General features: G+C 39.6%; 4 protein-coding genes and 1 pseudogene across 4 annotated transcripts in view; 3 read left to right on the forward strand and 2 right to left on the reverse strand.

Annotated features, from left to right (window-relative positions):
* Positions 1 to 581: 581 nt before the first annotated feature.
* LOC137268909 (rho guanine nucleotide exchange factor 10-like protein) lies at positions 582 to 69755 on the reverse strand. The gene is made up of 20 exons (XM_067803517.1): positions 69671 to 69755; positions 59225 to 60632; positions 27380 to 27570; positions 26467 to 26619; positions 26041 to 26118; positions 24183 to 24356; positions 22046 to 22162; positions 21151 to 21243; positions 20039 to 20269; positions 19768 to 19853; positions 19260 to 19411; positions 18368 to 18483; positions 17875 to 17993; positions 15522 to 15613; positions 15279 to 15391; positions 14667 to 14929; positions 14318 to 14475; positions 13581 to 13723; positions 6601 to 6778; positions 582 to 4876 (listed from the first exon to the last, which is right to left on the reverse strand). The coding sequence occupies exons 2-20, from the start codon at positions 60540 to 60542 to the stop codon at positions 3735 to 3737; spliced, it is 4917 nt and encodes a 1638-aa protein (XP_067659618.1). The 5' UTR covers positions 60543 to 60632; positions 69671 to 69755; the 3' UTR covers positions 582 to 3734.
* A 3934-nt stretch (positions 69756 to 73689) lies between these two features.
* LOC137268917 (alanine--glyoxylate aminotransferase-like) lies at positions 73690 to 90181 on the forward strand. The gene is made up of 12 exons (XM_067803524.1): positions 73690 to 75426; positions 78190 to 78268; positions 79636 to 79749; positions 80340 to 80404; positions 80766 to 80866; positions 81702 to 81772; positions 82924 to 83008; positions 83312 to 83407; positions 83956 to 84025; positions 86586 to 86681; positions 87605 to 87687; positions 88149 to 90181. The coding sequence occupies exons 1-12, from the start codon at positions 75169 to 75171 to the stop codon at positions 88291 to 88293; spliced, it is 1263 nt and encodes a 420-aa protein (XP_067659625.1). The 5' UTR covers positions 73690 to 75168; the 3' UTR covers positions 88294 to 90181.
* A 5467-nt stretch (positions 90182 to 95648) lies between these two features.
* On the forward strand, positions 95649 to 97882 carry LOC137268721 (zinc finger MYM-type protein 3-like; annotated as a pseudogene).
* Positions 97883 to 103713: 5831 nt separating this feature from the next.
* LOC137268920 (chloride intracellular channel protein 1-like) lies at positions 103714 to 127664 on the forward strand. Its single transcript, XM_067803526.1, has 2 exons — positions 103714 to 103752; positions 126772 to 127664. The coding sequence occupies exon 2, from the start codon at positions 126822 to 126824 to the stop codon at positions 127581 to 127583; it is 762 nt and encodes a 253-aa protein (XP_067659627.1). The 5' UTR covers positions 103714 to 103752; positions 126772 to 126821; the 3' UTR covers positions 127584 to 127664.
* Positions 127665 to 142743: 15079 nt separating this feature from the next.
* Positions 142744 to 144179, reverse strand: part of LOC137268421 (carbohydrate sulfotransferase 8-like) — a 7391-nt gene continuing 5955 nt past the window's right edge. The window contains exon 4 of the mRNA XM_067802989.1: positions 142744 to 143973. Coding sequence (XP_067659090.1) covers positions 142864 to 143973 — 1110 coding nt within the window. The 3' untranslated portion in view covers positions 142744 to 142863. The remainder of the gene's footprint in view (positions 143974 to 144179) is intronic.

Genomic DNA, 144179 nt, shown 5'->3' on the forward strand with positions numbered 1-144179 from the left:
AAGCTTGACAAAGACAGGAAATAAACAGCAAGCATCCCCTACTGATTGAAATTTTCCTATTTCCAAACATCTACGTGTAGCCTCAGCTTTGACTGTTTTAATTACTATTATTATTATTATTATTACTATTATTACAGCATTATTTCTTAAGAAAGCACACCTGTGTGCTAGCCCATGATTACAGCATAGTGCTGTGTATAATCAAATAATATGATGGCATTCTTGACTGACTAGAAGCATTTGTGGACTATTATTCTGAACCAGTTCTCAGTTTTTCTAATTTGTTACAAAAGAAATGGAATAAAATTGACAGAAAACGTAGACATAACTAACAGTTTAAAGCAAATCAAACAAGACCTGCTATTAACTACCATGACCTCTAGTTGAAAACTGTTGAACTGATAAACCTGGTCCAAGGGGCGCAACTCTGTACAGCAAGTCATGGCACATCACATGACTGGGCCTCCATGCCTGCACTTATTTAAGCACAACCATTAGACCATATAATCAGTTTGCAGTGACCAATGGAAACTACACATTTAGCAGTGTTGTTCCGAGATAATAAACAAACACAACAAGCATTTTAAAAATATAAGTTTAACTTAAAAGGCAATTCAATCAACACACATTTAAATTATTTTTGTCAATAAAACCTCAACAACCATCCTTCATGTTGACATACACTTGTAAAAAAAGCTTCAAGACAATGACAATTCATTTAAAAGTTCCTTTTCTAAATGTGAAGGCTGGTCAAAAACATCAACTAGTTCGAAAGCAACAGGTCCTTGAAGCATATTGTGGTATACATACGAGTACAATATGAGAGACGTTGAGGGCTAGAGTTCTGATTCGTCTCATACCTCTCGATTGCAAAAGTCTGCCATACATCAGTGTGGCTTCAAAGAACTTTTCCTCCATATTCACCTCACCCTCACCTGGCCCCAAGCGACTTTCACCTATTTCTAAAATTGAAGGAGTGAGTGAGTGAGTGAGTTAAGTTTTACACCGCATTTAGCAATATTCCAGCAATATCACGGCGGGGGACACCAGAAAATGGGCTTCACACATTGTGCCCATGTGGGGAATCAAACCCGGGTCTTCGGCGTGACGAGCGAACGCCTTAACCACTACTATCTCCATGGAAAATGCTATGCCAGGGATGACGAGCTCAAATCTGCTGTACTCGAATGTATACCCCAGTATGCTTCAAGGAGCTATTGCTTTCAAACTAGTTGATCTATTTGAGTAAAATAACAGGAAATGCTGATGAAGAACACTGTCCAACAACACTCCTAAGATTAGTTGGTGTCACTAGTCTAGAAGTTTTGTAGGCTTAGAACTTTTTGACCAGCCCTCGTATTCATAACATCCTTACAAATTGTGATGCCACAGTTGCTGATATTACCCTGGTCAGTTGCTCCAAGTTTAAACTAGAGTCATGTCATTTTATCATGTTAAAATAGAAAGTTCTCTTACTATCTTTGAGTGTTTACCATGGAAACATCATAGCAAGGTAAACATTACCACAAGCTTATTCATCCAATAAATTCAGTCAGCTTGCTGGTAAACTCTTTCTTAAAGAGCAAATCTGTCCTGACAAAAAAACCCATAAATGAACAATATGATTGTGAATTGCTAAAGACAGACTGTCCTATCAAGTAGGTCAGCCTAAAAGAGCAGTGTGCACAAAGTTCACTAAGTTGCTTAACATCACTGAAAGTTGCTGATTGCTGAATGTCATTGAAAGTTGCTGAAAGTCACTCAAAGCCACTGGAAATTGCTGAAAAAGTCAACATTTAAGTATTCATAGACCCCGGAATACACTCCCTCCATGGTCCCTCTAATGAAAGTGTGCTGAACAAAAATGAGATACAAAGAAATATGTATGTATATGTATATATTTATAATATAATATTCATATATGATAAGTATACACATAAAATCATAATCTACAATAAATTAGAAACATGATATGTACAAACATCCAATACAACACTGTTCAACAAGCACCATTATTTGGTAATAAGTACAATATGACCGGGACCATCTCAAAGGTGATTTGATAATTCGGTTAGAACTACATGAAAATATCCAGATCAATTCACAAAACAATTTGTGAAAGAAATATTTGAAATTATTCATGAATTTGATACACAACTAATTTGCACATGATTATTTAAGCAAGCAATAGTAAGACAATGAACATGTTTTTGGGTTTTTTTCAACACACTGATCAATATTGCACGAAAAAGCTCTTTATGTTGCAACTAAAAGAAATCAAACTAGTCTTTAGTGTGAGTATCTTACACTCCAACCTCTAACCTACTGATCAAACCTTACCACGAGTGAATGAGTGAGTTGGGTTTTATGCCATTTTTAGCAATATTCCAGCAATATCATGGTGAGTGACACTTAGCTACCCCGCTGCCTCCACACATGACAGGGATGGCAATTTTTCGTGAATCTGTGGACATCTGAGGATTTAAACGGAAATCAATCAATCTTGACCCACCCTGGACCCAGATTTGGGGGTGCAGCTACTTTCACCTGTTGCATTTTCTGACACGAGGGACAGATGTTGGCATTGGTTACAATTTCTCATAACTGGTGACTACGATGGACCCAGTGATAAGGCATGGTGTTGGGACTGGGTTCTAGACTCCAAGAATTGCAGCTTGCTCTGACAGTCAATGCCTTAATTATTCACGCTGCTGCCATACACCTAGAAAATCGCTTTGGCATATAACAGCAAGCAAACATCGCTCTTGCTGTGATGTGGCCAAACTACTGACAACATCAAACCAATCATATATACTACCACCATTGTGGCCAGTCATGTTAACAATACAAAACCAGTGGGGTAGCCTAACGGTTAAAGCTTCAGCTTGTCATGCCAAAGGTCTGTGTTCTATTCTCCATGTGGGTACAATGTGTGAAGCAGATTTTTGGTGTCCTCTGCTGTGATAATGCTGTAATGTTGCTAAAAATCACAGTCAGTCATTTGGTCAGTTAACAACACCACCAAACCCATGGTCATCACACCCATGACTTAGACACATAATGGAGTAGGAAACTGGACATCCTAATAACATTCACAAGAATAACTTCAACCATTTATAGATATAATCACCAACATTTGTCATTATATCTTTCGACTCTAACAAGAGATATACTGTGCATTCAAAATTGCATTTGAAAGTAAATTCTTGAACTATTAGAAAGAAGAATAATTTGAACCAATTTTTAACCACAAAAGAAAATTATTTCTCATCACATACATTGCCAATATAGAATGAATTACAAGCATAACAGCAGCACTGGTAACCTTGGTAACAAAGCATAACAACAGCACTGGTAACCATGGTAAGAATTATAAATGTGAAAGACTTTATATAAAATAGTAAATAATAACAATCAGTGAGTTGTTTTCATTAGTTTGTCTGATTGTTCTTGAGACAAAATATTTCATCACATTTCATATGAAAAGGCTTTGAAATTCACAGAAATTAGAAATGGCACTAAATTCATAATTACACAAAGCAATGACAGAAATCAACAATAAAAAGAGACTGATATGCTCTCACTTCTGTCTGATAATTCAGGTGATACAAAATTTTAAAATTTACATGGAAATTCATTATACATATTTGTTAGCAAATTCTCAAAAAATAATGTTTAGTTGCTATACATGAATCCATTCAATGTGCCATTTCCATACAACAGAACAAGCAGAGCTACAACTTATAAATCCATAGCAATAGACTTGCATCCTCAGATGTCCTCTGTTTCGTCTTCTTGTTCCAATCGACATAACCATCCCCACCTGCCACAACAATCACAGCATTGCATGGACTCTTCCTCATTGTCGCTGTTCTGTGTGCCTGGGAAGATCCCCCACGATGCAGTGTTCCTTGCCGACTGCGCACAGACCTACTTGTTGCTCTCAGTCTTACCTCAGATCCCCATTTAACAGTCTGACCATCCTTCCTTGCTGACAATGCATTTCCTGGTGACCCTAAGTCACTAGGAAGCTCTTCAAAAGACGACATTGCATCTAGGAAACTATCATCCTCACCCTCTTTATCAATGTCATCGTCAGTCTCCATTAAATTCTCATACAACATGCGGACCTCATCTTCTTCTTCGTCTGCTAACTCAGAGTCAGAACTTTCAAAATTTCGTTTTGCAATCTTGTTTGCAAGTTCACTCCTGAATGAGAGGGTTTTTGATTTCAGTCGCTTAGGTTTCTCCCGCTTGAGACTTTCACTGTCTTTAACACTTTTCCTCCGTTTTGCGCTCTGAACTGCCTTTGCACTCGACTGATCAGTCGTAATTGAAGAGTCCACTTCAGCAATTGGCTGAAGGACAGGATTTGATTCTGTGTCATTCTGACCAACTACTGTGGATTCAATGTTATTTTTACCAGCCACAGAGAGCTCATCAATTTCTGCCTGCCAAGCGTCAGTTTGAGACTTTCCGTCAGGGGACATAACTCCATCTATTCCACTGTCACTAACAGGGGAGGTAATTTCTTCACTTTTGGTTTGTTGAGCCACTGCAGCTAACTTATCATTGAGACTGGGACGCTTTGGCCGAAGGGATGACCACAGTGAACTGCTACGGTTCAGTTCAGCAACACTGCTTGAGTAATAAATTGGAATGAGAAACTTGACTGGCCCCCGATGTGAATGCAGCGATATTTTGGGCCGCCCACTGGCCAATGGGACACCATCTTTCAAGCGAGGTAGTGGTAGCGTCAGAACAAAGCCATGATTGGTCCCTATCCATAGCAATCCCTTGCTGGCTGACAAACTGGTGACGACACAATTGCTGTATCCATCTGGCTGGTCGTCAGTTAGCACCTTGCTCCTCCTCTCTGCAGAAGCAAACACATATCACAGTAGCAGAAAGCAGCAGGTTGACAGCAGCTGAACACAGCCTCTGAGTAAGTATGGTGGTAGAGTTTGTCATGGATGGTCGACTGCATGGATGGATGGTAGAGTAGTGAGTTAGTGAGTTTAGTTTTACACTGCACACAGCAATATTCTAGCTATATGGCAGCGGTCTGTAAATAATCGAGTCTGGACCAGACAATCCAGTGATCAACAACATGAGCATCAATCTGCACAAATGGGAACCGATGACATGTGTCAACCAAGTTAGCGAGCCTGACCACCCGATCCTGTTATTTGCCTTTTGTGGCAAGCATGGGTTGCTGAAGGCCTGTTCAACCCCAGGAACTTCATGGGTCGGATGGTAGAGTTGGTGATGGAAGGATGGTAGAGTAGATGATGGATGGATGGTAGAGTAGGTGGATGGATGCTAGAATGGATGGATTCTAGCACATGTGATGGATAGTAGAGTAGAATATGGATGGATCAAAGAGCAGATGATGGATGGATGGTAGAGTAGATGATGGATGGATGGTAGAGTAGATGATGGATGGATCGTAGAGATAATGATGATGGATGGTAGAGTAGATGATGATAGATGGTAGAACGGATGGATTCCAGCATATGTGATGGATGGATGGATGGTAGAGTAAATGGCAGATGATAAATGGATATAGAATGGATGGATTCTAGCAAATGTGATGGATGGATGTTAGAGCAGATGATGGATGGATGTTAGAGTAGATGATGGATGGTGGAGTAGATGATGGATGGTGGAGTAGATGATGGATGGTAGAGTAGATGGATGGATGGTGGAGCAGATGATGGATGGTGGAGCAGATGATGGATGGTGGAGTAGATGATGGATGGTAGAGTAGATGGATGGATGGTAGAGTAGATGATGGATGGTGGAGTAGATGATGGATGGTGGAGTAGATGATGGATGGTAGAGTAAATGATGGATGCTGGAGCAGATGATGGATGGTAGAGTAGATGATGGATGCTGGAGCAGATGATGGATGGTGGAGTAGATGATGGATGGTAGAGTAAATGATGGATGGTGGAGCAGATGATGGATGGTAGAGTAGATGATGGATGGTGGAGCAGATGATGGATGGTGGAGCAGATGATGGATGGTGGAGTAGATGATGGATGGTGGAGTTTATGATGGATGGATGGTAGAGTAGATGATGGATGGTGGAGTAGATGATGGATGGTGGAGTAGATGATGGATGGATGGTAGAGCAGATGATGGATGGTAGAGTAGATGATGGATGGTGGAGTAGATGATGGATGGTGGAGTAGATGATGGATGGATGGTAGAGTAGATGATGGATGGATGGTAGAGATGATGGATGGATGGGAGAATGGATGGAATCTACAGTACGTGACGGATGGTAGAGCAGATGATGGATAGTAAAGTGGATGGATTTTAGTGTATGTGATTGATGGATTGTAGAGTATGTGATGGTTGGATTGTAGAGTATGTGAAGGATGGTTGGATGGATGGTACAGTATGTCATGCATGGATGGATGGTACAGTATGTCATGCATGGATGGATGGTACAGTATGTCATGCATGGATGGATGGTACAGTATGTGATCAAATGGATGATAGAAACTGATTGAAGTATGACCTGTTCAAATGGAGTGTAATGGTAAGTTTTGGCATATAAAGATTTCCAGGGAACACGAATGAATACACTACCTTCCAGAAGTCTGTTGACAGCAGACGCTATGTTGATCTCCTGAAGGTTCTCTAAGGTCTCCATGTGGTACAGACGTAGTTTAGCTGAGTCCTTGAACGACACCCAGATTCCCACGCCAGATGTAGTAAACTCATGGATAACCAGTTTCTCAGACTCAATGGACAGATCATGTGTCGTCTGTAGACAAACATTTACAGTGATTAGTTCAGGTATACATAACAGCACTTATATGTGACTTGGGAAAGGATCACTTAGGAAAAGGTTTAAGCTGCAGTCAGAGATACCAACTGAATCTCAGAGTGGGCAAGACCCTTGCCCTGATTTGATGGGAACACATAGGTACTATGGCTGTTTCCTTGATGTAGGGATTCCAGGTACTGACACATGAGACAAACCCCAACATTCCATAAGACAAGACCAGTCATCCACTGACAAACCAGAAACTGACAACACTGAGAGACTTGACCATCAGATGAAGCAGGGTCTGAACATTTGTTACATGCCAGTTGAACATTATTCCAACAAAATGCACCACAAAACAAAACGTGGTCAAGCAGATAACTGACCAGGATTATTAGGAGGGACTGTGACATAATGATACACCACTGACCAGTTCACACAATCACACCGTAAGAGTGAGTGAGTGAGTTAATGTTTAACGTCACATCGGCAATATCTCAGCCATATCGTGACGAGAACATTTAAATTAAATATATGCATATGGAAAAATCTGTCAACGGAGGACAGTTAAACAACTAGCATATCACAATTTTAAGTAAAACTAGTATGGAAAGTTAAAACTAATAGCACTATTTAGACAATACATAATAAAAACAGACTATAGATCGCCAACAACTGAAGGTAGATCACCACACTAGGGACCATGGGGACTTACAGTACCTTTGCTACCTGCATGGACCCTAGTTGGATTTACATCATCCCCTCAGCTGCTGGCGATTGTACGAAAGGTTAGCCAAAATTAAAACAACATGAATACTACGATTAAAAACCTGGCAGACTTAAATTTACTGTGAATGTTTGTGGACTTACGTACCCTCTCAGGAGGACAATAATTTTACAATACTTCAACCCCCTTTGAGGGTACAGCCACCAACAATTCAAGTTACTAATTCAAACTACCAATCATTAAAATACATCTATTTACAGAAACATACTATTCAAAATTCACCCAAAAAATCAATTTCTTTTAAAAAACCTATAATAAAATGAGAATTAACGTTGGTAAAAAGATCCTTCATTGTTTTAACTGTAAAATATTTATCCCTTGTGATGGAGAATTCAACACAGTCAAGCAGAATATGCTTGACCGTGACTCTCTCATCACAAGGGATGCAAAATGGAGGATCCTCACCTTTCAACAGGTATGCATGAGTATATCTAGTGTGGCCAATACGACATCGTCGTAGTATGACCTCTTCAAATCTGGATTGACAACCCAAGTGGGTATAACCAATGTAAGGTTTTATCTCATGTAATTTATTTATACCCACTTGGGTGTCCCACTTCTTTTGCATCAGATCACGGATATAAGATCTAATGGTGGCTTTGTAATAACTGTAGGGAATAAGAAGCGGTGTCACAGATTTGTTGAGTGCTGACTTGGCAGCAAGATCGGCCATTGTGTTCCCTGAAATGCCTACATGGCTGGGTAACCAACAGAAGACGATGTCGTATTGGCCAGTAGCAAGATTATTATACAATTCAATAATGTCAATTAAAAGTGGATGTTTACATGATAAATTTTTAATCGCCTGGAGACAAGAAAGAGAGTCTGAATAGATTATATATTGTTTACGTTTAGGGTGTCTTTGAATATATTTGAGAGCTGTTAATATGGCGTTAGCTTCAGCTGTAAAAATAGAACTACTAACTGGTAATCTAGAAGATATTGTTCTGGATCCAATGACAGCGGCACAAGCCACAGCGCCACCATCCTTGGATCCATCTGTAAATAAGGATTTATAATTGCTATATTTATGTTTTAATTGATTATATTTTTGCTTATATTGTAATTCATTAGTCTCTGATTTTTTAAATGTGGTCAATGTTAGGTCTACTTGAGGCCTGACCAACTGCCAGGGAGTAGAAGAAAGAAGACGGGAGGGAGCTATGTTTTCCAGCTGAATCCCAGCAGCAGAAAGAAAAGGTGTAATTCTATGTCCCAGAGGCGGGACAAGAGAAGACTTTTTGTTGTATAAATCCTCATAAAGGGGATTGAAAACACAGTTATATGCAGGGTTAGAATGATTAGAGTATAATTTAGTAATGTATTGTAAAGCTAACTTTATACGGCGCTGCTCAAGAGAAGGTTCATCAGCCTCAACATAGAGACTGTCAATAGGTGAAGTTCTAAAAGATCCAAGACAAAGTCTCAGACCTTGATGATGGACAGCATCAAGAAGTTTAAGATTGCTTTTGCAGGCTCCCCCGTAAACGATTGAGCCATAATCAAGTTTAGAACGAACTAGTGATCGATAGAGATGGAGAAGGGTAGCTTGATCCCCTCCCCATTTTGAATTTGAAACAACTTTCAACAAGTCAAGTGCTTTCAGGCATTTAGTTTTAAGTGATTTAATATGTGGTAAAAAAGTTAAATGTGAATCAAAGATTAGACCCAAGAACTTGGCTTCCTTCACAACTTTAATGGGCGTCCCATCTAGAGACAATTCAGGGTCTTTATGTGGTTTGTATTTACGACAAAAATGTATGCAGTTAGTTTTCGATTTAGAAAATTTGAAGCCGTTTTCAAGACACCATTTATTTATTTTGTTTAAACAAAGCTGCAGTTGCCGTTCAATGGTATGCATATTTTTCCCACGACAAGAAATATTAAAATCATCCACAAATAACGATCCATCAATTGAATCGTTTAAAACTTTTGATAAACTATTTATCTTGATGCTAAAAAGTGTGACAGACAGAATACTGTCTTGTGGAACACCCTGATCCTGATTGTAATGATCAGACAGGGTAGAACCCACTCGAACTTGAAACTGTCTGTTATTTAAAAAGTTGGCAATAAATTGAGGCAAACGACCTCGCAAGCCGAAGTCATGTAAATCTCTTAAAATACCATATTTCCAGGTTGTGTCATATGCCTTCTCAAGATCAAAAAAGATAGACACAGCATGTTGATTATTAATCAGTGCATTTTTAACAAATGATTCCAGTCGCACTAAGTGATCGACAGTACTTCTGTTTTTACGGAAACCACACTGTATATCAGTTATAAGGTTATTTGTTTCCAAGTACCAAACAAGTCGATTATTTATCATGCGTTCCATGGTCTTGCAAACACAGCTAGTTAACGAAATCGGACGATAATTGGATGGATCGGTATGATCACGTCCAGGTTTAGGTATGGGTACTACTATGGCGTCACGCCATGATGAAGGAAAGTTACCCGATGTCCAAATATCATCAAAAATATTTAGGAGAGTTTCTAGGCAGGATTCTGGTAAGTGCTTCAGGAGTTGATAATGTATGTTATCAGCTCCTGTAGCAGTATCATGAGCTTGATCAAGAGCAGTATGGAGCTCATGAATAGAAAAAGTTTCATTATAATCTTCCCCATTATCTGAGTTGAAATTAATAGTTTTCTTTTCTTGTTGTTTTTGATACTGCTGGAATTTAGGTAAATAATTAGAAGAGGAAGAGTGTTTAGCAAGGGTTTCACCCAGTTTATTTGCGATATCTGATTTATCGGTAAGTACTTGATCTCCATGTTTAAGATGATTGACAGTAGATTTAGTACCTTTACCTTTAATTTTCTGGACCATATTCCATACCTTGGACATGGGTGTCCGAGAATTTATTTTAGATACATAATTTTGCCAAGATTGGCGTTTGTTCTGTTTAAAAGTACGCCGTGCTTTAGCATTTAAAATTTTAAATTTATTCAAATTATGCACCATAGGATGGCGACGGAAATAATGTTCTGCTTTTTTCCTTGCCTTCCTAGCTTGTTTGCATTCATCGTTGAACCATGGTTTTCTTATGTGTGGAACTGCAGAGGACTTTGGTATACACTCATCAGCTATGGAGTTCAATTCATCAGAAAAACATTTAATAGCATCAGGAACGTCAGTAAAAAGTTCAGGTTTAAGCTTTTCAGCACACAGTGTTTCATATAAAGTCCAGTTAGCCTCTTTAAAATTCCGTCTTGATGATGGAGGAACATCGGATGGAGTTACAGCTTTTAAAATAGTAGGAAAATGGTCACTTCCACAGAGGTCATCATGGACTGACCATTCGAATTCATTAAGTAGTTCTGAATTTGTGAGTGACAGGTCAAGAGCAGAATAGGTCCCTGTCCCAGGGTGTAAATACGTATTGGAGCCATCATTATAAATACATAAATCGTTGTCAGAACAGAAGTCCTCCAACAACTTACCTTTAGCGTTTATATTTACACTACCCCAGAGTGGGTTGTGCCCATTTAAATCTCCCATTATAATACAGGGCTTCGGGAGTTGGTCATAGAGAGCTTGCAGATCAGTTTTGGCAAACGTCGAAGACGGCGAAATATACAGCGAGCATAGCGTAAACGCTACATGTAAAGTAATTCTCACAGCAACAGCCTGCATATTAGTATTAAGTGATACAGGGCTTTGAATAACGTTTTGTCTGACTAGAACGGATGACCCGCCAGTGGCTCTATCACCCGGAGGTGAAAAAGAATGATATGCATTAAAATGGCGAAGGTCAAATGCATCTGTTTGTTTTAAATATGTCTCTTGGAGACATAACGCTGAAGGTGTGAAATCTTGGACTAATAGCTGTAATTCATGTAAATTAGTCCTCAAACCTCTGCAGTTCCATTGTACAATATTATTGGAATAAACTATCTTTTGGGGGGATTTTTTGGGGATCTACCCCGCACTCTTTTGGAGGGCGACAAGCTATGTGCCCTAGAATGGACGTTTTCAGAAACGTCCATATCTTCAAGAGACCCATATTTATTAAACAATTGAATTTTATTTTGTGACCCCTTAGGAGCTCTGCCACTTTGTTGCTTTGAAGCATCAGACTTAGGTTTGGGTTTAGTTTTAACAATTTGTTGTCTATCAGCTGTTGAATGAGACTCAGAGCGTGACTGTGAAGATGACTTATGATCAGAGGACTTTGATGTAGTAGGAAGTGATTCCTCAGTCTGGGATGATATAGCAGGGTATAAAACCTGTGGGGAGTCTGAACTGACCCAAGTCAAGGTAGTTTGGCATCCTGTGGATGATTTTGTTATTTTAGAGTTGGATTCAGATGATGATTTTGCTACTGTAGCATAACTTTCTAGAAGGTCAGATCTCTTCACCAGTTTCTTTGCCTCAGAAAAAGAGATATTTTGGGTGAACTTTATTTTGTTAATCGCCATTTGCTCTTTCCATATTGGACACTGTTTTGACGAAGATGAATGGTCGCCAGAGCAGTTAGTGCATTTTTTTAAAGTCACTGTCACAATCTTCTGTTGTGTGTGTCTTCTCACCACAGTGAGCACACACAACAGACAATGTGCAGGTAGATACACCGTGTCCATATTTCTGACATTTAAAACACCTGAGCGGGTTGGGGATGTAGGTTTCAACTTGGATATTGCAGTAACCCGCCTTTACTGATTTGGGAGCATTTGGCAATGAAAAAGAAAACAGATAGGTATTTGTTTGGATTGTTTCATTGTTTTTTCGGGTGGAAAAGCGCTTCACATACAGCACACCTTGATCCTTCATTTCGCATGCTATATCAAGCTCGGACATGTCAGCAAACAACCGATCACGATCTCTCACGATACCTTTACTTGTGTTCAAGGTCTTGTGAGCAGAGACCGTGACCGGAATGCCCACAAAAGATTCAATGTTCATCAGACTGGTTGTCTGCTGTTTCTTGCCACACTCTATTAGTAATGCACCCGAACGCAAGCGTCTAATGTTCTTGACATCCCCAGCAATACCTTGAATGCCCTTAGATACTGCGAAAGGGTTCAACTTCAATGGTGTCTTGTCCGGAGTCTCAATAACGAGAAAACGTGGCCAATACTCAATCGATAGAGACGGTCTATGAGAAGTATCAACGGGATCAATTTCAAGTGGACGTTTGGTTTTTTTGGGGGGTATTTCATAAGCCATGATTGGTGTCATATGATTCATCATCCGAGCTCCCCACCCACCATGGAGTATCACAAGGACAATGCTAAAGCAAGCGGGCCTCCAGCTTGCAGCACCAAGGATACCCGGATGATATACTCCAGCAGAAGAATTAAGAGATTAATAATTCTACCAGATTGGCCCATGAGCCACCGCCTTCTGGCATAGGACTCTAGGCAAATTACAGAACAACATACTTCAAATTCAAAATGTTTTAGATTATATAGTCAAGTCCAAATTTACAACGATTCCAAATGATATATGTGCATTGATAAATATAATAATGCCCCATGCACAGGGCTTGGCATGACCAGCCGATTGGTCGAACCGGGCCTATTCGACCACCCGTCTAGGCGAAGTCAGGGCCGAAGTGGTGTATTGAGCAACAGGAACACGGTTGCAAGCTCCTATTGCTCTCAACCACCAGGATCCCCTCCTCCACCGACACAGGGCTGCAACCCACGGCAAACGGGTTGGTGGACCAAATATCCTCCCGGGTCCACTACGGGGATGTCGGCGAGCTCTTGGCGTTACCCAGCTCCCACCACGAGGAGGTGGCTCGCCACGGGTGCCCACACACCGTAAGAACCGATTGGAATACTGACACTTGTCATCAACACCATGTGCAACGATGTGTCCCTACACATAACACATAACACATACCCATTGTCACGATATCTGTTGATACTGTACTGGTTGATTTAATTGAGATTACATCTACAATTTCACCAGTGTTTCATATATCACAAAACCTTTGCATTAGCAGCAATCAGTCCTTCAGTCACTTCTATTTTTAATATAATGATAAATGTAAACTTTACCTTTTCTTTCAAGCTGTCAATTTCCAGGACAAGGATCTTGGTTGTCAAGGCAACCCAAAGGTCATCATCAATGACCTTCATGCAGGATATAAGGGTGTTTGAGAGATTTAAGGATTGGGGAGAATTCACATTCCATGCTCCATCTGAAACAGAGTGAGTGAGTGAGGTTTTGGGTGGTGAGTGAGTGAGTGAGTTTAACACATCCTTTAGCTTTGCTGCAGGTCTGCTTAAAGCATTGAATTCAAACCCTTGCCTAAAAAGTAAACACTGTACCTCCCAGTATCAACAAATCATGATACATTCTACTCACTCACTTCAACAAGTAATATTTTCACTGATGGTGGCTGTTCATATAAAAAGGGACTTGACAGACCCTTTAGTAGGCATCTGATTGTGGGTCCCACAAAGTTGTTACAAATGTACATGGATACGAACTTTCCTCCCAACATTAATGTTCAGTTTCATAAAGTGACTCACTTCATGAAAATCTTTTCAGGATACAAACTGACTGTTACACACATTAATTCAAACATTGTTGCAAGTTTTGCGACCTTGACCCTTCTCATGAAATAAGAGCAGCTCATGGTTATTTGCCAGATTCTGTGGAAGAACAACCTACAGTGTCAACATTCTTGGTGTAGATCACACAAGTAAAATATGCGATGGCCAAGTTCAGTGCAATCAAGAGGCAAACAATAAACAAAAATGGCAATAAGAACGGCTGAAGTCTGTATTACCCTTATCCCTGGAGAAGACAGCCATAGATCCATTGACCAATCCACAGAAAAGTCGCTCATCCACGTACTTCATGGACAGCGGTGCAGCTGGCAGAGTGAACTTCACCACAGCTTCACGTCGCATCCCATCCGAACTGGTCAGTGGGAAGATAAGGATTCTGGAAAATAATCCTCAAGTTAATATCTCAAACATGAATGAAAATCTGCCATGTAATATATCAGACCTAGATTCATTTATATACATGTAGCAAAACAGCCTGACATACATCCACCCATCAGAATATTACTCTTGCATGCTTAACTTCTTTTAAGGAGTATATATATATATGCCAAAAAATATTTTGCCTACTCATTGTCAATAGTCCCAAGCCAGACACAGTCCTCTGCGAAAGCATAATCTTTCACGTCTCTAGCATATCCTGGAACATGCTCTGTACACGTGACCTCAACGTCTGCTGCCTTAAAGCTCTCGATGAGGCTTGGTTTGGAGTTGTGTATGGAGATGATTGAGACCTGCCCCCTGGTGGGAGTTGTGGTAACTACCCACAGGTGCTGGGTGCTGAGCCGGGTGCCGGAGCTCGATGTCATGAACACTGGGATGGCGCACATCATCTGCAACAGCAACAACACCGACTACAGACCATACAAAGCAAATAATGACTAAATCAATAATAAAGCATAAAATTTTACAGATAATGTAATGCTAATCTAACGTTTGTCACAACATACAGCCAGTTACTGGGGTTGGTGCTACCCAGTCCCTGTTTTATCCCACAATGCCAGGTTTCAACATCATGAACTATGACACCTTCCGATCTTCAGTCAGACACTCTAGGCACAGGACCACAGATGCATACTCTGATTGTATAAGGGAATACTAGCACGTGATTGATAGTATGAGCACCAATGGAGAGTATTGCAGCCAGGGAGACAACATTCAGCTAGAAAATAGAAGACCAACCTTGGTGTAGTTCCGAGGGACGTCTACTGGAAGACATCGCATGAAAAATGCCGGAGGCAGGTCCTGGGTGTCCTCGGTACTCAGATCCCCCCAGCCAGGATTGTTGTGTTTATCTGCATCATCAAAGAGATAAGAACTGATACATGTGAAACAACATGGAGACACTGACTGAGATACGTGAAATCTTTCTGTTGCCAATCTGGCCAACAATTTTATGGAAGTGAATCTGTTAGAAAGCCCTACCTGTTGCTAGTTTAGCTATCAGGAAGTCCATGCACCACTCATGTTTGATAGATGCTGTAGGGGTCTGAAGAACATACCGCACCTTCTCGCTTCTGGAAAATATATCACTTCAAAAATCATCAATTTAAGGGGTGTTATAGCACTTTATCATCCATCAGTTATGTGTAGTATATAACATGACCCATGAAGCTAGCTTCCTGCGGGAAATGGGTTTATGTAATGAATGGAAACACAACATGCTGACATGCAGTTCTACCATGATAATTACTAGTTGTGGGGAATACCCGATGAGAGGTAACCTTATGTAACCTTGGAAACACAACATGCTGACATGCAGTTCTACCATGATAATTACTTGTTGTGGGGAATACCCGATGAGAGGCAACCTTATGTAACCTTGGAAACACAACATGCTGACATGCAGTTCTACCATGATAATTACTTGTTGTGGGGAATGCCTGATGAGAGGTAACCTTATGTAACCTTGGAAACACAACATGCTGACATGCAGTTCTACCATGATAATTACTTGTTGTGGGGAATACCCGATGAGAGGTAACCTTATGTAACCTTGGAAACACAACATGCTGACATGCAGTTCTACCATGATAATTACTTGTTGTGGGGAATGCCTGATGAGAGGTAACCTTATGTAACCTTGGAAACACAACATGCTGACATGCAGTTCTACCATGATAATTACTTGTTGTGGGGAATGCCTGATGAGAGGTAACCTTATGTAACCTTGGAAACACAACATGCTGACATGCAGTTCTACCATGATAATTACTTGTTGTGGGGAATGCCTGATGAGAGGTAACCTTATGTAACCTTGGAAACACAACATGCTGACATGCAGTTCTACCATGATAATCACTTGTTGTGGGGAATACCCGATGAGAGGTAACCTTATGTAACCTTGGAAACACAACATGCTGACATGCAGTTCTACCATGATAATTACTTGTTGTGGGGAATACCCAATGAGAGGTAACCTTATGTAACCTTGGAAACACAACATGCTGACATGCAGTTCTACCATGATAATTACTTGTTGTGGGGAATACCCGATGAGAGGTAACCTTATGTAACCTTGGAAACACAACATGCTGACATGCAGTTCTACCATGATAATTACTTGTTGTGGGGAATACCCGATGAGAGGTAACCTTATGAAACCTTGGAAACACAACATGCTGACATGCAGTTCTACCATGATAATTACTTGTTGTGGGGAATGCCTGATGAGAGGTAACCTTATGTAACCTTGGAAACACAACATGCTGACATGCAGTTCTACCATGATAATTACTTGTTGTGGGGAATGCCTGATGAGAGGTAACCTTATGTAACCTTGGAAACACAACATGCTGACATGCAGTTCTACCATGATAATTACTAGTTGTGGAGAATGCCTGATGAGAGGTAACCTTATGTAACCTTGGAAACACAACATGCTGACATGCAGTTCTACCATGATAATTACTTGTTGTGGGGAATACTCGATGAGAGGTAACCTTATGTAACCTTGACCTTGGGAAGAGGGAAAGTCAAGTAAACTGTCGTCCGAACCAGATGTGTGGGTTTGTTGTCTTTGTCATGGCAGCTTACTTTTCAATAATGCCCAAGGGTCATTTTATATCCAACTTATAAACCTACTGAAGACTTGCTTCATATATAACTTCAATATTTAAAATTCACTGATGAAAATCAACATAGATGAGTATGGCAGCGGATGCCTCGCCTTGCACTGTGCAATGCACGTGCTATCAATGCCCTGCATATGCACTGCCTGCACTACCCGTTTTGTGAGGATCACACAGTTCATACCGAGAAACAATTTCATTCTTCACATCAATCCTTCATAGCCTAGTGGATAAAACTGCCAAGCTACTAAGGGAATGGATGCAGGTTCGTACTGGGTGTCGGCACTATACATATTGGAAATTGTCAAAATAATGTCATATCTAACGATTATATTCAGAGATGGCAAGACAAAGTCATATCAATCTCCGAAACAAGTAATAATTCAAAGTTCAGGGGAGAGGGAATTTATTAAAATAATGCCAGAGTCAGCGGGACATTGTTAAGACAATGCCCAGGTCAGAGGGGCATTATTTAGAAAACAGCCCAAAGAAGCGAGATTGTATCAGATTTGACTGATATTACGAAAAAAAGAGTCCCCCAAGAACAATAGAATGACACGTTATACCACTTCACTATTCATTACATAGAGGGGTGTTATATCACTTCAATATTCATCATACACTATGAAGTGTTATAGCACTTCACTATAGTGTTACACCTCTAAACTTTTATAACTTATAGACAGTTGAGAGTAATCTCCCCTTACTTGGTGCAGTCAGAGAGAACAATTGAGCAACTGTTGACCAATCGGAGCTGCTCATCTTTGATGTGGATGAGTCTCTGTAAGTCTCGTCTGTGTTCTTGTATATGCTCTTCAGTCAGGTCCTGGCCACAGAGTGAGAAAATGAATTAGTTTGAAATTTTGTAACATCTTTCAGAGATCTTCTCATCTTAAGAGAGAAAAGGACTGGCAGTAACAGAAGCATATGTTCTCAAAATGTTGAAAAGGTGTGATGCTGACATGGCCAGTAAATCACCGCTTGTGACAAAAGGTAAATGTGTTCAGTGAGTCTGATAAAGGAGTAGTCAGAAAGAATCCGTCATACTCCCGTGCACATGAACATCTTCTCACCCACTCTCAGACATATGCATCAATTTTCACTCATTCTTGCACTCATCCACTCATTTATTCCTTCTCTCACTACTTTTATGATTGAGTTTCTCGCTGAGTCACTCCCTCACTAACACACTGTACGTACCATGTAGTTACGTTTGAGCGAGGACACCAGCGTACTGATCTGGGCCAGCAGAGGCAAGTCATGCAGCATCTCGTTCAGGTCCGCGAACAGGTGGAAAGGGTCCTCCTCAGGCTTATCTGTAACATCCAAAACTTGAAACTGTCATACTTCCAACCTCTTCATCAGCTATGGTTCATACTTATACATCATATTTTTGGACTCGTCACAAAATGGCTGAAACATTGCCGATGTGACATTAAATATGAACTCACTCATATTTTTTGAAAACTTGGAAGATGACAATTAAACTATGTTATAAACCTTATATATAGTCAGTTTGGCTCAAAAGAGGACCGATGAAAGACACTTAATGAGCATAACATACTCTATGAAAAGCTGATCATAATCAAAACATCATACCAACTCTGTGAGGTTTTCGCATAATTTTTGTCCTAATATTAAAAAACTTGTTTACCAAACTATCATTAAAATATTGACACAGTTAACTATTTGTTACAAGGGATGAGTGCAGAAAAAGGTACAGCCAGGTGTGCAAGAAAGCAAATAGTACAGCACAGGTTAATGAATAAATAACTCTCTTGGCACTTGCGGACATGTTTTAGAGGCAAACAGACTATACCATGGTTTATGAGAGAAAAATAGTCCATGAAGTCTCTTAGCGTTGCGATGTGCTACCCAATCATGATACAAGCAGACCATCAGTATCAGCAATAGTAGGCTTCAAACACTGAACCATAAGGCCAATGAATACCAAAGAGTCAAATGAATGCTGTAATCTCTAGGCTTTATCCTCAGTCCTTGTTTTTAATGCCAAACCTCAAAACAAGTTATCTCCTTTGCATATACAAGTCATAAAGACTATAAAACTGTATATCACTGTGTTTCTGCCTACCTATCTGTGTGGAGTAGATGCTGAGTTTTCCCGGTCCCCCTTTTACGACGCTCTCCATGTCTGGGGTAATGGCAGAATCCTTCACCTCCACGTCTCGGAGGTTGGCCATCCACTTCATCCGATATCGCTCAGTCGAGTAACCACCCTGATCTCTGGATGGCGGAACAACAAAGAAAAATCATGAAGTTGCAGCATAAAGTGAGGTGTTTTATGCTTCACCTGTCAAGCATTTTCCAACAACAGGCCAACCACTAGATCCATCCCATCTCCACAAGAAAGTCAGTAGGGAGACCTACAATAAGCCAGGCTAGCCATCTGCAGCCATGGATCTAGATCCACCAGTGGATTGGGAGACCTACAATAAGCCAGGCTAGCCATCTGCAGCCATGGATCTAGATCCACCAGTGTAATGGGAGACCTAAAATAAGCCAAGCTAGCCATCAGGATCCCCCATCTAGATCCTCCAGTGTAATGGGAGACCGATTACAATTCTGTAACACTGACTCACTTTGTTCCAACCTTGACAAACATGACAGAATCATTCATCAGGAACACGCGGACTTTTTTGGACTTCATTGATGCTGTTTCCCCAACCTACAAATATATAAAATAGTCATAACAACTTTTATATAATTGGACAAAATGACAATGACAATTTAATGGTCAACTACACTGAATACAAATGTCTAACAACATTCCATGCAGTCTTACAACATTTACATCATTTAGTTAAATTACTTTTCTAACTTAGTAAAGACAAACAAGTTGAGTTCAGTTACCACTTGCTCCATGTCATCTTGTCGCAGTAGTCTCCGCGGACTCTCCGCTGCCTTGATGACACCTTGGTTCAGTTGCCGTGACAACTGACTGGTGATCTGTCTGGCGACAAACTGCTGTTCACTGTGACGTTTCCGTTCATTCAGTTTGTGTGTGACGTTCTCAAGTTCTGTGAGCGCCAGCTGTAAAGCTCCTCGATCATGGTGGGTCTGTGGTGTATACTTTAGTAAATCCTGCCAACAGATAATTTTAATGCACATTACAAGATCCTTCAAAAGGTAGCAGGCGCAAGAATGAAGCCTGGACCAGACAATCAACTGATTGACACCATGAGCATCAATCTATGCAATTGGGATACAATGACATGTGTCAGCCACGTCAGAAAGCCTGACCCTCCAATCCCATCAATCGCATGTTACAGAAAGCATGGGCCATTGAAGAAAAATTCAAATTCTGATCTTAAATGATCTGGAAATAAAAGATGTCAGGACCAGAAAATCCTGTGATTAATGTAGAAAGCCCTGAGCCATGTTGTACAACTATACACAGCACTTCACAGAGGGTTACTGAGGGTGCATAAATATAGCCAGAGTAGTATACACAATGGGGGCACAAGACCAAGTCCTCCTGGTCATCCCTTATCCCGTGTCCCCATTGTGTATACTACTGCAAGATATCTTGTTCATCAAACTTTAGGGTTACATCACTCATTCTGAGTGCTGTGTTTCAATACAGATTCTTGCACTGTTGTCAAACACTAAGGGTTGTCATATCTCCTTGACAACAGTGCATGAATCTGTATCGAAACACCACACTTTTAAAATAAAAGAAGCTTGTATCCATAAATTTTTTTCCAGTATTGTATGTGCCAGCATGTAGAATGACACTTAAAGAAGCAGGATGTCTGTAATATGTGAGACAAAAGTGGGGGTTGGATTATAAACAGGCACCTGGATTGTTACCCAAGAATCATGACCGCCAAGGCCATAACACTACCAACACCACATATATAAATAGGATATAGATATTTAACCCATTCCCACACTAAAACAATGACTGGTGTATAAATAACATAATAACCTCTAGGTGAAATAAACCAATGTTAATAACCAACCTGCAGCAGCATGATGAACTGTGGAAACCTCTGTACTGGCTTCACCATCAGCCCAAATATGGACAACCGGTCAGCGCTACTGGACTCTTTTGCCTGAAAACAGAACAGGTGAATCATACAGTAATGACAGACTTGTTTCATACTAGTTTTTTAAATCTGCTGAATAAACAAAATAAACAAAATCTGAAACATGGAAAAACAATATATAAATGGAAAGTATGTGTCTCAGACTATGCTTATGCAGACAAATGAAAAAAGTGGTTCTGTGAGGTTTGTCACAATATTCCAGTATTATCACAGCATGGGACACCTGAAATGGGCTCAGACATTGCACTCATGTGAAAAATCAGCATGAAATGCTGAATCGTAGTTTCCAAAGTGTTTGGTGTTTAAGTATTTAAGATGCCCTTTAAAGAAATCATTTTAAAAAATGGTTATATATTGCAACTGATATTAAATGATGTACTCAGTTACTCCCTCTGCTCCTGCTACAAGTATAGTATAGGAAAATGAGACCACAAGCCATATTGGATTCAGCACCAGGAATCTACGCAGACCTGTACCCGTGAAGGTCCCGGGGTAGAATAGGCCTTCAGCAACCCATGCTTGCCATAAAAGGTGACTATGCTTGTTGTAAGAGGCGACTAATGAGATCAGGTGGTCAGGCTTGCTGACTTGGTTGACACATGTCAACATTCCCAATTGCGCAGATCGATGCTCATGTTGTTGATCACTGGATTGTATGGTCCAGACTCGATTATTTACAGACCGCCACCATATAACTGGAATATTGCGGAGTGTGGCGTAAAACTGAACTCACTCACTCACTCACTACTCAGACCTGTTATCGTCCGTTAACCAGATGGCTGCGAGTGACTCCCACTCTGTCACATACCTTCAAGAAGTCTGAGAAAGTCTGTTTTGTCCTCTGCACTGTCTTGATCTCCTCCATCGCTGCAGCAAAGCTGTTGACGTAAATGCTGTAGGAGTTGAGCAGCATCGTCTTGGAGAACTGTTGTGAAATAAAACACACATACAATGCCTGGGCTGGAAACATCTCAAATACAGGTTTCTATAAAACATGACAAGCATCAACAACAAAGGTTCCTGTGGTCAGCAGATCTGCTGTTATAGTTTACAACTTCACTAAAAAAATGTAGAAAACAAACTGAATACATGCTACATGACAGGAGAGACGGCTTGAGTGATTACCTGAAAATTGTAAAATATTCATGTTGGACAAACTACTTGATCCTTACAAGGATGCAAAATCCTAATTTCAGATTAATGTAATATCTAAAATGCATGTAGACAGAATAGACAATAGAAAATAGACAACAGATTATGATAACCAACAGTTATCTTACATTCAGTGCGTGAGTGAGTGAGTGAGTGAGTGAGTGAAGTCATCATGGTAGTATTCAGAATAAAACTATAACTCGCTTTAATTTCTTTAAAGGTCGCATGCAACGTATAACACAACTTTGCATATTCTGGTACCTTTCGGTATGCACTTACCGAAACAAATCATAAAAAATGCCAATTCAACCTATTAAGTTGAAAAAAAACGTGATGAAAGAAAAGCCCGCGAAATTGGATTTCAAACGTTTCACTAAATTCCCCCAAGTGCTGGGGGGAAAACTGGTTTCAGCAGCTGTGCTGCGGTGCGTTCATAACGCATGCGCAGTGAATAGGGTCGCGGAGCTTGAAACAGTATGCATGCCCAGAGTCTGAGGTCGTGAGCAGTAGTCTAATCTTGGTTGAGTACACAAACAAGTAAATAACCTACTCGTTACGTAAAACCAACTTGTTGATTGTGGTAAGCAGTCTCTGTCTCAGGGAAAGCTCAGTGTCAGGTTTATTAACACCTATATGTCTGCCTGTCTGTCTGTTAAAGACAACATGCAGTACACAGCTTCTTGTCATTGACCACGTGCAATTTGAACTTAACACCTATCAGAATATACGACATAAGGAAAATAAATTGCACCCGAGTCCCTTCTCTGCCACATTATGTAATTAGGCAGGTGTGATACACGTCATGTTTTTCGGATGAGTGGGTCTGATGGAAACTGGTGCAAACCCTTGTCAGTTTCAAGTCCTGCTTTGTACTTGGACGAATGACAGATTCCAGCCACGCAGTAGTTTACCATGTCTACTGAGATGATTTTTGATTGGATAAAGCGCAAATTCAGAGAACATGAATTTTCAAAACCTAACATCTCTATATACATTCTTCATTGATAACAACTTCTTTTAGTGTATCTGATTTTTTGTTTGACAACAGTATATGAATCCATACTGAAACGACACATCAAGTACACAAAAAGAAGTTGTTATACATAAAGAATCTTACTTTCTTGTGACTCGACATACTTCTAAAATGCCCATCAAACAGATCATCTTTCTGTACACACAATGAACCCTCAGCATATCAGCAAATGAAACAGCCAATCGGAAGCCGTCCAGATCCACCCGCTACGACTGGGTTCGGTCTCCCAAGGGATTCGTTTTGGGGGAAGTAAGCCCAAGGACAAAATATTGCACTTTTGAATCGCGATTGTACGCTTATAATTTTGTTTATTTGTTTTTTTTAAAGCAGCAATGTGATAAAGTGATAAATGTGTTTTAATAATGTTTGATTTTTTGGTTGCATGTGACCTTTAAGAGAGCTGATTTCATATTGGTGGTTCATTGTGGTTATGAAGTCAAATAACTATTATTAACTCAATGCTCACCCTTCCTCTACCTTAAAACTCAAAATTTCAAGGATGATATAGTGTTAGTGGTTGAGGTTGCAGCAGTGTACGAACTCAAGCCAGACACCAAGTCAGGTATCAGGGCTGATAACTTCAAAATGTTTAACTAGACCAGACACCAAGATATTGTGAATTTAATCAGATGTATGGGACATGAAATTTTTTTTATTACCAGACCATGAGGCTGGCTAGCTGAAAATTTAGACCGACTGTCAGAAATCTAGCCAGGGTGGTCAGACGGGCCTTATTTCATACACTGGTAGTAGACATTACCGATGCTGTGAAGATGTCTCCAATCTTTCCTTCCTGGTCCCACTTCTGGACCCGGTCGGCCAGTTCGATCTGGAACATCTTGTGGTGGCTTAAGATCTGCTCAGCCTCTGAGAACACTATCTTCACATGACTGCGTGGGGAAGCTATGTTCTCCAAGATAACTTTCATGTAATCCTTCAACAGAACCATTAACATCAGCAATAAGATTATAATCTGTGTCAAAACAATTGTTTGTTTGCTGTTTAATGCCACATTCAGCAACACTCCAGCAATATGGCAGCAGTCTGATACCCTTAATCTCAAAAGGTCTCAAACATATATGTGACATATATAAAAAGGAATTTAAGTCCCCTTCACCGCCTCCCATTCCAAATATATGGAGTCCTTACTGTCTTTCTTCAATCTCATACATGATCACCTGTAAGGATTACTGTTGTAGTCACCAAAGAATATAATAAACCACTCAAGAAAGGGAGATAACTCTACCAGCTCTCCGGCTAAAGCTGTTCACCACCTACTCATGTAGATCAACCTGCAATTTAGCAATACACTCACGTCCAGTGTTTTCATTACACTTAATTCATCTTCTACATATTTTGGGATGTCAGTTCTTCAAGTCTTCACCTAATGTGTCACATAACCACAATCATGAAGGGGAAAATATGTGACAGTGTGCTGCCTATAACAGAATATATGTACTAGCTAAAGTAATGTTAAAGAACTGAGAGGTCCTTAGCTTGTAGTGATATGCAAGAGATGTATACTCCCCAGGGAGTTGAGATTGATAATATGATGTGACGTTGAGATTGACATCCAATGATCGAGGGAAACAAATATTGAGCAAGCACTAGTTGCATGGATATGTGTGCTTCATAAATATCCATTAATAAAATATCCAATAATAATAAAGTGGACCGTGGGACTGTAGCTCACTGCAAATGTAGCATGCAGTTAGAGATCACAACACAGACAGTAAAACAGTTACATATTATTCTTACTATTTATTATTACAGGATATTTATGAAGCACACATATCCATGCACCTAGTGCTTGCTAAAGGCGCTGGTATATGGTTCCCTAGATCATTGGAAGTCAGTCTCAACGTCACATCATATTATCAATCTCAACTCCCTGGGGAGTGTACAACTCTTGCTGCATATCACTACAAGCTAAGGACCTTTCAATTCTTTGACATTACTATAGCTAGTACATATATTCTGTTATGGGCAGCACACTGTCACATATTTTCTGCATTAAACACTTGGGAACACACCTTAATCCTAATGATCTGAACAAAAAAATACACCACAAGGAGACAAGAATAATTCACTGTTCGTCTTCCTCTGACAGGCACTTTAAGAGCAGACGAAGGCCATAATATTTGGGGGAGAATTTGACATATGATCAAAAGAAGGTGATAATGTTGAATCACAGAACAAATATTCATTATAGCTGCAGCTTGGTTAGAACTGTCACTTGTAACCTAAACTTGTCTTCAGAGAGGAGGAAACCTGATTGAATTCATGTCCCTGCAACCCGCTGACAAGTTGTACTGCTCATTAAGTCCATCACTGATTTGCATGGTGAGTGAGTCACTTTTGTTTTAAGCTGCTTTCAGCAATATTACAGTACCTACAAACCTAAAAGGGGCTTCACACATTGTACCCATGTAGAGAACAGAACCTGGGTCTTAGAATGACGAGTGAACACTTTAACCACTAGGCTACCACACCTCCCTGATTTGCAAGGTTTCGACTCGTGTGCTTCCTTGTGGTCATTTTACATCAAGAGTACTCTGTGCAAACAAACCAACGAACCAAATGGCAGCAATTTCAGTAATCATTTCAATTCACGCTACCTCTGTTATCCTCTCCAGAGCATTGATGTAGGACTTCTCACTTGATATAGTCAAATCAACCACACATCGGCATTTTTTCTGTAACAAAAAAATTAATCACTGAAACACTGCTTATAAGAATACAGAATCACAATAAGAAGTCCATCTTTCCAGTCCTTATTGACAGACACCAACAGATATTCATCAATTGTCAACAGTTATATGACTTCTGGTCTTGATATTCTTTAATAGACCATAAGTCTTCACCGAGACCATAGACACCTTGAATTATATTACAGTATGAAAAGCCCATAAAATGCTGAAAAATACAAGATATAAGCAACAGTTGAAGCAACAATGAAAGAGCTAGAAAAAAATAAATACTTTCTGTATACAAATTTACAGCTTCTGGCAAGTAGTTGAAACTAGACGAACGAGAAGTCTCACCTGACTTTCAGAAAGGTCATCTGGAGGGGGAGGTAACTCTGGTGGTGGATGTTTTGAAGGGTTAAGGTCAACAGGAAAACATCTAGTGTCCTCCTCCATATCAACATTATTTTTCCTTGCCAAACTTCGAATTCTTTTGATAATCTGGGGACCCTTGGAAAAGTCAAACAACAGAATTAACAACAGATGATTTCATTAGAAAACACATAATGTAAGACTTTCAGTTTGACTGAGACAATATGGTAAAGTAGGAAACACATAAATAACATGATTGACTGACTGACTGACTGATTGAGTTTTAGCGCAGCTTTCAGTAATATATCACAGTTGTGGACACCAGAAATGGACTTCACATACTGCACCCATGTGGGGATTCGAACAAGTGTCGTTATTGTCACGCGTGAAGATTTAACTGCTATTCTATCTCACTGTCCCCTAAAAAATGTGGAGAAGAAGAAAAAGAAACAAGACATATACAATTGAGCATAATGAGTGAGCTGTGCTGTTAAATCAGCCTCAGCTCTATCAGGAATGTATACCTTTAGAAACTTGCAATTGTGCTACCATCTTATCCTTAAAAGATGGAGATGAACATTGAGTTACACCATACATGGCTCTGACAACCTTTGGATAATTCTCTCAGCCTATGAATACACAATGTCTGTTGTGGTCAAATGCAACAAAAGTGACCAAGCAAATCACATTGTAACTAGTGAAATTCAGCACAGACTGCAACCTGATTGTAACAATCTTACCCCAACTACTTGTTTGTTTTGATAACTTTAGTAAGTTTACGCCAACTACGTGTTTGTTTTGGTAACTTTAGTAAGTTTATGCCAACTACATGTTTGTTTTGGTAACTTTAGTAAGTTTACGCCAACTACATGTTTCATAACAATCATATCCTATTCACCTGTTTGGGTTCTGGGGGTAGAGGTTTGACAGGGGCCTGTTCCAACACCTCATCGTCCCCTGATTCCTCGAACTCGGAGGACCCCCACCCATCGTCAGACAGACGTGTGGAACTGATGGACTCGTACAGCCTATCCAGTGGCTCAGGTGCAACAGTCTCAGCTTCCGGGGAAACATCTTGTTCAGGAACATCTGATGATAAAGAATGGTTACATCAGTGCAAAGCATGGTTTTTATGACAACTACTACCTAACGTTCTAAAAACATGTGAGTGGATACTCGAGTTGGTAAGCATTCTCCATTCTGTAACCAGACAGTGAGAAAGATATTCTCATAATATTGCTCCAAGTGGATATCTAGTCTTAAAAGTAATGAGAATTAATTTATAAAATAATGAAATAAAAATACTTTTAACAACTGTGTTGTTGTACATTTTCAAGTTAATGGTCCAGGGCCCTGTTTCATGAAACTCTTTCGTAGGTCTAAAGATCTTGTAACTCTTCTAGTAGCATTGTACCTTTTATGTTACAGTACAGAAGGTACAAATGCTACGAGATCTCAGATTTACGAGAGTTTTGTGAAATGATGTCCTGTCCATGTGATCTCAGATACTGAAAGAAAAACTCGCACCTACACGACAAAGACCATCCTGTACTTTGAGAGAGGGATAAAAACGGTGAATCAATTAGGATAAGTAGCTAAAAAGCTAATCCAAATGATGAAGTCAGCTAAATCGAATGGACCTCTGTGGCAATATTCCAAGAATATAAATGGTAGTGGATGCCAGACGCAGGCGTCCTACATTTTGAACAAGATAGGAATTGAACCTGAGAGCCTTCAGTGAACACATTAATCACAGGCCTACCAAAACACACTGTGAGTCAGTGAATTTAGTTTTACAAAAGTACTAGCAATATTACAGCAATAACATTTCAGGGGACACCAGAAATGGTCTTCACACATTGTACCCATGTTGGACTCGAACCTGGGTCGTTGGTGTGGCCTGTGAAATCTTTCCCCACTTGGCTACCCCACTCGATGACATTCTTCGTGATCGTCACGGACTACAAAATCTGAAAACACTGCACCTAGAACTGTCACTAGTACACAAAATCCTTTCTGTAACAGATACATTGAAAACATACAGGATACATAAGCCCAATTTTTAAAAATGAAGTGAATTTAACATGTCGAGTTATTTAACCTTTTCGCAACTTGACATCTTTGTGACGTTTGTGACGAAGCTTGATATGCTTGAGGCTGTTTGCCGATGCAGAACGGAGACGAGAAAACAATGACATCGAAATGTCATCTGAAGACCAAAAGTCTTCCTAGCTGAGCATCTGACAACAATACATATAATTGCTAGAGCACGGGAAACCCACAGGAAATCAGAGGACAACTGGCCTCATTACAACTTCCCCGAACTTGACAAGCATTAGACACTCATGACAATAAAACACATCCTGTACAATTTCCGACAAAAATATATTTTTACTGATACGTAACCATGACAACCTGTGTTAATCCAAATGTTGAACTAATATCCATGGGAGTTGATGATGTGACATAAATTCCTCTCACGAGAAGTTGATCTGCTATCCACAGCGGGTGCATGAATGTGTTGGTGGAGAATGAGTGTTGGTCGGTTCAAGTGACCACTGATTGGTTATAGTGACAGTTGATTGGTAGGAGTAGTGTCAGTATTGGTTGGGTGGAATCAGAGATGTTTGGTTGGAGAGAGTTTGGATTGGTTGGAATGTTATAAATTTATTTTAACACCACACACAATATCATGATATTCCCACTTCATGGTTTTGGTAAAGGGTCTAGTTTGAAACACTCAGCAATATTCCAGCTCTGATGGCAGCAGTCTGTAAATATTCGTGTCTTAGGCCAGAAAGTTGAGTGATGAACAGTATGGAGAACAATCTACACATTTTGGATATGATCACATGTGTCAACCAAGTCAGCAAACCTGACCACCCAACCCGTTAGTCGTCCCACATGATGACAGTGGGTCACTGAAGACCAATACAAATTCATATTTCACTGGTTTGGCTGCACTGGGAAATTATAAGGAAATAACTATAGATAACAACCAAACATCGTGTCTGTGATCACCACTAGCTTCAAATCCTTCACATAACAAATATCTAAGAATCCTCAGAATCTATCACAAAAGAAACAGAGAATCTATCACAAAAGACACAGAGAATCTATCACAGAAGACACAGAGAATCTCTCACAGAGGACACACAGAAACGTTGATACTACAACAACTGCACTAAAGAAATTCAACAAAAATTGCTTTCTGTGCCTAAAACTATCCATGTTAATTGTAGGCTGCAAAGAATGAGGTTAATCCTCTTACCAATGTTCCAACTTAGACAAGCAACACACAACACACACACTACTACACACACATCAGTGAGGATATCTTCCGTCACCTTCACCTCAGGTGAAAGGTCATGCTATTTCCAGGAGAGATCAATTCCCAAGTGACAGGTCCTCACAAAAGTATGACTTCAACACAGGAAAGATGACTCTCCTTACCATCGCTGACATGTGTAATTAAAGACAAATATCACATATTGACCTGGGTCATCAAAGTCTGAAAGAGACTTAATGAGTACATGCAAGAAACGTCATCACTAACAAGCACTTCCTCATACCAGACCTCCCATGACGACCTCTAATACCTGAACATACAACCTACAATGTTTCAGGTCCGTACGGGGATTCAAGTCTAAAATGTGTCCCCAACAACCAATCCTGGTCATAAGAAGCAACCAAATGGATCAGAGGGTGTTGGGGTTGCCTAGAGGTTAAAGTGTTCACTCACCATGCTGAAATCCCAACATGGGTACAATGTCTGAAGCACATTTCTGGTGTCCCCTGCCATGATATTGTTGGAATATTCTTGAAAGTGATTTTAAACTAAACTCACCCAAACGGATCATATGCCAGGTGGAGTGACTCGATATATTTTCTATCACTGTATCGCAAAGGTATGGCACATTCTTCATACTATCAGAAATTTTATTTAAATTAATGGACACACTTCTGAGACATGTTGAACAAGAAGTTTATGAATTTATTCTTAGTCCTTCATCTGTTCATGTACAATATGTGAGTGAGTCATCGAGCAAGTTTCAATATTCACTCCTCTTCCCATAACAGCAAATCCTAGATACCGTCTTCCAAATAACATACTATAAAGACTTAGTACAAACAAATATATACTGATGAGTAATTGTGTGAATCTGACCTGCATGTCTGGGTGATTAAAAGACCTTCAGACAAACAATGTTTCCACACATCCTCACTCCTGTCCAAGAAACACTTCCAAATCCTCTTTTTTCCACAAAAGACGAAAAAATACCCCAAACTAACTCAGATAATTACAAACAACCCAATCTGTTCAGAAATGTTTGCCTGGGAACTTGAGAAACAGTCACAAGCTGAAATTTCAAGCTGGTGTGACTACCCAACTGGCTGACTGTGAAACTGAGGCATAACTTCTGGTAAATACGAAAGAACTACCGCAAGTCAGGTTGTATCAATACTGGACAACAGGATTGAACACAATACTTCTCCTGACTTGGTTAAACAATATAATTGGGTTTGTACACAGACATCAAATGGTCTTGTTTCATCTGGCAATATTTGTAAGGTTTATTTTACTCTGCTTCAAGCATCATAACAAATACAATTTTCTTTGCATTTCATACAACTGAAGTGAAAACAGTAGATGCTTACAGAAAAATATTTAATGTCACATATAAACCAATAATATCAGGGACACCAGGAGTGGGCTGCACACATTGTACAACCAGGATAAATTTCAGATTACTACCAGGATAAATCCAGACTGCAGCCAGGATAAATCCAAAATCATAAACCGGATAAATCAAGGATCACAACCAGATAAATCCAGGATCGCAACCAGGATAAATTGTGGATTGCAACCAGGATAAATCAAAGGCTGCATTGAGGATAAATCCAAGACAGCACCCAAGATAAATAAACGATTGCAACCAGGACAAAGCCAGGATTAAAGAGAGGATAAATCCAACATTGCAACCAAGATAAAGCCAGGATTACTACCAGCATAAATCCAAGATTGCAACCAGTAGTATATACAATGGGGGTTCTAAAACACTTTCAAAAAAAGTCTCTACAAAGCCTTATTTACTAAATAAGGCTTTGGTTGGGCCCTTAGCTCTTGCTACTATTACCCCTACTACTTAACGTGTGTTGGAGGTAACACTGTGCCGTACGGTACGATCAATAATTCTTCTCTTACAAACCCCCTGTCACGTTTATATCGATGAAACAGTTTAACGTGAACCGCCTATGATCTCTTTGGTGTTCATAATAAAGGCTTGTTGGGCTTTTTGTATCCCCTGTTCTATGTACTTTTTTTTCTCGTCCTCACTGATAGCAGACTTACAAGATTTGGACCGAATATCTTGTTTCATTCCGTTATATTTTGTGAGTTCAGAGAGGATTGAACGAAACTCCTCTTCTGAGATCTTACTATCAGAGAGTGCCGTGGAAATACGCCCACTTACTGTGTTGAGCTTTGCTTCGGCCAGAATCCTGATCTCGTCGTGTTTCAATGCCTTACGATGAAGTCTGCGTGATACTAACTTAAGCGCCAACCCTGCCAACCCTGCCACCCCAGCTGTTATTTCAATACCTAGCACTATAGGTGCGGCCACGATGGTAGCCAACAACCCAACACCTGCCGCCCCTAGTCCCATGCTGGTTGCCATAAGGGTAGTGTCAGCCCCGTCCACGATATTGAAAGCTCTATGGTACTTTTTATATAGTGCTTTCCGCGTGTCACGGTCTTGTTCTAGTTGGCGTTTCACATCACATAACTGCCTCAAGCGGAACCCATCTACGGTTTCCAGCGTCTTCGCTACTTCCTCTACGACTGGGTACAGACCCATCCTATAATATATATTATGAAAGATATTTTAATTGGGGTTCAGTTAATAGTCTATCAATGTATTTGAAGTCTACAAGGTGTAGATTATTATTCATGGTAATAGGTGAGAGTCTAATAGGATTTTTTGTTATAATAGAAACCCCACGGAGGCTTATTAAGTGGTTTATAGAACCCAGGGAGCTTATACCCGTGAGGGTTTTACGGGGGGGATTCCGTTGTATAACAATACGACAATATTTGCGTATGTGTTCGGTTTGCCAGTGTATTGACACCCCGGGTAAAATTTGGTGTCCTCTTGAGGTGTTTACCTTGTCGTCTGAATACGCAAAGAAGACTTCTATGATGAGTGTGGAGGGGGAGGATATTCTATCAACAAGATTTATGCTAAAAGGATTATTGCTGCTAAATGTTAATTTATTGTCTCCTTCAGATATTAAACTATTTTTTTTTGCGATATAAAAACCTGTATTGGCTGCTAATTTATTTAGCTCCGGAATGAAATCCCCGACCCAGATACCGTTGTTCCTAATCTTAGAGATCCACGTATCTGCGTCTATTGTGATATAAGGTGAGGCGAGTGTTAAGTTGATCAGCCATTTGGGCTCTTTAAAATCTGATAACGACACCCGTCTGTACACGTTGTCTTTGAAGTGCAGGATATATAAGGTGTCTTCCTCACCAGGCTGATCGAATCCCTCCGTATCTCCTAGGTCGTTAAGCGTAGTGTTGGGATGATGACTGGTCATTATTATACTATTACGATATAATTTCCAACTGGTTTTCTGATAATAGTTCAGGGGTGAACTTCATACCCATGAAGTGTATGTTGTCAGGCAGGAAGATCTTGGTTAGTGATATCTTGTTTTCCACGATCACGTTGACCCCCTGCACACTGGTGTTGGAGCCGACACCCACCCGCACGTTAACGTTGCAAACTTGATACTGGTGTCGTTTCCCCCACCCGAGTTTGATCCCCTTCACGATCTCGACATCATTCCCCGATGGTTCCCCTAGGTAGACTTTGATGATCAGTGTTGAGTTTGCCGGTAGACTCTCTAGTATACTGACCACGCCTTCGAATTCAGACACCAACTGCAATGTCACGTTTTGTATGGCCGGTTTACTCGATAGCATGTGGGCTGCCATAGTGTCGAGTGGGCTGACGACTACGCTACGTCTCTGAGTTGGGACGTAAGCCACGAGCAGGGTTCCATTGTTCACGACTTTGTTTAGGTGGTTGTCTTTGTTATCCGTGAACACGTAGGGGGAGCCGAGCCTAATATTGAGAAACCAGTCGTTATCGGGTAACAACACCCACTTGTTATCTTCGGTGAAGACGAGCATATATGGTTTGTTTCCGGGCGACGGTAGTGCTCTCAACATCGTCTAAGTCGAACAGTTTACCCCCGAACGATGGGTATATTATCCAGTTATTACCGGTGTTGACAAGGGCGTACTTAGTGTTGACTGTTGCTCTTGTGGTATCTACTATATCACTTAGGGTTCCACCGGAGGGGACTTCAACGCGTTTGTAAATGTTGTTTTTCAGTTGCAAGGCGTACGATTTACCATCTACTCCGGGAGCGTCGAAACCGCGCGTGTCTCCGAGGTCGGAGATCCCGATATTGACGCATTTTTTCACTCCGGGCCCTTGTGCGCTGGTCATTTTACGTGAAGCGTTAAGCTGAGGTATCCTATATTTACAGGATTATGATTTATATCTAACACCGATATTATCAGCTCAGGTATGTTGCCCTGGGTTAATCTCTTATACTGCCGTGGTGAAAACGACTCGGTTCTACCGTCGTTGTATTTCTCAGTTTTCACCGGCACTGCTCTCAGTATAGTGGAAGGGTGACCTCCTTGAATGTTGTACGTTGTGCTCACCTGACCGAGATGAATGTACAGCTCTCGGTACGGTACTAGGTCGGGTAACTTCGTGCCTGTGACGGTTGTTGTTGGTTTTATCTCGTCAGGAGACATACCGAGTATCCTCGCTAATGGTCGGCCGAGCCTCAAGGGGTTTCTTCCGTTGTTGATTAACACCACTGTGCCGTTTGAGTCGTTCATCTTGAGTTCGGCTCCCAGGGGTTTGAAGACCTCGTCGTTTAGAGAGCACACGCTGTAGTAGCCGTCAGTTATCTGACTGCGAGTTCCACTGACGAACAGCTTATTGTTGCTGGCGTTGATGTTAGTCCATTGCGGTAGGTAGGTGATATCGCAGAGTGCGACTTCGAGTTGGCCTGACGTGTTATCGATTGCGTGCGTCAGCTGAACGGCCTCACCGCTCGTTATTCCTGGAAGTGTTATGTACATATTATAATATATAATTTATATATTATAATATGGACTTAGCACACTTGAAAATCGTGGTGGTAGGTAGTACGGGGTTTAAAGCAACCTTTATTAATATCTTTGAAAACTATATCGTGACCGTTAATAACGCGCAGGCGGTGGTAAACTGGAATCAAAACCCAATGCAGTTTTGGCAGAACCAACTCAACTTTGCTGTGTGGTGTGCGACGACAGGGTCGGGTGTGACACTAGACTACGGTATAGACGAACTGAGTAAGGCAGTCATTTTGTTTCATATTTATTATCAAATGAGACGAATATTGAAGGAAATATGTGCTCCTCTTCCCCAAGATAAAGCGTGGAGTATGACGAATAACCCCTATGATAAACGCGCTTATGAACGTGTTTGTGGGGAGTTTAGATTCCAACGAATAAAGACTTTCGCCTTCCTGGTGTGAACCATGGTCTCGGTATAGTTCTCGTGTACTTCTACAGGTCCGGAACATATATGGCCGGTTCTGCAGATGGTTCATACAACCCAAACCGTCATACATTTACAGGTCCCACAACGAATGAAAAGATCCATGTCAGCTGCATAAAGCAAACCAATCCTGATGCAGCCACAGCCTGGACTAAAATGATCTCAAAAACATCGAAAGAATTCACTCGTGCTGGTACAATACGCTTGAACGACTCGATTCGAACGTACGTGTGGGCGCTGTTGGGTGCGCAGTCGATGACGCGTTCCAACATCCTAGGTAAGGGAACTGCTTACGACGCTCAGAAACAGTTCGTTGCCAACGTTGAGGATGCTATCAATTCTCCAGTTGATCTCCCGCGGGCCATCGAACGCTACCAAAACGTGTTAGAATACGCCAGATCGAAAGTCAATTACGTGTTCGGCATGGGGCTGTACATGGCTCCGAGTGATATGCAACTGAGAGTAAAAAAAGTGGTGGGTTATAACAACAAAATAGTCATAGCCACGGCGGATCAAAAGTTGGGTATCAACCCCGATATTAACACCCCCTATATCCCACACATCCCACCACGTGAAACGGGTATAGTGGCACCACCCCCGGAGTCTGAAGTTCATGTGGGAGTACCCCCCACACACCCCCATATTCAGGCCTCCAATCAGCAGCACATCGATAGTAAAACGGCCCTGGTGGTTGGTGGGGTAGCTTTGGGGCTTATTTGGTTAAAAAGTTCTTAGCCGCTACGTACACCAGACCCGCCACGGCGACGATGGCTGCCCACAGGTTTTGACTGAGCCACGTGGCAGTTTTAGCCAGAGCGCCCAACAACCACCAGACGATGCTACCCAGGATGCCGGGAAGGGCTTCGGTGGCTTTACCAGCCAGTTTAGCTAGACCTTCCCCGAGTTTTTTTATCCAGTCTTTAACACCACCGCCACTTGGGGTTCCGCCGCCGGCAGGCCCCACAGTACCCCCTGTCAGTGACACCACCAAGGTTGATATGATGAAACCCAATGCAGTCAGAATGCTGGCGATGGTGATCCCTTGCTCCCGGAACAATATCCGAATCCTGTCTGCTAACGTGGTGTCTCGGTAGAGGACTTGATTGATGGTTTCCCGTATACGGCTGACCTGGGATCGAAGCTTTTCTTTGAAGGAGGATGCTGTCTCCAGCCAGGTCTGCCTTTCCTCTTCCAAATTACGTATTCGTTCCTCGATGGTGGCTTTCATAGACTCGTCCTCAGTTTCACCAAGTTTGTCCTTTTCATGGGCGATGTGGTCGTCTATCACGCTAATTTTGGCCGTGCTTTTCGCGAGATGTCCGCTAATGGTTTGCATCGTCAGACCCAACCCCCGCAGTTCCCGAAAGGTAAATTCAAGACCCGGGAAGGGCTTGTTCTCGTAGTCGGCCAACACCTTTTTAATATCATAAGTCATGTTTTGAACCGATGTGGCGTCCCTGATGTCTTGCAGACCTTGACGGACCTTCGGAGGATACTGCTTAGGTCGCGCGCCACCGTAATCTATGAAACCTAGTTCATCGCGGATCAAGTCACTCCCATGTTTACTGCCCAATGTTGATAAAGCAAGCGGTTCTCTCGTGCGTTTATTCACGAGATCGATCTCCGGGCGAGCCTTCAAACGCAGCTTGCCATTGCTATCGATGGTAAACTTGGAATAGTCCCTTACCAACGGCTTGAGTTTGGATTTATTTTCAACTGCGTTGTAATAATCGTCGACGGCGCCCTTCATGAGTGAGCCACCTTGCGAGAATGAGGTCTCCTGGTCATCATCGAATGCCTGGGCACTATCGCCCCGCATATCATCCATAGGTATGTCTTCATCCATTAGTATTAAAAATATATTTCCTTTATATAACAATGTACGGCAGAAAATTAGATCCTTTCAGAAGATTGAGAGAGCCATTAGGAGCCAGAGCCGTGCGCCAGTCGGTGACCATCACCAACAATCCCAGCAAGATAGACCAGAATCAAACTCTGCTGGTTAGATTTCCAAACCTTGGTGAGAATGACCTCATTGTACCAGGCACTGTTCGACTGGCATTCAATATCACGTTGACCTCCGACAACGACAAACGCGAACTAGTGCGGAACGTGGGTCGAGCTATCATCAAGAAAACGACCGTCAAGATCAGCGGTAACGAGGTGCTGAGCATCGACGACAGCGACGTGTTTCACTGCTACGGGGATCTCTGGAAAAGCGAGGGAGAACGAGTCAATGATGTGTACCAGGGCATCAGCAAATCAACCCGGTCGCGCATAGGGTATGCCTTCACGCCAGACCAGCTAGACAAGCTATCGGACGGTGAAAAGGCCATCGCTCGAGCATACGGGAATCGATTCTGCGTGCCGCTCGACTTCGAGTTGCTCACGGGACACGCGCCGTTTTACCAGGCCGCGCTGGGTGATAGGCTCGAATACGAGCTCACGTTTAACGACTATAGCAAAGTAGTGCGTACGCCGAACGGTGATGAGGCCAGTTATGCCATAGACAACATCTCTCTGGAGTTCGACATGGTCACTAGCCCGGAGCTGGCCAGGCAGGTTCGAAGCCAGTACTCTGGGAAGATGGCTATCCTGTATGATCGCGTACTGAGGCATAGATCAGTCGTGCGAGATAAGAGCGACACTGTGTGGAATATCAACCTGAACGTGCCGGCGCGATCGATGAAAGGTATCCTGGTCGTCCCCGTGGAGGATTACGAGCCATTCCGGAGGGACAGCGAGAAGTTTTTCAACCCCGAGATTGAAAAGGTGGAAGTGACCATCGAGGGCGTGCCCAACCAGCTGTTCAGTCATGGTATGAGACCACACCAGCAGTGGGATGAGATAAAAAAGCTACCAGTGGGGACCCCACATTATATAACAAAGGACCTGGACCTCGGCTCCGTGCAGATCGGTGAATACCTGACCACCAAGTATGCCCTATGGTTGGACATGCGATCCACGGATGATGATAAACTGCACGGTAGCGGGCGCCGTATAGATAACGGCAGCGAAGGGATAACCATCCAGATTACTAAGAAGCCTCAACCCGCTGGTAAGTTGAAATTATATCTGTACGTTATTATGGACGCGCAACTTAATATAGACAATGGGAGATTCGTGCAAGCCATCTACTGATGGGGGGTACCCCCCACTGCCCACTGACCCACACTGCGCCATAGTGTGCGGGCAGACTGGCTGTGGGAAGACCGTTTTCGTGTTGGATATGTTGGAGGGTTACTACAAGGATGTGTTCGATAACATCGTTATCATGTGCCCTACTCTGAGCATGAATAAAACGTACGCGCGACCTTGGGTGATGTCGAACCCGGACGTACACAAAATCGACCCTGGAACACGCCTGCAGGACTGGTTGAAAGCTCTTCACGAGAAATTTAAAGGGGAACCGACGCTGTTTATACTGGACGACTGCAGCGCTAATCGCGAGATAACAAAAAAGAGAGACATGCTATCGTACCTGGCCTTCTCCGGCCGGCATGCAAATCACAGCGTCTGGGTGCTAACGCAGAAGTTCAACTCGGTGTTGAAAGACCTCATGGAGCAGACGCGATGGGTGGCCTTATTTCACTGCAAGGACAGGGATTCGTTCGAGGAGTGTTTGAGAGAGAACGATGTGATGAGCAAATTAGAACGGGAACGGGTGAAGAAACAGCTCGCTGAAACTAAACACGCTAAGCTTGTGCTCAAAACCGACCAACCAGTAGCATATAGGGTGTGCTAAAGCTAAGCAAAGCTTAGCAAAGCTAAGCAAAGCTTACCAAAGCTAAGCAAAGCTAAGCTAAAGCTAAGCAAATGCTAAGTATAGCTATGATATTTGAAGTGTTTGTCGTGTGCAACTTAACCTTCATTTCTCTGTGTTTTGTCTGCATCGGGTATTATATAGTTAAAACTAAATCTTACTTGTTATATTATAAGATGGAGTGTGAGGAATTGCTCGAACAATTGTCTGGGGATGATGACAAGCGAGAGAAACTGGTGGCGTTGGCTGTTGGCGGCAAAGCCAAACATTACTTTGGAGACTACACTCCGGATAAAATTCACAAAATGTCAGCCGAAGAAATCGATAAGCTGTACGCTAGATACGAGTCCCGGCTCGGAGCAGAAATGACAAAGACAATAGGATCGGCTATGACCCAGATATACACCGGTATTGTGTCATACTTCCTTCCCATTCCACCAGAGCGCCGACTTTACCTGTGGGAAGACCTCGAGAAAGACCCTTTTATCGAACACGCCGTGAGCTCTATCAGCTGCGAGCTGTACCACAAATATGGTATGTTGTTGGCTCCAGTGACGGCGGCGATTATCACGGCAAAGTATTGTCAATTTGAGAGAAAAAATAATAATAATAGTATAGATGGATACTGCTCCCGAGGTGATACCCCCCACAGTGAGGGAAACCCCTCCCGAGGTGACACAGGAACCCCCAACAGTAACCAGGCAGAAGAATCCTAAGAGAATAGCTGCCGGTAAAAAACGGTGGTGTAACCAACATAAAATTATCAACCCCCGACTGTTGTTGGCTGTAGGTGCTGCCGTGGTTATAACATGGTTATACGTGGGAGTACCCTCCCACAGTGAGGTGGTACCCCCCAACAGTGAGGTAACCCCCACTGTCGACCCGCATATCATGTTATAATTTTAATATTTTTATATCATATACATAATGTCTGAGGGGAAAACGTTCGTCAACGACGCATACCACGCCACAGTGGTCGCCAGTCTAGCCGTAGGGTACGCTCGGTTGACTAAAATGGTGCTTAAACAACCAACTATCAAGCTAGATTTCAACCTGCAGGATATGGGTATGCTCATAATGAACCTTGGTATGGCGATGGCCACAAAAGACATCCTAGTAAAACAAGGGATAATACCTGAAAATATAATGAAATAAATATAGGATGGCCACGATAGCTATGATGGTCGGTGGGGCGGTAGTGAATGCCCTGGCATTTTCCGGGAGTAATTTCCTCTTTTCGAAACTACGAGATGATCACGCGGCTGAAATACAGGAAGAAAGGAAGCGGCACGATCTCGCTACTGAGAACTTACAAAAGGCACAGGCCGAGTACGCTAAAAAACGCCTCCAGAGGATCGATTTCATTAACGAACAACTCAAGCGTGAAAACCATGCCGTTCAAACATTCCACGATGTCGATGAAGCAATGAAAGAATACTACCTACTAACTGGTAAACGATTGGAACCGCTAAATAAACCCACACTCGCTCAGTACTACACACCATCCAAGGGGCAAATGGATCGTGAACTGGGCTTCATAGTGTTGGGTATAGCAGCTACTGCGTTGGTTGCGAAGCAATTAAACTAAATACCCATATAAGTAAACATGAGACCCGCTCCATACCGATGCGAATACATACTTATGGGGAAGACCGAGGCCTGTGGTAGGAAATGCAGGAATCAGGGGTTCTGTTGTTTCCATATGGGAAGTCCTAACTACACGTGTTCTGTGTGTGGTATCGGGGTTAAAGGGCACTACTGTCTATGTAAAGCTCACGGAGCGAACGTAGTCAGACATCAACTCATCTACGAGAATAAAAAGGGCTACATAAAAGAACGTAGGCGACTGCTCAAGATAGACTCCAATTAGACATTGGTTCTCTTAGGTGTAAACTATGACTACTGTACGCGAGCTTAAGCATATCGCTAAACAGAGAGGTGTGACCGGGTATTCTCGAATGCGGAAGTCAGCATTGTTGAGATTACTAGGTTTAGAAGCTCAAGCGAAACAGCTTGGATACACGGGTACACATGATACCTCGCTGAAAGAAGACTTACGAGAATTGGTCCGAATATTGGACGAAAATCCTCTCCTAGTTTTGATTGGCGGCTCTCTTAATACCAAATAAAATATTTACAATACTATATCCAACAGTGCGAGTACTGGATTCACTATATTTTTTATCAACTCCCTTTACTGTGACCCAATTAGACATTGGTTCTCTTAGGTGTAAACACTATGACTACTGTACGCGAGCTTAAGCGGGTCGCAAAACAGAGAGGTGTGATCGGGTATTCTCGAATGCGGAAGTCAGCATTGTTGAGATTACTAGGTTTAGAAGCCCCTACGGTAAAACAATTAAAAGCTCAAGCAAAACAGCTTGGACACACGGGTTATTCAAACCTGGGGAGAGCCGGGTTAACCGCATTGTTATCACATGCCCCCGTAGCAAAACCTCCCACTGTAAAACAACTGAAAGCCGAGGCACACGATTTGGGTTTAGGCGGGTATTCCCGTATGAGAAAACCACAGCTTGTAGAATTATTACGACAGAATAGAGCTATTGACCTACAGTTCGTGCGCACTGAGCGCGCTGTAGACAACTATTTGAGAGGTTGGCGCATACACGTTGATAGAAACATAGACATTACAGATATCAAGCCTCTGATAGCTGATAAGGTCAACCAGGAACTAAATAACCTAGGAAGTATCAAGTTTCAGATCACAGTGAAAATGTCGCTCGATAAGCAGGTTGGGAGTACCACTGAGTATGTTCAGCCTTACTACCGAGGTAAACAAGAGGTTGTCACACATACAGAGACCATTGACGCATCAATCGATACCAGTTTTCAGCAGATACGAGAATACCTAGAACGCTACACACACTTGGGGTCCGGGTGGGCTGTAGATCGATAATGTCTATCTAGACATAGCTAACTACGTACCATTCAGAGGCGGATCATACCTAGCCTTGCCCCCCTACTATAGGAACAAACATGCCATAGTAAACGTTAAGAATAGAGGAAACGATTGCCTGAGGTTAGCTATCAGGTCAGCCTTATTTCCAGCTGACACTAATCCGAACAGGTCTTCTAATTATCCTCAGGATGATGGGCTCAATTGGGATGGTATAGATGAACCCACCCCCATATCCCAGATCACTAAAGTAGAAAAACAGAATAATCTGGCTATAAATGTCTTTGGGCACGAAGGTAACACAACAATAGTACACAGGGTCAGTGAAGTGAAGGATCGCCAAGTTATCAATATATTCATGATCCAGCGAGGTGACAAGTATCACTACACATGGATAAAACACTTTAGCAGGCTGTTGTATGACCAATCGGCACACAGAGAAAAGACCCACTTCTGTGAACGATGCCTACATGGCTTCACACGAGCTGATTTATTAGAATCCCACCGGGATGATTGTCAAGCTGTGGGGCAGACGGCCATACGAGTCGACATGCCTAAGGAAGGTGATAATATCCTAAAATTCAGTAACCACAAGAACCAAATGTCTGTGCCTTATATCATATACGCCGACTTCGAAGCCTTGGTGGTGGGGGATTCCCCCAGTGGTGCCGCCGGCGAGGCTCCCATCACCCACAAAACACAAGAGCATAAAGCCTGTGGGTTTGGATACATTGTTGTCCGTTGTGACGGGGAAACGAAAGCTCCGGTAGTGTATAGGGGCCCTGACGCGGCTGAAAGGTTTCTAAAGTGTTTGCAGGAGGAAGAAAAAATTATTAGGAATACATTGTATAGAATCGCTCCCATGCGTATGACCCGAGCCGACAGGCTAGCTCACGCTAGTAGCACTAACTGTCACGTGTGCGACTCACCACTTAACGGTGATTCGGTGAGAGATCACTGCCACATAACTGGTAAGTATAGAGGCGCCGCTCAACCTCAAGCTTAAAATCAACCCTAAGACAATAAACATCCCCGTTGTCTTTCACAACTTGAGAGGGTACGACTCACACTTGATCATGCAGGCCATCGCGAAAATCGATGGTAATATAACGTGCATCCCCAACAACATGGAGAGATACATCTCCTTCAGCTTAAACGGACTTAGGTTCATTGACTCGTTTCAGTTCCTCCTGTCGTCACTCGACAGTCTGGTCAAGGCCAACAATACCTTCCCTATCACCGATCGATACACAGACGCCGAGACTAGACCCCTGCTTATGAGGAAGGGTGTGTACCCCTATGAGTACATGGATAGTTGGGTCAAGTTCACCGAGACCAGACTACCCCCTATTGACTGCTTTTATAGCAAGCTGAATGAGGCGTCCGTCTCACGAGATGATTACTCGCACGCGACTAACATATGGAATAAACTGGGTTGTAAGAACCTGGGTGATTATCACGACCTGTACTTGAGGACAGATGTACTGCTGTTAGCCGACGTGTTTGAGACGTTTAGGCGGACGTGTTTCAAGCAGTATAAACTCGACCCCGCATGGTATTACACCAGCCCAGGTCTGTCGTGGGACGCCTTGCTTAAAAAGACCGGAGTTAATTTGGAATTGCTCACAGATTACGACATGCACCTATTCATTGAGAAAGGCTTGCGAGGTGGGATTTCCATGGCATCCAAACGATACGCGAAAGCAAATAATCAATACGTGAAAGGTTACGATCCTAACAAGCCAACCAATCACATTCTCTACCTCGACGCAAACAACCTGTACGGCTGGGCCATGAGCCAGTATCTACCTACAGGGGGATTCGAATGGGTACCCCACGTTGATGTTATGGGGGTTGCACCAGATTCGAACAAAGGGTATATCCTCGAGGTTGACTTAGAGTATACCAAGGAATTACACACATCACACAACAGCTACCCCCTGGCCCCCGAACGTATGAGGGTTAACCCAGACTGGATGTCTGAGTACCAACATAACTTGTTAGGTGGGCGTGTGACAGACGTTGAAAAACTCGTTCCTAACTTAATGAATAAGACCAAGTACATCGTTCACTATTGCAACCTACAGCTGTACCTGTCGTTGGGTATGAGGCTGACCAAAATACACAGGGTGCTCATGTTCGACCAGAGCCCATGGATGGAGCCCTACATCAGAATGAACACAGACCTATGAAAAAAAGCCACCAGTGATTTTGAGAAAAATCTCTACAAGCTCATGAACAACTCGGTGTTTGGTAAGACTATGGAGAACCTGAGGAAACGCGTGACCGTGAAGCTGGTTCGGTCGAGTGAGGAAGACAAGCTCAGGAGATTGATAGCCAGTCCGGCATTCAACCGTAGTAAGATATTCACAGACAACCTGGTTGCCCTACACATGAAGAAAAGCCACATAAAATTCAACCGGCCTGTTTACGTGGGGATGAGCATCCTCGATTTATCCAAACACCTGATGTACGACTTTTACTACAACGAGCTCAAGAAACAGTACGGTGACAGGTGTGAAGTGCTGTACACTGACACGGATTCCCTGCTGATGGAGATTCGAACCGAGGACGTGTACGAGGACATGAAAAAACACCTCGATTTATACGACACCAGCGACTACCCTAAGACCCATGCCATACACAGTACGGTAAATAAAAAGGTCCTAGGTAAGATGAAGGACGAGTGTGCTGGCACGCCCATAGCCGAGTACATAGGTTTGAGACCTAAGATGTACTCCATACTGAAAGCCGACAATAGTGAGATCCGGAAGGCTAAGGGGGTTAAGAAGTATGTGGTGAAACAACACATCAAACACGCCAGATTCAAGGAAGCCCTGTTCAAGACCCGTACCTTTAGGCATAAAATGAACACACTTAGAAGTGATGGACATAAGATATACGGACTGACTATAAACAAGACGTCCCTGTCGCCTATGGACACGAAACGTTGGATAGCTATTGATGGGATAAACACATACGCGTATGGACATGAAAAAATTTGAGGCTATTTACTACAGCCCGCGTGGGTACTGGAAAGGAGCTAGCGCAGTAGATAAGCTAGCTAAAATAGCGCGAGTACCCCCGGAGGAAGCCAAAGCGTGGCTTGAAAAACAAGCCCTGTGGCAGATCTATTTGCCGGCACCACGCTACGTGCCTAGAAGGAGGTTCGGTATTAACATACCTAATAGCGTTCACCAGGCAGACCTACTGTTCCTACCCCACGACAAGAGGTACAAGTATGCCTTAACCGTAGTGGACGTAGCCAGTCGTTACAAGGAAGCCGAACCCTTGACCACGAAAGATTCGGCCCAGGTAGCCAGAGGATTCGAACGCATATACAAACGCAGTCCGCTGACGTGGCCAACAGAGCTGCAAGTTGACCCCGGACGGGAGTTCATGGGTGCCGTGTCACAACTGCTAGCCAAACACAATACAAAGGTCAGGCGTGGCACGGCCGGAGCCCATCGCAGCCAAGCCATAGTTGAGAGATTTAATAGGACTTTGGCTGAGCGCTTGTTCGGCCATCAGGATGCTAGGGAGATGGTCACCCCTGGAAAACGATCGACTGAATGGGTCACGAGGTTACCCAAGGTGGTGTCGGCAATCAACCATGAAGTCACCCGTCTCACCGGTAAGAAACCGGCAGACGCTATCAAACTAAAATCAATAGTTGCAGAGTCGGCCGCTCCATTGCGTGGGAAGGAGAAACAGATACCAGATAGGGCCCTAGTGAGGTATCTATACCAGCCGGGGGAACACGAGGGTGATAGCCGTAAGCGGGCCACCGATCCTATATGGTCAGTCAAAACTTACAACATAGATAAAGTGGATATGAAAGCCGACGAACCTAACTTATACTACTTGAGGGATTATTGATCGTACCGTACGGCACAGTGTTACCTCCAACACACGCTAAGTAGTAGGGGTAATAGTAGCAAGAGCTAAGGACCCAACCAAAGCCTTATTTAGTAAATAAGGCTTTGTAGAGACTTTTCTTGAAAGTGTTTTAAAACCCCCATTGTATATACTACTCAACCAGGACAAAATTAAGAACTGCAAGCATGATAAATTGAGGAATGCACAAAGGCTACATTGATCATTGCAACCAGTATAAATCAAAGACTGCAACCAGGATAAAACCAGGAGTACAACCAGGATAAATCCAATAATGCAACCAGGAAAAATCAAAGATAGCAGCTAGGGTAAATTCACTATTGCAACCAGGATAAATCCTGGACTACAACCAGGATACATCCAAGATCACAACTATGATAAGTTGAGGATTGCAACTAGCATAAATCACAGATCACAACCAGGATAAATCCAAGATCACAACCAGTATAAATCCACAATAGCCACCAGGGTAAATTCAGTATTGCAACCATGATAAGTTGAGGACTACAACCAAGATAAATCCAAGAATGCAACCAGGATAAATCAAAGACCGCAAACAATATAAATCAAAGACAACAACCAGGATAAATCCAAAACACAACCTGGCTAAATCCAGGGTCGCAACAGGATAAATCCAATAATGCAACCAGGAAAAATCAAAGATAGCTGTCAGGGTAAATTCACTATTGCAACCAGGATAAATCCTGGACTACAACCAGGATAAATCAAAGATCACAACCAGGATAAATCCAAGACTACAACCAGGATAAGTTGAGGATTGCAACCAGGATAAATCAAAGATCGCAACCAGGATAAATCAAAGACCGCAACCAGGATAAATCAAAGATGGCAACCAGAATAAATCAAAGACAGCAGCCAGGATAAACCACAGATGACAACCAGGACAAATCCAAAATCACAACCTGGGTCGCAACAAGGATAAATCCAAGATAGCAGCCAGGGTAAATCCAGAACTACAGCCAGATAAATCCAGGACTACAACCAGGATAAATCCAAGACAGCGACCATGATAAGTTGACGACTACAACCAGGATAAATCAATGACCGTAAATATTATAAATCAAAGACAACAACCAGGATTAATCCAAGATCACAACCATGATAAGTTGAAGATTGCAAACCAAGATAAATCACAGATTGCAACCAAGATAAATCCAGGATTACAACTGCTAAGGATAAATCAAGAGACCGCAACCAGGATAAATCCAATAATGCAACCAGGAAAAATCAAAGATAGTGGCTAGGGTAAATTCACTATTGCAACCAGGATAAATCCAGGACTACAACCAGGATAAATCCAAGATCACAACCAGGATAAATCCAGGACTACAACCAGGATAAGTTGAGGATTGCAACCAGGATAAATCAAAGATCTCAACCAGGATAAATCAAAGATCTCAACCAGGATAAATCAAAGACGACAACCAGGATAAATCACAGATCGCAACCAGGATAAATCCAGGGTCACAACAAGGATAAATCCAAGATAGCAGCCTGGGTAAATCCACGATAGCAGCCTGGGTAAATCCACGATAGCCGCCAGGGTAAATCCAGTATTGCAACCAGGATAAATCCAAAATTGCAACCATGATAAGTTGAGGACTACAACCAGGATAAATCCAGGACTGCAACCAGGATAAATTCAAAGACCGCAAACAGTATAAATCAAAGACAACAACCAGGATAAATTCAAAATCACAACCTGGATAAATCAAAGATTGCAACCAGGATAAATCCAGGATTTGGAATGAATGATCAGATATACTGCAACATCAAAAGGAAGAAGCTCAGTGATTTAACTGGAATACTTGATAAATGAGAAGTAAATATAACTTCCTCAAAGACACTGCATTACCATGGTAACAGGTTATGTCAAGTGTACTGTTGACACCATCCTCCTTCAAGGCGAACTTTATCTGTGTGTGACCTTGTATTGATGTACACACTTCACTCACATATAACATATACTTAAGGATTGATTGTGTGTTTCTTTCGTTGCATTGAAGTATGAAACTAAAAACCAATGTGCAAACTTTTGTAAGAATCCGCTACGCAACGAAAGAAATACAGTCAATCCTTATAATTAAATTCAGCAACAAATACTATACCCTTTCAACAATATTTTCTTTAAACATAATCAAATTCATCAAAACAGATATCATTGTTACCACCGATTAACATTTTCAGTGTAAGAATTCGGTAATGGCGTGACATGACTCAGGTGACTCATTTACATAAAATGACAAGCCTACCAAACCATTAGCCAATCAGCATAGAGCACCCCCAAACAGCTGTCAATCAACCAAGCTAACGTAGGTCGGCGAATCAGAGTGGAACAACTCAACGTGCCGCGTCCCGGTATCGGCAAAGTTTCAAGTTCAAACGTTTGAATTACTACCTGCGAACTGAAAGAGACAGTTTGAAAAGTGAGAATTGGAAATGAAGCCCGATGATAAGTAGTTAGTGGAACTGAGATTGTAGTATTTGCGCAAGCAGAAAGAGGATGTGATGTGACTGGGATTGCGATGCCATGAACTGAAGTTCCAACGTGCGCATGCTCTTGTCGAGGCGTTGGAACAGTATTAACGTTCACTGATAATTTTGAGTTGTTTGTTTATGTTAACCACAATGTATCACTTCAATGTTGACCCAAAGTTCATTAAGGTACCCGAGTACAAGGGAATTCCCTCGCTGTGTAAGGGTATTCCCCGACATTCCTCAGGTCCGTAAGTAGTCTGGTGCGGTGGGCGTGGCTTATTTATTTCAGATTCATTGGGAAATGAACTCAAAAGAAATGTTCCCAGTTAACCAATCAGATTGCCAGAATTTTAATGAACACAATAAAAATTTAATTATTAAACAGTGAAAGAAACATGAGTTTTGAAAAAACATACAAGTAAGATTTCATGTTTATGACTCAAAATGCCAGAGTTATGTTACTTTAGCTGTTCAGTTTAGATGTTCCTGGTCATGTCAGTTTCACAGACTAGTTGTAGTCACAAACACCTTTTAAACAAGTGAAGCACTTCTCCAATAAATTTAGACACTGTTTTGTAACTGGTTCTTTGTGTGAACTGAAAAATTGCCTCCATGTACTCTGGGTATTACTGTAATGTTTAAATGAATCAGATCAACTTAATGTAATCTGAAAAAGTGAACAAAATATTTGCATTTGATTGATTGATTGAGTGAGTGAGTGAGTGAGAGAGAGAGAGAGAATGGTTTGATGGCACTTTTAGCAAATTCCAGCAACATCACACGAGAAATGAGCTTCATACATAATGTATCCATGTGGGAACTGAACCCAAGTGTTTAGCGTGACAACCAAGCACTTGAACCACTAGGCTACCAAAACCGCTCTATACATTTATGGACTAACAAAGTCGAGACAAATAAAATGAAAACCAATGCAGTTTCCTGTACCATGGACATGTCCCAGGTATCCTAGATGAAAGATTACAAGATGTCGCACATTTCCCATAATACATAGTAACAGAAACACAATCCTACCAAAATTATTGCCGATCTCGTCGTATATAGCTGTTTCGTCCTCATCATAAAAAACAGCAGTTTTCACTGGGTGTTTATTATCCTTAAGAATGGCCTTTTTAGCTTTGTCCAAACATGGAGAGCTTTTTTTCCCATTAAGTTTGTGATTTGGGACTTTCTGCGCACTTACACATGAAACGTTCCCATATATATTCTCACACGGAGGGGTTCCTTCATCATTATTCAGTGCACATGTTCTAGAATGGGTTTTACGGCTATCAACATTTGATGCCTTTTTCTGTTCACATACACCTGTCACCTTTTGTTTACAAACACTGGTCCCAGTCTTTTCTTGTTTACAGCCTATGGTCACACTTTGTTTACACTTGCTGTTCACATCTTGTTTACAAACCCTTGTCACATTTTTTTCATGCTCTGTACCATAATTCTCATATATTTCAGATCCATCTTCACTCCCCTCTGACCATACAGGCTGTTTCCCTTCTGGCTTATCTTCTTGTTTATTCCGAGATGCCAATGTTGGACAATCTCGCTCCTTGCCCTTCGGCACAACTGTATTACGATTAGGTTCTTTACGGCTTTGAAACAATGGACTCCGACCACTGATATCACGAACGTCTTGGACTATAAAACTAGGCTTTTGTGTCCCTCGTTTCAGCTGCATGGATACATCAACGTCCTCGTACACATCAGAATCGGCATCATGTGTCTTTTTATCAAAATTTTCATAAATCTGACACTTGGCCTTTTCTGATCGTCGATGCTTTAACTGCAAATGTGACTTATCCCGTTCTTGACAAGCTTCAAAATTTCCTCCCTCAATGCTTGAGAGTTGGTTTAGAATGTCCTGCACCTTTGAACCGCAAAAGCCTTTCGTGGATTTCATCATGGACATCGGCAATAGCAGCATAAACAGTGTTGAAATATTCCACATGCATGCTCTTGCTCATCAATCACAATGAGGCTAGATTTCCGTGTTATGGTGTGAAAGTAGACAACTGATGTAACAGGGTCAACCCATAACTTCCTTGTTACAACGGAACATGATCAACCATCGTACATCAACACATCAGCCTTCCAGAAAGCTTGCCTTCACCCATAGGAGGCCACAGATGACTAAACTCCACTTCAGAGATGTCTTAGACAGCTTCCAGGTAGGCGTGACGTGTTATCTATTGATCTATTTGCCTTGTGTTTGTTAATTTATGACAGGGAAACTGATGGGTAAAAACACTTTCATCTTCCTGATCAAGTTATCAAGCGAACAATAGGACTTTCTTAGAACCTTCATACTAGAGAGACTGGGATTATGATACTATGATGGAGGACCAGGCAACAAACCAGGAATCTTCCTCTATTTTCCTTCCTTCCTCAAGGTAAGTTGTATTCCAGAATCTCCTAGTATTACCTTCCACAATTTTCCACCACAGAATTTAGGATAAACCTTGTATTCTTAGTTGTGGTTGACCTTTGAGATATTAATTGATCTTGGTGAAATCTCCCACTGTGGCCTGTGGTCATTTTTTGTGTCCCTGAGTGGCACCTGTGTGCAGTATGCCATGACTGATAAGGTGTTATCTCATTAACATGGTACTTGAATAACCTTGATTGGCAGATTGATCACGTTGATAGCATTGCATGAGAGGTTGTTATGAAGGTACATAATAAATCCATAGAATCCAAGAGAAACCAAAGTAAAGGTTTATATACACTTATCTTACCTCACACGTGAATGTCGCTTTCTGATTGGCTAAGAGCCCTTGTATTTTTTTTTTCAATGTACCACTCTTACAGACGATGTATTTTTTTCAATGTACCACTCTGGGGATGCCGAACTCATTTGGTTCTTCACAGTATCACTTCTTTATCTCGAATGACACTGAATCACGCATGATGCACGGATATTACCGATGTTTTGAGATTGAATGGAAGGGAGATAAGGGGTCCATGAGCTCATGTACCCTCAAGCTTTGTTTATGTTCCCCTCGCTCTGCGAGATCGGGAACATAAACAAACCTTGAGGGTACATGAGCCCACGGACCCCTCGTGACCAGTGAACAACTTATAATATATGGTAACAACCATATACAGAGAAAGCTGTCAAAACCGGCATCTGTCCAATGCGGCAAGTTGTCAACACTGGCACAAAATCTCAAGTCTTGTTCCCGGCATGTACATTATCATCAGCTCTACAATCAAGCATGTTGTCTAAAATGGATTTTTCCTTCAGTCCCAATAAGTGCTGGTTTAGACACTTTCCACTGTACACACACATTGCTCACACATTGTTCACAAATTGAATTCCTCACATTTAGAGCTGGCATCATTGATGCAAGTAATTCACATCCCACCAGACACTGTTAAAAAAGCAAGTTCAAAGAACACACAGAACCACTGCTGTACATCACTGGAGGACCGATACTCTCTGGATAATTATAACTCTTGTAACGTTCTCTAATGCCTGGTTAAGTCACAATGTTGGAGATTCAAAGGTTTTCATATCTATGTTCAAACAGCGGTTATGTGATAATTTACAGCAGACATGGTACTCCTCTCTAGAGTCTTCACCCAAATGTTACCTCTACAAATCGTACAAATCTTTGTTGGATGTTGAAAAGTACCTACGATGTGATTTACCTCTTTATGTAAGAACTGCTATTTCTAAATTTAGATGTTCAAACTTCAAAATTGCCATAGAAACTGGAAGATACACTAATACTGATAGACATCTAAGACTGTGTAGCCACTGCAAAAATAATAATGTAAATGTCATTGAGGATGAATTCCATATTTTATTGGAATGCCCACTATATGCAGATATTAGAACGAAATACCTTAGTAATACGCTAAAGAAACCACACAACCTCATGTCTGTTGTTAACATTTTTAAAGATCCCAACACAAATACTCTCCATAATGTTGGACATTTCCTCTTTCATGCTGAAAAGAGGATCCATTTAAAATATGCTCAGCGACTGTAATTGAATTATGTTTGTATTTTGGGCCTGTGGCCTTTATACAGAATAAAAAAATGTCTGTCTGTCTGTCTGTAACGTTCTCTAAAGAGCTTGTCAAAAGTGAATTAATTAAGCACTAATCAGCTTGAGCCATTCACCATGTTCCCATCTCTCTAATTGAAACTCGTAACCTGTAACTCTGTGGCACTAGGCATCTACTCCGTTTCTCTCTGACTTGTGATGGAGACAAGTGCCACAGAGTGAAGTTACCATGGTTGACATAAAATAATGCAGTAGTGTCAGAGCTAGCAATACTGATGGCAATAGCCTGAATGTACTACTATGTTAATTTTTCTTTTTATTATATTAAGATATTTATCATTAAAATTGGATGTTTACATAACAGATCGTACTATAAATCTCAGCTCCCTGGGGAACATAAAACTTATTGCAGCTTTCCCATCCTTATGAAGTACCCATTCACAGCTTGGTAGACTGTGACATTAGTCACAGTCCCAGGTCCATGTTTACTGCACATTGCTGTACCTGCAACTTCGTATTTTCACATATGGCCACCATCTGGTCATTTACAAGCAAATTTGTGGGTTCTTTTAATCTTGTGGAATATTATGTTAAAAAGTGTGTTTAGTTAATCAAAAAAACATAAAATGTGGCTGGTGAGGAAATATATTGTAAACACACCATGTTCTAATGAAAGATTGAACAAAAAAGACACTTTTATGGCTTGTCTTTCCATTTGGGAGTGAGGGAGTGAGTTTAGTTTTACGCTGCACTCAGCAATATTCCAGCTATATGGTGGCGATCTGTAAATAATCGAGTCTGGACCATACAATCCAGTGATCAACAACATGAGCATTTATCTGCACAAATGGGAGTGAGTGAGTGAGTTTAGTTTTACGCCGCTTTTAGCAATATTCCAGCAATATCACGGCGGGGGACACCAGAAAATGGGCTTCACACATTGTACCCATGTGGGGAATCGAACCCAGGTCTTCGACGTGATGAGCGAAGGCTTTAACCACTAGGCTACCCCACCGCCCCCTGCGCAAATGGGAATCGATGACATGTGTCAATCAAGTCAGCAAGCCTGACTACCCAATCCCAATAGTCGCCTCTTGCGACAAGCATAGTCGCCTTTTATGGCAAGCTTGGGTTGCTGACAGCCTATTCTACCCGGGGACCTTCACGGGTATCTCCATTTGGTTGCTAATGGACAAAGTATCTCCAATGACATTCTGTAGATGTGCGATGTGTCTGGCTCTGAACATGAAGTGACGACAGTCTATCACTGGGAAGAAATGCCATATCCGACAAACTCAGAGACTTTGTTGAGTTCATTCTGTTGTTGTCCAGTTGAATCATGACTTTTGTTGATGGGTTGCACTACCGTTGTATTGTCCAGTTGACTCATGACTTTTGTTGATGGGTTGCACTACTGTTGTATTGTCCAGTTGAATCATGACTTTTGTTGATGGGCTGCACTAAAGTTGTACTGTCCAGTTGAATCATGACTTTTGTTGATGGGCTGCACTACCGTTGTATTGTCCAGTTGAATCATGACTTTTGTTGATGGGCTGCACTGCTGTTGTATTGTCCAGTTGAATCATGATTTTTGTCGACTGAACAGCATCCGAAAATCAGCACTGCTAGGATCGCCTCTTTGAATTATGATTCATTGATATGAAGGGATTGAATTGCAGGCAACCTCAGTTCTGCCATGGGTTTTTCAAGAAGACGTGCTCCCCCCCATTTTATCAGTAGAGGATGTCTTCCGTTACATGTACGAGTGACTGACTGAGATGGGGGTCACTCATCTACATGACTGCAGGATCACAGACAGCAGAATTCTGTATGTCACACAAAAACATGTTTGAAAGTGTTGTTTATGAAAATAATTACACAGAATTTGCTACAGTCACTGATAGATGTTCAAGATTGCATGGCAGGAATTAAAACATAAAAAGAGAAAGCTAAAGTGTCAAATATTAACAGAAATGTGCAAAATTTAAGCAAAATCGGATGACATTTAACAGAGAATTTCACCTATGTGAATATTTTTCAGAAACTTAAATTTTGTATTTTCTGAAAGATTATTATATTTGATTCAAAGCATATGTGTAGATTTTCTGACACACCAATGCACACCTGTTTGCTATTGTGTTGAAACATGTTTGCTTTCTTCAAAACTACACTCGTGTAGAAGTGACTGGGGAAGTCATCAATGGGAGGCAACTGATGCCTGACTGAATTGTTCAGTCACAATATCCATCTTGTAACTTTGACAGTCTGAAGTGTACATAACTTATATGGGGAAATTTTTCTTGCATTACAACAAAGAGTATATAACAGATTAAAACAAAATTATAAATGACATTTTTTAATACAGATTATATCATTTGTTGGAAGTATAATCATTGGAAAACACAATTAAGAGAGGAGGGGTCACTGTAAATTCAGCTATATATTTACTCACTCACATGACACATCCTCTCGTGGCCACTGCCTGTAGTCAACTGCTTGTCCCCTTCATTAAGGCTAGTTAACTCTGTCCAGTCAAAGCCAATCAGTATCCAAGCCCATCTATTGTTTGTATTACAGTCCAGGAGCTATCATGTGAGCTGCATTCTAATAACCTTAGCATCAAACTTAACTTGTGTCAGTCACTTCTACTGATGTAAAAACAATGTGCCTACATAAGCTTTCAGTTTGTTGTCATATTATTAGTTGGTTTTTGACAATTTTGACATGACTTATATTTCCTGAGAGCTCATACAGTGGACACTTACCTCAAGTAAGAATGTTTTCAAGTACACGAATGCACATTGGCGTACAAATGCATTGAAACGCATCTACTTTCCTCACACTGCTCGCTACAGACACACAAACTATCCTTGCAGCCCTGTTACATATAGGAGAGGCAAAAGTTGCCAGTTTTTGACGATTATTTTCACCTATATGCCAGTTTCACAGAAACATGTTTGTCATACCTTACGACAAAGCTGGAGTGTTGCTACCAACAGAGACCAAGAGACTCTGTCACAGTTTTTCAACTCCATTGGTCAACACTGAAGGGATGATGGAACGATGGTAGTTCGATCTCAGACTGAAGATAAGTAGGTAATGACGCAAGAAGACTTGGAGCAGTCCACTCAAGATGAGGAACTGAACACCATTCAGCTAATGTGCACAGCGTTGATGTAAATACTCTCAGATATGTTTGTGGTCACAAAATATACGTATGAAAGAGTGAGTGAGCAAGTATGGCTTAATGTTGCTTTCAGCAATATTTCTGCAATATCATGGTTGAGGACAGAAGAGGAATGTCCTTGGAAAGGAGCTAAATATACATATAACAATTACATTTAAGATCTTAAAATATTTTGGCGATTAAAACATCTGTTGTCAATGACCTGTAACAGCAACTCCACATGTTCTCAGACTATTCACCACATATATGACTGTAGATAAACCGTTCTAATGGATAAGCTAAGGTCCTAACTTGACCCATAAAATATCAAAATGGTATTTTCCGTACATAAGCTGAACCACCAACCTTCGTTCATCTTCTTGTCATAATCAGTCATCACAAATACAGTGTCAACAAATCTGTATTTGATTATGCAAGTTAGCTCTGTTACAATATCTTGTGAAGAAGGTAGCATTACTAGCAATGAAAGGCGAGAGGTAGCTATATATAACCTCACAATACAGGCTGTATGTCTAGCATCAGCTACGATACAAGCTGAGTCACACTTTGGCAAATCCCATTAAATCACTTATCAGCTGGCTCTGACAAACATGGAATTATGAGTATATGGGATCTGCAAGGAAAAAACCTTTAAGGCTGAAGTACAGATGTATCAGAGACCTCATACCACACACTACCTCCTTTCTCCCTACTTGTCCTAGTTCTCTATCCCCTGTATATTATCATATGAATCTATGCAAGATGTTGGCTCACACAGCCTCGGAAATCTAGCAGGGACTTGGAATACCGATGGAGGCAACTTTCCTCAGTAAGGCATACACTGGAGCAATTAATTCACCAAACAACCACCACCATCTCATTCTCCTACTTTCCCAAAGACATGATGTTTTTTTTCAGGCTCCATGTGTGTCAGCAGTGTGTTATTTATGGACATATTATTCCCTAGTCCTTCAACAAATTGTGTTATTTATGGATGACGTTCCCCAGTTTATAAGTCAGATATGAAAATGTTATTTCCTGTCAATACTCATCAATACTTATATGGACAATATTCCGCAGCTTATCATCATTATGTCATTTATGGACACGTTGAGTGCCAGTCTATCATCAATGTGTCAGTTATGGACATGTCATTCCCCAGTCTATCATCACTGTTTCAGTTATGGACATGTCATTCCCCTGTCTATCATCACTGTTTCAGTTATGGACATGTCATTCCCCTGTCTATCATCAATCTGTCAGTTATGGACATGTCATTCCCCAGTCTATCATCAATGTGTCAGTTATGGACATGTCATTCCCCAGTCTATCATCAATGTGTCAGTTATGGACATGTCATTCCCCAGTCTATCATCAATGTGTCAGTTATGGACATGTCATTCCCAAGTCTATCATCAATGTGTCAGTTATGGACATGTCATTCCCCAGTCTATCATCAATGTGTCAGTTATGGACATGTCATTCCCAAGTCTATCATCAATGTGTCAGTTATGGACATGTCATTCCCAAGTCTATCATCACTGTGTCAGTTATGGACATGTCATTCCCCAGTCTATCATCAATGTGTCAGTTATGGACATGTCATTCCCCAGTCTGTCATCAATGTGTCAGTTATGGACATGTCATTCCCAAGTCTATCATCAATGTGTCAGTTATGGACATGTCATTCCCCTGTCTATCATCAATCTGTCAGTTATGGACATGTCATTCCCCAGTCTATCATCACTGTGTCAGTTATGGACATGTCATTCCCAAGTCTGTCATCAGTTTGTCAGTTATGGACATGTCATTCCCCAGTCTATCATCAATGTGCCAGTTATGGACATGTCATTCCCAAGTCTGTCATCAATGTGTCAGTTATGGACATGTCATTCCCCAGTCTATCGTCAATATGTCAGGTATGGACACGTCATTTACCAGTCTGTCATCAACATGTTGGCTGTACTAAAGATACAAATCGGTCACATCTTCACAGTCATAGGTCAAGTGTGCTCTTCCTTTTGTCAACTTTCTTAATGGCCACCTTTCCTTTTAACGTTCAATAGTTTCTTTATGTACAGACTGGTCTTTCAAACAAAGCGATTATATGAATTAATTTATATGAACGTACACAAAATTCCACATTAGCGTCATGGTCAAAACAATATTTTTAAGCAACCATACAAACCAAATGAGTTGACACAATTGTAAGTGAGAGAGGTGTGTTGTAATCTTCAAGATGCCACTGCTAGACATGGTAGGACTATACAAGATATTTTGCTTAAAAAGCTGTACAGATCCTTGAAAAATGAACAGGCCCATCCAACTAATCTTGTCAGTGCTGTTAACTGTGTAAGTGGGAAAAAAAGTAATCAAGATGTACTTTTTCACCCTATAACATTACTATGACAATGGACTAGTACTTGCAATATTTCAGCATGGCTGAGGAACGAATGAATGAACCAATCGATTGTAAGTAATTAAACCATCCTCATGCAGCTATGGACACTTCCTTATCTATTTTCATACTTGTAAGGACCAAATACTTTGGAAGCTAATTGCTGAGTGTGGTGTAAAACTAAACTCACTCACTCATTCACTCAAAAATATATAAACTAAACAAAGGACATGTGACTGGCCCTTTCCTACCTACATCTTTCAAGTCTGTGGTAAAACCTAAACAAGCTATTTCTTGTTAAGAGTTAGTAACTATTGTTTTATGGTGTTTTTAGCAATATTCCAACAATATCATGGCATGGAAATCCGGAAATGGGCTTCACACATTGTACCCATGTAGGGGGGTCGAACCTGGGTCTTTCGCATTCTGAACAGATGCTTTAACCAATAGGCTACATCACTGCCCACATGCTGTTAACATTCTTGGAAATGCTGTTTCAAAACTTTCAAAGCAGATGTGAAGGATGCTGCATGGAAGAGGTGCAACCATAGAAACTGGTGACAATAACAAGCTTCCAGCAATACTCGGTCAGAAGAGACAAGGATATGTCTTCCAACACTTAACACTTTCAGTGAGTTCTGGTTTTCTTACGCTGACAGAAAGCTTACCCACAATGGCACAATTGTTACATATTCATAAAAGACAAGAACCAATGAAACAGATGCATTCTGGAACAAAGCTAATTACATTTACCAGTATACCAGCCTTTCCTTCCCTGAGAGTCTGACGAAGGTGCTGGACATGGCATTGTGCTAGCTTCAAAATGCCCCACATGCCCACCTGAGTAAAGAAGATTACTGATGAACACTAGCATCTCCAAATAAGTTCTGAGGAATATAAAGGCTATATACAGCAAGTGGATGATAATTGTTATTATTGGCATGATGCTCTCTAGAGTCATCACTGATGAAGAGAAGTGGGAAATCCTCATTTCCAACAGGTAAGATACCCAGCATACTATTGCAATATACAGCAGCTGTGGAGAACCTAGTGCTTCAACCTGTCTCAGAACTACCGACAGCCTCAAATGTCCATCCGGGTTAGAATTGTTCTTCAGCAACTCACTATTGCCATATGAGGTGACCGACGGGATGGGGTGGTCAGGCTTGTTGACTTGACTGACAAATAATCGTATCCCAATCATGTAGATTGAAGCTCATGATATTGATCACTGGATTGTCTGGTCCAGACTTCACCACCTCCATATAACTTAAATATTGCTCAGAGTGACAGCAAACAACAAGCTAACAGACAACCAGAACCATGTGACCCTTTTACAAGCAGAAAACACATACTTGATCATCCATCTTTTAGCAAAATTTATGTAACATGTCACAAAACATAAACTTAACGCTGCTGTCATGGTAACATCAACTTACCTTCAGGCAACATATCATCTTCTCCTTTATAGCTGATGTAGAACTGACTACGACTCTTTGATTTCTTGGAACTGAATCTCCGGAATTTCAGCCTATCATATTGCCCATCCTCGGGTGTCTTCAGGCTTCTCCGGGCTGCACTGGCTCTCTCAATGAAGTGGACAGAGTATGGTCGTCCAGAACCTTGCTTACACGATATGAAACCAGGAGGGTGCGACTGAATCATGAAGTCGTCACGTGTTAAAACACTCTCAGGAGAACAAGGAGGAATTGGTTGGGCCATTTCATACATGCTGCTTGTTTCGGCACTTCTGGCTAAATTTGACAGCAAGTTTGTTTGTTTCTGAGATTTGTTTATTGCTTCCTGTGCAACTGAATAAACACCACCTAGGCCTGGGGCTGCAGCTGATATATCACCATCACTACCTGCTTTCACTTGTCCTTGACCTTTCACCTTGGAATCAGTCTGACCTTTAGTAGTTGTATCATGAAACACAACCTCGTATATTGGTTCTTCGGCTAACAGAGACAAATATGAATGACCTGACCCGCTCTCAGATGATTCTCGTGATGGCACAGCATCATAAATTGGCTCGGACATCATCCTTTCTGTTATGTCACCATTAGCTTCTCCAATACCTGAAAATGAAACTTCTTCAGTTTGGTCACTGACAGTATTAGTTGTCTCCCTTGATTCAGATTTCTCAAGCTCGTACACTGGTGGAGTATTATTGAGGGCTTCAAATCCTTCGAATGGGTTCCGCAATCGGGGAATATCATGAATGGCTGGTATGGAATCATCAGACCTCTGTTTCTTAACCTCAGGAACCTGATGATCACTGCCAAGGGCTTCAAAAGCCTGAGTAATTTCATGAACAGAGGGCTGCAGTTCTGGCATGGTAGTGCTGTCTCCCTTACTGCTCCCAGTTTCCAACTCAAAGTAAATCGGAGTAGCTTTATCATCAGGAGCCTTCCCTTCAACCTTTGTTCTGTTGGTCAAGGGTGTATTACTCACTTCACTCACATCTACTATTGTATTGATTGAACTCTCCAAACACGCCTCTGAGTCATCATCAGGAACCTCTTCCTGAAGCGTGGAGACACAGTCACTGTATACATCCTCCAGACTCGTCTCCCCAATGTCGATGTCATCAGTGCTTGTCTCCCCTATGTCAATGTCGTCAAGGGTGTAAACACCACCGCTTAATGCATCGTCGTACGGTTCTGTTTCCATGTTTGTGTTATTAGGATCAGTTATGTTCTGTGGTTTCTGCAAAGTTTGGCCTTTTTCAGTGCTCAGTGGTCTGACATTGGCCATCTTGGATTTGCAAAACTTTCGTTCTTTTCTTCATGAACTTTTGAATGGGTAGTATACTAGAGACCATGATTTCTGCATAGTTCTGGTTATCTGAAAACAAATATGGATATCTGATTAAAAGACCCAACAGAATGTACATGATGTATGAAATTAGTCCCGAGAACAAATTGTTGCTATCTAAGCCACAGTGTGACTGACTCAGTGAGAAACTGTATTTCATGCCTCATGCAGAAATGTTAGTATTTGTTTGTTGATTTATTGGGGTCTCTAAACATCTAGAGATGAAAATATCAGACTTGTTTAATAAAATGACTGCCATAAAACAACAGCGAACATGGTGAGTGTATGAATGGTTGACCTATCCATCATCACTTTAAGCACAACTGACCGAGCGACGATGATTAAGACAACACGCATTCCACTAACCATGACATCCTCTCCATGTAGACATGTCAGTGGAAAACTCGAGTAGGACAATTAAAGCTGTCACAACCTCATACAACTAGAGTGAAGGACAAGTAATAAACACCATTGGTGTTTTCTCTGTGACTGTTCTCAGTTAGGAGGTCAAAAGCCAGATTATGGAAAAAATACTTTTTCTGTCCAACCTTACATTTTTTGATCATGTGTTTCAAAAGCAGACATGCCAGAAATATTAAATGATTGCTCAAATGTATTTGACTTCTATCTATATCTACTGCAGCCATCTGAACAACGAAAATCTTTGAGTGAGTGAGTGAGTGAGTGAGTGAGTGAGTGAGTGAGTGAGTGAGAGGGACACCTGAAATGGGCTTCACACATTGTACCCATGTAGGGAATCAAACCCAGGTCTTTGGCACAAGAAGTGAACACTCTAACCACAAGGCTACCCCACTGCCCCCTTTTATTAGAAGTAAATATGCATAAATCAAGCATATGTTTGGCACTTCACTAGAATTAATTTTACTATTTCTCAGTAAACTTACCAACCTAAACAATTCATTTAATTTTATTTTGAACTGATCTACAGCGACTGAAAAGATATCCATCACCCTCAGTACAGTAGCCAAGTGGTAAAAGTATTGGCTTCACACAGTGAAGACCAGGTCTGATTCCCTTCTACAGCTCAGCCTGAGGAATTTATTACCTCCCTTGGCTGACTTTTTATCCGATCAGGTGTCTATGGTGGGAAGTTGAGCTTACCAATCACAACTTTGGTTTCTAAAATGATCTAACTGATCTAACTTGGCAACACAAACCAGGCTAAGGTTTTCTGAAAGAGGTAGACCTGTTTTAAGACCTGTCAATTTGTGTGCATGATTTTCACAAAATCTGAGGCGCCTTGTGAACAAACCTTTACAGCTGCGACTACTATCTTTGTTGACACTGGTATGTTTGGTTGTAACGGCTTAGCTAACTGGCTACTTTGAGAATGTGTTGCCAGCCAAGGGACGTATTACAATTATCCGGCCGAGCCATAGACACATCCAGGTTATAGTGGACACTTAATGGAACGTATACTATGGTACAACTAAACGAGGGGTAAAACACAACCCTCGTAACAGTTTCAACCCAGAAATAACCCTCACTATTTCTTTGGGTTTACAGACACATAAATTCATTTTTGATAAAAACAATACAAAACGTTAAAAGACACCTGATTTTCTCTTTGACTACAGTTAATTTGTCCTATCCTAATTTCTGTTAAGTAATAAACCTGATAGAACTGAAAGAGTCGACTCTCAATATTTCTTTTATTTATACACACAAACAAACTACACATAAAATAACAGTTTCACTGCAACAAATAAAACATCGTGCAGAGTCTGTTCTAACAAGAAATTCACAAGACTCAACACCATTCACCTCAGTCCATGACTCTCCAGATGACCTTGAGTCTGGGGAAGGTCATGAACACTCCCAGTGAAAACAGATTTTCATCTAACACCATGCAGTCTGATGTAAAGGTCAGGAGCAACAGGTATATCGCTGGAACCCAGAACCCAGAATAGATATCTACAAAGTCTACAGAGTAACACTGTTCTGTTTTGTTGTACGAGGCACGAGGCACGAGGAAGCCAATTATTTAGTTGCCAGCAAGTAATTGTCACCTGCATTCTGAAATTCCTTTGTTTAATTGTTGGATATATCCTAACACTTCATACACCAGAGTATTACAAATATCTCACAAATTGAAATATATTTTTTTAGCTCTTCTGAAGTAATGCTTTCATCACAAATATTCAAATTATTAGACTCTAATATTAAAAAAAACCAGACAGATCCTGGGATTTTCATCAAATTCTAAGGTTCTGTAGATCATCTAAATAAATCCTTGAACAATTTCTAGAAATATGTCAGACAGTATGTACATCATTTTCTGTGTTTTCCATCTCACCTGCCACCTTTTCCCCACTGCTGTTCCACATAAATGTGATTAAAATAACCATACCTACCACGGCACACTCATACAAAATCAAGGTCTGTTGATGTATCTTCCAATATTTTAGTGAAAAATTAAGTGAGTCAATTTAGTTTTATGCCACATTCAACAATATTCCAGCTATATGGCAGCAGTCTGTAAATAATTGAGTCTGGACCAGACAATCCAGTGATCAACAGCATGAGCATCAATCTGTGCAATTGGGAGCCGATGACCTGTCAACCAAATCAGTGACCCGATCCAATTAGTCGCCTCTTACGACAAGCATAATCGCCTTTTATGGCAAGCTTGGGTTGCTGAAGGCCTACTCTACCCCGCACCCTAAGGGATCTGCAAAATTATGTCCCCGTGCATAGCAACCCTATCTATGCCAAAACATATTTCTGAGGCTGGCAAAAAGGCTTATGAAGTAAAATAAAACACATTTTTTTCCTCTGCCTATTTTCTTGCTGGTGGAGGTTTCAGATAACCCCAAAATATATAGAGAGCCCTCTATGGCTTTAATCAGGGCTCCAGATAAAGGCTGTATCAGTGTATGTAAGGATGAAAAACATGCACGATATGGTTGGACAAAAAAACCCAATGTAACAGATACACTCTACTCCAATGGTGTACAGTCTTAGAATCATTTATGGACAAGAGTATCAATGCTGTGGGGTATACATGAAACGAGCAACAAACTGATGTGCCATTAAATTCCATTTAGTACTGTTAATGTACTGTTTATACAATACTCCTATATTGAAAAAATAATTATCTGGAGTCCTGCTTTAGCGATTTCTTGAATTCAGTTTGTCATTCATGATCACTAGACTTGAATGTTCACAAGTTTTGTTGAGATGAAGAGTTTTTTTAGATGAATTTGTCTGTTATTTATCAGATATTCAAAAAAGAACTTAACCAAGATAACCAGAATGGCAGAACTGATATTTCAAGTGACAGTGACAAATTATGACTGTCAACAGCCATGAATTTAAGTAACAATACATCAACCGCTGATGTGGAATGGTATTTGTAAAAATATCTGTATATATTACCCAAGATTCACGATACTTATCACATTCACTGCATAGTTGATTCGTTGTAGCCCTATTTCCTAACACAAAAATTGTCCTAAGTGCAGAGGTTTATGTAATCCGTTGTACAGAACCTGAAGTATATATATCCAAGAAAGCCCACGCAAGTCTAGAAAATGTGGCAAGTCTAGATTTCCATAGCTTCTGAAAATGAAGAAAGTCTCAGGGCTCCATTTCATTATATTATTTTTTTTCACTATGAACGTTTTTTTCAGTAAAATATGTTCATTTCAGAGACTAGATGTTAGTCTAAGGTTTATGTATCAAGCAGGCTTGTGATAAAACCTGTCAAATGTCTCTCCAGACAAGCCACATGTATTCGACCATTACAAGGCTGTTAAGTTGAATCAATAACACATCAAATATTGACATGCACAGCTGTGACATGCAGATGCATATAGTACGATTTCAGTGCATCAAGTTGTATAGGTCCATCTTTCATACAATACCACATGTGTCTTGTATGCATGACTTTTTTCTATAGTGGTTATTACAAACCTTTTAAACATCAAAATATTGATACGTTTCAAAGTATATTTTCATCTTTCAGAAATGGATCATATTTTGATCATCCTGTTGTTCTACAAGTAAGTTTTATTCGTATTTTACTTCCTTGCAATTTTATTTACTTAAATTAATTTATATGAACAAATTTCTTCATCATTCATCAACATGTAAAAGGAACACATGGCCAATGTCAGAATCAATATCAGTCCTCACTGTTGTACTTAGTTTGTTGGCTTGTTAATTCTGTACTCAGCAATATTTCATCTCTGAAGGTTACCTGTGAGAAACTAAATCTGGACCAGACAATCATCTACAAGATCTGCAAAGCTGACCATATCATGTGAAGCATGGGTTGCCAAAGGCCAATTAAACTCTACATCTTCACAGGTTGAGTGAGCTAGTCATGTACATTGTTTCAGTCACGTCCTGGGGTGTTGACAAAACCGCAAGCATATGACATGAAATCTTATTTAACCTGAAGGTATTAGTGAGTGATGTAAGTTTTATGCTGTGCTCAGCTATTACAGAGGTGGTCTGTAAATAACTGAGTCTGGACCTGATAATCTAGAGATCAACAACATGAGCACTGATCTGCATAACTGGGATACACTGGCCATGGCAACCAAGTCCGCGAGCCTGACCACCCAGTCCCGTAAGTCACCTCCAATGACAAGCATGGGTTACTGAAGATCAATTCTAACCCAGATCTTTGTCAATACCAGAAGGTATTAAGTGGAGGTAAACAAACACTGTGTTTGCAATGCAACTCTCATTTACAACTGGGGTTCAATTTTTTTTCTAAAAGCTACTTGCCATGGGGTGCCTTGCCGTGACTGTAAGAAAGGAACTTGTCCGACTAATTTTCCACTTACCCTGATTTTATGATATAATCATGATGATCAATTATGAAAGAATAAAATAACATGGTCTTTCATATTAATTGACTATTAATCGAAAAGTAATATTTTACTTTATTATCACTGGGATGTTTAATGTCCACATTTAGAGCAGATGTGAAATGAAATTCAAGTTTATTTGTAGCTTGATACCTAAAGTGCAAATTATCTAGTCGCCAACATAGAGGTATTAGATACCATTGTTTGATCACCCGAACAGAAAACTGATTTGTCCCAGGCGATAGGCGATGGGATTTTTGAACCCCTGTACAAACTGGAAAAGTTGAGGCAATGTTCAAACATATTAAAAGTAATATTATCATCATGATCTTCTGGCAAAACTACAGCAAAACCAAAACCAAATTTCAAACAAAAAAACACATCAGAAAACCTTCACCATTTGTTGCTTTCCTCAGGTTTCTTCAAGTCCCACTCTTAGCCATCATGCTGTGATATAAACTAAATCATGTTCCAGACAGCTAATTTTGAAACAGGAACGACAAATCAACATCACATTCACAACACTCTGAAGCATGTTAACTCAATCGAGATTAGTTATGCCTCAAGTAGTATCTATAAGACTGCAACATGAACATTTTAAGATTACAGATGCCCTGACATCTGACTTGGGTAGGTAATACAAATACTGAGCAGGGCTCTCACATCAACAGGATAAAATACACTCCAAGGAGGTGATAAGCTGGCCCATCTCCTATGCTATTTACCAGACCACTAAAAATGGGTAAAGCTTGCTCTTAGCACTACTTCTTAGTCCTAGGCCAAATGCTAGAAAAGTCCCTATCTTTTAGGATCTCTAAGCAGCAGTAGATGCGTTATTCAGTAATTGGTATGACACCTCCCACCCTCCAAAAATTCTTGTTGATGTGGAACTAGCTACAGGAGGTATCAGGTTACTAAAAACTAACTGGGTTCAGTCCACTGTTGAAACAGTGTCCACCTGTTCATAAACAAACTGCTTGGGAATTATCACATTGTCTAATGTGTGGTGACAAGCACTGGTGTTCAACATGGTCAAGATATGCAGTTTGGGTGATAAGGCTGGGTTGATCATATTACCTGATTTTCATGATATCTCTACATTTGGCCCAGGAGTCTGGTGTTTGGGCTTCTGTTTCAGTGTGGTCCTTTTTAAGATAAAACAAGATATCTTCCATTAGTCTTTTTCAGTTGTATATTTTACTTTCCATAGCATCCAGGTCACCCTGGTTATTTTCAGTGGTATTCTACATCATTACAATATGACAGCATTATGATATTGTTTTTCTCAAGGAATGGAAAAGCTTCCTGTCATAACTCAAATGCAGTAATGCTACTTTCCCCATAACTAATTCCAAATGAAGGATGTAACAACATTCAGTGTGTACAATTTTACAGGATCAAACCCAAATGATCATAATCTACGTAAAGTCCAATAAGTATAAACAGGGAAGGGCATTTCTGTTCTCTTTGGTAGAATGTTTCCCTGATTATGGCAAATATCAACTGATTGTCATCATATTGCTACCTTGCCACCAAGAAAACACTGACATCTTATTAACATACATCATGTAACGTCACCTCAAGGAAGATCTCATTGTACTACCTAACTATTAACATTTTATTGACTATTTACTATCAAGATACATAGTATAATTTTATGCTGCACTCAACAATATTCCATCTATTTGGTGGCAGTCTGCTGAAAATCGGGTATGGACCAGACATCAACCATGCAAATGAGAACAGATGACGTGTCAACCAAGACAGTGAGTCTGATCACACTATCCATGTAACAGGCTGCCCCTTTTCTGTCTGATCATACGTATCTTAATGGCAACTTACTACTGAGATCAAATGTATCTTAATGGTACCTTAGTTTGAAATCAAATGTATCTTAATGGTACACTAGTTTGAGATCAAATGTATCTTAATGGTACATTAGTTTGAGATCAAATGTATCTTAATGGTACATTAGTTTGAGATCAAACGTATCTTAATGGTACATTAGTTTGAGATCAAATGTATCTTAATGGCACCTTAACATAGAGACACACATCTTAGCGACACCTTACTAAAGAGACATGTATCTCAGCGGCAAGTTACTATCGAGACATATAAAATAACCTTACCTTATGATTCAGATATCCATTCAAACAGCTTATGAGATATTTGTATTGCAATGGCACCTAACTATTGAAACATGTATCACAATGGCATGTAACTATTGAGATATGTATCATAACTGCACTTAACTATTGAGGTATGTATCATGACTGCACTTAACTATTGAGGTACATATCATGATGGTGCTTAACTATATTGAGGCATCATAACAGCGTTTAACTATTGAGGTAATGTATGTATCATAACTGCACTTAACTACTGAGGTATATATCATGATGACACTTAGCTACTGAGGTATGTCTTGCGCTGCAATTAACCATTGAGGTAATTATCATAACCACACTTAAATATTGAGGCATAATAACTGCACTGAACTATTAAGGTATGCTTCATGACTGCACTTAACTATTGAGGCATGTATTGTAACAGCACTTAATTACTGAGATATGTATCATAAAAGCACTAAACTATTGAGGTATGTATCATAACCACACTTAGCTATTGAGGCATAATAACTGTGCTTAACTATTTAGGTGTATTTCATGACTGCACTTAACTATTGAGGCATGCATCATAAGTGTATGTAACTATTGAGGTATGTATCGTAACGGCACTTAGCTACTGAGGTATCATAAGTGCACTTAACTATAGACATATGTATCAGAACAGCATATAACTATTGAGGTATGTATCGTAACTGCACTTAACTATTGAGATATGTATCGTAATGACACTTGACTAAGGAGGTATGCATCGTAACAGCACTTAACTATTGAGGCATATATGACAATGACACATGACTATTGAGGTATGCATCATAACTGCACTTAACTGTTGAGATATGTATAATTATGCACCTTATTAATGAAAAATGTCTAGCTATGCATTGTAATGACGCGTAACCATTGAGAATGTGGTGTTCCTTAAAATACTGAAGTTGACATCCATAAATACTCTATTCCTTATGGTAAATGTTGCTCTAAAACTTATCCCTACACTGTGATGAATAACTCTTATCCAAACTGAACGATGGATTGGTAACATTACACGATCATTGGACTGAATGAATAATCATTTTAATGCCAGCTGAATAAACCAAACAAGATCAAAATAGATGAATTTCATACATGCAAGTAATTTCAAAGACAAATGTTGCCACATCAAGCTAGTTTTAAAAAAAAATATAAATTTATAGTTATATCATGCATTCTATCTCTGGTGATAAGATTATGACAAAGTGATCTTAATAGAACTGCTGGCATTCTCGCACACTAATGTCTCTCAAATAAAAAATAAAGACGAAAAACAGCTGACAAAATATCTTAATGAAAATATGATTTAATATGCTTCCAGAAACTCTTCATATTCAGGCACTCAAGTAAAATGCACCTGCCATCTGTTTGACTTAGAGACCCATTGGCTGCATCCACTGCCTCCTGATTCAAGAAATCTTTCTAGGACTGCATATCTAACCTTCCAAATGAAAAGCATTCGTTGTCTAAACAAAAATATACCTGATGGAAGAATGCTATGTTATGGTTGAACAGGTACAACTGTTTACCTATCTTGACTAAACATGTTAAACCACCTCATGCGGAAGCCTACTGACATGGAGGCAAATGTAACACAAATAATTAACATAATGTGCGGCTGCAGCTTTTAACTCGGGGCCGGTTGTGTCGTGAAACACACTACCAACAGTGATTACCTTTCGTTCAAAACCACGGGGAGACAAACGAATTATTAGGCTGGTGAAAATAAAAAGTCAAACGGGAAAGCAATATTTAGGTGATACGATTGTGAGGTCAAATGGACCTACCAGAATACACTGCATACAGTCTACGCGCCATATTATGATATACAACAACACTTACTATTTCGGATTATGTGTCCACCATGAAAGCTGGAACAGACAGCTAACATATTACCTCTTTTACCTATGACAAGGCACGTGATCAATGATACGTAAAACACAATACCTGTCAGGTGAGAACGCACGTATGAGAGAAACTGTCATTTACACATCTTTCATCTGTTATTAGTGATATTCAGGTAACTATTTAGCGATTACACTCAAGAATAGTTCAACAAATGGGTACTGACATTGCTCTCGAGTGACGGAATGTAAACAAGCTCCTCAGCATCACGGAAGTTTGTTTTCGCCATAACTGATCGACAGCTTCCGGTCAAGAGAGACAGTAGCTGCACGCTGATTGGCTGAAAGTTTTCATTAATTGGCACCTGTTGATACCTTTCATGCGATTTTTCTCACTTCTGACAGTGCAATGAAATGGATCATTTACGAAATTAAGGCTCGAAATGTTATTTTTTGTTATAATATATTAAGAAGCATTATGTCACTTATGTTAATAAATGTAAATAAGGTAAACCTCTTGCAAAATTCAGAATTATGCATTTCATTCAAGTTAAAATCCTCAAGAGACTGTCAGGGTTGGTGTAAGTTCGGGTCGTGTATGTTATCTGTTCTGACATCAGCTGTCTCGGTATATATCCTCCTTCGTTATGACAGTCGTATTACCTGTAAATGTCCTTAACGAGAAATGACGTGTTACTAGTATACTCCAGATCATAAAAAGGGCATTACTGTCCCATGAAAGTGACAAGGGGATATACAGGGCCTCGTTGTTGAACACATACGGGAGTCTACGTGTTGGAGTATGTCCCCACACATGCCGGTCGTAAGTTTGTTGTTGTTTAACGCATCACTCAGCCATATTCTAGCTCTACGGCGGCTGGTCATGAGGGACTTTATGAATGGTGCAGTGCGATGTGCGTTTACCATTTCTGACTCGTGTTGTTCCGGGAAAAGCCGAATAACGTTCTAGAGGGTTACGGAAAGGGACGAGTGGTAATGAACGATGAGTTTAAGTATCACATTATTTCGGGTCAAAGGTCAAGATACCAATTTCTCATAGCAAGTTGATACCCATGAGGATCCGCTTAGTACTGGTCTTCAGCAGCCCGTGCATGTTGTAAGAGGCGACAAAGGGGATCGGGTGGTCTGGCTTGTTGGCTTGTTGACTTGACTGACTTGGTTGACACGTATCATCGTGTTCCAAAGTGCGTATATATAGATGTTCATGATGTTGATCACTGGATTGTCAGATCCAGTTATTTACAGACTGTCGTCATAAAGCTCAAATACTGTTGAACGTAGAATTACACAAACAACCTAAATCGGGTATAGGTTCATATTATTTCGGAATCACAAAAATATCATTCTATTAAAATATTAGCAGTTACTGCTAAGTTTTGTAATGACTGACAAACTGTGACATTTCGAAGACAAGGAGCACGCTGGTACAATTCTCCATTTTATGAACAATTTGTGAAAACGGTAGTGAGTGCTAATTTACTAAAATCAAAGGAACTTGGGAATTCAGATGGAATTTCGCGTGACGTCTGACATCACACATGGAAACGCACAATACTAAGATTATCGTACGAGCGCAAAATCTGCCAGAGAATAAAACAAACAGATATCTCAGCTTTCAACAATATTTCAACAGAAGACAACGTAGATCCACACATCTCAATATTATATTGCAAGTAATAATGCTATACCATGCAGGCTATACGTGATCTCTTTGTCGATCTACTTACTTTACGATATTAGCAAATCCCTGGAGTGTCTAAATCGACCTTGATTTTGCCCAGTCTGGATATATTTGATAAAAGCGGGTTTGGAAAGGTGCTATATGGCCTACTGTGGAGTAACCAGCATTCACCCTCTCACCCTGTAATGCAGATAATGTGAATAGCACTAACAAGGAATGGAGAGGCTCTAGAGATTTTACGTCTGTTTCTATCAGAAAGAACACAGTACCGGTATCCTAAATTAATCCATTTGATTTCATTGCTCACCAACACAATATCTAATAACTGCAGGAAAACCAAATTTTCACATTCACGTGAAATGACAGAGCAATACTGATGATTTCATCATAATTTTGGACATCCGAATACAAAATTTGTTAAACGAACGATCATCATTTTGTTGTCACGTTTTTCTATTACTGTGAATTTATAACGGGAGACCCCTTCCTGGTAGACCAGCCAGGATTTGCACGTGTCAGACTGAAATTTCACCACACACTCTTTTGTAGCATTTATTATAATTTGTGTAAGTGATTAATTCATTGGTCTCAAATTATATCAAACGGCCTCAAAATACATGTACTTACCATCAAAGTACAGATTTGTGCTTTGTGCGCCTGTACAGTTAGTTATTTCTCACGTCACGTTATGCGCTTCAGTGTGTTTAAGATCACTTTCTACGCGACTAATATGAGTGGGTTCGAATCCCGGATTCGATTCACCCTCACAAGTGTACTACAATCGGTACATTACCAAGCATGAGAAAGTGTAATACCTCATATGACTTAGGTTATAAGTGAATCGAATGTTTTGTAGTAAAGCGCCATGCATCGCTTGTCAGTCTGTTATTTAACGTCTCTGAGACGTTTTCAAAAATGCATGACGTTGAAGAAATTTAAACCTTTTAAAATCAGTAACCGATCAGATGAAATTAACATTTCCATCGTATAAAAATAACAGTGAAATGTTGTTGTTTTTTCAAAACTCAGCATTTTAATACTTATACGACTACATATAGAGAGTAACAGAGAGTGAATTCGATATTATGCCTCTATTTGCAATCATCGAAATATTGAGTCACGGAAGGGAATATTTGAAATGGGCTTCACAATTTGTACCCAGGGTACGGTTGCACAAAACAACCTTAGCACTAAGACTGCCTTAGTCTATGTTAAGATGTTGGAGTAACGGTCACAGTATTGCATTGGGCAAAGGTAGAGGAGACCGGGGACAATTGGAACAAGGACGATTACTCTAAAAGTTTTCTCTCAAGCATAGTGTAGGTGCGTAGAGTCATTTCCCTTTGCTTTCCTGCGGTACACATCCAGGCGTTTTTCAGCTACTCGTTCATGGCGAGATACAGTTTGTGAAAAATCGTTTTTCACAGAGACAAATAATGCTTTCACAAAACGTAAAAAGACACTCTGAATGCAGTTAATGTTGCTTGGTATAAAATTAACTTTTCAAGTTTAACATTGAGGTATTACCGACATATTTTGAAGTAGAAATATTTGAAGCCCAAAGTTGTTAACATGTGACGTGGCATGAAACATGGCTACTACCATCTAGGGCAGTTGTAACACTGAGTTAGTTACAGTTGCTCCATGCACTTTTCTACGGTAGCCTGTTAGGGCCAGGTCAAATTTCCAGTTAGTAGAGATATGAACAAAATTGACCTGGCCCTAACAGGCTTCCGTACTTTACCCATGTGTTACGATAATGAAGCAAATTATGCTGGAGGTTTGATGTTAGTTCTTTACTAGTTTCATCCTAGTAAAACGTTTTCAGTGTTATGTTGACAGTATTGGCCCACTGATGAAGGTTCTTGCTGTACTTCTTTGTACTACGTTTTGGGCACACAGCTACAAGAATTTTAAACCAAAAATCATTTAAAATGTCGATGGTGATATAGGTTTAATGTCAATCCATTTCCATCTCAATTGATCAAGTAACACCTGTCCACATTTTATTATCGTTTTATTTCGAATATAAACAGATTGTTACATTTGAAACTTCTTTGATACAACTGCGCCGAGCCATGGGTCAAATGTAAATTAATACTTGCAGTGTCAGTATTTGATTCGTAAGAACTTTGTGACGATATGCTAGTGAAATTTAAACGACACTGAGGTTTATAGCCAAGATGCCAAAGTACTAGTTAGTACATAGTCCTAGGCCAAATGCTAGAAAAGTCCCTATCTTTTAGGATCTCTCAGCAGCAGTAAACGTGTTATTCAGTAATTGGTATGACACCTCCCACCCTCCAAAAATCCTTGTTGATGTGGAACTAGCAACAGGAGGTATCAGGTTACTAAAAACTAGCTGGGTTCAGTCCACTGTTGAAACAGTGTCCACATGTTCATAAACAAACTGCTTGAGAATGATCACATTGTCTAATGTGTGGTGACAAGCACTGGTGTTCAGCATGGTCAAGATATGCAGTATGGGTGATAAGGCTGGGTGTATCATATTACCTGATTTTCATGATATCTCTACATTTGGAGTATACAGCGATTATCTTTGTGAGCGGTTACTATTGCTTCTGGTCTCCCCTTCCCAACTTGGATCCCAACTGTCCCAAATCAGGAACGAGACCTAGGTCTTCAGCTTGGCGAAGCGAAGGTTTGGAGCACTGGGCTACCCCTCTGCCCATTAATATACAATAAAAGCTGTCTGCGGAAACAGAGAAAGATAAGTACAATGTTTACAGAATCTCTGTGTCAATGTAGGACAAGGTAGATTATAAACGTGGCCTAGAAACATAGGTCTATACGCAGGCACAGAGAGGGTATGCTGGCTTCATCTAAGGATCTTAACAGGTGGGGGACCTGGAGTCGACCTTGGAGTTGACACAAGCCTCATCGGGCCTAATCACTTAATGTTAGCGAAATCTTGGCCAAGGTTAAGTTTTCGTACGGTGTCTCATGAGAAAAGCATCCCCGCTATGAAATGGCCACGCGCATTACCTCGCCAGTAGTGAGGGAGATAGTGTGTCTCTGAATATATATACTGTTGATGATTAACAAACTAACCCATATGAACTGAAAAGCAGCCCCGGGAAGATCAGAGATTAAAAAACCGAGGAAGTCTAGACTTGATTTAGCATTGCTAAGAAGGTTCGGCAGTAGGAAAAATAGTGTGGTTCGTTTTAATAAAAACAAACACACACACACACACAAAAGAAAAAAAAGAAAAAAGACAATCAAAAGCCCTGGACAATGCTTACTATGAGCATTCTTAACTTGGATGTTTTTTCTTTTTTCAGTTTTCTTTGAGGTGAAGACATACTCCTGGAGACACGTTGTCAACAAAATAACACTAAACACTTCATTATGCGTTTAAGACAAAGACACTTAAATATGATCGACACCCGAAAAGTTTGATCGTTACAGACACAAGTTTTTTCATCTCTGTCATAAATGTCAACACCTGAGTTCTTCATTCTTATTAAAATGTAACGGCTAACCGTTACGATCATGGGATAGAGGTGATCTTCAGCATCCGATGTTAGTCATAAGAGAAGAAAGGGGTCATGGTCACTGTCTTGGTTGATGCTTGTCATGGTATCCCATTTGAGTAGATCGATGCTCATGATTCAGTCACAGGATTGTCTGACCCTGACTTGATTACTTTCTGACCTAGCTGGAATGTGACTCGGTGTTGCATGAAACAGTAAACAAACGTTAATATATTTATCACGAAAACTAATTCTATTATAACAAAGAACATTGGTTTACTGGAACTCGTATCGAATTAAGTTTCAGTGGGCTTGACGAGCAAGGTGGGTGGGTGACTTTCAATATACCATCAAGCGCACGTTACTATGTTACATCACCAAACTAACTTGCTGTCACCTTCGCTCGCGCAGATTTTCACATTTAAACATAATAAGCACATGTTCCACTACGACTCCTGAAGGGAATTTCACAGGAAACACTTTCTGGGTTCACCGTGATGAACAAACGCTGAGACCAGTCGTTGAGATGGCACGCCGCATAATATCGACCAGCTTAAGACTGATTGAAGCGCAGAGTTTACTTAGAATCACTGCGGACAGTCAGGCATATATGAGATCAGCTGCAGCAATGGCGACACTAGCTCCACCTCCGGAATCTTTACTTCGACCCATGAATTTCCCCTTCAAGACCTTGATGGGTCCGGGCCCTTCCAACTGCCCCCATCGAGTACTTGCGGCAAATGCTTTGCCAATGCTTGGCCATCTGCATCCGGAATTCACGGAGGTAATTCACTTGTCACGTGTTGTCAACCTCCCCCATATGTTTACAATCGCGTATTGTTTTGCGATTGTGTTGCGATGTTTTGTGAATGGGATTGACGAAAAAATTGTGCACTTCACGTGCCGAGCGCGTGAAGCGCAGCTGTTATCGCACACAAGCATGTAGGAGTAATATCAGAGACGTGATGTATGTCATAAGAAACACGTGCCCTGCCATTAATTTTTACATTGTTTTTAAATTCTGTGGAAAATAAGACAAGTACCTCAACATTCGTTACAGTATACCGGCCCGAATAGTATTTGACCTATGAGGCCAGCGCTATCGTTCTTGTATCACAGCAGCAAAGGAACGAAACAATATTATATATAATCAGATTGAAAAAAATGCAACAAGATAGACAAAATACGTGAACAGATAGAAGAAAACCAATTCAACAAAAACATTCCTCTCAGATATGTCATGTACATTTATAAGATAGGAGAATATCAGGTGCTTGTATTACTGAAATTTGAAATAATACATCCTACAGGTCCAACCCTTGTTTCCTGATAACAATCTACATGTAAATAAATATTATGTTATGAATATATTGTTTACTTTTTTATATGAAGATAGCCATGAGTGAACAAGTGTTGGACAGAGGACACATTATATTCAACAATGCAAGCCCTTGTGCAATATTCATAGTCAAAAGTAGGTCAGTGAACTGATGAGTGTGATCATTTCAGACAATCAGTAGCTTAAACACTAGACTAACATCATATTTTCTAAGTTGGAGTATAATATCTTTACATGTTTGTTAATTTTACTCAGTTGAATCGGAGTATACAGATGAAAGTAGCAAGTTTAATTCACAAGTTTAAGTTATATTTTCGGGTGGAGGGATCTCGTAGACTCTCGAAGGGTGTTAAGCCCAATGTTATGAAGTAATGTTGTTAGTGCCAACCATGAACTTGTTGGACATAATGAGTGTTCCTCTTTTTGCCATGTGTGCTTTCATTCATCTGGGTAGAATAGACCCTATTGCAACCCATGCTTGCCATAAAAGGTGACTATTCTTGTTGTAAGAGATGACTAACAGGATCGGGTGGTCAGGCTCGCTGACATGGTGGAAACATTTCCCATTTGTGCAGATCAATGCTCATGCTGTTGATCACTGGATTGTCTGGACACAGTTACAGACTGCCGCCATATATCTGGAATATTGCTGAGTGCGTCGTAAAACTAAACTCACTCTCTCATCTGTCATTCCCGTTCTGGGTCATAACTTGAACTGTCAAATATTATCGAAGACTTTTCATTCATATTAAGCACATACTGAACTGGTGCATTTAAATCTTTGTTAAATTCAGGAAACATGAAAATTACACAACCATAGCCTAAAACAATAATATCAAGGAAAACACAAAACTGTAACAGGACAATCAGAAACGGTGCAAGCAGTGTATTGGTGTTCAACTGTCTGTTCACTATCATAACAGGACACTTTTCAAAACCATACCATGTATTGGCACTGATACACATAAGGCTGTATCAATAATTCTATAGGCAGTCATGCTTGTTTTGTTATACAGTGTAATGGTGATATCAAGTATTAGGCAGTGATGTTTATGTTGTTATACAATGTAATGGTTGACAGAGGAATCATTGTGTATCTCTTTTGTTATACACTGTTCTGTCATCTGTGAAGTAATAACAGCATTATTACATCGCCCACCCATCATTATAGACACATTCATTTTTCATGTCTGTTTAGTAAATCTGGCAATGAAATGTGGTAGTTTTGTGTCATTACTTAAGCTGTGTTAGAATGTTGCCATCTGGAGATTGAATAAAGACCTGGTATAAATTTAGTAGAGACTACAGAGTTGCACCCCTTTGGTGTCCAAGTGGCTCATTATTGTGTATTTGAATCCCAGAGTTCTTGTTATGTTTCTTGGTTTGTGAGCTCCACTGGCATCCATGTGTTTCACCTGAGTGGTATTACTGGTAAAACTCTGTACAACTACATCACTTTGTGCTTTCACCTCAGACAAGCTCTGATATATACTTAGTACTGTTCAAAGTGGTGTTATACCTTAATCACTCCTAACACAGCAGCTAGCAATACTCCATCCTCGATATCTCCAGGGTATACATTCCTATAAATCTCCACTATACCCTGGATGCATCTGTGGCCCTTGGCTGGCTTTTTATCCAATCGATTGTCTACATTGGTATGTTGAGCGTACCAGTCACAACCTACTTTCACTTCTATAATTACTTGAATGATTAAACTTAGCAACACAAATGATGCAAAAGTACAGTAAAAGAGGTAGAAGGACCTGACAATTTGATTTCCCCCCAAATTTCTGAGTTGAACTGCAAACAAACCCTCTTGACCACTATTGTTATTGACTTTGGCAAGCTCTTTGATTGGCTACTGTGAAAATGCCAACCCATCAAAGGGAGGTAATAAAATTATCAGGCTGAGCTGTGGATGTTTGTTGGGTATAGTGGAGATTTACTGGAATGTATACCCTGGAGATATCAAGGATATCAATACTCCTGCTAATGACAGCATCCTGTATACAACCATCCTTGATATCTCCAGGTGGTACGCTCCAAAAACTCTCTACTATACCCTGTAGTGGAGAGTTATCGGACCATATAGCCTTGACATATGGTATTTAAGTGATTCTAGAACATTGTCTTATCTGCCGAGTTACCTGAGTATATAATTAGTTGTCAACTACAGGGTAAATTCTACTGATTCTGCTTTCACAGATCATGGATGAAGTAAAGGCAGGAATCCAGTATGCCTTTCAGACGAAAAACAACTGGACATTTGCAATTTCAGGGACAGGTATGGGAATACAACTCTTCACAATCTCTGTGACAACATGAATGTGATACAGTTCCTGCATTGTTTGCAACTAAGACAAGGCTTGATTTAAGAGTTGATAACCTTCTTGCACCTGGTGCAACCTAAGATTATAAACCTCGTTCCACCAGCCTAATTCCTGTAGCACTGATCGTATTGCAATATGTAATGAAAGAAATATGCTGTCAAATTATTTTGATATTTTATTCAGAAGTTAACCCACTAAACAATTTACTTGCACCTGGTGCAAGTTCGTTTAATAATTAGCTTGCACTTAGTAATATTGGGTTGCCTCTGTGCAAGTAACAAAGTAGTAATCAAGGTCTGTAAGACTGTTCTGCCATTGATCAAGTGAATGTTGAATCAGTTACTATTAAAAAGTATAAAACAGTGTTCTAGGATCCTTGTATTCTGGTGCCAATGGGCAGGATAAATCATAATGTTATGTTTGATAAGTTCATTTTCATGTTTTTTTTGTTTTTTTTTCCAAAATAGATGACATATATTGCATTGACATGACCAGGCCTAATTCACAGAAAGAATATTGTTGATATTCAAAATTACACAGGATGTAATAAATTTCAATGACAAGAAAAAGACAAAATTAATGCTGCTTGTTTTAAAGAAATAAAAGAGAAATAGATATGTCAGTTCAGCAGCTATTCAGCAATACACAATCATAGATACAACATTCAACAACACGTTATTCAGCAATACACAATGGTAGATACAACATTCAACAACATGTTATTCAGCAATACACAATGGTAGATACAACATTGAACAACATGTTATTCAGCAATACACAATGGTAGATACAACATTCAACAACACATTCAGCAATATACAATGGTAGATAAACATTCAACAACACGTTATTCAGCAATACACAATGGTAGATATAACATTCAACAACACATTATGCAGCAATATACAATGGTAGATAAACATTCAACAACACATTCAGCAATATACAATGGTAGATAAACATTCAACAACACGTTATTCAGCAATACACAATGGTAGATATAACATTCAACAACACATTATGCAGCAATATACAATGGTAGATAAACATTCAACAACACATTATTCAGCAATATACAGTGGTAGATAAACATTCAACAACACTTTATTCAGCAATACACAATGGTAGATACAACATTCAACAACACATTATTCAGGAGGATGAGATAGTAAACGCATCAAATATACAATAATAGTATAATGTTGTTACACCAGCTGTGTAAAGTAGTTCATAAATAAGTTATAACTAGTGACACTGCATGTTAAGTCTGTTCCATGTGTCCCTGTACCAATGAGGATGGAAACCTGATCTATGTTGTCAGGCCATGCTGCAATGGAGGCCATGGTTGTCAACTTGCTGGAACAAGGTGAAACTGCGCTTGTATGCGAGAATGGGATATGGGGACTGAGGTTTGCTGAAATGGTTGAAAGAAACGGTAAGGACCCACATCATTTTTTGTGTAATATTTCAGCCAAATCAGACCGCCACCATATAGCTAGAATATTCCTACGTCTGGTGTAAAACTGAACTCACTCACTCAGTTTACATGGATACCAGACTGACACACTTTTGCGGATTCCAGCCTGTCCAATCCTTGCCCAGCACAAGGCAGGGTAGCATGATATTATGATATTATGATATTATGACATTATGATATTATGATATTATGATATGCATGTTATTCCCAGCATGAGTCCCACACACTATCGGGGCGGTGGGGTTGTCTGGCGATTAAAACGTTTGCTCGTAACACTAAAGATCCAGGTTCAATTCCCACATGGGTACAATGTGCGAAGCCTGTTTCTGGTGTCCCCTGCTGTGATATTGCTAGAATATTGCTAAAAGAAGTTTAAAACTATACTCACTTTCCCTCACACAATGGGTTAAACTTACTTTGTGTATTGCTACACAGTGTGTTGTGAAACTTGATGAGGCACTTTCTTGAATATGCGGAATGCTTAATTTTCTGACCTTGGAAGACATTAGTTGAATGTTTTCATCTCACTAAATGACTGTTCTCTGTAGGCTCAGTGGCAAAGAAACTTCTCCGACCAATGGGAGAGGTATTTACATTGAGTGAAATAGAGGAGGTAAGACTGAGTGTGATTTTTTTCTACTGTACGTTATATGTTGCTAATTTCACACTAAAATTATCAATTTGTGATGTGTGTGACTGTTTATGATAATATGGTAAATCCCTGCAAGACTAGAAACTGCCAATAACTACATTTTACAAATTAGGTCTTGTTCTTTTATTTTGTTAATCTGGATTATTCACTTAAAGCTATTTGATCATCATGTACATACACACAGATATACACAAACAAGTATGTGAGGGGCTGTCAAATGCAGTACATCCTCCAGGTCTGAGTAGAATGCATATTCATGGAGTCTCACAATAAAATGGGCACTTTTGTAACTTGTTATTACATATATTTCACTATATTTCAGGGTCTAAAGGCTAACAATCCAAGCATTTTGTTCATAACTCATGGTGAGTCATCAGGGTCCACAGCTCAACCCATGGAGGGACTCGGGGATCTCTGTCACAAGTAAGTTGTCTCCACAGCTCAGGAAATACTGTGTTGTTTATCTTTCCACTGTGCAAAATAAGAGAATAAGACAGTTGGCTGGAAATAACAGCATCAGGACCAAACCACGCAGTGATTGATGTCATGAACAACAATCCAAACTTATGGGGTACTCTGACTCTTGAGTATTGCTGGAATATTGTTAAAAAGAGCATTAAAGTAAACTCACCCACCCGTTGAGTCTGCTCCCCCGATTTATAACCGAATGGGTTTCCATGTCAAGTTTCATCAAAGTCATCTTGGTGGTAGGGTAGACTGTTGAAAGTGATCATTGATGATCCTGGTTTAATTCCCTTCATGGAAATAATGTGCCCTTGCCTGATTAGGCTAATGACCAGTCTCTGAAATGAGAACATTTTACTGAAAAAAGTTGTTAGTAAAACAAAAATAATCTAATGAAATGGAGCCCTGAGACTTTTTTCATTTGCTGAAGTGAAGAAAATGTAGACTTGTCACATTTTCTAGACTTGTGTAGGCATTCTTGGATATATTTGCTTCAGGGTCTGTACGACTATTTTCTGGTGTCCCTTGGCATTACTGAAATATTGTTAAATGCTCACTCACTCACTCACTCACTCACTCACTCACTCACTCACTCACTCACTCACTCACTCACTCACTCATAGTTTCCTACCATGTTCACCTGACTGCCAGTTGTTCAAGTGAAACATTGTTAAGAGTGATTAAATGCCATTTCTGTTACAAGCATCATTTTGCATTAACACAAGAATTATCCATTGCTTTTAACTTTACACAATGGGGAGTCAGTGTGATGTTAATGTTGGTGATGTTGCAGGTACAACTGTCTGTTGGTGGTGGACTCTGTCGCTGCCATGGGAGGAGTTCCAATCCTCATGGACCAGATGGGTGAGTGAATGAATGTGGAACAAAAGCCAGCAGAGTAACAGCTCGATGATTGAGTGAACGAGTGATTGTTGAACTGTACCTTGGTACAGGGTTGTGTGGTGCCCTTACTTAACTGTTAAAGCGAACATCTGGACATTCCGCCATAAGCAGTGTCATGTTTACAAGCAAGGTCACACATCATTGTGTTATTTCTTGTACAGTAAGTATGCAGTATGTGGTGCAGCATATAATGCCTCTCATTTTGCTTTTTGTTCTGCCAGTGCCTGTTAGTTTGAAATGTTTATTTTTTAAAATTGAAGTGGTCCTCTCTGTTAATGTTCTCTCTGTCAGTGTTCTCTCTGTCAAAGTTTATGTAAGTGTACTTACTCGCATTAGAAATGCAATTTTTTTATCCCAACAGGATCCAAACTCTGAACAATAAATTGATACAAGTTTGGGGGATAAACTCAAGCCAGGTGGTGTTATCAATAATTATTGTTGCATTTTGGAAGGCCTGAGTAAAAACCTTTCAATAGATGGAATCACCAAAAGGCACCATACCAGTGAACATATTGAACAATTGAACATGCACAAATTGTCACCACCATTTGTGGGTATAAGACTGCATAAAAGTTGGGTCTATCACTCCTTGTTCAACAATGCCATGTGTAACTCAAACTGAAAGATTATCAGTCTATTGGATGTTTGGAAGCTGGAGTGTTTGTCCAAAATGTTGCACATCATTTTGACGTAAATGTAACCACAATTTGCCATCTCTAGCAACGACATAATGCTACACAGACCATAGCTGACCTTCCTCGAAGCCGTTATCTAAGGGTCAGCACCCCTTGACAAGACTGGCACATTTCTGGTCAACACCAGTGAGACCCGTTCCTGTCAACCCCTTTACCTTTCAAAAACATAATAAAGTTATCCGTCTTGGCAGTGAATGAAATGCCTTCAATCAGTTTTTTGTCTGTCTGACCCTCTTTGTATTTAACATTGAAAATTGCGTGCATATTTTCTTTATACTTGACTTGCATATCTTTTCTGCATGAGTATTTGAAGGAGAGCGACAGATTTGTTTCCATTCCTTGTCCACATAATGGAATTATAGTTGTTACTGTTCTGTATGTTTACATTGTTTGTTCAATGAGGATTTTGATTTCCAGGAATTGATGCTTTGTATTCTGGCTCCCAGAAAGTGCTCAGTGCCCCACCTGGTGCAGCGCCTGTGTCATTCTCTGACAGAGCCAGGTTGGTAAAGAGTTGCCACAACACTGGTACCCACTGAACTGATGTGTTATACCCTCCTTAACAGAACCACTCAGAAGTTTTTAAGATTAGTAAAATTGTCTTAATCATCATTGCAGTTAATCTTAAACAATTATGAAAAATTAGAGTGTCCTTGTTCCAAGTACATAAATCCACCCTCCCTCGCTTACTCGGTCCACTGCTTTTGGTTTCAAGTTTCCACATATAGCAGACATGCTGGGATGTAAGGAAATCATATTCATTCGCTTGACTTTATACGCTTTTGACACAGGTGTCCTGTTTCAGAGAAAAGATACAGAACCGCAAGACGAAAGTGAGGTCATACTATTTTGATGCTAATGAGCTGTCTAACTACTGGGGATGTGATTCAGGACCAAGGAGGTGAGTGGACGGGATGTGTAGCTGTTGGTTTGCCAGTAGACAGGATAGGTAGCTGTTAGTTGGCTAGTAGTCAGGATGTGTTGGTGTTGGTTGGCCAGCAGTCAGGATGTGTAGTTGTTGGTTGGCCAGCAGACAGGATGTGTAGACATTGCTTATCCAGTAGATGATGGGTAGGTGTTGGTTGGCCAGCAGTCAGAATGTGTAGGTGTTGGTTGGCCAGTAGACAGGATGTGTACCTGTTGGTTTGCCAGTTGATGGGATGTGTGGCCGTTAGTCGTCAGTTGTTAGACCGCGTATCTGTTGGTTGGCCAGTAGCTGTTGGATCACATCAAGCAGTTTCATTGATAGTATTCTTTATGTCTAGAGCAACACTAAAGATTAAGCTGCTAGTTCTGATGAAGGTCAATAGTATGCTTCCGAGGGAGATGCTCGTCATGATGAAACTTGCGTTCGATTCTCCACAACCGTACAATGTGTGAAGCCCATTTCTTGTATTCCCCACCGTGATATTGTTTGAATATTGCTAAAACGTACACACTATGTTTCAGATATCATCATACTGGCCCTATCAGCAGCTTCTATGCTCTGAGGGAGGGACTTGCAAGACTGGCTGAAGAGGTAAGAATGCTGGGTACAGTACTTAGGAAGATAAATAACACTTTAACATTCCTTAAGTATGTTAAAATTAAGAGTACTGATTCATAATAGTTTGGAGTTCCAGATCTTTCCTCACTCTTGAGTATTCTATTAATTTATTTCTGCTATCAGTTCATGTACACAGTTTATTTAAGGAGTGTCCCAGTCCACCCAGCTGTGAATTGGGTACCTCGTTACTAGTCGTTAGGATGAGAGAGGAACAATAAACTTGGTGCGTCTGGTGGCAGCAAGAGTTGTATAGTCCCCAGGGAGCTGAGATAGATAATACGATGTAGAGGGTTTATTTAAGGAAGTGTGTTGGGTTTATAACAGATTGCTCATTACACTAAGGCCAGGGTTAGTTTGCCCAGAATGCTACAATGCATGAAGCCTATTGTAAGTCATGTGTAGTAGGATTGTTCAAATATGGCTGAAAGCAGCATTAAACCACTTCCCCAGCCTACTTTCCATTTTTATCCCCCCGGCATGTAATGCGGGGGGATATAGTCAACGTCTCGTCGGTCTGTCCATTGTCTGTCCTCCCTTGTTCGTTCATCATTTTGTTTCCAGAGCATAACTGGAACCAGAGCATAAACCATTCAGTATTTTTAGACCAATCTTGATAGATATAATAATCTCCACTTATAGTTGTGCCATTTGCTATTTACACAGTTTTGGCATTTTTATTTTTTTGTTTTTCCATGGAACATTTTGGTGTTAGCCTAATGGTGGGGTGGGCTTCGTGTCCAGAGCACAACTCAAAAAACGTTCAATATTTTTCTGCAAAACTTGGTAGATATGTGTTGAAGACTCCAAAGTGATGCCTTTTGCTATTTACAGGTTATTGTGATTTATTATTTTCTCGGTTTCCATGGAAATATTTCGGACTTAGTCTCAAAATGGAGGGATGAGCTTCGTATCCGGAGCAGAACTCAAAAACCGTTCAATATTTTTCTGCAAAACTTATTACATACATCAGTCAGACGTAAAGTGGTGCCTTTTGGTACTTACAGGTTTTTATGATATATTACTTTCTTGGTTTCCATGGAAACGTTTCAGACTTAGTGTCAAATTGGAGAGATGGGCTTCTTTTCCCGAGCAGAACTCAAAATCCTTTCAATATTTTTCTGCAATACTTGTTAGATATATCGGTCAGAACCTAAAGTGGTGCATTTTGCTAGTTACAGGGTTTTTTGATTTCCTAGTTTCTTGGGTTGCATGGAAATAATTCAGACTTTGTCTCAGAAGTGAGAGGTGTGTTTCGTTTCCGGAGCAGAACTCAAGAACTTCTTAATATCTGTCAGTGTAACTTGGTAGATATGTGTGGCAGGTGCCTTTTGGTATTTACAGTTTTTTTGTGATATATTATTTCACAACTCTAAAACCATTTCATATCTTTCAAAAGATCTTGGCAGATATATGAGACAGATATTGAAATGGTGACTTTTTCTGATTACAGATATATGGCATTTATATTTACCATGGAAACAATTCAGACATGGTCTGAAAACAGTCTAAGTAAACTTATCCTCAATACTTTTCGTTACACTCCACCACCGAGTCTAACAAAACCTTATGGGAGGTAGCGTCAGGTAACCTTTGAGATTGACCAACCAGAGCACAGCTTACCAAATCACGAAAGTGCACATTCGCACATACCTTTGGAACTTTTTATATCGAAAAGGTTCGTACCCGAATGATTCCGAATGCTATTTAGCGTATGCTCGCTTCTGGGTGATGCATATGGCGTACGTACAACCATGACAATGGTGAGTAAACAGTCGCTGAAAATAGTGTTTTGGGCAGTATTCAAGGATGTCATCTTGCGGAAATATTTGCTAATGGTAACCATGTCAACAGAAACCCCAAAGCGTATATACTGCAGGTCAAATAACTGTGTTATAGGCGGATTTTTGTTTGTGAAGAGGTCTGTGTCAGTGACGTGAATATTTTGAAAGTCCCTCCGATCCCTAAATAGTAGCCATTGTCTGATTGGTTAAATCTATTTAACCGTCTCGCGTTTGATTGGACGGCCGTTTGTCGCTCAAAGGTTGCCTGATGCGACCTTCTATTAGATTTTGTTAGACTCAGTGGTGGAGTGTAACGAAATACACTGAGACTAAGTTTACTTAGACTGGATCTGAAAGCACAATAAGTAAACATCAAATGATTTGCCCTTTCAAATATGTGGGGGCCGTTGGGGATTTGTCATCTTCTGATGACTCTTGATAATAGGAGTTACTGGTCAGCATGTCTAGCATTGATAACAAGTCCTGTGAACTGTGGCACCAGATTTTGGGGTAGCTATGATAAATGCCATAAATCATATCATAGGTCTCTTGTTTTACAAGTTTAGCTGAGCAATAATGACAACAGAGTACAGTGGAAGCTGTCGAAACCAGCATCTGTCCAATGCGGCAAGTTGTTAACACTGCCATAAAATCTCTGTCACGTCCTTAACTTGTTCATTTATCATCAGCTTTACAGTCTGGCATGTTGCCTTAATTGAATTGTTTCTTCAGTATTATAAACTGTATGGCAGGGTCTGGAGTCAAGCTGGGCACGACATAAGCAGTGTGCAGAGATGCTGCACGATGGTGTGGAGAAGCTGGGCCTGCAGCTGTTGGTGAAGGACAAGGTGAGAACCTCAAACAGAGACTGGCTCCTCCTGTCAGTGTCAAATTGATTGATAGTGACCAGTAGATATTGTTGTGAGACAGCATAAAACTGTTGGGGTTGGGTTTGCCTAGTGCTTAAGGTGTTTGCTTGCCAGGCAGTGTAAGTAAACTTAGTCTCAGTACTGTTCGTTACACTTCACTACTGAAGAAACAAATAGTACTGAGACTAAGTTTACTTAGGCTGGCCTGCCAAGCTGAAGACCTGGGTTCGATTTCCCACATCTGCACATTGCGTCAAGCCCATTTGTGGTGTCAAATCCAAACAATTGGATTTATGTCTAAATCACCAGCAACTCATGTGACTGTTACCTGGGGATTACCTCAGTTAAGTTAGGGACCATTTTTAATTTATGGTGAGGGGTGGGGTATTGATGACTGTTATGGAACAACATGTACAATGTTAGTAACACCTCAAATATTTTTGTACAAAGTAAGTGACCCTTTGGCATGTCATGAACAAGATCAGTGAGCCCTCCCTTCCCACATATAGCTTTAAGTATATTGAAAGGTACCCATTGTACTGAAGTTATCCAGTTTACCTAGGCTACTCAGGTTACCCAGTTTACTTGAGTTATCAAGTTACCCAGTTTATTTAAGTTATCAAGTTACCCAAGTTATCCACGTTACACAAGTAACCAAGTCACCTATGTTAACCTGTCAGATATTACACTATCTTATTTAAGTATGTATATATTGAAAATATGTTTTAGCATAAAGTCATGATGCAGTGAGACTGTGTGCTACTCTGTTTTAAGCTAGCTAAATGTACTGAACCAGGTGGAAAGCTGGTTTTGTCTGGCATGAACAGGTTTTCAAGTCAACACATTCCTGGTGCAAATTATATCAGGGTTTGAACATTGATGTGTGTATTTTTTTGCTGTAGAATGTCCGTAACCCATGTGTGAATGCCATCTTGGTTCCTGATGGAGTCAATTGGAAAGATGTGGCAGACTACGCAATGAAGAAGTGAGTATTGTGTGTAGCTGCAGGGATCTGACACAAGAACTGGTTGCCAACTGATGCCGACGACAAGGCATCATTGTACCTCGTTTGTATGGACTGTTGCTCATAATATCAACCATTAGTTTATCTGTTTCAGACTGGAATGATACGTACACTAATAATAAGTTACTTCATTCAATAATGTTTGAAAGAAACAGTTAAATAGGTTCGGTATCATTTAATATGCTTACTCATGGTTGATAAACCATTCTGTTCTTCAAATTATGACTGAAATCTTGTTCCGGGGTTAATGAGCAAGGTTTTATATTGATATTGATATTACATTCTTCAAAGCATGAGTGAGGGAGCCTGGTTTGATGTCACTTGGGACAGGTGTCGATCCTGAAGGGGGTAGCACATCTTTCTCTCCCATCTTTCTGTTGCTGCTAATGTACACAAACCATGCCTCATATCCTGTATTTCAGTTACCGAGTAGAGATCTCCGGGGGTCTTGGCAGCCTGGCAGGGAAGGTGTGGCGAGTTGGTGTGATGGGGTACAACTGTACCCCCGACAATGTACGTCTTGTCCTACGTGCCCTGGAGGAGGCACTGAAACAATGCAGGAAATAACCCAAGGTCACAACCCATGGTCACAGCTAGTGCAGATGGACCACAGAGAAACAGAAACAAATATTTAGGGGGGTTGCTCTTTCCTGATTTCATGTTACTGCATTTAGTACTTTAACCTTATCCTACAGTTTACCATGCAATATTGGCTAGGACAGTCCTGTATATCAATTCATGTAAGAGATGTCACGAAAGAATGTTGTGCTGTGTAGTTTTGCTGAAATGAACACTGTGTTTTTCTGCAGAAATGACTACTGTGGTTTTCTGCAGAAATGACTACTGTGGTTTTCTAGTAAAATATAGTAAATCATAGCACTGCTGCCTTAAACCTTAGAGAGATTACTGTTGTTCTCTGTTTGACAATAGCCCCTTCAGTTCAGATTAAGACAGGTATGGAATGACATAAACCTCAAACACAACTAATTCTAAGATGGGGAAGTGAGAACAAGGGATTAAGATTGTACATGTAAGCTTGATCAAGTCAGTACAGGTGCACTCAGGAATGTGCTCTCTTGGTAAACAGACACTGGTACTGTGTTCCAGTAAAGTCAGATGTGTTAATGTCCTTCATGAAATCATAATTTTTTATGTGTATCATACATTATTTGCATTGTATCCTGTTCTTTTTGAAAACTTGTATCAGATTTTTTTGGAAAGCTTTTAGTTAAGGGAGACAACTCTAGTCAATATATTGTGGTAGGTGTGAAAACCATTGTCAAAAACATGCAAATGTAATGATGACGTGATCTTTTTGTTAATAAACTATAATAAACTTTATTTCTTTCTATCTGTACCAGATTGAATTTAATGTGTTATGTGAAATGTCTGTGAAACTATATTCATAATTGTGAAAATTCAGTTGTTAAATAACTATGTTTATCAAGTCTGATGTTTAACAGAAATCAAACTAAGTTAAATGTCTTCTGTTCAATCTCCTCCAGTTCTTGGTGCTTGCTAAGGGTTTTGCTGCAACTCCGATTTTGTTGTGTACAAAATTGACAGACTAAGTTTTGTCCAGCCATTGATTACGAACACCCAACAATGCTAAGCCATGTGACTTTGTAAGTCATTAAATTTTTGTTTCCATCAGCTTTATCGACCACCCATTGAATGTAACATGATGTAACCAATCAATATGAAATAAGAGCCTAATCCATAAATACCAGCAAACTGCTCAGTGAAAACAGTAACCTAACCAGCCTGTGATGTGTGGAACTGCTCAATAGTCAGATATTTGAAAAGAGATTTCTTTTTGTTTGCAGTTGTTATGGCTTTGGTAACATATCTTGCTCAAATTTATGTTTGGCATCTGACTTGGCTATTTTCTTCTGGACTGTTTACCTTTCAAAGCAGACTGCGCATGAAGAGCGTCATACAGTGGGTCGGGGCAGGTTGTGCATCGGGCATGTTTTTGAAGCCTCGATCTGACTTGTCCAGTAGTGGTATCAATTTAGACCAAACCAAAAACAAAATACTTATTTTTGGCTACCTGATTCTGGAGCCTATTGTCTGGGTGATGGATATGTAAATTATGACATTTTCTTTCACATACTCTGTACCGACATGGATACAAGTACAAAACCCCATTCCAGGTGTCATCTCTGTAAAATGGCCAGAACATTAATTAATGGCATAATTTACTCCCTCTCACACCATTCATTCTTTTGTTGCCAATCAACTGATGCTCATCTGCTTTAACCTGGAGTAAATAATGTGTGGTTGTTAACTGCTAGTATGAGGTGTCATATCTATACAGTTATACTATGGGTAATATTTGGAATCTGTTGTGCAGGTACTTTATGTCTGTATTTAGATGTTGTTGATTAATATGATTTATTATATGAACTATGTTGAATATAATTTATTTTTACAATAAAGGGTAATTATCATAGAGTGGTAGTTGTTGTATTTGCCTGTAAAGTTTCTTTGTTGAAAATACAAAATGTATCATTCAGTCAATATTTACCCCAACAGGAATGAAGTTACATTCCTGGATATTCGTTCTCTGTTATGGCCGCTTTGAAGGCATATTTACCAGTGATCATATGTGCATTCTGACACCCCAGGTCTTATAGGTATGATACAACACCCTAGCACCAGGTATCTACAAGACTGCATTTGTGTTCATGTGAAAAGAGAATGTGACCATGGCACATACACAGAGGGTCAGACAAAATGACAGTCACCCATACAAATTGGTGGGCTGTTTTTTAAACGTGTACTCAGCAATGTTAATGTCTGTTAATAATCGAGTCTGGAACAGACAATACAGTGATCAACAGCATGAGCATCCCTCTACGCAGTTGTGAGCTTGACTAGCCGATTCCATTAATGAGAAGCATGGGTTACTAAATGATCAGTTCTATTTGACCAGTGAAGGTCACGGGGTAGAATAGGCCTTCAGCAACCCATGCTTGTCATAGAAGGCAACTATGCTTGTCGTAAGAGGGGACTAATGGGATCGGGTGGTCATGCTCCTGACTTGGTTGACACGTCATCGGTTCCCACTGTCGTTCCTCAACATTGCTTATAAGAACACTACAGTGTGTACCTCATTGGACTGGTCCAGACTGGATGATTTGAAAATGCACCACAGCTGGAACTTGGTTGAGAAATGTGAAACAGAAAAGAAAAAGTCTTATCAAACCTTACGTGCTCTGTTTTTGCCTTTGATCACTGGATGATATGGTCCAGACTAAATTATTCCAGACCACTTTTATATAGGTGGAATATTGCTGAGCGTTATAAGAAAGAAACCAGTAAGCGACCTGTCCACTTTAAAATACAATTCATGAAACAAAGCGCCCATAAAATCACCGAGACTAGTATACTGTATATAATATAGCCAACATTCAGTCCATGAGTTCTGAGGTCAGTATATGGTCTCTTAATGTATACAACGTTGTACAATAGTAACTGATATTCCATCAGCTGAAAAAATAATATCTGCAAACACAAAACAAGGAAACTTTAAGCATACGGGACAAATGCTTAATATAACTGGCTGTGTTCGTGTTGGTGATGGTTAGTTGTTAACGCCACACTTAGCACTATGGCGGCGAGCTTTAAATATTCAAGTTTAGACCAGGCAATCCATCGGTCAATGGCATGAGCATCCCTCTACGCAATTGCGATATGATGACGTGTCAACCAAGCCAGCGTTAGATACCTTTTACGACAAGCATCGGTTACTGAATGATCAATTCCTATCGGTATATTCACGGGTACACGTGTAAAATGAAATACGTGCATCCCTGCATCATCCGACCTGTGAGGGGTCGGGTAGAATGGACCTTCAGTAAACCATGCTTGCCATAAAGGCGACTGTGCTTGTTGTAAGAGACGGCGGATGTGATCGGGTGGTCAGTCTCGCTGACTAGGTTGACACAAGTCAATGGTTCCGATTGTGCAGATCGATGCTCATGCTGTTGATTGTCAAGTCCAGACTCAATTATTTACAGACCGCCGACACACACAGTTACAAGACCCGTGAAGGTCCCGGGGTAGAACAGGCCTTCAGCAACCCATGCTTGCCTTAAAAGGCTACTTTGCTTGTGTGAGGCGACTAACGCTGGCTCGCTGACTTGGTTGACACATGTCATCGGTTCCCAATTGCGCAGATCGATGCTCATGTTGTTGATCACTGGATTGTCTGCTCCGACTCGATTATCTACAGACCGCTGCCATAAAGCTGTAATATTGCTGATTGCGCCGTAAAAATAAACTCACTCACTCCCTTTAGTTGTAGGTTCAGCTTCAGGAAATAAAGTGACATTCTATCAACGTCGCTTCAACCATTTACGGCATAAACTGGCTTTGAAGAGTAATATATGATGTGCAAATGTATAGCTAGGTTGCAGAATACCATGAATATCATGAAATAACAGTCTCAAAAGGATACCTTGTCGATATCAACTTCTTTATACACGATATCAGAAATTCGTTAAAAAGACCGAATTGACCCAGTAAGGAGACGTTGCTTTACCGCAGCTTAATCGTTGACTGGGCTCCGTCTAGACCTGTTTGCAACGTCATACTTGCTTGCGCGGCGTTACAAATTGCAAAGACCAGTTTATCGTTGCAACCGTTTCATGGCGGCCTCTAAATGGCTGCGCCGTGGAAATGTCAGGGATAATCTACAACAATCTATTATCTGTATATAGTCTCCCTGATATAAGATACAACGTTTCGTTATAGGTCGTATACTGTTGTCAAGCAAGACCTAAAGGCGCGTCATATGTAGTGAAGAAGTTGATCTCCATAAAGTATCTTACATTCTGATTAGGCTAATCGCCAACTTCTAAAATGCCAATCAAACAGTCTCATGAAACACCGATATTCCCAAACTCTTCGTGTTCAGCTCGCACAGGCCCGGCCGTTCCTAATATCCCCATCCTCCCCAAACACACCTGATTTCTTCTACTTGTAATTCTAAACGGGGTTGTAACTACACCTCTGAGAGTAGTATAAAACTTTTGTTTAGACAAGAGACGTCCGTGATATATAAATATATACAACAGACTTCAATCATCTGTGCAACCGAATAGGTGTTGTATGACCGACAACAACAGTTCACTGAGTAATGATTCTAAATGTTTCTGTATTAGCAATGACCAATATATTGATCTACGTCTTTGATATTACTAAAACTGTTTAGTGCGCGTTCAATAAAATATCAACTACATCGTGAATGACATTTATGTGACGAAGTAACATAATATCTTGGGGGTAAGCACTGTTGAAGATGCATTCTTTCATTACTACGCGACTTACGAAAAGCGTTTCCTCTCTCTCGTGTTATTGTCTACCACCGTTATCAGAATGCATGCCGTTATGAAGCACTCGCTTAAATTGGAGCTTTATTTGGTAAGCACTATTGACGATGCACTCTTCTAATCGTGCTTTAAATCCACGCTAATTCCGAAGATCGTTTCCTTTCTCTCGTGATGTTATCAACACTATTTCAAAAGTTAAACAGTGCGAAAAGTGACGCAAGATTTCTGTTTACCATCAATGCGATTCCTTTATTTGGTAACAAATGTCGAATCGTCTATATACACGACGTCGTGTATATTGTGGTACAATATACACGACTGGATAATTTCCTTCCCCGCTTTGCAAGACGCGCTGTGATTGGTACATTGCTTGTACACCGGTTACAAGCCCTTGTGCCACCGGGAGACAAGCGCTACATTGAACTGGGCCCTGTCTCGTATTCTATTATCGCAATATTATATTTTTGTTTCTCGAATGTCTTTTTAAATAAATATTGTCCAATAGTAGGGGCTACGGAACCGATCTCCACAATGTATTCAGGCATTCCGTAGATATTTTTACGGGAACGCCAAGTTCACTCAGCCTCAAAAACGAGAGAGAGAGAGAGAGAGAGAGAGAGAGAGAGACGCATATTACACGCATACATTTCTCAGAATAAAGTAGAACATGCCTCCGCCTTATCAGCACTCACTATTAAATTTTGAAAGTGCTGCTGTTTATACTTGTACTTTAATGCAATTTCACCAAACCGTAAGCAGACATAACCGCCATTATTCATTCAAATCCATGATATGTTTACCTTTGAAAATCTCCTCACAAGATGAAGGGGTCAACTCCTGTATCAGACTTACATATACATCCAGTGCTGAAAGTGTCAAGAATGTACACGATCAGTTACAATGATAACGGCCATAAGTAGTACATGCTAGAGATACAAATATTTTGTTTGTAAATTCTGTGGAAACGCTGTGCTTAATATGTCACGAATGGTCATGATGAACATAGTACCATATATATTATTTACTATTTATTACTTACTTTCATCTTATATCTCTTTTGGACTTGTAATAAATATACTTAATAAACATAACCATTTGTCTAATTGATTACTCTGGACTGATCCATTGGTATCAGTTTGGGCATTAGATAGGCACTGAACCAGACATGTTCATGTTTTAAGGCTATATAAAAAAAAGTGAAATATTATTTGTGAGCATAACATGTTTTTATTGTCATTTTAAAAATAATAAGTTTGACTTTGCCTCGTCCCCTTCATACATTTGTACACTATAAGAATCAGTGTCTGTAAGAACGAGTTTGACTGAATCTACAACTCATTAACATGTGCTAAACTTTCCAAGCGGTATTTCTGAGAGAGAAAAAATAAAAATGTTTCCCTCCCTCGTCACTTTTTTTCTATCAAAAATTAAAAAACAAGGTCCAACCGCCCTCGTCACGTTTGAAAAACATGTGCCCGAGAAACGTTTAATTAATTTTATGCAGCCTAAGCTGGTGTAATACAAAGGTATCCGCTGCAGTAGGTATCTTGTACAACACCAGAGTATTGATTATAGAAGGTAAGTAGTACGTATACGCTATCCATAATCTGTCACACAGACCCAAAAATACATAAATATGTCCAAGAAAACTCATGCAAGTGTAGAATATGTGGCAAGTCTATATTTTCACAGTTTCATAATATGTATTGTGTCTGGGGGTTAGGGGCGGGCGCATTGCATCGTTTCTTTAAACATATTTTATTCATGAAAATATACAAGTCATGAATGGACGAACGTCGCTCCCATATTAAAATATAGAGATACAAGCAAGTATAGAATGAGCTGACACAATAATGCTACAATTGCTATATATCAGCATATATCAGCTGGGACGCATACAGTACTTTGTCCAATTTTACTGCGCATTCCTGTACCCGTAACTAAGTGTTTGCACGTATTTCATCTGCCACCGGATTCTTGTATTCTTTTAAGCGTACAGGGTCGTGTACTGTACACTAGGGGTTGTGACATCACTTAAAGCGTCAGTATAGTTGGGCTCGATACCGACACCTCAAACTTGCTAGATAACGAGCCTGGTGCCTCATCCAGCTCGCCCACCATGCACGCACACGCTGTTACCATAAATGTGTTCGTGCTGAATCCCTTTAAATAGATGAATGAATTTTGTTATAATTACATGTATTAATTGCATGTGGAGAAATAGTAATGTATAGCATTATGTATAGGAGAATGTCCAAAACCTCGCTATTATTTTCGCACGTGAAGCTTGTTCGACCCCGTTAGGCCGAGACAGGTTTCACGTGCGAAAATAGTAGCGAGGTTGAGGACTTTTTCCTACTTAAAACAAAGTTCGATAAAGCGTATAACTCAAACCAATGTTCTTGTGATATTCACGAGCCAGACTAATGGAGGACTGTTCTAGCTGTACATGGCCATGACCAAACGTGTCGTTAAAACACGCAAATAAACGTGGTCAACTATGGGAGGGCGGGGGTTATATATTCACGTTCATCATGACACGTACATCAGTGAACATCGTGGGACTCGGTGGGCCTATGCGGTATGAGTGATTCCGACATCGACGTGTTTGTTACACAACACCGTTTCACAGACACTTTTGAGGTTGACGTTAATTCAGATTTTGAGATGTTATTAAATTCTTATTGTGATTATAATGCACTTCCAAACTTTGATGTGGGAAAATGTGAACCGGTTGATCTTGAAGGTTGTTCTTCTGGTTCCGATACTGATTTGTACAAAGCAAGCCAAGAAATTGAATCCAACCTTTTTAATATGTTGCCCCGTAACCCTCCCCCGCAAGTGACGTCATTAAAAGAACCTTCGACACCAGAAACTCCAGAACTTAGCGTAGATATTATTTCAGCAAGGTTTGGCCAGCCAGCATCAGATTTTGACATTTCGAATACTGAAAGCAAGAGTAAGTGGGCACTTCGTTTGTATCAAGAGTGGGTGAGAGAACGGCGTAAGAGGGGCGGGAGAGGATATTTATTTAAACCCTGACATTGAACCACTGGCTCAGAAGGAATGTGAACTAAATAAAACCTTGATGTTTTTCATAGCTGAGGTCAGAAATCAGAAGGGCGAGGAATATCGTGGAAATACGCTTTACGAAATTGTCTCTTCTCTGCAGTATTACATCAGAACAAATGGACGCATTTAAACCTTTTCGAGTCTCACTTCTTTCAGGGATTAAGGTCTGTGATAGATGCAAGAATGAAGCCGCTGGCTAAACTGGGAATTGGAATAGAGAAAAGACAGGCTGAAGTGATCAGTGTAGATCAGGAGGACGTGTTGTGGGAGAAGGAGATCTTAGGGGAGCGCAGCCCACAACAGCTATTAGATACAATGGTGTACCTCAGTGGCCTCAATTGTGCTCTTAGAGAAGGCGATGAGCATAGGTATCTCAGAACGGGTCCAAACTCACAGTTCGAAATAACAGTAGGTGTAGATGGGTCAAAAAGTCTCAGATACATGGAGGATGTATCCAAAACCAACAGAGGTGACTTAAAACATCGAAAGTGTGAAAGAAAATGTGTCTACGTCTCCCAGAATTTAGAGCGTCTAAACAGATGCCTTGTCCGGCTTTATGAAAAATACATGTCACTCAGGTGAGCTATCAATGGATTTGGCAGGAAAATATGCTTCCTGATATATCTTCATAGTTTGTATAGACGTCGGAGTCTTATGAGCTACGCGCAGAATCAGTTTCATCTGCTCTACCTTTTACAAAGTAAATGGGTTTAGTCATTGCCGTATACAGCGCCTGCTTCTCGTAAAACTCTTTCTGCTACGGTCCATCTTATCCTTGTTTGCTAGTAAGAAGCGACTAACGGGTCGAGTGTTCAGACTCGCTGACTTGTTTGACACACATAATCGTAAATTAATTCCAATTGCTCATGTTACTGATCACTTGTTTGTCCAGACTCGATTATTTACAGACCGCCGCCATGACGCTACAATATTGTTGAGTGCGACGTAAAAGTAGACTCACTCACTTACGCATAATTAAAATGAGATGCTTAAACCTATGCAAGGGACAGTATCATTAATCACTTTAACTATACTATGTTTCACACTTTGGAAACGTGTATTTATAGTAATTACATTTGAAAATTAATCCTATTTTTAGACCTAAAGACGGAAAGTGCACCGCATTTTACTTGAGGCCCCTGAAATTTATTCGAGAAGATGCATGGTATGCTGATATTCCGGTTCGGTTGCACCCTTTGAGAGGCACTGTCGGACGACTGTGTAAAATGGCAAGATTTGGTGGATTTTATTCAAATCATTCACTGAGGGTGACTACAGCAACACGTCTCTATGATTCTGGCCTAGACGAGCAGCTGATAGTTGAGAGGACAGGACACAAGTCTCTGGCAATCCGAAGCTACAAGGTATGGCTAGCTGAAACATTTGAATGTTGTTTGTATTGTTTGCTTTTCCGAAATATAAAGAATGAAAATCGTTCCGTGTGCGCATAAGAAAAATCTCAAGGGAACTATTTCCATAACCTATAATTCATTCCTTTACTGCAGAGGACCTCAGCAGAGATGGAAGCCCGCCTAGATGGCGTCATTCAGAGGAAGTCCAGTAAACGTACATGCGCGGCTCTGTCGACAGTCAGAAGGCCTACTGAGACAGACACGGCACCGTCACCAACAGCTGCACCAGTTTTGACCACCACCAACAAGAGTGATGACGGCACTGCTTCGGAAAAGGAACGTGATTTGAAACTTGTTCTGAGGGACGGTGTTGTCTTGTCGCTGACATTCTGAGTTGAGAATAAACGTTATGCCGGCCATGACATAATCTAATGTTATTTATTAAGACAGTTGAGAACATAAAACGCATTTACTGGTGTAAGGTCGTCCGGGAATTTGTCACAACATAATTTTGTGCAAATCCTGCTGTATTATGGGAGGGTCATCGCTCTTCTTGAACTATGGGAGGGTAACCATTCTAGGAAAACTATGGGATGATTTGATATTTATACTCAAACTATTGGAGAGTCAGCAAAATGACTACATCTATTCAAATGTCAAGAACGTTCACGTAACTTTGTTTTAACTATGACAATTAGAGAAGGATGAGCTGTCCTTGTTATGTCTGTCAACGCTATCGGCATTCAAATCATGTTGCAATTTAACGGAGAATGGATAACTTGACATAGTCTTGGTGTATTAAAAGAAACAGTTTTCTTTTTAAGTCTGCTCAACGTTCTGTTTTTTTTCAATCAGGTAAGTATCATCTGGCATATGTCGTCGTTTTAATGTAACTTTTGCAGTTATGAAATTCACCTGAGATTATATAAAGGTGGTAAATAAATGCTCTGACAGTAATGAGTTTTGACTTTGATATAGGTACCACTTGCAGAATACCACTAGGTCCTTCTGTCGATCTGCACTAGTCACCACTGGATACCTATGGTTGCCAATATGAGGACGCATGATATAAGTATTCTGGATTCCATAAAGTCAACAGTGAGAGGTACAAGATACATTTCACACTGGCGGTAAGTACTAACAATCTGACCTCTTCCGTTACATCGACCTAAAATGGCCTAACTTACAACGTGACATAAGTATATCTGTGAAGGTTCCTGCCTCCCCGTACACTGCCGTTCTATACACAATATGGTATATACCTGTCACAATGACATAACGGCCATTATCTTCGTTGGGTAAAGCTGGTCAGGCTGAACACGTCGGTACTTAACTTTTCCACGATGGATTGCGAGTGAAGTCGACATTTAATTGCTAGTGAAGCCTCAATTCGACAAGGCGGACCCAACAGTATCCGATACTTACGACTACGCCAATGTCACTCGTCAATTATTCGTCAACTATTTGTGATGACTATAGTCGTCAGGCAACTTTTCTTAGGTTTCTGACATTTAATAGGTGTCCACTTACCTAATATTCTTTCTATTTGCCAAACTAATCATCTAATCTAATCAATCAAAATTAATATAGTGCCGTGATTCCGCAGAGGCGTACCTCTTTACTCATATGTGTTGTACATGCATATTAAAAAAAAACAGATACAGTTTTGCTGTTGAGCTTAATGCCTCGGACATTTGCCATATCTGTACCAGGCTATGTTCTTGCAATTGGGAACAGTCTGTTGAACACAACCAATATGTGGACAGGGCACAAATCACATTACATTTAGGGGCATGTCATGTCCAGTTCCTGATATTTTGCCCACAGCAATCATTTATGTGTTTTATACAAAAATATATATCATCCTAAATGTACTGAATGTGAAACGCTACTGTGTCTACATTATGCATACCTTTCAAAATATATATATTACAGGGAGTTCATGAAAAAAACAAAACGATATCCCGGGGATGCATGCTGGAGAGAAAAAGAAGTGCCCCGTAGCCTACAGGCGGATGGAAGTAGCTGTGGCGTATTTGTTCTCATGGTAAAGAGGTTCCTGAAAAAAAACCCAATAAATACAAGAACAAAAAAGCGCTGCAATAGAGAAAACAGCTGCAATAAAAACACTCTTGATACATCCACTGAGAAGTCTATCTATAATTCAGTACACATTTAATGAACAGAGTAATATCTTATGTGAAGTGGGCAAACTAAAATGAGTGGAATCTTGAAACACACCTTGATTATTTGTCAATATGCTTCAGAATGCTGTGATGGTACTCAGTGGCATGTCGTGTTGTGTATTCCGACAGTGTCACTGCGAGTACTTCAGGGGAATTGCAGCTGCTACATTTGTGGAGAAAATGAAGGACAATGGAGACACTCTTTGCGACCTACCATTTTGTAGTGATCCCCCATATAGGCAAAAGAAACATCAGTGGGTCCTCTGCGGTGGTTGTGACCGTCGGTGCCATTTCGTTTGTGCTGGAGCAACCGAAAGGCCGATACATGTGTCCACTTTGCTCTATAGTATGAACCCCGTCTTGTTTACATTCGTTACTGGTGAATGACTAGATGTTTTATATACAATCTGTGACTACAGAACATTTGTTTCTCAGAACGTAGACATGCATGTAGCTCTATTATTATTTGGTGCTGGTGATAACCCTACTGTGTATGATGGTTTTCAAACGTAATTTTGTTATATCGCGACGCGTTTGCAGACCATAAGATATGCGAAGGTGTAAACAACGATATACCTTTGCAAATGTTCAAATACAGTCGGGATATCACTGAAATCACACCGTAGACACGTCATGAATCTTATATGATTGAACTCATTTCACTGTCATTTCACCTGTATGATATTCTAGCTATATGAGCGACATTCCGCCAGTATGATATTCCACTTGTATGTCATTTCACCTGTATCGGTGCTGTCCCACCTGCATGAGTGTCATTCCACCTGATGATATTCCACCTGCACGAGCATTCTACCAGTATGAGTGTCGCAGCTATATCAGTGTTATTCCACCTGCATGAGCATCATTCCACTTATATGGGTCTTATCCTACCTGTGTCGGTGTTGTCACACCTGTATGAGTGTTGTCCCAGCTGCATGGGTGTTATTCCACCTCGATCGGTGTTGTCGTACCTGTGTCGGTGTTGTTCCAGCTGCACAGGCGTTGTCCCACCTGTATGAGTGTCATTCCGCATATATAGTCTGGTTCATAATTATTGAGAATTTTTCTTCTTACTTTGAGCTATCCTAACACCTCAACTGATTCACTGATACTTAAAACTAAGTAATGGTATAAGGGAGGTAACTCATCTTGGCCTACTGAGTATAGTACAATTAGAGTTACCTCCCCTGAATTTGTAGCAGACGTCATTTTCCTCAGCACTGTCAACAATGTCTGCTGAAGATAAAAGAAGGTTGATTTTTGAGTTGTGTAATCAAGGAATTGATGATGTAAATACACTGGCAGAGAGAACAGGAACTCCTCTTTCTACTGTGTATAGGATTAGGAAGAATTTTAAAGAGGGAAAGGATTTTGGGCATCAGAAAGGAGCAGGGAGACCCAGAAAATTGGACTTCTCAGATCGCGTCCGGCTGGGAATTTTAGCGTCTAAAAAGCAAAGGGCAAGCATCTCCAACATCAGGTATGAAATGATAGAAAGGGGATCAACAGTTATATCAAAATCTACAGTTAGAAGAAATTTGATTGATCTTGGATGGGAGAAAAAGACTGGAATTCTTTCTCCTCTCATGAAACAAGAACATAAAGACAGGCGTGTTGAGTGGTGTTTGGCACATGAAAACTTTGACTGGGAAAATGTGATTTTTACTGATGAAAGCTCAATATGGGTATATCCCAATAATGTGAAAATATTGACAAAGTCTGCGTCAGCACCGTTGTATCGACGACCTAAATACAGCCCAAAGTTGCATGTATGGGGAGGGATATCCTTATTAGGAACGACCCCGCTGTGTGTGTTTGAGGGAAATCTGACAAGTCAACGCTACACTAACATATTAGATAATTTTCTGCTTCCAAGTGCACATGTGATTTATGGAAATGACTGGATTTTGCAGCAAGATAATGATCCTAAACACACCGCAAAACATGCCAAGCAGTGGTTTCAGGAGAAAAATGTGACTGCATTACCATTTCCTGCATATAGTCCTGACTTAAATCCCATTGAGAACATTTGGGGGATGATGAAGGAATGTGTGAATCAAAAGGGGTTGACAAAAATTGAAGACATGAAGAGAGAAGTGGTCCGATACTGGGACAGCATAACTCACGAGACACTAACCTCTCTGATAGGAAGTATGCCTACCCGTCTTAGACTGTGCCGTGAAGCTCAAGGAGACTTGATAAAATATTAAATTGTTAGCTACACAACATGAAAAGGTCAGTTCACTTTCACAATACATTCAATTTTATCTGATTTGTTCTCGTTTAATAATATGAAATGCTTTAGCTATTCTCAATAATTTTGAACCATACTGTATGTTTGTTGTCCCACCTGTACTGCATTCGTGTCTTCTATTAGAATATTGTCATATTGTATAGGTGTATTTCGTGACATATTAAGACTGATTTGGAATAAAATATGTCGGATACTTGTCATCCTGTGTTATAGAGTTTCTCTCTTAATACACACATGCACCCGCTGCGTTGTAGAGTTTATCTCCTAATACACACAGGTACCCGCTGCCTTGAAGAGTTTATATCCTGAGACACACAAGTACCAGCTTCCTTGGGTGGTATATATCCTAACACGCAGATTCCTGCATCCTTGTAGACTTAACTCCTCATACACACATGTACCTGTTGCGTTGTAGGTTTATCTCCTAATACACACAAGTACCCGCTGCGTAGTAGAATTTGTCTCCTAATATGCACTGATACCCGCTTGATGTAATCGTTGCCATGGTTACTCATTTCTCCTAAAATAAACAGGGGCATCTGCGGCTTTGTAGAGTTTATCGCCTGATACATTTAGAGACGTCAGCTGCCTAGTGTGGTTTTATCTCTTAACACTCGCATTTACCCTGTGTTTGGTAGGGGTATGTCCCCAAACACACTCAAAGGAAATTGCTGCCTTGTAGATTTTTTTCTCCTAACACAGACATGGGGAATGGTGCCTTTCTCCATAGAGAAACTGTTTTTGAAAGTTATACATTAAATATATAAGCACTCGGGCTGTATGGCCCGTGAGACACTAAAATGTCAGAATATCACAGCTTTACAATAAAATAAGAGAAAACAATCACATGGAAGTTATAACCACGTTGACGCACGCATGCACACAATAATGCTCTTCCTCACTCATACACTCTCCCATGCATACACGTAATCAATCATTTACACAGATTAGCAGTCGGATAATCACGCGCTCACATACACAATCACAAGCTTATTGTGGTTTCAGGGTGGTATATTCCTTATTACATATTCATTAATTTATTACTTAGTTCCCACCAGGTGTGTACTTTGTCATCTGACATATACAGGGGTAACCGCTGCTTTGTAGCGTTTCATCTCCAGACATATGTAACTGCTGACCAGCTGCCTTGCAGAGCTTATTGCCTTCCTAAGGGAAAATACTACATTTAATACTTACGGAAAATAATTTTTTGTTACAGATATGCTCAATATATGAGCATGTACAAATATGTTGAACATAACACTTGTACGATCATTGAATGAACTTAGTTTGTGTTCGATTTTATTTATAAATTAAAAAATTCGCAGCACAAAATATATCTGCATGCAAGATTCGTAATAATTATATTCATTTCACAAAGTCTGATAAAAAGCCCCAAAAATATATCTACACAGCATTGGTACCATAACTTCAATGTTATGACAGAAATTTGAGTCTACACTGGTACTGGTAGTGACGCAAAAAAAACTTCTTCATTATCAATTATTATGCTACCATATATTAAATTATTTAATTGCAGTGTGAATGGCAGCATTATATGAAAGGACCGTCGTGCATATAACAGACTTATATACACGACATTGTTTTGTCGTGTATATAAGAGCATTATATACACGATGTCGTGTATATAGCCACAGCCAACAAATGTCCCGCGGAGACCATATTCTGTTATAAACGCACCGATTAGCCGTAAGGCTGGAATCAAACCAATAGAAAGTTCCGTTACAACTTTGGCAAACGGAAATACCATTGCCAGCCATATTGCCGAGAAGTTTGGAAAAGTTACAAGGACAAGTGAACTGGTAAGCATGTGTTTTAACTTGTTTCTTGCTCGGTCAGAGTAGATAAGCAACACTTAAGTAATGTATTCAGTCAAGCATGACTCTGCCAATGAACGCGTGGTGGTGACTGGTTCCTGCAGCGCACGCGCACATGCGTGAAATCTCAAGCAGACGATGCGACCTGACAGTGAAAGACAACACGGGTTGCATTGTAGTTTGTTGGTGAGAGATTGAGACGAGGAGAGAGAAGTATCCGAAACGTAATGGTAAAAGTTTGTTTTACATATCACACATACACACAGTGATGTTTTCTGGTGTATGGCGGATTCAGTGTATGTCTATTCTATCAATGGCAGCTGACAAGAGACGATTGTGTTTGCATTGGTACTCTGCTGCCAACATATTATATGCACTGTTTTGATACATGCATGAAGTTAACAGCACGCCATAGCCCCATATCAAGCGTTCTTGTAAATGCTGACCTTCGTGTTTGTCATTAGTGTAGATTGACAAGATGTGAGTGATAAAGTTGTTATAATATTAAGGGCAGCTAGTGTATCATTGTGTTTTCCGATCTCGGACGCCTGCAATTCCTCAGGCAATAACGAAGGATGACACAGATATTAAAGGGGCACTGATGCGGAGCGAATAATGCTTCTCGCTAACGGTCTAATTACGAAAGCAGACCGCAAATTGGTCAGCGCCCACTCCTTCGACCGTGACGGACAAAGGAACTGGGCTCCTGTCCATATTAGCAAAATGTCTTCACTTAAACAGTCAGGAGGCCGGATGCCCATCACATGTCATTTGTTTAAAAATATCCATGGTATTCCTTGTCTGATCGTAACCATATATCCCAGCAGTGTAGTTCTTTTCAGATGCTTGGATGGTATACTTACTGATCCAATTTGATCCTATTTCTGTGTTTTTAACCTCGATATTTAATCATGGTACATGAAAATATGATGTCTACAGGCACGTAGCAAGCCATTTGTTTCAGTACGGAAGATTGCAAAGCTGTATATTTAGGTAGTTTTGAGTGTTGGTTGAGCTGTGATAGCAAATAGCATACGTAAATTTTGGTAGCTATGGTAGCTACAATGGTTTATTATTTATGATAATAAAACACACAGTTGATTTATTTGAATTCGTAAACAAAAAAACGATGACCTTGGCTTTGGTAGAGAAATCTGAAAATTGTCTTACGTAAAAAAAACTTATTTCACTTATTTACCAAAGTACACAGCAAATGCCTGTGTGTATTCCTTATGTAACGAAATTCCGTTGGTATCCTCAAAACAGTTTCGGTATAAAGTGTTTTCAGGCTGCATGCGACACAGAGATTACATCATCCTTGCTGTAACTCGCGTTTGATGGTGTAAACCTACACGTGTTATTTGTCATCATTCTCTGGATGGTCAATTCAAGAATTTATAACAGGTATAATTAGTAGCAACAACACTTCGGTTACTCAACAAAGGTTCCCATTTGGCATTTCTCCTGTCTGGAGTAAATACTCAACATTATAAATTAAGGTCTGTAATGGCAAATGTATTGTATGTTATGTAATATGTGCATGTAAGTGATGCAAGAGGGTTTATCAGCTGAGTTACAAAAACAAACATCGATCAAAGGATTAACCGATAACACACTGATTGATTAATTACTTTTGTTCTTCTAGCGGATTTGTCAAAAGGCAGTGTGTGTAGATGACTACACCCTGTCGTAAAGTGTGAGTGCAAAAACAACATCCTCCCTTCAAAGAATTAACCACCCTTGCGTTGATTGATTGATTGCTCAATATTGGTCAACTAAATTACTTAGAATAGTGGACATCATACAATTAGTTGCCAGGTGTGCTATCTTGGGAGACCAATGAGAGGTTTATCTAGTTTTCACCAACGAAAGACGTGAAACGATGTGTTACTTTTTCGCAAATGAGACAGTTGTAAGACACGCGACACAGAGCAGGATTATTTACCAGCTGCAGATGAATGGAATACGATTTCTTTTACGTGGATATTGATGGATACATTCCTGAACAAGGTAGTAGCCTGACACTGTTGCTATAAAATTAGTCTGTTTTACGTTCATTATTTGCATTTTGTTTTAATTTATTTGTTGTAGCATTCAGCAGAATCTGTATGACAGAAAACACACACTAGATCGCGTATGTGTGTGAAACAGGATCCACATTGGCAATCTATACAATGTATAAATGTTGCTGTTATGTTAGAAATTTACTATGAGTATAAGCAAATCGTGTGTTCTTTTATTAACTTTCAGAATCATACAAATATGACAATAAACTAATTAGGGTTATGAGACAAAATATAGAGACGTACATTGGCTTTGTTATTTTTCCGTCCTAATAGTTTTTTACCATTTCTACCACTGGCAGATGATTAACCTTCAAAGTGTTTCATTTGTTTTCATAATACATTTGTAATGAAGTACAATTGACTTCACCTCAGTTTATATGTCTATAATTAAACTATCAATTGCGTTTACGGACTGCGCAGCAGAGGTCACGAACCAGTCACGAATTCTGGGATATCATCCGGGTACTCACGGGAGAAAAACAATAACAAAAGTTTACACCAGTCCACGGAAAATGCTCCGCATCAGTGCCCCTTTAAATTCCGAAACGTTCCTTGTGTTTAGGTTAATGTTGTCTTTTATGAAATAATGACATGTTTCCTAGGAAGCACAGACAGTGTTACAAAAATCTTTACCAAAATTTGGCACTCACAAAATAAAATATATTATCCATAAATTTGCTGTCATTGCACTTTCACCTTCTAGAATACCAGTCAAAGGAGTAATGATACGCTGTATAAAACATAAATATTTCTTGGGCATATTCTCTCAGATATACAGCTTGGAAAATTCAGCATGTGCTAATGAGTTGTACATTCAGTCATTTTACAGACACTCGTTCTCATAGTGGACAAATGTATGATCAGGACACCGCCAAGTCAAAATATTTTTTTAAAAATGGCAATAAAAACTTGTTTTGCACACACTAAAAGTGACGTGCCTATGCCTATGGGAAACATTTCCCTTTTTTATTTAGCCTTATATGATATGGTTGTTCATGTGAGTAGACAGACAACAACAAATGGTTCTTAAGTATCAGAAAACCCATAGCACCAGGATATATTCTTTGTAGACCTTTACAAGGGCATCTGCAAAACTCTTTATTGTATTTCATTATGTCAGTAGATTTTATGAAACACAATGATGAACTTTTAAATAAACAGGAAAAATGCTTGCTTGCGTAAAAAATGGTTTCAAGTGATTTAACTTCAAATCTCAAAAGTGACTTCCACTGATGACACATTTCAACAAACATTTTCATTAAATTTGGACACAATACTTATAATACATGTCTCAGTTTGACATATACCATACTTCCTCTAATAAGTGCCTGGGTGCTTATTAATTTAGCAAACTCTTAGATCCTGAGCTAAATAAGGGTCAATGCTTATTGGAGACCCAGTGTTTATGGTTTTAACTCATATGAGAGCAAATATGGTACCATACACAGACACTGTTTCCTGGCTCCAAGCGAACCAGTCCTTGGTCTAATTTCTTCATGCCCAGCATGAGACAGTTATACTAATGCTTAGTCTCTAAGAATATAAAATTTTGATAGTAAGAGATAAACCCAGATACATTGAAAAGAAGCCTCTGTCAGATGTGAAACCTGAGGAAGCTCGACTTGTTACATTTAGGGATTTAGCATTGCAGTGAGGGCTTTGCAGTAGGGAAAATAATGTGGTTCAGGGACTACAGACAGGATAACAGAAGTACAATTTTTTAACCTGTCTTTGTGGATGCATCCTCGATGTCTCCATGGTACATGTTTCAGTAACTCTCCATTATACCCTGAATGCATCCATGGCTCAGCCTGATGAATTTGTTACCTCCCTTAGCTGGCATTTTGTCCAGTCAGGTGTGTATGCTAGAAACTTTCAATTTTTAAATTATCTAACCGATTAACCTTGGCAACACAAATGATGCAGAGGTACTCTTAAAGAGGTAGAAAGAGTTGTTTTTAATTTTTTGACTTGTCAGTTTGTATGTATGATTTCCTCAAAATCTGAGTCACACTGCCAAGAAACCTTCGCAGATGCGACCACCATCTTTGTTGACACAGCAGTGTTCATGAATAGTGTCTGACTCTCTGACAAATCTTGCCAATGGTCAGACAGAAGTCCCCAACCTGCTGGCCCCAGTATCTGACTGAATATATCACAATGACTTTGTCTGAAGTTGTTATTTGTGGCATGTGACTCACTGTTCATTGTCTATAAATTTATGTTTATAATGTTTGTCATAATATAATGATAATAATTTCAATGCCAATTATGAGAAATGTTAAATCTGAAATCTGTGTTTAATCAGAGACCATATAATAGAGGGACGGCCCTCTCCAACAGTTTATCATTAAACATCAGCGCTACGGTCTGGCATGTAACTGATACGCATCGACACCCTGCTGCTAACTTCCGGTAACCGGACCACATGCGCAGCAGATGCGCAGACATTCGCAAATGAGCACTTTGGTAACCACGTAAACAATATTGCGTAATATCCGGACCGAGAGTTAATTCCTTACCTGGATTTCACTGGATGCGACTGACAGTCAAAGATTACATGAACAGCTCCAATAAACTGATTACAATAATCGTAATCTCTATCTTGTCTCTCAGAAGATGTCAACCTTTCAACTGTCGCACATGTCAACTGACAAAATCGCTGAAAATGTGTATCGTTCGCGAAATCCGTGCCGTTTTAGGCCAGTCATGTAACAGTACTGTTGTCAGTGTCCCCGATGTTCGCTGAACTTCATCACAGAACCTCATGATTTTTTTTAAAGTATCCGTTGCCACTGGTTGGTGGTTCACTAAATGACGGTATTAGTCTCTGATTTTGATTTCATATTAATTTGCGTAACTTTATGAAGCTGATAGTACCAACGAAACATGATTTCACGTTATCCACGAACGTTACAGTAATGTTTGTTTGAATGCCAGTTTGGGGCTGACAGTGGTAATGCTTTCGGAGCCGTACGGAGACATACGCACATTATAATATGTTTTGTTTTTTTTGCAATGGAAAGCTACTCAGAACTACTAAAGCCACGAGGACCATTTTCACAAACGTCAATGTACATTACATACAGTAACCGTGTATAGTTGATTTTGTGACCATTTGACCGTTTCTGTCACAGTAGATTGAGAAGGAATGAAACAAAGACTTGAGAACTTGAACTTGTCGTGATATAAAGGTCGTGAAGCATCCCCACAAACACACCACCCGTTGAAATTAATTATTTTCATAGGGTTCATAACTTTAATTTTATCATGACACTAACTATGAAATATTTGTCACATACCTTTCCGAAAATACCGGAATTGCAACTGACAGGGACTGTGCAGGCGTGATTGTCATTATGATGTTATGTTATATAAAAGAACAATAAATGTATATGTATGTATATGTATTGCTAAATACAACTATTTAGATAATATTCTTTCAAGCTTTCACTAAAACCAAATATGAATGTCAGTTGTTTGAAATTGAGACTAATACTAAAGAATATACTAATTTTTAAAAATATTAAAACATGAAATGAAAAATATTAAATCTGTACACAATTTCATCCAGGGATATCTTTAAGAGAATAACCATCAAGCCACACAGTTTCAAACCTGATGAAAAACACAGTTCAAAGGTCTTGCCTCTTGCAAGTGAAGTTCAAATGATGGATGCCTGAAAAATAGTGTATTTGCAACCCTATGATGGATGCATCACAGTCAGGTTCAATACTTGGTCATGATCTGATTCAAATCGTAAAAGCCCTTAGTAGAGATTCCCATGTCACAAACGATTTTATAGTTGAAGACAAAACCAAGTTATCGGGACAGTCAATTTCTTTATTTATTTCATAGTAATTGTGACAATAAAGCTACACTATGTGTTCAATGGTTTTGCCATTAAAGCTCATTATCAAGCACTCGAGAGGTACTTTGGATCATATATCATCAGATGTGCATACAGGAAGATTTTATTTGGAGTATGCACACCTGTATAGAAAGTCAGCAGCCATCACAGACTTATTCACATCTTCGCCCAGTTTTTGCTAAACCGCAGAATTAATGGCAGAACCGCCATCATAATCTATCTGATCCTGTTGGCATGGGGTGTCTGTGCGTTCATCAGTGAGGTCAATGAAGAATGACTTCCACTGTTTGTCACACAGTGCATCTATTGGACTGGAAAAAGGAGATGAACAATTTTGATATTAAAGAAAAAATAACATGAATTCAGTGCTCTAAATACTTGTTGAAATTATGTGATAGCTGGATGTCAATGCTCTTTCTAACAAGATCTGTTTACTTACTCTCAAGATGGGGATATTGCACTTAATTAACACTGTATATTTCCTTACATAAGAAATGAAGCAATATTAATTCTTGACTATATAAATGTTTTGATATTTCAAACTTTTTTCTGCAGATAACGGATAGTACAAATACCTATAGAATAAATAAATACCAATAACTACAAATTATCAACTTTTTATCAACAACTTCATCCAATAAAATGATTTCTTTGGTGTGCACCCTTAGTTAACAGAAACACCATTTTGAATATATTACTTCCATTATTACTTACCTGCAATCTTCAGGAACTGTTCATTGAACTTTCTTTTTCCTGGGCATCTACAAGACAAAATAATAAGTTTATGCTATAATTGGTGTAATGATATAAGTATAAAGATGAATAAGGTAACTTAAATCATAATTAAACTTCATTAAGAAGAAAAATGATAAAAACAGAAAAATATATTATTTCATGAAAAATAAGGATATTTGCTACAAGCATAATCATCACAGTGAACAAAAATGGAAATATGTACAATTATTAACAACCCATAAGTGCATGGGACTTTTGAAGAATTGACTAAACATATATTCGGGTCATATTAACAAACAAAATTAATGTTGTGTCGTCTGCTACATGGTATCTGAAATGTGCAGTACATGATGCAAATGCGGGTTTACGTAAAAAATCATAAAAAATAAAATACCGAACATAGCCATGTAAATTTAGTACCAAGCAAAAGAGGAATTCGCCGTACATGTTCACATACTTATTTTAAAAATGCTGGTAGTAAGCTGTTATTGTGAAAGCGTGCGGAAATCAAGTGTTGTGGAGTAAATATTTCAGAAAACATTCACATTTCGTCTTATTTGCAGGAGTCAAATTAAGGAATTATACGTCCTCCACAGATTTATAAATACCACTAAACCAAACTTTATCTAATCTGCTTTCATTACACCCCGGTAACTAAGGACTGGTATTGAAAATTAGTAGCTGTTATTGAAAATCAAAAACGGGACTTTCGACGATTTTGCACCGCCGCCATTGTCCTCACAGAACAACAATCACACATGACAGCATTCGTCAAATACAAAGACATGTATACGCTTTAGCACCACTGAAAACCTCAGATGCACTCTTACAAATATATGTATGTACATGAGAATAAATGAGAAAAACTAAATCTTACCTTTGTAATGAAAATACGCAAAATCTATGACTGAGGTGAACATACGTTCCTCGCAGCTTCCGGATAGGCTGCGCAGTACAAGCCGTAGCGCTGATGGTTTCGCGCATTGGCTTGAGGGCCGTCCCTCTATTATATGGTCTCTGGTTTAATTGCATTCTGTGGGTCCTGTGAATTTTCCGTGGGTCAGACAGACATCTGAAACTTACAGGACCCAATGTCCTGTTACTTTGAAACACCATTCGTAAACACTGCACTGGCAATTTTGGTTGTAATGGTGGCTTAGCTGATTGACTGCTGTGAGAATGCAGAACCAGCAAAGGGAGGTAATAAAATTATTGGGCTGACGTACACAAATCCAGGGTATAGTGGAGATTTATCGAACACATACCCTTGAGATACAGAGGATGTGGTGGATACAGCTGAAATACTATATGGCACATGGTCCAGCCACAAGGACGCATTATTAGTTGGATACTTATATAGAAATAGATATGGGATGGCAACCTTCTAAATTTGTCACAGTCAGTACCCCTAGTATCTTTCTGTGACCTTCTTGACTAGTTCAAAGTTCAAGCTTTGCAAATATTAGTTAGTCATTTTATCAGTTTGTCAACTTGACAAAATATTAATTTCACTTGATCACAATTACCAATTTGGTTTCATTTGCAAATAATCTTTATCAGAACAGCTAATAAATTGTGAATATTTTTTTATCAATAAAACACCAGTTAATGCTTGGCTGATAAATGTATCATTGTAAATGGTGCATGGCGAAAGACAATCCAAGTTGTTCTAAGTATACGCTAGGAATTGAAACACAGAGGTGAGTTGGTAGCTAGTTCTAGCTTATAGACTTTCTGACTCCAACTGAGGTACACGATTGACATGTTTATACTGTTGTTCATACTGTCATTCATTGGTTTATGGCTTTATGCATTTGACAGTTTGTAGGGATTGGTACATCATGATGGTATTTCAGTGGTTGCTGTCACTTCTTAGCCAGTCAAACAAACCTCATCTGCATACGTAACTGTTCAAATAATTTTTAATTTCTTTGACTAGTGATGCATTTATGTGATATTCTATTATATTTGAGTGAAATTTCAAACATTTTCTTCTTGAATAATGTGTTATGACATTTTCATGTTAGGAAACTCTCAGGTTTGCCATGTTCAATATTTTATTAACCGTGTCTTCAATAGTAACATGTTGAGTGAATCATAATTACTGTGCATCACACTTGTGACCTGAGCATAAACTTTGGCAGATAACTGAAATATCACTTTGACATATGTAGAACGTCTGTGTCAGTGGTTTTATGATTAATATTCATGGTGCAAGCAAAAGTCTACTTGTGTACATGGGGTCAATGAAGCTGTATAATCGGGGATTAGTGGAAGTGAAGAGGGAACAGCTGCTTGTAAGTCCTATAAGTCAAGATACAACCTGACAGTGTGAGAGGGCACCACTTCTCGCCAGTATGTCAGAAGGCCACATCTAGGCCACAGAATCAGATTTATCATGTTTTATCTGATACTTACCATCTATACAGCTTTGGTCGAGGAATGCCATTACCAGTGAAAGACTGCTTGTGATGATAACAGTGCAAAAAGAAGATTGTGATTCAAGTTGCTGCCAAGTCATATTTTTAACTCATCGCTTGACTGAAAGGCAATGAGTATGACAAAAAAATTGTATGGATGAATTGTGTACTGGCCTAACTTTCTTATTTTGGCAGGCATAATTTGAAGGAGGACATACAGCCATGGAAACTAACTTTTAAAGAGTACTGTGTAGGACTAGTGTATAACTTGTTTTATCAGTTCTCGCATTTGTAGCTAGTCCTGCACAAGAAGCTTTCAGAACTGATTCAGAATTACAACCGTAAGAAACATGCACGATACAGTAGGCATAAAATTAGAAAACTTAGCAGATACACACCACAGCAATGGTGTATGGTCTTAGAATCATTTACAGATGTATTTATCTGAAAGGAGTATTGTTTTATTGCTTATTGACCTTTTTACACAAGAGTAGCAATATCATGGTATATGAAATGAAACACAAGATTACTAACAAACCATCAAGTTCTTTTCAGTCCTCTTAATGTACTCATAAGTGTTTCCAGTACTGTTATATTGACAACATAAGGAGTACATACTCCTGATGTTGAAAACTAGTCTGGCAGCTGTCAAATACCACTAGTCAGTGAATCAGGATTACCATAATCTGGCTTTTGCTAGTTTTCAGCAGTAAATAAATTTCTGGAACTTATATTCTTATCCCACCATGACATCAAAGAAAGCTTGATTCCAAATTCAATGAATTTAATAAAATCCTCTCCAGTGTGGGACTGCATCAGATATTAAAACATAACAGTTCATCATCTACTAGCCCATAAAATGTAGCAATACAAATTAGAAATTTGTGCATACATTTGTTGTTCTGGATTTTAATATTTATTATGAGCATAAATTGCTTTGATACATTGTATAGTACATTGTTGTAAGGCTTTGTGTGATGCATATGATGACTCCTTTGAAGTAGCTGTTAGAAGAAGGAATGAATTAAGACTGTTTTGATACACTTGCATATTCGGTGAATTGAACCATAGCCCTTCATGAATTCAGTTCGTTATTCATGGTCACCAGAACCGAATATGAATGAATATTTACAGTTTTTTGATGGAGCATGTTTTACTTGACCCCTTAATAGTCTTATGTCCTTTTTCAAAGTGAGATTTGCAAGAATGGAATATGTACTAGCATTGCAACAGTGCAAGTCATGTGAGTTTGCAAATGCTACACATGGTATTGTGGACTATTAGTCTATTACATACCAAATTTGAGTGTCATGTCAGATGTCAGATCACTGGTTATTACTATGACAAATTAACAGTCAGCTTAGGGGTTCCATCTTGTGCATCAGTCAATATTGTATTTGTGAATAACTATTTGTATTCGTAACCCAATATTCGTGATACAGATCATATTCACCACATAGTGTATTTGCTGCAACCCTAGAATAATGGCATCATTAAAATGGCACAAAATATTGTGATGCATCACAGTCTATGCATCTTGCTGTTATAATGGAACAGAATCTTTCCCATCAGGCAAACCAGTGTTACAGTATCTGTACTGGTTTGTGTGCTAAAGGGCTCTGGTCACTAATTCAGTCTTATGAAATCTTAAAACCTCTAGACATGTTTGAGGACTTCTACCTTCAATTAAGAGGTAGTTGTATGTAAATAACAGCAAACTTTATTTGAACCTGTGCTACCTTAAGCTTAGTTACATCAGTCCCTCCTGGATTCCGTGGCAAAGTTTTAAGAATTCCGCGGCAAATTTAAGCAAATTCGGCACCCCATTTTTCAATATTCTGCAAAACATTCTGCATTTAAAACATGTAGAAAAAACAACAAAAACATTATACAGAATTCATAGTTTCATTCTCAAACAAAGATATAAAGTTAAGTCGACAGTACACATCACAGCTTGAGTAACTTTGATGACAAGGCACTGACACCTTTTTCTGTGTTTGAAAATTAGACACTCGCTGAAAGTTATTTCTCTCCACTCATTCGTAACTTTGATGCATGTGAACAACTTCCGCTTTCATGCAATTAACAATGTTATATTTAAACAAAATCTAAAATAATTTTTTTATTTACAAAATGATCGATTTGGAGAACGTAATTGCAGAGTCAAATTCATCTAATTTTATTTAAAACATGCCTAAAACTTGCTTTTTTAATAAAGTATCTTCAATCGTAACCATATGTCACAATAAATATGTCAGTTCGTTTTATGTGTAACCGATTCTACTTCTGACATTAACTGTAGTTTTCGTTTTGGCTGTCAGCCAGTTTTCACTCAGTTTTTTAAAATAAGCAATTTCTGCGGCAGAAAAGTGGCAAATTCTGTACAGATTGTGCATTTCCGTGGACCAGATGTTTTTCTGCATCGAAAGGTAAATTCTGTGATTTTTTCTGCAACCATGGAATTGCGGAATCCAGGAGGGACTGTTACTTTGACAGTTTTGCCTTGAACCCCCTGGGTGCCACAGGGACATATATGTCCTTCCTCTACATCCCTCACTTTGAAGTCCAATAGAATTATAAATATACCACGCATATATAAATAAGTCACAGTTTTGCATTCAGCGGAAAATTCTGTTTCTTGATACCATCCACTATTATCTCAGATCAAGCTAAAGTGCTTAAAATTGCCTTTCAAAGTAGGCTTCTGTCACACAAACAAGAGTGTTATATTCAGAAGCTTAATTCTGAGGAAATACACCCTCAAACCATAATTATTTGCGTCACTAATCTTTTAACTTGTTAAATATACACAATGAAAACCCACAGTCTTGGTCAACTGAAGGTGTGACATTTAAAAAGATTGATGTTCAGTTTTGTTTGTGAATTAAATGTAGCAGTAGTTTTATTTAAAAAAGCATTTATTTTCAATACACTTAGTCATTTCCCCAGAAATTTATGAACACAAATGTTTTTTTTTCTTAAATGAAATGAAATATTTCAAGTTTAGTTTACACAAAAACTTCCCTTTCAGAATGTTATTTAATTTATGTATTGTGAAAACGACAGCTGATATTGATTTGCAGGTGCCATGAATGTGTATGTGTAAAACTTTAATTATGAGCTTCCTTCTAAAATCATTCGCTACAAGATAAAAAATGTCCAAGGGTCTCATACAATTGTTGTAATGTCAGAATGAATGTGTTGTACCAAGCGCATGTTAGATCCTGATTAGGTCATAAATAGTTGTTTCTATATGCTATTCCCAACAGACCACTAGATAAAGTCAACATTGACTGACGTAGGCCAACTGAGGTGGCGTAGGCGATGGTCCTGATTGGCTAACAGCCAGCTGGTATATATAAGATGTATATATGCTGCCGAGCAGTACTGGGCATTGCAGTTGACTTGCTAGATACTGTGTAGTCCATGGTGAACACTTGCAGTCTACAGTTCTGTTGGAGGATATAGATTTTTGTTGTTTAGAAGGAATACCTTGACTTTCTACCCACACCAGTAGCTTTGGTGAGTTGTATTCATTGACATGTTCAGTGTGTTAGGATATAATTTGTTTATAGTCATGTCACTAAACTTTCACAAACTTGAACTTCAGTGTTGAATCTATTGACTTAGGGAAAATTAGGAATGGATTATGAAAATATGTGGCAGATAAATAGTCGTAACAAGAAAGTTCAGATAATATTACTGACATTTTAATAATATTAAATGGTAAGCGATACTTCATGTGTTGATGCAGTGTCCATGAATTAAAAAGGACAGAAAGAGATATTACTGTTGACTGATGTCACATGATAAATTCACTCTGAATCATGTATGTCATGCATTTATTTTTGATGATTACAAGCAAAGCATTTGTTTGAAACTTTAGATTTGCATGTTTGACCATTTAGGTAGGTGTATACACATTGTGTGAGACACAAGCTGGGTATCTCGGTGTTGATATTGTGTCAGTGTCCTTGTTGGGATTCAGTAGCTTGAAAACCTTTTCTCAGGTTGCTGCATTTTCAAGAATATTTATTGTCATCCAATATGTCATACATATATTGTTCTAACACAGTAATGATGTAGAATAATGCCCAACAAAAATGTTAGAATCATGAAAATATTCATAGGCACTTGTTGCTAGCAAAATCAGGGATCTGTATACGCTGAGATGAAGTGTGTGAAGTAGCCATAACATGTTCACATAATGCATAAGAGATATGCCTTTAATATTTGTTTTGAAAAGTTTTTAAGGGAAAACCTGAAATCACTCTTGATATATATTCATGTCAAGTTTTTAAATCATTTTATCAGACAGCTGGTGTTTATCTAAAAGGCCCTAACCAATAATGTTTAAAAGAATCAGTGTGTGATTACATTTTCCTCCTCTGTGAAATATGTCTGACATAAAGCAGACTGCTTTGGGTGAATAGATAATATTTGATGTGTCAGCACTTTAAGGAATGTGTCCATGAAATGTACACTGCTTGTTATAATTTCAAGGGAACAGTAATATACCATTAATATTGGATTAACAAGATTGATAAAATGCAAATGGTGAAGCTGAGGAGGAAACATAATGTAGAGAAATTAAGGGAAAATATGACAATTTATTCCATTCCTTTGGAAATGTTTCACCAGTATAGATACGTATTACTTGCATTGGCACTGGCAAGTGGTATGCTGACAAAATGGACTATCCCCTACTGTTTTTGAATGGTATATATGCAGTCAAACCCTTCTGTGTCAAACCTGTCGGGAACATGGGAACAGGTCGACTTATCCATGTGTTTGACACTTCTGTGAGAACAGAAATAATGATAAATACATAAATCTTATTCTCAATTAACATTGATTGTAAAGAGACACACTGCCAACATAGATCTCTTTCAGAAATCTCTTTCAGAAACATGCAGTCATGCACATGCAGGCAGAAAATGATACATGCGAATAAGACCTTCTTATCACGATGACACAGCCCAAGGGTGAAATATATTCAGTCATTGAGGTACTTCCTTCTTCCACTAACTGAATTCTCATTACTTGTATTAATTAACCCGTGAGAGTCTGGATTAGCGCAGCTCTGTGATAATGGCCTGTCGTGGACCATTAGGAGATTAGCATGGTGTATTTGACTGGTGGCTACAAGTGTAGTCATAGGAAAGCTTTCTCAGTACATACAGAGTGTTCCCCAAGGAAGGGTATGTATATCTGGGACATTGTACAGTGAGGGAGATATTTGGAGTGATTACTGAAGTTCTGTTAACTTGCAGTATGTTATAGGCAAGGTTAAGCACAACAACCAAGGGTGTTACACATGGACTAAAGTATCTATGCTTAAAAAACGTTTAGTCACGGAACCCAAACTTGGCTATTTTATAGCTGAGGATACAAGACTGAACAAAACTTAAATATACTTGGGCATTAGTCTAGTGGGTAAAGTTACAGACTGATATTTAGGGGCTAAGTTGTTTTCTTCACCCAGATACCCAGCTTGTGTCTCACACAATGTGAATGATTTATTAGAGTAGATGGTGTGACTTTACAATTCTGCAGATTGTGACTGACAGTATACAAGCATCATTTGTGAAAATCATCTAAATGAATGATACTATGGTGCTTTCCATATAGAAAGAAAAGAACAGGACAATTGTTGCCAGAAACATATTCAGAGTGTCCAGCAGACTAACATGTACACGCTGTCATACATTGAATGGACATTGTTCCTAAATTATGTTCATAGTATATTATGATACAAAGCTTTTCTTCTTATCAGTTCAAGAGCTAGACATGTAAAGATAACATAATGTTGATGTGATTGATGCTCAAATCTTTTACAGTAATTTATAAATATTGGATGTAAAGCCTAATGTATAAAGGTAGACTAGTACACCTAGGGATGAAATGAGAGACATTTACAGACAAGAATGCTGATGACATGTTTAGTGATTAATTAAATATATAGTTCAGGCTTGATTATTTACAGTGTGAAGACAGTGTTAAACTACAAACATTAAGACTCGACTTATGAAGCCAGAAATTCTGCTTGCCTTTGGATACCTTTAACATTAGAAAAACTGACTCAGACTGATGGTGTGTGACAAGTTGCATCATTGTAAACCCCAGTAAGTTTGCACTGCTTGATGAATCTGGTATGGTTTAGTTTAATCACGTTTCGATTTGGGTTGAGATCGTGAAAAATGTATTGTGAGAATTGTCTGAATCAGAATGACCTATCATGAAACAGACAAGAATAGCAGCATGCTGTCAGCACATGGTGCAGGATCTCACCTACGTCAGTGTGTATTGTGAGGCCATAAGGCAACAGGAGGGGTTAGAGGTAACACCCATGCATGACTTGGGATCTCACCAGTCAAACCTTCTGCAAAGCTTCCTGACTGGGGGCGGAATATGACTCATCTGAATGAAAGCACAATAAACGTTTAACGGACATTTAGAACAATCAAATTTGATATTTGAAGGTTTGGCTGAAGACCTGTCAGAGTTTGTTGATATAAGCCAAGGAGTGATTGGGATGCTCCCATGTTGTATGGAATGTGGTTGGAATGGGCATAACAAACATCACCTAATTTGTGTAGTAATAAGGAATGTGTGAATTGTTTAGAAAATACTGAAAAAAAACCCCAAATATCAACTTGATATAAATATCAGAGTGAGTTTTCACACATTTTAGTCATAGATATCACATCTTTTGTGTTTGTGAATTTGTTCTTGGAAAGGTAACCAAAACCACCCTGATATGGTATGGTATACCACCCTTTTGAACTTGGATAAATTTTAATGCTCAGTGTTGAACATTTGAGATTTTGCTCTATGCTTCAGTAGGCAACATTCCCGTCACCCCATGACAGACACAACTGAAACACCTGCTTCTTGCTTGTGCTAAATTTTTCAGCTGAACAAAATATTTATTTGGAACATTCTAGCACTGTATGTCTAGATGCTTTGTTTGTTTCCATGACAACCATGTGACCTGCTGTGTGGAAGTAGGTGATTATGAGGCTACTTCAGGACAATATTTCTCCAAAATAGTGCCATGTGTGTGACACATGGTGACATTCTATGTGTGTGTTGACTGTCTAACACATTCAAATCATAGGCACGTTTTTTAGGTGGACAGAGGTCAAGGGGCTTGTTGTCAGAACTATTGTGCCAGGATTTAATGTTTGCCAGTGGTATGCTATGAACCAGTTTTGGAGCATGGCTTCTTGCCTTGAATAATACTGTGTTGAAGTCCTCATTTATATGTAGAGAAACTCCATAGACCTTGTGTATCTGGAATGTTAGACTGTCTAACAATTGCTCCTTTGCATTTAAGTTGCCTATGTACTAAACATGAACCATACAGTTTTAGATTGATAAGAATGTTATGTAAGAATCTACATCAAAACATCACTCTATGCAATAGACAATATGTTGTCATCCATGAAACTGTATGTTTCATTTTTGACTCGCCAACTTCTAGAATGTTGATAAAACAAATAGCCTATGGACTATAGTTAGAGTTGGTGAGTGAATTTTGTTTTATACTGTGCTCAGCAATATTCCAGTTACATGGCGTCGGTCTGTACAGAATTGAGTCTGGTCCAGACAGTCAACAGCATGAGTATCAATTTGTGTAATTTGGAACTGATGACATGTGTCAACCAAGTCAGCAAGCCTGACCACCCGATCCTCTGGACTAGTTAGAAATTCTGTAGAAATCAAATTTAAATTTTTGCTGACTAACTTTATGTCATTGGGCTTCATTTCCAATTCTCACTTTTCAAACTGTGTCTTTCAATTTGCTGGTAATAATTCAAATGTTTGAACTTGAAACTTTGCTGTTACCTGATGTTAGCTTGGTTGATTGACAGCTGTTTGATTTTGCAGGCATGTGATTTTATGTAAATGAGTCACCTGAGTTTTGTTACGCCATTACCGAATTCTTACACCAAAAATGTTAATCGGTGGTAGCAAAGATATCTGTTTTGATGAATTTGATTATGTTTAAAGAAAATATTGTTGAAAACCTATAGTATTTGTTGTTTAATTTAATTATAAGAATTGAATGTGTGTTTCTTTCGTTGTATTGAGGTATGAAACTAAAAACCAATGGGCAAACGTAGCGGATTCATACAGTGTGCACATTGGTTTTTAGTTTCATACCTCAATGCAACGAAAGAAACACACAGTCAATCCTTAAATAATTAAATTTTTATTGTTTGCACTCGGGTACCTTAATGAACTTTCAACAATATTTTATTTAAATACAATCAAATTCCCACGCTGTATAAAGGTATTCCCTGACATTCCTCAGGTCCAAAAGTAGTCTTGTTCAGTGGGTGTGGCTTAGTTTTTTTTAGATTCATTGGGAAATGAAATCAAAAGAAGTGTTCCCAGTTAACCAATCAGATTGCCAGAATTTTAATGAACACAATAAAAATCTATTCATTCCAATTTGTAAACACATCATGGCCCATCTATGCACATTTGCCAGTCAGCAAAAATTTAAATTTGATTTCTACAGAATTTCTAACTAGTCCAGAGGATCGGGTGGTCAGACTTGCTGACTTGGTTGACACGTGTCATCTGTTCCAAATTACACAAATTGATACTCATGCTGTTGACTGTCTGGACCAGACTCAATTCTGTACAGACCGACGCCATGTAACTGGAATATTGCTGAGCACAGTATAAAACAAAACTCACTTACCAACTCTAACTATAGTCCATAGGCTATTTGTTTTATCAACATTCTAGAAGTTGGCCAGTCAAAAATGAAACATACAGTTTCATGTAGAATTTTACATAACATTCATATCAATCTAAAAATGAACAGATCCATAGGTGACTGAAATTAAGCATCAGTTATTACTTGTTTAGTCCAAACTCTAACTATATGAAAGCACAGTAATTATCAGATAGTTCAAGTTAATACGTGCTGTGAACAATGCCAAGAGACGAGTGCAGGATTGTACACTTAAAACGTTGAATGCCTCACTGTCTCATTTCGGGACCATTCTTTATTCATGACTAGGGTGGTGATGATAGGGTTTTTACGGAGAAGCATGGACAATGTTCATAACACCTGCTAAATTTATGGACAAAATAAGTGAACCCCTGTATGTCTAAAATCGAGGCCCTCCCTCTCCCATGGCATTATTTTTAAACATTATTTATGAATATTTTTTGTGTACAAAATTGATGATCCTCCAAACTCCCCAGAGCGAGATGGGTGACCCCCCTTTTAAAAACATCATCACCCCCCATCTGTAATTATTTTGTCCATTTTCCACAAGCCTGAGTAAACAACTCAAATTCTGGTTACTCTAATTACTAGTTACTCTAACTACAGTAACTCTAGTTACTGGTATACTTTGGTTTCCTTCTCATGAACTAACAGATTAACTAATTTATGATTATGGTATGGATTCATATGTTCTAGAACAGTATTTGGCATTGTTTACAGGATAATTTATAGTATTCCCAGAAATTGTTGAGAATCATGTTGCGTCATGTAACTCATTACGTTTATTAACTTCTGGCGTTTTACTTACATAAACATGTTAAAACATCATCCTTTTACAGTCTCAGTCTTGTTTTAGTACTTTGTTAGACCTCCTCGCTCAGCAATGCATGCCTGAATACGCCTAGGCACACTACCCATCAAAGTTTGTAGGTAATCGCGTGACAGGGTATCCCAATATTGGACCACCTCGGCCTTCATATCTTCAATATTTCTCAGTTCCTTTTGGTTTATTCTGTCCTTCATGACTCCCCACACATTCTCAATTGGGTTTAGGTCTGGGCTGTAACTGGGCCAGTCTAAAACTTGAACATTTTCGCCCGACATCCACTGTTTTGTGTAGCGTGCAGTGTGTTTTGGGTCATTATCATGCTGGAAAATCCAATCATCAAAATACAATGTTTGTGCTGTCGGAAGAAGGTGACCATTTAGAATGTCAACGTATCTTTCTTTTGTCAAGTTTCCCGTGAAAACACACAATGGGGCGTCACTCCGCGAGCCGATATGCCACCCCACATGTGAAACTTCGGGCTATGTTTTGGTCGCTGGTAGATAGGTTTGACAGTATCTTTGGTCCAAATTTTCACACAATTAGGGAAAAGCCAAACAGAACTTTCATCCGAAAAGAAAACATTATCCCAGTCTTGATTTTCATGAGCCCGACACCAGTTTAAACGTTTTTCCTTTTGTGCATCTTTCATCAACAGCGAGGGAATTCCACGTTTTTTCGCCCAATTAAGTCTCTGTAATTCCTGCCTAACTGTTTCATTGCATACCTGAGGACTTCCACTGCTAATCATTTCATTTCTGATGTTCTCAACACTTTCAATTTGCCCCTACTCACAATCTGCCCAAGTCTTCGGCGATCCACAACACTGAATTTCCTAGGCCGACCTGCCCCTGCTTTGTGCTCTATCCCGGTTCCTGTTTGAATATTCTTCAAAGTTCTGTATACTGTAGACAGAGGAATACCATGTCTACAAGCTAACTCTTTAGCATCAGCCTCACCCCTTTCAAAATCATCTAGAATGAGCTTTCTTTTCTCTCTTGCTGTAAATTCTGCCATGTCAACTCAGGAAGCCGTCTGCTCAGACAAGGGAGATAACTCTTGACGTAATGAGCTGCCTTCTAAGCCTTCAAGAGTTGTCTCCCTTATTTAGTATGCTTAGTGCATATTAAAAGCCCTTTTTCCAATCTTAGCATCATTAGAAAAAAAAACAAAGATTTTCTCAATAATTTCTGGGAACACTGTATGCTAAGATGTTTTAATGTAAGGAAAACCCTTCCCACCCTCTTCTTGTCCTGGTCCAGTTATAACAGGACCATGTGCTTGTTCTTGATTATAATGGTCCGTCAACCATATAAAGCTTGTCCCAAGAGGTGATTGACTGGATTGAAGGCTCAGAGACTTGGTTGATTGCGTGTAATCTTACTTCAGTTATTCATGGCTACTTGCATTATCAAGACAAGCTCTGGTCAAGACTTGAAAGTTTGTTGGTCACTATCAGATGGACTCCCCAAGTAGTTTACAGCACCCACTGATAGTGTCCTCTACAATCATAATGCTGTGTCATAGTGTGAAACTCACCCTGTTAGGAAAAGCACTGTCATTATCGCTTTGTTAACATCACATATGATAGAGAAGTTGGAAGTTTTGATATATTTAGATAGACATGGATCCAGTGTGTTCTGCACCTGTCCATGTATATGCAGGAATTATAAACTCATTATACATTCACCTCTTCACCTGAACATGGGATGGTTTACAGTGGCAGGCGCAGACAGATACACTGTACATGTTGGACTGTTTACAGAGTAACTGATGTAAGTATAGGACAAATTTGTAAGGATGCTTAGGGAAAGTTGAGATGAAGCTTTGTTTGCAGCAAAGAGTAGTAATCATTTTGTTTTTAATTTCATTTTTTGACACATATTAATGTTTCAGACACTTCCATAGTTATGAGACCCATGAAAATCCTGACTAGGATAGATCTTTAGGAACCCATATTTGCCACAATAGGTGACTATGCTTGTCGTAAGAGGCAACTAACGACTAACAGGATTGTGTGCTCAGGCTTGCTGACTTGATTGCTACAGTCGTTTCCCCATTGTGCAGATCAATGCTCATGCTGTTGCTCATTCTGTTGCTCATTAGAATGTGTGGTCCAGGCCTGATTATTTACATACTGCTGCCATATAGCTGGAATATTGCTGAGAGTGGCATAAAACTAAACTCATTCACATACTCCATAGTGACAAATGTACACAGAAACTGACCTGGTCAGAGGGTCAATGAAGAATTAATGGATAATGATGAACTGTATGGAACTGAGGAAGTACCTCAATCTGTTCTGAGGCCAGTATTCAGCCTTAAATCTGCATAAAAGGACAGTACCAATGTTCCTGGCTGGAATCTATGATTTCCCAGTTCATACTGTTATATCGCTTTACCCAACCTTTTGCTGTAGGAGCCATGCCAAGTTACCCTTATCAGAGGGGTGCACAAGTATGTGTGCTAGACTACCAGTTGTCAGTCTTCCTTTTCGTGGATGCTTCGGTGGCTGACTCAGTTAGATTGTGAACTTAGTGTGCTGCGGACCGTTTCCCAAAGCGATCGTAGCTCAACGCCTGTCGTAAGTCTATGATAAAGTGTGGATGTTATGATAGACTGATCCAGATAGGAATCAACCACAGATAGCAATAAAATTTTACTTAACTGCCAAAGTGTAATCCCAAATATAACATTTGGTTCATGCTGCTTAGTCATTACAAGTGTGACTTATTCAGGAATAGTGAAGATGGGAGTAACTTTCATGCTTAGTTTTACATTGCATGTATCATTAAAATACTCATACCTCTGAGGTTATGAACATAAAAAGTCAAAAACAGATTCTTACTTTAATCAAGTAATTTTAACATTAGCTTGCCGATTTAACCTTGCCAGTATGTACAAGGACTGGGATAGAGAACTTTGACAATAGGCCATTTTCAGGATTATTAGCCATTTTCTGAATTTACAATTTGCCATTGCCCTTGTACCAATAGTAACATTAAAAATTCTAATGGGCCGTTGTTTATTCTATTGTGCAAAATGTCCCATGGCCACTAGTTGCCTTTCCCAGTCCCTGTATGTGGTCTTAAATATAATTTTCAGCAGAATGTTTGTGCTATTGATACTTGTATAAACTATGTTGGGTTGAATTTACTGAACTGAAAGTAATTTTTCAAAACTGTACTTAAGAGCAAGGACATTGAAAATCCCAAAGCTGATTATCCTGAACGTGCCCTTTACATTGTATGTGGTGAAGGTCAGCTGTTAGTGTACAGAGAGACTTGGTGTAAATATGCTGATAGGTTGATAGGCAGAAGCATGCCAGTGGATAATGGTGGGATTCCATCAGGCTTAGCAGTCCACTGTAGGGATGAGAGTTGACTGTTGCTGTGGGACTAGTCAGCCCTAAGCCTCTGTGAATCTGACCCTACCAGGAAGTACAGTGGTTACATCAGCCTGACAGGGAAATATTTGGCAGATTTGTTGGCAGTGTGAAATTTTCTACAGTCATGTTGCATTTATACGTATGTCTATTGGTAGAAAGTCTTCCGTGTTTTTTGTCCTTTACATGTGTGTAAATCACATCTTGTGAAAGTTTTAGTCAAAGCATGCTTGGAAGATGCCTTGTGAGAGACAGAAAAATATGTTGGTTTTTACTTCAGGTATGCAGTTTGTTATTCATATGTACAAAAGAACAAATTTTTGATGAGGTCAGTTACACATATAGTCTATAACTTTTACCTTAGTTTTGAAGCTTGAGTTTGGTTAGGTAAAGTTGTGTTAGGTAAAGTAAACAACTAGAGAGTGAGTGAGTGAGGGAGTGAGTTTAGTTTTACGTCGCACTTAGCAATATTCCAGCTATATGGCGACGGTCTGTAAATAATCGAGTCTGGACCAGACAATCCAGTGATCAACAACATGAGCATCGATCTGCGCAATGGGGAACCGATGACATGTGTCAACCAAGTCAGCTAGTCTGACCACCCGATCCCGTTAGTCGCCTCTTACGACAAGCATAGTCACCTTTTATGGCAAGCATGGGTTGCTGAAGGCCTATTCTACCCCGGGACCTTCACGGGTCTAAACAACTAGAGAAAGCTCATCTAATAACACTAAAGTGTACTGCAGATTAGTAGACTCAGATGATCTTGAACAGACTGCACATTTTAGACCACTGTATACTAATGTTGCAGGAATATGTTCATAATACGGTTCTCTCAGTCACCCACCTCCCACTCACTTGCACTTCTAACTGTGATAGTTCACTAGTTATGTCCTATGTGTTCAAGCAGTGCTAGATGTACTATTTATGGGATGTTCTTTGGTTTCAGTAATAGAGAGTGACAAGCAAAGGTGGTATTGAAGGAGGTGAAGAAACACAATGAGTGCGAAGAAAGTGTCCCTTCCATCCAATCACGTGGAACTCTATGTCAAATCAGGCTGGGATGGGCAGAGCAATGGTGCCTGTCCATTTTGCCAACGTTTCTACATGATCCTTGACCTTAAAGAGCAAGAAGGGACCTTGACATACAAGGTCATCACTGTGAATCCAGCACGACCAACTGCTGATGTTAAGAGCTATGCTCACAAGCTCCCTGTCCTCAAACATGGAGATGAGGTGATCATGGATTCGGATGAAATGGTCCAGTACATCGATGACAACTTCCCTTATCCAGATTTGCGCTACACAAACAGAAAGGCCCATACTGTCTGCCTGGATGTTTTCTCTAAGTTCAACTTCTTTATCAAGAATGTCAGTCATACATCGGAACCTCTTCTTAAGGAGCTTCACCAAATCGACAGTTTCATGAAGTCCGCTGGTACTAAATTTTTGTGTGGTGATGAACTTACTCATTTGGATTGTCTAATGCTACCAAAGCTCCATCATGCACGAGTTGCATCAGAAGCCTTCAAAGATTTTCAGATCCCATCAAATATGACAGGATTGTTGCATTTGATGAGGAATGCCTACTCCAATGAAACGTTCCGCAAGACATGCCCCTCCGATCAGGAAATTGTGCACCATTGGAGTACCAAAAGGGAAACAACCCCTCTTCCTAAGTCTAAGCAGCGATTCTACATGTTAGAAGGAACCCCTGTATACTCTATGGATGTCGGGCAGGCCAATGGGCAAGTGTTTTAGATAACTTTCACTGCTAATACTCTGGATGCCATGACTTGCCTGGGTCTTGGACTCAGAGCTCTGCTGCTGGCCAGATTCCTGCATGTGACACAGCTTGACTGTTACTATGGTTACTAAGTATTATATTCCCAGCATGCAGTGGGTTTTTTGTGTTGTGATTTGAAGTTTCAAACTCTTAGTCATAACCTTTGACCTCAATTGAAGTCATAATATCAGTTGTGTAATTTTTTTTGTGAATCTGTGTACCAAGCTCATTTTTCATAGAATCAAAATCGACCACTGTAATGCATCTTCACTCTGTGTTTGTCTCTGCATGTGTAGAACATACATGTATAGTAGTAGTCTTTCACATCGTCGTTATGTATGTTATAGATAGATCTTTGCCAGAAACAGATTAAATTCTTCGCTTCTTCCGCTTGTATAGAGAAGTTTACAAGGGTAGCAGTGCCAGCATGACTATAGATTTATCATTAGGGAGCGTCACTGATGTAATATTTGTGTCCTCCCCTTCAGTTGGGGTCAGTCTTGTGATGGAAACCATGTCATTCTTTTAGACTCCCATGACACTTAGGTCTGGCTATCTGTCAGGGATGGCAGTTTTCCGTGGATCTGCAGATTTCTACCAATTTCATTTCAAAATGATCAATTTTATAAATCGTCTGAACCCCCATTTGATGACACAATATTAAGTTTTCAGCAGAAAAACAGTTTTCCCGTTGCCATCCCTGATCTATTTCAGAAACTTATTCTACACTTTCTGCTATCAGCACTGAGGCATGTTTGAATCAATGTACTTAAATACATGTTTGTTGCAAGATTCTTATCAGGATTTTTGTTGTCTTTTATCAAATTTAACAGGAGTTTGTAGACAGGAAAGTATTGTAGTTGTCCAATATTTGCAGTTTCCATAAAAACAGTTTTTAAATGAATTAATGTTTGTGTAAAAAATGCATGTTTAAGCAATGAGATTACAATGTTTGTGTTTGTTGCATTTTTCAGGAATGGTTGTACAGTTCTGTAGTAATCCAGTCACACATTGTTAGATCCAGTCACACATTGTCAAATCAAGCCACAGAGTGTCCAATCATGTTCCTTGGGTTTAGTTCTAACTCATGGCACTGCAACTGATGTCATTGAAAACCCCTTCCAACAGAGAGCTCCTTATGTTTTGAACATTATTTTATGTTTTTGAACCATCTTGAAATGTATGTACAATAGTAGCAGGGAGATCGGCAAAACATTATGATATTTGTTGATGGAAGAAATTTAGTAGTTAGCCCTCAATATAAATATAATAATTCTAGTCTGAACAGTTCTACGTAGTCCTAGATAATTACCTTGATTATTATTATATTTTATACATGCCAGTGGATATTAATACAACTTGTCAAAATCTTATAAGGATAAATTGAACTTGTTATATCTTATGCCTGGATGAAATGGGCAAGTATCAATTTTGATGTTGGATGTTAGTCATTATGTGCCAAAGTTGCCATTGTTGGTGCCATTGTTTTGTTTGTTTATCCAGTGTATGTAGTGTTCCTGTATGTAGATCTAGACAAGCAGTATTATCGAAGTACACAGTACTAGTGTAGTACCCTACTATTTTCTCCACATGTTATGATATGCAACACCACCAGCGCATTAATGTGTCAGAACATGATCACACTGACCAATGGGGAGTGAGTGTGACAGGTTAATATATAGAATATCAGCACAGGCTCTGCAGTGAACAAGGGAATAAGAGGACAAAGAAACTTTGTGTCATAGTATGTAAACACTCATATAATTGTTTTACATTGGCTCATTTCTGATGTCCCTACAATTACTATTGCTGGAATGTTGCCAAGAGTGGCATAAAACCCAACTCACTCACTCACTCACTTTCACATTGCAAGTTTTTGTATTTGACATATTCAAAAGTCCAGTAAGCACCCACTACCTCCAGACCAATTTATAACTAATTTTTGCTCGTGACCCAAACTTTAGTTGACCCTTAATATGAAAGTCTATCATGACTGGTCAGCTGGTAAAATTTGTTTATATTTGTAATGTCAGGATTAAAATTTGTGGATATTTAATGGTTGTGAAGTTTAGAGAGACCTGAAGACTTTGTTGGAAATATTACATGAAACGATGTTGGTTGTGTACTGTAATCATTTCTATCTTAGCTGTGCATTCTGCACAAATAAACTCCTGTCATTGCCCCCACTGAATATCAGAATATATGAATTCTGTCATGTCAGCTGTAGGTTAACATGAATCAATTATTAGGTTTTCATCAAAATATTTCCAAAATGTGATAAAGGAAGCCTCTTTATTAATTTTGTTTCTTTAACCAGCTTTTTATGGCATCTTTCGAAGCTACTAGTACAGAGTTTAACTGATGGTTTTCGAATGTACACACATAAGTCATTAATGTGACGAACATATGCTGGTCATGTTCTCTCATTAGTGTGTGGTGTATATATTTGCATATCTGTCCTATGTGTCATCAGTATCCTAGCATGATGGTCAACACTTCATCTTAAGGAAGTCCAGTTAAGTTTAAACCGTCCATGACTTTACCCAGAATCCTCTGTGCCTTTCCTTGTTGCCTCTAGTCCCAAGTTGCCTACATTACTGTCATAAGTTTGAAAGACAGTCTTGTTTTTAAATGAAATGTTAAGAAATATCCTATGTCCCTATATGTTTTGTTCAGTTGTCATGATATATTTTTTGGGGGATTACATGTTGAAAGGTATTGGATCCATTATTCCAACATTTTAGAAATAACCTCAACAAACAAAACCAATTCCTTCCTAAAGCCTATTATTTCCTGTATCTGCATGTCATGTTAGAAAAGAAGTCCACTTAAAAATAGATCTGAATATTTCTAAAGCAACTAATATTATCTCATATCTCTCGTAAAGTGACCTTGTCACTGGAATACTAATACATGTAATTAAATTGGTTATCTATAGCATTTTGCCCTTCTGTACAGCAATAGGTGCATTTTGTACTTCTAGGTCTCGATCCACAAAGTGTTCGTAACTCTGTTTATGACAGGCTTCCGAATGTTGTAGCATTGTGAATGTTTTGTGGATCGGGACCCTGTAAAGCAATAGATGTGTGATGGTCTTTGCTTCAGCTGCCTCTGTACACCATGTAATAATACTGGGTACTTTTAACCATGCAGTGTGCGTTTACCAAATTTCCAGATGTATAAAAGGTACCATCGACATTTCTCAAAAGAAAATCAACATTGTATGTGCCATTAGACATATCTAAAAAGTTCAAGTCTTATTCCAAGAAAATAGAAAGGGTTGTGTTTAGTTCTTCCTAATGTGTAAGTAGGAACACAAGAAATTGGTCCCAGGTAATGATCCTGAAATCACAGCATTGCGGTACCTGTGATTTTAGGCAAGAAAAGCTAAGAGGACAACGAATAAATCACTACATTATGATACCTTGTGATCAAGACTGTATGTTATTATTCAACCTTGAGATTCATGTAATACTATAGCATTGAGTGTATAGCTGTTTCAGGTGATTGGATGTTGCTCTGTAGTGGATTTTGAATATTTACTGAGACAAGTTATCTAAAGTCACTGTTTCTTGTATTAGCTAAATATTTCTTGGCTTTTTTATAACAAGGCAGAGTTGTCCTCTTAAATTGAATGGTTTGGTATAATACTCAGATTGTTTGATATTAATCTTACTGAAAATGGCATCCTTTACATAGTACAATTCTGACTGCTGGTTTCATTCTCACTATTTTAAAGAATTCATTCTTCTCATCTGTGCTGAAAGAAAATAACCTAAGAATGTATACATGCATCATATCAGGAAATTGCTTTCATATTTGCTTCAATTCAAAAGGAAAGTGGAAAGTGAACTTAGATGTTAAGGAAATAAGATCACAGGTTGTTGCCTACGTGAATCCTGAACTGTGTGTCATGCCATCAGATTGATATTAGCAATATCTCAGGCATGTGGGAAGATGATGACAGGAACACTGTAGGATGAACCATCCTCCCAGCCATGTAATAATACTGGACATAGTGCCCCAGATGTTTAATAACATTGGACAAAGTGCCCCAGACGTTTAATAACATCAGACAAAGTGCCCCAGATGCGTTATATCATTCAACAAACTGTATGGACATGTGGACAAACTGTTCCAGCCACGTAATAATATTGGACAAAGTGTTCCAGAGCTGTGCATATTTATGCCAACATTGCCAGGTCATGGGAAACCATTCTTTGGAGCCTATTGTAGGTGTAATTTAATGCGATACTTCTTGAATGATGCTGACAGTATGACAGTCTACTTACTGACAGAACCACTTGGATATAAGTTATTTTGAAAATGGAGTTACCACAGCAAAGTTTTGCGACATGCCTGACCAGCAGTATGTCAGAATGATGGTAAATCATACATCTGTGGTATGTTCTTCAAGTGGACAGATGGTATTTCACTAACAAACACTTTCCTGTCATGTGAGAAGTAATCTATTTCACTTGCAACCAACTTGTGCTACTCTCAAGAAGGGTTATCTACCTTTGTTATCGTTACGAAGTTTATGTCCCTTTAAAATGTCAGATATGAGTGATATAGCATGGACATATTTGTAGGGTTCCTGACAATGTCAAATGTGTAGAGGTCATTTCATATCTTCCTACCATCCAGTTCAACTGATGTAAATGTGCTCTATAAAAGTCTAATTACAGTTTTGGAAGTAATTCACTGCATCCAAATATCATTACCGTTAATATCAAACTGATGTATTGAATGTAGTTTTTTCAACCAGAATGGAATATAAAAAGTTCAGTATCAACTGTTATTTTCTTGGTTGTATTTTGCAAATGAAGTATAATGATAACAAATCATTACTACCCGTATGAAGATATGTTTTCTTGGGTGCAACGCCCAGGTCATGTTGGCACTTTGAACAAAGGCAGATATGTGCTCATGTATGATTGTGTGTTAATGCTTTGGTTATGTAACAGGTATTTTAGAACATTAGGTAGATACAAGTTGTTAACATGAAATATTGTTTCTACTTGATAATGAGATCTGGTCAATTATTTATTTGTTTACTTTTATTATTTTATTTATTTTTATGCATGTAGTAGGCATGTATGGCTGAACATATTTTATTAACAGGTAGTTATGATACAAGGTATATATACAAAAGAGTTCATTCTTCAATAGGCTACTAGATGATTGGTTCAGGTGTCTTTTTCTTTGCATTTAGAAAATGTACTTACTGTTTATACATGTGACTTCCTGCTTAAGAACTGAAATCAAGTGATTTTGTTTTTAGGTACTTTAGAATAAAGAGTATCTTTTTTTAAAAAAAAATTTGCATTTATAATATGTTTCAGCTGATATAATATGTTTACTGATGGTAGTTTAATAGTTACAAAATGATTTATGGTTGATAATCATTTTTTACAGATCAATATTTTGACGTTGAAATTATATTTTGAGTATTTTTTGAATAAAAATATTTCACTGGTATATCTGTGAGTTTACACTGTTTTACATATTGATAATAGATGTAGATGAGTGCTTTTTTTTCTTTTACAGTTTTATGGTAATCAGTTTCATTATGATTTTTATTATTTTGTTGTGACATCTGTTGTATTTCATTCATCGTTCATTATTTTATGATGTTTTCATGTTTGCTGTGAGTGTCATGTTAAATCCACTAGCCAGATTCATGTGTTTAGTACTGCTAAAAGCTGTTGTGTCCTAGTCAGATCGAACATGATCTAGCCATCTACAGTTATATGTACCAAGACATGAGAGGAAACATGCCATAATCTGGTCATATTTAATGGTTTCTGCTGCTGCCAGATAGGATAGAGATCCAAGAAGAAGCATGGCCCTATGCTGTAATGTTGCAGGCAAGAGAGCGCTTATATGGGAATTATTACACACCAGTTAATGCCTGGCCTCAGTCCAGCTATCTCAGCACTTCTGCCATTGTAAGTTAATGTTAAATTATGAAACCTACACTCACTTTAGTTATAAGGTTGCTTTGTAGAAAGAGGTCCTGCATTTGGCACAACTGAATACTAAGTAAGTTCATTTTGTTTGATATTATTTGACCTTGATGGGTTTGCTGATGTGTTAATATGGTACGTTCATGTTAATAATTAGTTTAATTGGTATATAGCTTAATTCAAAGATGTGCTATGTCATATGACATGGCAATGGAGTTTTCAAGATGAAGTTGATAATACAATCATGATATGTAGTGGGTTGTTATGACGATTTATACCTACTTCAAGTTTCAAGTCCCACTGGATTGACTATCAATTCAAGTTCTCCTTTTACCATAGATATCTTGAGGGACTGTCCAAATGAAGATTTATATTCAGTTGTAGTTAGTTTAAATCCAACTGGACAAACCGGTCTGTTAGTGCCATTTAGTCAAAACCGTCCAAGTTTTCTTGGTGAAATTTGTTGAAGATATTAAGGATGCAGCTTTAAAGGGTCTATATTCTTGTCAGAAGTAGGTGCTACATGCTTTAACATAATCCACATGTCAAAACAGTTTATTGTTTCTTTGTAAATAGTTTTTTTTGAATGAAACTGCTTGTTATTTGAGTTGTATGTTTGTATTGATATTTGAACAAGTTGAATTTGTTAATTGTATGTACTTTGAAGGATTACTTTTTTTAAATTTTAGATGTGCCAAAGATCTCAGCTGAGTTTCATGAACTCATGAAATCTTGTAATTCTGACTTTTTAAAAATAATTCCATAAACTGTTTTGGTATTTTGTTTTTCACAGACATGTTCACAGACTTTTGGTATACCTCTAAATCATTTACATTGTTTTGGTAGTTCTCTTATTAGATAGAGAGTGACTTAAGCATGAAAAAAGAGATTGTCATAAAGACATTACATATTGATCCTGATGACATTTCATTGAAATCTCTTAACTGCTTGTAATTATTGTCATTCATCCTTCCTATTATTCTTGAGCTATCACGATCAAGTTTATTTTTTAAATGGATTTTTGAGAAATCTGTTTTACTTTGAATCTTATTTTTTCCAGACCAAGCTTTTGTTTTACATGTCGCATTACATGAAATATCATTGCCGTAATGAAACTTTAATAATACAAGAGATGTTTCCCTCATAGCCTTTCCTGAATCTTTTACTCTTTTATGATGAAAGCTGAATGGGACAGGGTTAAAGATTGAATGTTTTTTCCTGTAATCTCATTATCTGACATACACTTTTATATTATTCTGTGTGAGGTGAATCCCTGAAAAAAAAATAAACATGGTTGTTTTTATGAAAATATTTAATCCTCGCAGTTGACATATCTGTTTCCATAGTAACTCATCTGTCTTTTATACTCACTTTCACTATATAGCCAGTGGCCCACCATACAGCTGTAGTAGATTATAATAGGCATGTTTAGGATAACTATTATTGTATAAAATGTGTAATTTGTACACATTGCTATCTTATGTTTTAATAAAAGTATCATAGCCTTCCACCCTGTGTTATTGTACTTTCACGACTTCAGTAATTGTCGTCCAGGATCACCATTGTTTGTGTGCATGTGAAGGCTGTTGCAAACGTTATATAGTTGTTATCCATATTTCTTGTCCTTGTAGTTGGTCTTCAGTAATTCATGCTAGTCATTAAAGGTGACTAACTGGTTGGAGTGGTCAGGCTTGCTGACTTGGTTGAGACATGTCATCATATCCCAGTAGTGTAGATCGATGCTCATACTATTGATCACTGGAACAGACTTGATTATTTACAGACATATAGCTGGAATATTGCTGAGTGGGGCGTAAAGCTAAACTCAGTCACTACACTTCGGCATTTCCAGCGAAAGACAAACATTTAGGTTATAGGCTACACACAGTTCCAGCAAAATCCTGACTCAGTCATAGATTTAGTAGTATGGTACACATGGTGTTCCAGTTTGTGTGGTGTCAAACAAGAAAACAAGATGGTTGCAAATTGAACAGATGGTTGCAAACAAGAATGGTGATTTGTCTCCATGAGAACCTTTCATTCATACAGACTATATGCTACCTCAGTGTACAGCTGTGGTGACCACTGTGCAGTGAGATTGTTACCTTTTTCTGTTAACAAGGTGGTGGGGTAGCCTCGTGGTTAAAGTGTTCGCTCATCATGCTGAAGATCCGGGTTTGATTCCCCACGAGTACAATGTGTGAAGCCCATTTCTGGTGTGATGAAGCCCATTTCTCTGCCCATAGGCTGTGATGTTGCTGGAATATTGCTAAAAGCAACATAAAACTAAAGTCACTCACTCATATTCCTATTAACAGAAGGCTTTTCCAAACGTTTTTGTGAATGAAAGAGTTGCTTGAGCTAAACTCACATCAGAAAGCACAAAGTTCAAATTTCAAAACTATTCCCCAATTCATATAATTATTCTTCTGCTGAATCCCTCTTTTTCAGAATCATAGATTTTGAAAAATAACTTCCCCGAAATAAAACTATTGTATTTACTAATGGTTGAATGTAAACAGGGTGTGAAGCTTTATGCCATGCAGGTTTGACTGCTCTTGACTGCTAAGCCCTTGCTTTTACACAGATTAATTCCCTATTCAGGTTGTCACCCATATTAGTCAGACCATAAATATGCATTGCCATCCTTCATTACATAGGATTAACTTGTGTTACATTAGGAACTGTGGCTTCCAGTACAGGCAGTCTATAATAGGACCATTGTGTATACAACAGGTCGCATGTTGGAGGGAAGGGCAGCACACTGTCGCTCACTGAAGAATTTGCATCTGGTCGTGGCAGTGGGATTGAGTGAGTGAGTGAATGATTTCTACTGAGATCAATAATATTACAGCTCAATGTCAAGGCCTTTTTTGGATTGTTGTGTAATGCTAGACTCAGCAATATTCCAGCTATATGGTGGTATCTGTAAATAATCGAGTTTGAACCTGTCAAGCCAGAGATTGATAGCATGAACATCGAATCTATGTAATTGGGATATGATGGCAAGTTCCAACCAAGTCAGCAAGTCTGACCATCTGATCTCATTAGTCACTGCTTACAACAGGTATGGGTTACTGAAGACTAGTTCTAACCCAAAAGCATCACTGTCCAAATGCTAGTGTCTGAAGGTGTCAAGTTCTTATCAATGCTTGCTTTAAAACCATCTGGGTTCATGTTGAGACTGATCACCATATTCCTAGTCACGTCCCAAGTGGTGCGAGGCTGAAAGAAACCTATATAGTCAATATAGAGCTTATAACACCTTCAGCTGGTGAATATATTGTGTTACAACAATAGGTAGTGCACATATTTGATACAAATAATCCTATTTGTGCACAAATATAACAGAAAACAGACCAACATGTGGATCTGGTGGAATAAGGAACATGGATTGAATGATAATATTATGTTGATTGGATGGATTACATTGCTGATACTGGGAGGTCACATTGCTAATTGTTGGACAGTACTTGCATACCAATCAATGAAACACTATTCTTCACAAAAATTATCTTAAAGGAACCAAAAATCTCCCCAGGGCTGACAGATATGGGATGCGAGGGGTGAGAATGCAGTGTCTGTAAATAATCAAGTCTGGACCAGACAATGCAGCGATCATTAGCATGAGATAGCCTGACCACCTGATCCCTTAAGTCTCCCTTTGTGACAAAGATGGATTACTGAAAATCAGTTCTAACCTGGCCCTTCTCAGGTATGAAGTGTTGAGAATGAGATTCTAGTGTAGAGAATGGGATTCTAGTGTTGAGAATGGGATTCTGGTGTTGAAAATAGGATTCTAGTGTTGAGAATGGGATTCTGATGTTGAGAACTGAATGTCTGTATTCGATAATAATGTCTGCATACAACAGTTTTTCATGCACTCTGTTTTGGTACATATTCAAAGTAAGTGAGGGAATGCAAATAAATGATAATGTGGAACTAGTGGTTGATAGCACGAAGAACAATGTTTCTTTACCATCCTCATTATGAGTTCACACTGGTATGAAGTGGTGAGCAGAAATCAATTTGTGCAAGTTACAGTATTCACTATCCAGATGCGTTATTCACTTGTGTCACTGGGGGCTAACTTTGGGGGAGATGATTCTTTTCTTCTTTGAAGTATCCAACACTCACAGGTTTAGAATCTGTGCTCCTTCCATGTGTTCCTTCTAAGGCTATTCCCTCATAACCTACATATCCCAATATACTATTTGTTGCATTTCAACACTTTCTGAAAGTCTGTGTGTATTCATTGTTGTACACACATAATAAATATGCACAAAAGTTTAAACATAAGGTTAATTAAGAGAGACTGTAACCTTGTTCCTCATTATTGTACTTATCAGGATGGACAATGTTAACACCATGTACCAGTAACACATCTGAACAGGCGTTCTGTGATAATATATTCTTTTAGACTCTTGCTGCATCACTTTGACCCTGAAGGTCCCGGGGTAGAATAGGCCTTCAGCAACCCATGCTTGCCATAAAAGGTGACTATGCTTGTCGCAAGAGGCGACTAACCGGATCAGGTTGTCAGACTAGCTGACTTGGTTGACACATGTCATCGGTTCCCCATTGCGCAGATCGATGCTCATGTTGTTGATCACTGGATTGTCTGGTCCAGACTCGATCATTTACAGACCGTTGGCATATAGCTGGAATATTGCTAAGTGCGACGTACAACTAAACTCACTCACTCACTTGCTGCATCACCACCATAGCTGGATGGCAGGTTTTGTCAGAGTTACCTCCCCTCCTCATGTCAGCAACCAATGAAGGTAGCTTCCAGTGTCTAGTTTGTCTTACTGATACCTCATTGTTTGTCACAGAAGTGATGATAACTTTCACCTCCCATCATAATTTAACTAAAATATTGAATATAATACTGGTTGACAAAAACATCAAACAAATGCTACGTTAGGCAAATATAACTGGAAACAAGCTAATGCATCTGCTGGCGAAACATTAAGGGAATTCCGTGCTGAATTGTACGATTTACCTGCTGGCCGGTGGCCTATATACGAGGATTAACCGTAACAGTAGGCATTGTGTGTTCGGCCATATGTGAGTCATTGGTGGAATGCCGGAATCGACTGGTTCTGAACAATGGTTTGAGGGAGGGAAACTGGACTGGGGGAGAGTGACCGGAAAACTAATTAGGACATTTCCAATTGATTTCCATTGCTCCAGAATCGCCACATAGGATATAGTCACGTGATTTTCAAATGGAGTATTTTTTGGTTGAAACCTTTGTGTTTGGGGATCTTTTGGGATATAGGAATGACTAAGTTTTCGAAAAAGCTTGGTGTAAAACTGTTTTGAAGTAGTTTCAGAAAAAAACAGGCGAATTCAGTCTCCACACCAAAATACATCTCTATATCAGATTATTTAGGCAGCGTTCGTGTCTTCAAATCAGAGTGTATACTGAATTAGTAACGCCACGAAAAGTACACACAATCAAATCAGTGCCTTGTGACATCACAAGTCATTAGTGACGTTAAATTCTCCTACAAACACAACCTTGATGTTCCCGAGTGTGGCAGCAAGACACACACGGGTATATATACACCTTATACATAAAATATTTCCATTGAATATAAAGGTATATATATTGCTCATTTATTTAATGACTGTTACGACCATACGAGAAGTGACCGTTGGTGGACATCGGAATGGCATTTTCCACATCAAAGTCCATTATACCGACCCTGGACGACAGGTCGTCGGTAAAGTAGTCGCCATTACACTTGTGAAAGTAGGTAGACAATGCGATGTGAACCACATGTTTGTTTGACGTGAGGTCGTGAGTTCACTTTGACCAGCCCACCAAGCTTAAAATTCCCAAATACATTTGTGCTTAATCACGTTTGAGGTGTGATTTAATTATTTCCGTTGTCATGGCAACGCGTAATCCTACGAACCAAAGTAAGTTTAACCTTGTTGACTCGTCCTATACACCCGCACATACCTTAATCGGCACCTCCTGAACTCACTGTGTGTGTGTCTGTGTATGTGTGTGTGTGCGTACGTGCGTGCGTCCGTCTGAAATTATACCATACGTCAGAACAAACATATTGATGAAAATGAACAAGTTTATCATTTGATGATAGCTAAAGTGAAAATCGCTTCAATGTCAGTAATATTTTGCTAGACCAATCCTTAAGCTTGTATATTATGTACAGCACTTTTTATAAATCTAGCGAAGATTTCAACATTTCATTTCCACAAACACATTAAGTCAGCCTCTGTTGGCTGCGGATTGCATGATATTAACCCAATATATATACACAATGGTGGGATAATATGTGAGCTGAATATTTTTTTTTATTCCTCAATAACAATGACAGTTTGGCTGGCATGATGTTCTGGTTTACCAAGAGGCAGTCTACTGGTCAATGGAATGAACAACACGCAGTCAGCCAGGTCATACTTTTTAAACAACCCAAACCCATATCACGCCGACCGAGTCTTACGACGTGAAAGGGTACACAGTTTCCGTTTCCCAAAGCCGTCGTAGACCACGACTGCCGCAACTCACACGACATACGACAGTCGTATCTCTACGACTGCTTCGTAACTTAGTAACGCAGTTTCACAAAGCATGCATAGTCTAAGTGCCCCGCAACGATTATCATGTCTCCCACAGTTCATAACAGTATGGCCTAGTGCAGTATAGGGCTAGGCTGTAAGATGATGTGACGTGTAGGAGGTGATCGTAACACTAAGATGGCCTTGTGAAACGGGGCCCTCGTTCACCGGTCCCACTTGGAGTACACTGGACATACATAACATTCACGGCATTGCTCTGCGATAAATTCGAAAACAAACATTCCAGAGTAAAAATTAACAAAAGGAATGCGAATATAACACCGACAGTTATGTCACGTTGGAAAACAGGACGTATGGTTGTCTAAAATAGATTCAGCGTCTGCAGGAGATAGTAGGCACGTTCACGGTGCACATCACGTTCTCAACGTACCGACGCCCAAACGCAACATCTGGGCGACTGACTCCCTCAGTATAGATCCGACGACATGTGGTCCCCACCACGCCGTTACCGACCCCGACCGCGTACAATGACGTTAACGTGTCCGTTGTGTTTACAGTTACACATGTATATTTATGATCGGAATTTCCGTAGTGTTCTCAAGCGTCCTGTATTTTAGCCATAGCGTCCACAGCACCTGACAGTACCTAGAGGCGTGGAGAGGGCGGGAAGAAATTAACGTACCTTTGTGCACACTTTTCTTCAGTTAAGTCACCCCGTCGGGACTGCTGACTTGGTTGACACATGTCATTGGTTCCAAGTTGCGCAGATCGATGCTTATGCTGTTGATCACTGAAGTGTCTGGTTCAGACACAATTATTTACATACCACCGACATGAAGCTGGAATATAGCTGAACGCGGAGTAAAACTAAACTTATTTATTAATATGGTGCACATTATGTACCACTTGTAGTTTGATGCCGCACTGGTGTTTCAACTACATGACGGAATATGAATCAGACAATCCGGTGAGTGATGATGCAATTTGGATACGATGACGCGCTATCAACTTAGCAGCGAGCTTGATATAGCCCCATCTAACCACCAGCACAGGTATAGTCTGCAGTGAACGCGTATATATGAATTTCACTTTAAACCAGAAATGTATCCAACCTTGGATAAAAGTTGTTGAACAAACGATAATAGATTCAAAGCAATATTATTGATTTGTGTTACGAGGGGGAAGTAGAAACCAGTCATTATGCGAAATATTAACATACATCGCGGATACTGAAACAAAATGTTTCGAAAAGATTATACTCCATGATGGACACAAATCGTACTCCATGAAAGACAAACCATTTGCAATGTCGGGTGAAAGAAACACAAGCCAGGAAAAGTTATCTCCCCTTTACCGTGCACCTGTCTTGATATATACGTGACTTTATAATTCTGGGGGAGACACGCGATTTGATGACACTAACTAAAACTAAAATAGTCCGTTAAAGACAAACATAAATGACATTGTCATTGGACTTGTTATACTTGCAGAAAACCTCATTGCCCTAATATCGGACAGTTTAATGTGTGGTTGAGTTTAACGCCACACACTAGGAAACTGACTTTGAGTGTTCGTCTAAAAATGTCTCGTCCTTGCACATACACAACGATGTTGTCTTTAAGGTCTACAAACCTTAGTCTGTGACACTGAATTTATTACGCTCATACTTGACATTGATGTGGCTCAGCAATGTTACAGCTATATGTCAGTGGCCTGTAAATAATCAGTATAAAACAGAAGTTTCTTTGTTTCTAGAGCGACGCAAAAATTCCATGTGGTTTTGCTAAGCTTACATTCCTACTAACAGTCGTAGTCAAAGATATATTAAAGTTTTTTTGATTTTTTAAGATGATGACGTCAGTCGATCAAGTCAGCAGTTGGTGGAAGGGTTGGGGACTTGTTTGTTTCTTGTTTATCGGCGCTCTGCAAATAATCGTTAATGGACAAGAAAATTCATTGACGGCGACTTGAGGAACATCGCTCTACGCAATCAGGACATGATAATACATGCCAACCAAGTCATCGAGCCCGTTCACTCGATCCCGATAGCCGCCTCCTACAAGTAAGCATGGTTTATTAGAGACCAAGTCTAACCCACATCATCACTGGTAATTGTTTGGTTTAATCTTGACTTGTTAGCTGTGGGGTTGTGAGATGCAGGTTCGAATCCGGACGTCTGGTGGTTCCAGTCATGGTGGAGCTTGAGCATTGCTAAAAGTGGCCAAAAACCAAAAACCCAGCTCATTCACTCACTCATCGTGAATCGATGAAACGCCACTTGGAAGTACTGCGTGAAGACTGAGGACGAAGGGTGCTTGACGACCTACCCTCTAGAATCCGAAATGTATCTTTCAATGCTTACCGGTGACTCCCGAATAGCACTTGGTGTCTAAATCGCATTGGAAATGGAAGCGATTTAGAAGAGAATATTTACCCCAAAATGCAAATAATAACATACAGGATCATTGTTAAAAGCGTACTCAATATGATTAAAATTGCGTCCTGTGTGGTACAATACCCTCCAAATAGATTACCGAATCCCGTGTACTAAAAGAGGGTATCATTCTCTGATGTGCACGAAGTGGTCATCGAAAATATATACAGTTTGTAATGCTGTATCGGACCGGAGTTGCTTTATTTTGGCCCCAAGGATTGCTGTAGTTCAACCCAAAATGCTGAAGAAATATGTCACGTACGTGCTACACATAACAGTACCATATACAAATGGTTTTTAATCAAGCTTAAAGTATTTATAATCAGCACCATTTTCTCCATAAAATTCAATGTCACGAGCATATCCGAAAAGTAAAAAGTCATTTTCGAACATATCCTTCAACTTTTCTAAATCATCAGGTTCAAGGTTACCAATAGCTTCTTTCAGAGCCTCTTTCCTATTGGTTGACTTCCAACTTCCGCTTCCGGATCGTGTCCAAGCTGCGACAGCCATTTCGTGAAAATCTTCAAACGTAACTGAACTTGACTGCTGTTTGTTCAGAGGAAACGTTTCAGATTTATGCAAGATACCCCTCATCTGCCACCGTCGCCATAGTCGAACTAGAGCTTCATGAAATGTCATGCAATTAAGTATTCTGTCTTTCCTCATGCCGAAAACATTATGGGAGTTTCGTTCCAACTGCTGAAGATCTGTCCCGCTTTCGACACCTGATAAGTTGACCTGTTTCTTCAGTTGGGGCACAGCGTTCACAATGTGAGCTACGTCTTCCATGAACGTCTCGACGTGGCCGACAAAGTCGTAGTGCGTATCACAAAACAAGCAATGCTTGCTGACTGGCACGAAGTGACTGTCATACTTCACCCCTTTGCTGTCCATGATGATTAAATACTGGACAAGTTCCGGAAATGTGACGTCATGACCACATCTTAGACTGCCTACAGTTGGGTTTGGTCGGACGGCTTTCACAATGTCCTTTCCAACCAGATTCCAATAAAATGGATTTGGTGCAAACAGCTTGTCGATGTATGCTGATAAAAGTCTTGAATATGGGTTCCTGACAAATACTATCTTATTCGTCCCTGCATATTGTGGCATGTCTCTGTTCGTCAATGTTGAGAGATAGGTCAGCCACTTATTATCAAACGCGGAGTGGAAACTGTCTGTTTTTCCAGCTAAAACACTGAGAACTGATCGCCAAAACATGGAACCGACTTTGGGGATTTCACAAAAGGAAATGTTGTTCTTTATATTTACGATCATGTGTTCGGTGTAGTTTAGAAACGGCTGAAGTCCAGGCCGGTGCTTGATCTGTCTGCACGCCTCTCTAAGCTGCTCTTGGCGCTCCACGAACCGATATGCGGGAGACAGTTGATGATCGTGATTGGACTAGAAAATATAAGGATCATAATCATGTCATGATTGTTTCCATGAAGAAAGAGGACAATATAGATGTGAATATACAACTTCAGTTGTTTCCATGAAAGGTCTAGCCATTTACCTTAAAAGGAATATGTATAATTGTACTTAATCTCCCACACCAAAATGTACATTTATAGTTAACAGAATTGTATGAATATATGTTCAGTGAATAC

The sequence above is a fragment of the Haliotis asinina genome, chromosome 16, assembly GCF_037392515.1.
Source record: "Haliotis asinina isolate JCU_RB_2024 chromosome 16, JCU_Hal_asi_v2, whole genome shotgun sequence".
NCBI lineage: Eukaryota > Metazoa > Mollusca > Gastropoda > Lepetellida > Haliotidae > Haliotis > Haliotis asinina.

Coding starts and splice junctions, on each gene's coding strand:
- LOC137268909 (XM_067803517.1), bottom strand. CDS start 60,542: ATGGCCAATGTCAGACCACTGAGCACTGAAAAAGGCCAAACTTTGCAG. Junction 21,244..22,045: donor CTTTCTCAGACTTCTTGAAG/GTATGTGACAGA, acceptor TTCTGTTTTCAG/GCAAAAGAGTCCAGTAGCGC. Junction 15,614..17,874: donor GTTCTCTCTGACTGCACCAA/GTAAGGGGAGAT, acceptor TATATTTTCCAG/AAGCGAGAAGGTGCGGTATG.
- LOC137268917 (XM_067803524.1), top strand. CDS start 75,169: ATGGCACGCCGCATAATATCGACCAGCTTAAGACTGATTGAAGCGCAG. Junction 75,427..78,189: donor TGCATCCGGAATTCACGGAG/GTAATTCACTTG, acceptor CTGCTTTCACAG/ATCATGGATGAAGTAAAGGC. Junction 84,026..86,585: donor TTGCAAGACTGGCTGAAGAG/GTAAGAATGCTG, acceptor ACTGTATGGCAG/GGTCTGGAGTCAAGCTGGGC.
- LOC137268920 (XM_067803526.1), top strand. CDS start 126,822: ATGAGTGCGAAGAAAGTGTCCCTTCCATCCAATCACGTGGAACTCTAT.